The sequence below is a fragment of the Hyla sarda genome, chromosome 1 (assembly GCF_029499605.1).
Source record: "Hyla sarda isolate aHylSar1 chromosome 1, aHylSar1.hap1, whole genome shotgun sequence".
NCBI classification, from domain to species: domain Eukaryota; kingdom Metazoa; phylum Chordata; class Amphibia; order Anura; family Hylidae; genus Hyla; species Hyla sarda.
The window spans coordinates 436,909,688-437,042,200 of record NC_079189.1 but is presented as its reverse complement, the minus strand read 5'-3'; the positions used below and the strand labels follow the sequence as shown (position 1 = coordinate 437,042,200).

The window sequence follows — 132,513 nt, the reverse complement described above, 5'->3', positions numbered from 1 at the left end:
CACAGATTTCTTGATGCCCGCATGACCTGCGAGATGGGAGGAGTGACCCCATTTGAGGATTCCGAGGCGTTGGCGTGGAGAAACAAAGGTCTTTCCTGGAGGAGTCTGCCTGATGGAGGCAGGAGAAGTGGAGATCAGGCAGTCAGGTGGAATGATGTGTTGCGGAGGGAGATCAACTTCTGAGGCATCCGAGGAACGAGAGAGAGCATCGGCCCTAATGTTCTTATCGGCAGGACGAAAGTGAATCTCAAAATTAAATCGGGCAAAGAACAGAGACCACCGGGCCTGGCGAGGATTCAGCCGTTGGGCAGACTGGAGGTAGGAGAGGTTCTTGTGGTCGGTGTAGATAATAACAGGAAATCTTGATCCCTCCAGCAGATGCCTCCATTCCTCAAGTGCAAATTTAATGGCTAGAAGCTCTCGATCCCCGATGGAGTAGTTCCTCTCCGCTGGAGAGAAGGTCCTAGAGAAAAAACCACAAGTGACAGCATGCCCGGAAGAATTTTTTTGTAGAAGAACAGCTCCAGCTCCCACTGAGGAGGCATCAACCTCCAATAGGAAGGGTTTGGAAGGGTCAGGTCTGGAGAGCACGGGAGCCGAAGAAAAGGCAGACTTGAGTCGTTTAAAGGCGTCTTCTGCTTGAGGAGGCCAGGACTTGGGATCAGCATTTTTTTTGGTTAAAGCCACGATAGGAGCCACAATGGTAGAAAAATGTGGAATAAATTGCCTGTAATAATTGGCGAACCCCAAAAAGCGTTGGATAGCACGGAGTCCGGAGGGGCGTGGCCAATCTAAGACGGCAGAGAGTTTGTCTGGATCCATCTGTAGTCCCTGGCCAGAGACCAAATATCCTAGAAAAGGAAGAGATTGGCATTCAAACAGACATTTCTCAATTTTGGCATAGAGTTGGTTGTCACGAAGTCTCTGAAGAACCATACGGACATGCTGGCGGTGTTCTTCTAGATTGGCAGAAAAAATTAGGATATCGTCCAGATATACAACAACACAGGAGTATAACAGATCACGAAAAATTTCATTGACAAAGTCTTGGAAGACGGCAGGGGCATTGCACAGTCCAAAGGGCATGACCAGATACTCAAAGTGTCCATCTCTGGTGTTAAATGCCGTTTTCCACTCGTCCCCCTCTCTGATGCGGATGAGGTTATAGGCGCCTCTTAAGTCCAATTTAGTGAAGATGTGGGCACCTTGGAGGCGATCAAAGAGTTCAGAGATGAGGGGTAAGGGGTAGCGGTTCTTAACCGTGATTTTATTAAGACCGCGGTAGTCAATGCAAGGACGTAGGGAGCCATCTTTTTTGGACACAAAGAAAAATCCGGCTCCGGCAGGAGAGGAGGATTTACGGATAAAGCCCTTTTTTAGATTCTCCTGGACGTATTCGGACATGGCAAGAGTCTCTGGGGCAGAGAGAGGATAAATTCTGCCCCGGGGTGGAGTAGTGCCCGGGAGGAGGTCGATAGGGCAATCATAAGGCCTGTGAGGAGGTAGAGTCTCAGCTTGTCTTTTGCAGAAAACATCCGCGAAGTCCATATAGGCCTTAGGGAGACCGGTTACTGGAGGAACCACAGAGTTACGGCAAGGGTTACTGGGAACCGGTTTTAGATAGTTCTTGGAACAAGAGGACCCCCAACTCTTGATCTCCCCAGTGGACCAATCCAGGGTTGGGGAATGAAGTTGAAGCCAGGGAAGTCCAAGGAGAATTTCCGAGGTGCAATTGGGGAGGACCAAAAGTTCAATCCTCTCATGATGAGATCCGATGCTCATAAGAAGGGGCTCCGTGCGGAAACGTATGGTACAGTCCAATCTTTCATTATTTACACAATTGATGTAGAGGGGTCTGGCGAGACTGGTCACCGGGATGTTGAACCTGTTGACGAGAGAGGCCAAAATAAAATTTCCTGCAGATCCAGAGTCCAAGAAGGCCACTGTAGAGAAGGAGAAGGCAGAGGCAGACATCCGCACCGGCACAGTAAGACGTGGAGAAGCAGAGTAGACATCAAGGACTGTCTCGCCTTTGTGCGGAGTCAGCGTACGTCTTTCCAGGCGGGGAGGACGGATAGGACAATCCCTCAGGAAGTGTTCGGTACTAGCACAGTACAGGCAGAGGTTCTCCATACGGCGTCGTGTCCTCTCTTGAGGTGTCAGGCGAGACCGGTCGACCTGCATAGCCTCCACGGCGGGAGGCACAGGAACAGATTGCAGGGGACCAGAGGAGAGAGGAGCCGAGGAGACGAAACGCCTCGTGCGAACAGAGTCCATATCTTGGCGGAGTTCCTGACGCCTTTCAGAAAAACGCATGTCAATGCGAGTGGCTAGGTGAATAAGTTCATGTAGATTAGCAGGAATTTCTCGTGCGGCCAGAACATCTTTAATGTTGCTGGATAGGCCTTTTTTGAAGGTCGCGCAGAGGGCCTCATTATTCCAGGACAATTCTGAAGCAAGTGTACGGAATTGTACGGCATACTCGCCAACGGAAGAATTACCCTGGACCAGGTTCAACAGGGCAGTCTCAGCAGAAGAGGCTCGGGCAGGTTCCTCAAAGACACTTCGGATTTCCGAGAAGAAGGAGTGTACAGAGGCAGTGACGGGGTCATTGCGGTCCCAGAGCGGTGTGGCCCATGACAGGGCTTTTCCGGACAGAAGACTGACTACGAAAGCCACCTTAGACCTTTCAGTGGGAAACAGGTCCGACATCATCTCCAGATGCAGGGAACATTGGGAAAGAAAGCCACGGCAAAACTTAGAGTCCCCATCAAATTTATCCGGCAAGGATAAGCGTATCCCAGGAGCGGCCACTCGCTGCGGAGGAGGTGCAGGAGCTGGCGGAGGAGATGACTGCTGAAGCTGTGGTAGTAACTGTTGTAGCATAACGGTCAGTTGAGACAGCTGTTGGCCTTGTTGCGCTATCTGTTGTGACTGCTGGGCGACCACCGTGGTGAGGTCAGCGACAACTGGCAGAGGAACTTCAGCGGGATCCATGGCCGGATCTACTGTCACGATGCCGGCTGGCAGGTAGTGGATCCTCTGTGCCAGAGAGGGATTGGCGTGGACCGTGCTAGTGGACCGGTTCTAAGCCACTACTGGTTTTCACCAGAGCCCGCCGCAAAGCGGGATGGTCTTGCTGCGGCGGTAGTGACCAGGTCGTATCCACTAGCAACGGCTCACCTCTCTGGCTGCTGAAGATAGGCGCGGTACAAGGGAGTAGGCAGAAGCAAGGTCGGACGTAGCAGAAGGTCGGGGCAGGCAGCAAGGATCGTAGTCAGGGGCAACGGCAGAAGGTCTGGAAACACAGGCAAGGAACACACAAGGAACGCTTTCACTGGCACTAAGGCAACAAGATCCGGCAAGGGAGTGCAAGGGAAGTGAGGTAATATAGGGAAGTGCACAGGTGATTACCCTAATTGGAACCACTGCGCCAATCAGCGGCGCAGTGGCCCTTTAAATCGCAGAGACCCGGCGCGCGCGCGCCCTAGGGAGCGGGGCCGCGCGCGCCGGGACAGAACAGACGGGGAGCGAGTCAGGTAGGGGAGCCGGGGTGCGCATCGCGAGCGGGCGCTACTCGCATCGCGAATCGCATCCCGGCTGGCAGCGGGATCGCAGCGCCCCGGGTCAGAGGACGTGACCGGAGCGCTGCAGCGGAGAGAGAGAAGCGAGCGCTCCGGGGAGGAGCGGGGACCCGGAGCGCTCGGCGTAACAGTAAGGGAATCTTCTGTTTCAGGAGGAGTGGCAGGAGCTTGTCTCTGAGCTCTAGCTCCACCCCCTGAGTGATGTCATCTCCTCTGACCAGCCCATTCTGTCTACATCACCCTGTCATTTACACATATATATGTATATTGGGACATTTAGAAAGAATGAGGTGTTTACAGCATGCTGCCTTGTGCTGAAGAATACCACAGGTAGAGGAATAAATACCGTATATACTCGAGTATAAGCCCACCCGAATATAAGCCGAGGCCCCTAATTTCACGCCAAAAACCCAGGAAAAGTTATTGACTCGACTATAAGCCTAGGGTGGGAAATACATCATCCCCCCTGTCATCATCCAGACCCCGTCATCATCCCTCCCACCCTTCATCATCAGCGCCTGTCAACCCCTTCATCAGTGGTCTTCAACCTGCAGACCTCCAGATGTTGCAAAACTACAACTCCCAGCATGCCCGGACAGCCATCAGCTGTCCGGGCATGCTGGGAGTTGTAGTTTTGAAACCTCTGGAGGTCCGCAGGTTGAAGACCACTGCAGCCTTCGTCATCATCCAGACCCCCCCCCCCCCCCCTTTAGTTTTCTACTCACCTCCCCTCGGTGGAAAGGAAGGGTGAGCTGGTCCAGGCCATCTATGCTGCAGGGACCGTCCGGTGGGGAGGGTTAGTCGTTCTGGGCTGTCCTTTTGCCCTCTTCTCCGCGCCTGCCCCGGACTAGTGACATTGCCTTGACGACGACGCACAGGGACGTTCATGCGCAGAGCGGCTGCGCATGAACGCACCTGTGCGTCGTCGTCAAGGCAATGTCACTAGCCCGGGCCTGGAGCGGAGAAGAGGGCCCTCCCGGTGAAGATGGACAACCCGGAACGACTAACCCTCCCCACCGGACGGTCCCTGCAGCATAGATGGCCTGGACCAGCTCACCCTTCCTTCCCACCGAGGGGAGGTGAGTAGAAAACTAAAGGGGGGGGGTCTGGATGATGACGAAGGCCGCAGTGGTCTTCAACCTGCGGACCTCCAGAGGTTTCAAAACTACAACTACCAGCATGCCCGGACAGCCGATGCTGGGAGTTGTAGTTTTGCAACATCTGGAGGTTCGCAGGTTGAAGACCACTGAGAAGGGATTGACAGGTGGAGAGTTCACTTGAGTATAAGCCGAGGGGGGCGTTATACAGCTTATAAGCCGAGGGGGGCGTTATACAGCTTATACTCGAGTATATAAGGTAGATGATTTTAAAACTTGGGCAGACAAGTTAGCAATGCTAAATGTTTCGGCAGCATTTACATTTTTGTAACCTGATGTCGGAGTACCCCTTTAATCAGATTTATTGTTCCCAAAGTGCATGGAATTCAGGATGCTTTGCTTCTTAAATAATTTTTACTACACCTCTCTTAGCTGAGATATTATTTGTAATCATTCTTATATCCATATAGCTAAATAAAAATTTCCACCGAAAATGCTGAGAAAACTACATCTGGTAAAATAAGCTGAGTTAGCAATCATGGAATAGACTGAGTTTTACATTAAGCGCTCCGTACGTGTAAAGAAACGTGCTTGGTTTAGCAATATGGTTTTCCTGAGCTGGAATTCAGTGTATTAATGCCTGCCCCATGAGCAACCCAGAGTCAGGATCTTGGAAATGTCGAATTTCTTGGAAAGGAGAGAATACCTTCACAGGGTAATTGAACCCCTCCTAAGTCGGTCCCTTAGGCATGCTTTCATCTCAGTTCTGCTAAACTTTTAAGAAAAAAAAATAACTAAATCTGCCCGTGGGTGGAAACACATATGATAGTTCAGCTTTAAAAGTGTAGCACTATATAATCCCAGAAAATGGTGCGTGATACTTTCTATGGTTTTGTGTGATAACTGTTACTAGAGCAAGCGTTTGAGGCATAGGATCGAAAGAGTCACATACAGTCAAGGCCGTAAATGTTGGCACCCCGGACATTTTTCCCTTTGTGTGCATTGGAACTTATCCAAAAAAGGGAGGTAAAAAGCTAATTGGACATAATGTTACACCAAACTCCAAAGATGAGCTGGACAAAATTATTGGCACCCTTAACTTAATATTTGGTTGCACACCATTTGGAAAGAATAACTGAAATTAGTCACTTCCTATAATCATCAATAAGCTTCTTACACCTCTCAGCCGGAATGCTGGACCACTCTTCCTTTGCAAACTAACCAGGTCTCTCTTATTGGTAGGGCGCCTTTTCCCAACAGCAATTTTAAGATCTCTCCACAGGTGTTCAATGGGATTTAGATCTGGACTCATTGCTGGCCACTTCAGAACTCTCCATCGCTTTTTTGCCATCCATTTCTTGGTGCTTTTTGAGGTGTGTTTGGGGTCATTGTCCTGCTGTAAGACCCAAGATCTCGGACCAAACCCAGCTTTCTGACATTGTGCTGTACAATGCGACCCAAAATCCATTGGTAATCTTCAGATTTCATGATGCCTTGCACACATTCAGGGAACCCAGTGCCAGAGGCAGCAAAACAATCCCAAAACATCATTGAACATCCACCATATTTCCCTGCAGGTACTGTGTTCTTTTCTTTGTAGGCCTCATTCCGTTTATGGTAAACAGTAGAAGGATGTGCTTTACCAAAAAGCTCTATCTTGGTCTCATCTGTCCACAAGACGTTTTCCCAGAAGGATTTTGGCTTATTCAAGTTTATTTTGGCAAAATGTCAACTATCTACAGTGCCATGGGTCGCAATCTTCTTGATAATGTTGCGCACTGTGGACAAAGGCAAATCTAGATCTCTGGAGATGGACTTGTAACCTTGAGATTGTTGATATTTTTTCACAATTTTTGTTCTCAAGTCCTCAGACACTTCTATTCTCCTCTTTCTGTTGTCCATGCTTAGTGTAGCACACACAGACACACAATGCAAAGACTAAGTGAACTCCTCTCCTTTTTATCTGCTTTCAGGTGTGATTTTTATATTGCCCACACCTATTACTTGCCCCAGGTGAGTTTAAAGGAGAATAACATGCTTGAAACAATCTTATTCTTCCACTCTTTTGAAAGGGTGCCAATAATTTTGTCCAGCCCATTTTTGGAGTTTGGTGTGACATTATGTTTATTTAGCTTTTTTCCCTCCTTTTTTGGTTTAGTTCCAATACACACAAAGGGAATAAACATGTGTATAGCAAAACATGTGTTACTGCAATCCTTTTCTGTGAGAAATACTATAATTTCTTGAAACATTTTAAGGGTGCCAACATTTACAGCCATGACTGTATTTACAGGGTCAGGACTTAAAGGGGTACTCCGCTGCTAGACATCTTATCCCCTATCCAAAGGATAGGGGATAAGAGATCCGATCACGGCGGTCTCCCGCGATCTCCTAAAGCACCCAGCATGGTAAAAAAATTGCAGCAGTGGTCGTGATGTCATACCACGCACCCTCCATTCATGTCTATGGGAATGGAGGGGGTGTGGCCATGACATCACAATCACGGCCTCCAGCTCTGAGCGTTCTTAACAAAATGTTCAGAACGCTGGAGCGCCGCAGTACTCCTTTAACCTGTTCATGAATCTGTAAATGGTTGCAGTAATTTCAACAAACATGGAATAATCGATAGTTCAGGTGAATATAACAAACTTTGTAATATATCTTATTAGAGAAAAATGCTTCTTTCCCACATACAAGCCACAACGTTCCCCCCCCCCCCCCCATCTTTGCACTTATAATTCACTCTTAATTTACTGCTAAAATCCACCATAAGAGACTAGACAGTTTATCAGGCTACATGCTGCATACATTAGGCAGGGGGGATACCTCTGGCCATGTCAGGAACTGTCCAGAGAAGGAGCAAATCCCCATAGCAAACCTCTCCTGCTCTGGACAGTTCCTGACTTGGACAGAGGTGTCAGCAAAGAGCTCTGTGGTCAGAGAGAAAAGAACTCCAGAAAAAAATACAACTTCCTCTGGAGCATACAGTAGCTGATAAGTACTGGGAGGATTAAGATTTTTAAATAGAAGTAATTTAGAAATCAGTTCAACTTTGTGGCACCAGTTGATTTAAAACAAAAACCAGCGTACCCCTTTAACCCCTTAACGACGCAGGACGTATATTTACGTCCTGCGCCGGCTCCCGCGATATGAAGCGGGATCGCTTCGGTTCCGGCGCTCATCAATGGCCGGTACCCGCGGCTAATACCACACATCGCCGATCGTGGCGATGTGCGGTATTAACCCTTTAGAAGCGGCGGTCAAAGCTGACCGCCGCTTCTAAAGTGAAACTGAAAGTGACCCGGCTGCTCAGTCAGGCTGTTCGGGACCGCCGCGGTGAAATCGCGGCGTCCCGAACAGCTAACCGGACACCGGGAGGGCCCTTACCTGCCTCCTCGGTGTCCGATCGACGAATGACTGCTCCGTGCCTGAGATCCAGGCAGGAGCAGTCAAGCGCCGATAATGCTGATAACAGGCGTGTTAATACACGCCTGTGATCTGTGTAAAAGATCAGTGTGTGCAGTGTTATAGGTCCCTATGGGACCTATAACACTGCAAAAAAAATGTAAAAAAAAGTGTTAATAAAGGTCATTTAACCCCTTCCCTAATAAAAGTTTGAATCACCCCCCTTTTCCCATAAAAAAAATAAAACAGTGTAAAAAAAATAAAATAGACATATATGGTATCGCCGCGTGCGTAAATGTCCGAACTATAAAAATATATCATTAATTAAACCGCACGGTCAATGGCGTACGCGCTAAAAAATTCCAAAGTCTAAAAAGCGTATTTTGGTCACTTTTTATACCATTAAAAAAATGAATAAAAAGTGATCAAAAAGTCCGATCAAAACAAATATCATACCGATAAAAACTTCAGATCACGGCGCAAAAAATGAGTCCTCATACCGCCCTGTACATGGAAAAATAAAAAAGTTATAGGGGTCAGAAGATGACATTTTTAAACGTATACATTTTCCTGCATGTAGTTATGATTTTTTCCAGAAGTACGACAAAATCAAACCTATATAAGTAGGGTATCATTTTAACCGTATGGACCTACAGAATAATGATAAGGTGTCATTTTTACCGAAATATGCACTGCGTAGAAACGGAAGCCCCCAAAAGTTACAAAATGGCGTTTTTTTTCCGATTTTGTCGCACAATGATTTTGTTTTCCGTTTCGCCGTGCATTTTTGGGTAAAATTACTGATGTCACTGCAAAGTAGAATTGGCGACACAAAAAATAAGCCATAATATGGATTTTTAGGTGGAAAATTGAAAGGGTTATGATTTTTAAAAGGTAAGGAGGAAAAAACGAAAGTGCAAAAACGGAAAAACCCTGAGTCCTTAAGGGGTTAACCCCTTAACGACAATGGACGTAAATGTACGTCATTGTGACGTGGTACTTAGAGCACAATGACGTACATTTATGCGCCGACATGATCGCAAGCACCAGAGCGGTGCTCGCGTCATGCCCGGCAGGTCCCGGCTGATATCAGCAGCCAGGGACCCGCCGGTAATGGCGGACATCCGCGATTGCGCGGATGTCCGCCATTAAGCCCTCCGATGCCGTGATCAATACAGATCACCGCATCTGCGGCATTGCAGTAGTTTGAATAGACGATCGGATCGCCCGCAGCACTGCTGTGGGGATCCGATCATCCAGCATGACAGCCGGAGGTCCCCTCACCTGGCTCCGGCCGTCTCCCGGGGTCTTCTGCTCTGGTCTGCGATCGAGCAGACCAGAGCAGAAGATCACCGATAATACTGAACCGTGCTATGTCCTATACATCAAATCAATACACTGGTCAAGACCAGTATATGGAGGGTTAATCCAATCACTTTTCCAATAGATCACCCCTTGGGGCAATCCAATAATACCTAATTTCCCATATACCAACTAAAATGTATAAACTTTATTATAAACTAATCAAAGATAAACCACACATTTAGGTATCAGAGCAGTATTAATTGGTTTTAATCTATTATCTTGTAATATCCCTCTCAATGAGATTATTGGTTAATATCTGTTGAGTGTGCCTGCAGCTCACACTCTGCTTACTCCGGAGACTGCTCTGATATGGTTAAAACACCCTACTCAGCCCCCCCCCCCCCCCGACATGTTTCGCTACGATGTAGCTTTGTCAAGAGGTATGGGGCTTCTAAAGTATTGACCCACAGAATAAAGAAAACATGTCATTTTTACCGGAAAGTGTACAGTGTGAAAACAAAACCTTCCAAAATTTGCTAAATTGCGGTTTTCCATTTTCCCACATAAATAATATTTGTTTGGTTGCGCCGTACATTTTATGGTAAAATAAGTGATGTAATTACAAAGTACAATTGGTGATGCAAAAAACAAGCCCTTATATGGGTCTGTGGATGGAAATATAAGAGAGTTATGATTTTTAGAAGGCGAAGAGGAAAAAACGAAAATGCAAAAATAAAATTGGTCTGGTCCTTAGGGCCAAAATGGGCCTGGTCCTTAAGGGGTTAATGATGCCCCGAAGGGGGGAATTTACTAACTGCCTCTTTTGTAAGTAATAATAACCTATCACAAAAGCACCAAACATGTAAAATATTAAAAATAGAAAATCTTTATTAAGCATATATTTGTATAAAACATAATTAAAAAGACTCTTTTATAACTAGACAATGTAAGTTTTCAGACCCTTTGTTTGTTATCGATCCCTTTTTCTTAGCATTCTGCACACCATGCCCCATAATGATAATGTGAAAAAATATTGACACTTATTGTCCCTTTAACACTTATCTCTGGCTCCTCCCGTTTCTCCATCATCTTTGAGAAGTTTCTGCACCCTGATTGGAGTCACCTGTGGTAAAGGCCCCTTTCACACTCCATAATTACTCCGTTTTCGAAGTTCCATCAGAAAATCGGCAGTAAAACGGCAGTAACAAAATCCTATAATGCCGTCAGAAAATCCCATTATAGTCTATGGGATTTTTCTAATAGCCGTTTTAACCCGTTATAAATAACGGCCGTTATTTTGTGACGGAAGATAGTAACGGGAGAAATAGTTAATGAACTACTATCTTCTGTCAGAAAAACACGGCTGTTATTAATAACGGGCTATAACGGCTATTAGAAAAATCCCATAGACTATAACGGGATTTTCTAACGGCCTTTGGATTTTGTAACTGACGTTTAACTGCCGATTTTCTGAGGGAACTTCAAAAACTGAGTAATTATGGAGTGTGAAAGGGGCCTTAGTCAGATGACTGCACATGATTGGGAAAGAAAAGACACAGCCAAGCCATGAGAAGGAAAGAACTGCCTGTAGAGCTCAAAGACAAGATTTTGTGTGGAGGCACAGATCTGGGGATTCATAATTAAAGGGGTATTCCCATTTAAAACTGTTATGGCACATGCATAAAGTTGGGATTTGGATAGTCACAAGGATGGTCACATGCAAGGCTGCCATCAGGGAAGTAATGATGGTATTGTTTTCAGGGGCTTGGACCAGGTACTGTATAGGGCCCCTGATGGCAGACCTGGTCACATGTGTAAGCGGTGACACAAACTGGCATGGTGGAGCCTGGCTGTATACCTATAGCAGGCTGTCTGGACTAATTCCAGGCCCTATGTAGATTGCTACCATTGATCCTATAGAATGCATCCCCTGTAGTATCAGATACTACTTCCATCTATAACGCCGCCTAGATGATGACATCCCATGATGTGTTCTACAAGCATCCGCCAGGGGGAGACATTGCCTCAAAGCCCTTGAGGACCCCCGCTCTCATTCTATGCTTCCATGGTAACATCCCCACCCTGAGTGCGCGCCCATCTTTGAGTCTGCGCAGCCGGCTTGTCAGTGCGCCTGCGCGGGTTAAACCTCAGTCATACCGTGTGTCCCGGGCGCCGCCGGCGGAGTCTCCTTAGGACACGGTTTGCGCTGTGCTTGGAGCCCGAGGCCGGACTTGCAGCCATGGCACAGATATTGCCTATTCGGTTTCAGGAGCACTTTCAGGTAACTGGGGAATGAGAGGAGAAAGGGTCACGGGAATGAGGAGAGCCAGGCTCAGTGCAGCAATGGGGATAGCGGATTGTGGGTGCATGGAGGGGATGCGGACTGGAGGGAAAGGGGGGGGGGGCATGAATCAGCAGATGTCCTTGCGGAGGGAATGCTTCTCCTGTCGTGGGCAGCAGGGGGTTAACTGATGGCTCATTTTAGGGGAGGGGTTAGTGCCCCCCAGTGTTATGCCTGTGTAGTACTAGTGGTGCCATAGGCTTGCTCTATAGTGATCTGCTATGGCCTGTCAGCTCATCTGCCATCAATCCCTCTGATATCTTCCTGCTGGTATCTGTAGTTCCCCCAATGTTGGCCTATCAAGGGTATGTGGGATCTGCGGCTGATGCAGATGTGCAGTGCTGCCCCCACCTCCTCTTAGGGTTATTGATTTCCAGCAGTGAGGAGGAAGGAGGGGTGCAGGGGCGTCCCCTCCCCACTGTCTCTGGGTACCAGCGGAGGCGGCACAGGTTTTAGAGGTATCATCGCTGCCCATGATGACGAGATGGCATCGTCTTGTCCGCAGGGACCACAGGACCTTGTGATCATTCATCGTATGGCCTACAGGGCTTCCCACTGTTACTGGTGGCAGAAAACCCATTCATCCTCATAGTACGTTATTGCGCTGTAGTCGCCGCAGCATGCCAAGCTATTTGATTAAACTGAATCTGGCGAAATTACCCATCCTGGCGGTGCCTGCTAGTCTGACACTGAAATGGTTAATGTAAAAAATGAAAAGAATGCATTATAGTGAGTAGTGACTCAAACCCCTTTCCTGTAATGGAAGTGTCAGGGCACCCTTCTCTGATGGAAGACCCTAAACCAGTGTTTCCCAACCAGGGTGCCTCCGGCTGTTGCTAAACTACAACTCCCAGCATGCCCGGACAGCCGTTGGCTGTCCGGGCATGCTGGGAGTTGTAGTTTTGCAACAGCCGGAGGCACTCTGGTTGGGAAACACTGGCGCACTTGTGTAGATAGGCTGTGCCCACCCTCTACCTGTTTTTCTTCTATAGGAAGTTCTGACAGTGCAGATGACAGGGAAATGGGGAACAACTTACCCACCAAGGTCAGGATGAGGTAGCAGGCGTCTGTCAGGACTGTGTTCTGTGCTGCGGAGGGCTGAGTCATATACTTGGGATTTATATGGCATTGTAAGAGCACTAGAGGCATAAGGCCAGATGTGAGGATGTGCTACCGTACCAGATGCTCATTGTAACACAAAAATGGTGGAAAAGAAATAAAAATGGGATTCAGGGGGGCAGCTCTGTGATTCGCAGACTGAGGCCGAGCATCTGTGGCCAAAGCCTCAACCTGTCATTTCACAGCCTGGGAGATGTCAAGTCACCTACATCTGGCTATGGCTACAGTGTACGACTAGTTTTGACCTGAGCGTGTTCACAATGTAGGAAATGTTAAATATTGGGTGAACGTTTCTGACCGGTTAGACCCCCACCCAACAAAAAATTGGCGGACCTGTAAAAATGAACTTCCCGATGCTTTAGAAATAAATATACAAATACTGAAGCCAGAGTGCCGCTGGGGCATTAGCCATACTAACCACCATCAGTCATGTCACCTTCCTACTATCTGTCACATGGGGCTCCAAAACTTTAGACATTGTGGGAATCTAATACAGAAGTGAACGAAACAGGAGCATTGCACCACACTGCTGACCCTCTATTAACCCTAAAAAGTCTTGTGTAACTTTAAATATTCTTAACAGCCGGGGCTTAGCAGTGCCAGGTAGCCAGTGCGGCTAATAGTATACAACTGGTGCCCAGCTTTTTTTAATTGATGTTTTTTTTTTCCAGTGCACCAAAAAAGTCACATTGGCTGCTGGAGTGGGATTAATTGTTCCTTAAAGGGGTACTCTGGTGGAAAACTTTTTTTTATTTTAATTTTTTAAATCAACTGGTGCCACAATGTTAAACAGATTTGTAAATTACTTAAATTAAAAAAATCTTAATCCTTCCAGTAGTTATCAGCTGCTGTATCCTCCACAGGAAGCTGTATTTCTGGAGTTCTTTCCAGTCTGACCACAGTGCTCCCTGCTGACACCTCTTTCCGTGTCAGGAACTGTCCAGAGTAGGAGCAATTCCCCATAGCAAACCACCTCCTGCTCTGGACAGTTCCTAAAATGGCCAGAGGTGTCAGCAGAGAGCACTGTGGTCAGACAGAAAGGAAATTCAAAAAGAAAAGAATTTCCTCTGTATTTTACAGCAGCTAAGTACTGGAAGGATTAAGATTTTTTTAATTGAAGTAATTTACAAATCTGTTTAACTTTCTGGCACCAGTTGATTTAAAAAACAAAAAACGGGCCCGTCACCTGCTTGCAACCCTGTGTGCCAAAAATTGCTCCAAAATTGTGTCAGTACATTTTGGAATAAATGAATAGGGGATGTAGAGTTAATCTAGACAGTCTAAGGCTGGGTTCACATGGCAGAATTGCTGCACTGAATTCTGCATGAAATTCTGTGTGAATTTATAGCCAATACACTTCAATGGGATTCCGCCATCTCATTCACACAGCAGTGGAATAAGCGTGCAGTATTTCTCGAGTACATTGCTCAGTGTGAACATGCCCTAAAGATGCACCAGGTTTATCCAACTTCTTGAGTCGCTGTGATAAAATCGGTCACATTTTTAGCCTAAGCTTATTGTATGTTTACATTTTCTAACAATAAGGCTGCATTCACACCACGTTTTTGCTATACAGTTCCAGTATACGTTTTGAAATTGAAAACCGTATGGAACCGTATTGAAAACCATATGTGACTCTCAATTGAAAACGGTATACCAAACGATGCATCCGGTTTCATCCGTTTTGCGTCTTGTACGGTTTTATCTGTTTTTTGTTTTTTTTCCCATACCCAAAACTGTAGCCTACCACGGATTTTGGTCCGGGTGAAAAACCGTATTGAAACCATACACTTTTTTTTTTTTTTTTTTTTTTTTTTTTTTTTTAACATGGGAGTCAATGAGAACCGTATGTGCGTACCATTCCATCCGGGTTTTCACTGCACAGTTTATTTCTTGGACTTTCAATCAAACAACTGAAACTTTATTCGTAATGAAATGAAAAGTGAAACTTAGAATTTTTTTTTTCTTTAAAAAAAAGATGCAACCGGACATCATTTTTCAAACCTTATATGATTTAAAATTTTGTACACACCTTTTGATACAGTTCAGTACGGTTTTGAGGAATCTGCTTTTCATCATAAACCTGATACGGGAACTGTAGTGCAAAAACGTGGTGTGAATGCAGCCTTAGAGTATTAGTAAATCAGGACCAATAATCTCTGTCATCAGACTTGGCTTGTACTGTTGCTACAACAAGATCACATGCTTTATAGGAATAGCATTAGCCAGAGCTTTTATATTTTATACCTGGCTATTGGTATAGGCTTTTAAGGCTTCCTTTGAGTGTGGGCAATGTAAAGCTGTCGATGAATGTCACTGTGTACGGAAAACATTATATGGTGTTTATATTATCACAGTGCAGCCCATGTGAGTTATGGTAGAATTTGTGTAGTCTTACCCGTTAAAGCTCTTCACTGTTAGCCAAATTTCTAATAAGCTTGCACCAAATTCTCCACCAATGCCCAGCAAGTCTATTGCCAGAGATCTAGTTGCCAATTATGCCATACCTATGAAGCAGTAGGCACAGGCTTTCTGGAGTTAAAGGGGTACTCCGCTGCTAAACACGTTATCCCCTATCCAAAGGATAGGGGATAACACGTCTGATCGCGGGGGTCCGGCCACAAGGGACCTGTTGTCTGGACCTGACTCATTGAAATACTTGGCATTCTCCTGTAACCTTTGCAACGCTCATTATTTTGGGAGGAGAAGGAGAGCTGTAACTATAATCTATAGTGAATGGCCTATCTATATAGTAGTCCATCTGGTGATAATAATGATGAGGCTACTGAAATGTTTTCTCTACATCAGTGGTTCTTAACCTTGTTGGAGGTACTGAACCCCAACAGTTTCATATGCGTATTCACTGAACCCCTCTTAATTGGAAAAATAAAATTATTTTTTCAAATTCAAAACGTAGGAGGTATAAATGTAAGTATATATTTATACATATGTGCACAAAATGAACAAAACCATTAAGACACGTTAGGCGCAGGCAGTGTTCCCCCCACACGTTAGGCGCAGGCAGTGTTCCCCCCACACATTAGGCGCAGGCAGTGTTCCCCCCACACATTAGGCGCAGGCAGTGTTCCCCCCACACATTAGGCGCAGGCAGTGTTCCCCCCACACATTAGGCGCAGGCAGTGTTCCCCCCACACATTAGGCGCAGGCAGTGTTCCCCCCACACACATACAGCCTCCAGCCATATACAGTGTATGGCTGGAGGCTGTATGCCTGTGTACTGCCCACTTCAGTGCTCTGACCACCGCTCCGGCTATAGCAGTAGGTCCCAGGACCGGTGGTTGGAGCACCGAAGATGACGTGCTGCTGGTCACTTACCAAGCTGGCCAGCGCGCGTCTTTCTCCTTCTCGATCCTCCCGTCCTCGGTGCAGTCCCGACGTGCGCTATCTCCCGGTGGCCCCTGTGTTTTTAATCTTAATGCGGGCCACAGGGAGTTAATAGTGATGGGGGGAATTGCCCCATCTCTACAGTTGCGACGGGCCTGGAGTCGGGTGTGTGTCTTGACCTCCGCCGAACCCACAAGACTGACTCGCCGAACCCCTGAGGTTCGATCCAACCCAGGTTAAGAACCACTGCTCTACATTGTCAGCTCTTTATTAGGCTTAGTGGCTGGAGTGAAAACTGCAAGGTTTCAAGATTTAAAAAAATAAAATAAACAATTGGTAGTGTTAATGAAAATTTTAAGTTGCACTGCCTAAAATGGTTTAAAGTATGTTTAACATAAAAATGAGATTTAAACAATAGATTTTGTAATGTGGGAAAGCATGAAAATTACTCTGATCATTGGTCTGTTGTTGTTCTAAGCTAGAAAGCCATAAGTGAATCAGCACATCCATGATCGTTCTGCTGTAACCGGTCTGAGCTTCCAATTATAGGATGCAGGTCTCTTGATATGGACAACTTTCCAACTACAGCACCTCACAGCAGTTGAAAAAAACACAGCAGATCAACTTTTCCATAGATATTTGCCTTTAGTCGACATCTGTGTGACGGCACGCTCTGCCTCTCGATGCAAGCCTATGGGAGGGGGCTGATTGCTGTCACGCCCCCTCCCATAGGGTTGCATTGAGGGGCGGAGCGTGACATCACACGGGGGCGGAGGCGTGATGTCACACGCCGTCGGCCCTATGGTCGCCGGTAATCAGACCCAGAGCGAACACGCTCCAGGGACTGATTACAAACGGGGTGCCGCGTGTAAGATCATGGGGGTCCCCAGCGGTGGGACTCCCGCGATCAGGCATCTTATCCCCTATCCTTTGGATAGGGGATAAGATGTCTAAGCACCGGAGTACCCCCGTTAATGTCTCAAAAAAAGGTGCTGGCAGAAAATGTTCTAAACCTACCTTTTTATTTGTCCAAAATCTCTAGTGTATGGACATCTTAAAGGCAATCTGTCTGCTCTAGGTCACGCTCAGTCAAATAAACTTGCGTCATATAGGCTGTGCTGAACCACATCATGCACACTTCCTCACTCCCCCACCCCTCTCTGCTTTGATTGTCATGCACAGCTCAGGGCTGCAAGATTAATGCTGTACATCAATAAATCAAATCCAGGGAGGAGTGGAGGAGGGAGGAAGCATGCATGCATATTCCCAAGATTAGAATTTATTCAGTGGATATTTAAAGGGGTATTCCAGGAATTTATTTTGACTATGCTTCAGGGGCTGTAAAGTTAGTGTAGTTCATAATATAGTGTCTGTACCTGTGTGTGACGGTTTTCTCACAATTCTGTGATTTTCACCCCAATATTTATTTTTAACAGCATACAAAATGACTGTTGTCTCAGATTTTTCCCAGCTTTAAATGTGGCCGAGACCAGACTCACTAGTCAGCTGATGACAGGGAGCCTGTCTGCTTCAATGGGTGGAGGGATCACTTGGTGGGAGAGAGATCAATCTGCAACTAATGCAACAGCTGTAGGCACCCTGATTGAAAACCACAGGTCTTTTGAATGGATGCAGTTCATTTGTTTCAATGGGTGGGGTGGCTGATGTGTGGGAGGGAGGAAAATGGAATTCTGGGATTTGTAGGCAAAAGAAGAAAACTCAAAAAGGAAATACCAGTTCACAAAAAGCTAGCCACAGTGTTAATCTCACAACATAGCCATTTAGCCCCAAGACAAGCGCAGATCCTTCCTAAGCATGTCCATTACTGCCTGCCAGGTACGTACTAAAATCACCTTATGGTGGAGAACCCCTTTTAATAAGTATCTTATCAATAGGGGTCTAAACAGTTTACACGAACAGGGATTCCTTGTACATTGAGTGAATGATGCAGCAACACATGTGCTTTGCCACAGTTCCAATAACTCGCTATGGGACTTCAGACGATAGCTAAACAATTTAGTAATTTGTCTTGCATAACGAATGGAACAGTTTGCGTTGAACGTGTGCAATACTTCTCCATTCATTCCACAATAAGTTACAGTACCTCCTTTACATGTTTATGTTGCACATATGAACTTATCCTAATAGGGCCTTTTACTAAGATACTTAAAGGAGTTCTCTAAGCTAAAACTTTTAACCCCTGCTGTGCCCGGGCTGTAAAACTATACATAATAAACTTCACTTACCTGCCTACGATCCCCCGTTGTTCCGATATCGCCGTCCCGGTCTCTTCCACTTCCTGCGGGTCGGTGACTTCACTCTGCGCTCAGTGGCCGCAGCAATGTCCCGTCGCGGCCGCTTATAGGCTGAGCGCAGAGTGAAGTCACGACCTGCAGGAAGAGGAAGCTGACAGGGACCGGAGCACGGGAGGAGATATCGGGACAACGGGGGATCGTAGGCAGGTAAGTGAAAGTTTATTATGTATAGTTTTACAGTACAGGCACAGCGGGGGATAAAAGATTTCAGTTGGAGAACTCCTTTAAAGGAGTACTGTAGTGGAATATAAATTATCCCCTATCTGAAGGATAGGGAAGAAGTTATAGATTGCAAGGGGTCCAACCACTGGGACCATCTGCCATCTCCTGTATGGTGCCGAGACAGTCTGCAAGGAGCGCTGTGCCATCCCCAGCAGAAAACCGCGGCAGACACGTCCCCTCCCATGTATCTCTTCATGTGGACTGCCACGGCCCCATACAGGAGATCGCAGGGGAGTCCCAGCGGTTGGACCCACCGCCATCTAGAACTTATCCTCTATCCTTCAGATAGGGGATAAGTTATATTCCACTACAGTATTCCTTTAAAGTAAATTCACATGTTGCAGATTTGTTGCAGAAATGTCTGCATCTGTCCCATTTGTTTGGTTTTGCAAAAAAAAATTACAGTGGTCCCTCAACATACGATGGTAATCCGTTCCAAACGGACCATCGTTTGTTGAAACCATCGCATGTTGAGGGATCCGTGCAATGTAAAGTATAGGACAGTGGTCTACAACATGCGAACCTCCAGATGTTGCAAAACTACAACACCCAGCATGCCAACGGCTGTCCGGGCATGCTGGGTGTTGTAGTTTTGCAACATCTTGAGGTCCGCAGGTTGAAGACCACTGTTAGAGGAAGTTGTACTCACCTGTCCCCGCCGCTCCGGACCGTCACCACTGCCCGGGATGTCGCTGTCCATCGCTGTTGCCGCGTCCCCGAGGCTCCGGTAAGGCCTCTTCTTCCCCGGCATCCGCGCGCTCTGTCACCGCCATCAAGTTGTTACGCACGCCGCTCCTATTGGATGACGGGACAGCGTGTGCAGCTATGTGATGATGTCGCTGGAGAGTGCCGACGATGCAGGGGATCCCGAAGAGGACGTGCCGGAGCCCCGAGGACAGGTAAGAGACATCACTGGAGCTCACGGGGCACTATAAACGGCTATCCGGCGGCAGCTGAAGCAGTCAGCGCTGCCGGATAGCCGTTTATGCAATGGCCCCAACATAAAAAAGAATTGTATGATGATGCCGCCTTCGACATGCGATGGCCTCTGAGAGGCCATCGCATGTTGAAATGATCATATATCGGGGCCATCGTAGGTCGAGGGGTCACTGTACATGTACATCCTGCAGAAAAAACTTCATTCACCTGTATAAAACGGAATTTCAGGCACTGACAGTTCTGCAACAAATAAGCTGCATATAAGTATATAATGAGAAGATATATATATATATATATATAAAGAGAATCTGTCAGCTCTACATCTTGCTCAGAGCTCAAATGTCAAGGAGGCTTCACTGAACCACAACATGCATGCCTCATCCCACTCCTTCCTGCTCTGGATGATTGATGTACAGGGTTTGACTTCCAGCGCGGAGCCCTATGTGTCATTTAGTCAGGGCAAGGAGAGGTGGAGGAGGCAGGAGGCATGCCTGCAGCAGCTTGGTACTGCCCTTTTGACACTTGAGCTCTGAGCATGATCTAGAGCTGATACATTCCCTCTAAACCTTTTTAAACATATAGGGACAGATTTAGAATTTAGAATATTGATGGAAAAATTCAGATACATTTATTAATGGAATACTCAAAGAAAAAAAATATTCATGAACATGCACTCACATCCTAGTAATGTGAGCACTCTGCTCTTCACATTACTGGACACTCTCACATCACTAGGAGTGCATATTCATGAATACTCAAATAATAGGCAGGCATTGTGCTGCATGCAGGCTGGGAAGCAAGGCCAACCCTATTGCAAAGCAATCCTGCTCTGCATTTACCCTACTGGGGGCAGTAGCTTCTAAATTACTGGACACCTCTGTGTAACTCACCCTTCATTCTACTCCTGTTCACCTGCACTATATCCCAGTGTATTGAGTGTAGTGCGGATAAACAGGCTGTCAGTATGTCTTTACATATAAAAATAACATAGCATTACTAAATAAACAAATAAAAATGTAGTGTTTTATTAGTACCATTTTGGAGTAAATATCAGTTTTTGGAATTCAAGTAGAGTAGAAAATGATGGAGCCACTCACCCAGGACCAGCGGGATCTTGAAAAGGCCATTTATTCATAAAGCGGAGTACAGCTTAATAGCACAACGGGAAGGCTCAGATGTTTCGTGGGGGAGCAGCAGACGTCTCCGGGCCACTGTCCGTATCGCGCTACTTTGCGCTTCGTCAGGCCCCTGAGGGCCACTGTCCGTATCGCGCTACTTTGCGCTTCGTCAGGCCCCTGAGGGCCACTGTCCGTATCGCGCTACTTTGCGCTTCGTCAGGCCCCTGAGGGGCCTGACGAAGCGCAAAGTAGCGCGATACGGACTGTGGCCCGGAGACGTCTGCTGCTCCCCCACGAAACATCCGAGCCTTCCCGTTGTGCTATTAAGCTGTACTCCGCTTTATGAATAAATGGCCTTTTCAAGATCCCGCTGGTCCTGGGTGAGTGGCTCCATCATTTTCTACTCTACTTGAATTCTATGTTACTATTGATCTTGCTTAATGTGAGCACCACCCGCAAGAGCACATATACCTCCTACAAGCTGCACTCTACCTAGTGGATTTGTACACTAGTTATCTGTTATTTTTGCTTTTTTGGTATATCCACTAGTGCCAATTTTTTTTTTTTTTTTATGATTTCAATATCAGTTTTTGATTACCTTTTTGGGAGACCGATTAACAAAATGCATCCATTTAGTTTTTTGTTTTTTTTTTACATTGTTTACCATGGCGAATAATTATGATTTATACTTGTAAAAAACATATTTTTGATAGGGGGAATGTGTATTTTTGAGGAGGGGAAGGAGGGTCTATTATATCTTATTAAACTTTACTTATTTCTTTTATAGCGAGGTAGGGGTGTTTGTTAAAATAAAAAATAACCTGCCCTGATCCCCACAACTACCATTCCGATGGCTTTCTGATCCCTGTTGCACCTTGTTATGATGATCTTTCATTCCTACAGGACTTCTGTAGTACACTAAATTATGTCAGAACACTGGAGGCATAACCATAGGTGTACATACAGGGGAAACCTATTGGCCCTCGCTGGGCCTTTGACTACCTTGGAAACCCATCTGTACCTGGTGATGGTATTGTAGGGGCTGATGGCAGATATGCCAGCAACCAATTGGATTCCATTGCCATGATTTGACCTGGTAGTTTAAAGGGGTACTCCGGAGGGAGAAAAGTGTTTTCAAATCAACTGGTGCCAGAAAGTTACACAGATTAGAGGAAGAGGGAAGCAGCCCTCGAAACACGTTGTCTGTTTTATTGTTTTATTTCAATAAACAAGTGCCTAAGGGAATTGGAACTACATTTGAGCAGCAGATCTCTTAATTCCTTGGAAGTACACAGCGCCTGATGTTCAGAGGTTGTTTTTTTATTCCATATCTCATATCTTCATTGTTATTTGAGGGGACGAGGGACCACCTATCCTGTGACCTTTCGGGCCAAGCAGTTGTTCCTAGGAATATTGTACCCCCTGCTAAGGGGTTATATGTGCATTTTTTTTTTCTTTTTATAGATAAAATTTTTATTCACAGGAAATATGAAAGACAACATCACTGATACAGATATAAAGCATGTAAAACATACAATATAAAAAACATTCAGAAGAGTGGCATCAAATATATATCACATGGAAGTAGAAAAGGGACAACCTGTGATCTCTTCCAATATTTGTTTGCCAAGGCTAAGCTGTAAAGCATAAAGAACACTTAAAGGAGAACTACGGGATTGAAAATTTTATCCACTATCGTAAGGATAGGGGATACGTTTCAGATCGGGGGGGGGGGGGGGTTCGACCGCTGGGGCCCCCCACGATCTCCCATATGGGGCCGCGGCTCTCTGCATAGAGAGCGCGTGTCGACCACCGCATGAGGCTGCGGCTGACACGCGCCCTCCATTTACTGCTATGGGAGAACCGAAGCGCTGCCTTCGGCAATTTCCGGCACTCCCATAGCAGTGTATGGAGGGGGCTTGTCAGACGCTGCTTCGTGCGGTGGTCGACACGCGCTCTCTATGCAGAGAGCGGCGGCCCCGTATGGGAGATCGCGGGGGGCCCCAGCAGTCGGACCCCCCGCGATCTGAAACTTTTCCCCTTAGGATAGAGGATACATTTTTCAATCCCGTAGTTCTCCTTTAACAAATCAAACAATAGAACACAAACATATATGTGGATTTTATTCATATCCAAGGTGAGCGGCCATCTAATTCACCTTAAAATTGCATCAGTTTGGGACTTGGTAATCTTGGGTAATGCATGAGGCGCTGTCTTCCATCTTTTTTTCTTTTGTACAGATTTATGTACAATATAAGTCTGTACATTAATAAATCTGTACAAAAAAAGAAAAAAAGATGCCTCGTGCGTTACCCAAGATTACCAAGTCCCACACCAATGCAATTTTACAGTGGTTTAGATGGCCGCTCACCTTGTATATGAATAAAATCCACATATATGTTTGTGTTCTATTGTTTGATTTGTTAACTTTTTTCATTTTGGGCAAAGTAGTCAAGTGGGCGGTCCTTTTCTGTGATTGACAGTTGTGGAAAGTAAACTTTTCTCACATATTTATTATGGGATTCCTTTTAATTAATGTGGCTGCAGTTATGGGTGTCTACACGGAGTCACTTAACAAAGTGCTTTCATGTGTTAGGCACACTGACAAGTCATGTGAGAGTTAAACCTCTTGTCTGGAGCACTGCATGTTCAGCACCTTAGTCTACATACCAGTGTATGGTAAAACACAGATTCAGGGGAATAAGCAGCAAACAAATAAGAATTTTATATCTGGAGAGATAAGAGAAAGAAATATAAAAAGTGATGGTGGTACTTTATCTATGTTAAAGGGGTACTCCACTGGAATTTATTATTTTTTTTTAATCAACTGGTTCCAAAAAGTTAAACAGATTTGTTAATTACTTCTATTAAAAAATCTTAATCCTTCCAGTACGTATGATCCACAAGAAGTTCTTTTCTCTTTGAATTTCCTTTTTTTTTTTGTCTTACCACAGTGCTCTCTGCTGACACTTCTGTCCATTTTAGAACTGTCCAGAGTAGGAGCAGATCCCCAAAGAAAATCTATCCTGCTCTGGACAGTTCCTGACATGGAGAGATGTCCGCAATAGAGCACTTTGGTCAAACTGGAAAGACATTCAAAAGGAAAAGAATGTGGATCATAACAGCAGCTGATAAATACTGGAAGGATTAAGATTTCTAAATAACAGTAATATCCAAATCTGTCTAACTTTCTTGCACCAGTTTATTTAAAACAATTTAACCTCTTCAGGACGCAGGGCGTATGGATACGCCCTGCATTCCGAGTCCTTAAGGACGCAGGGCGTATCCATACGCCCGTGGGAATTCCAGTCCCCACCGCTAGCCGGTTGGGGACCGGAGCCGGATGCCTGCTGAAATCGTTCAGCAGGCATCGCGGCATATCCCCCAGGGGGGTCAGTATGTCCCCCCATGTCGGCGATGGTCACTGGACAATTCAGCCCAGCGATCTGCGGCGATTCCGGGTCAATCGGGTCTCTGACGGCCCCGAACAGCCATAGCCAGCAGGGGTGAGGTGGCACTGGTGCCACCTCACGATCGCCCTGATTCGTCGGCCGACCAATCAGAGCACCTGCTGCGGATGTCACTCCCGCAACCTGCTCCGCCCCTCTTCCGGAGGACGTGACTGGGTGCGGGACGTGGACCCCGGCAGCTGGGGACCCGCTCTCCGGCGTCCCTGTTGGGATCGGGGCCCCAGGAACGGCAGCGAGGGACTGACCTGGGGAGCAGCAGTTGGAGGTGATTGACAGCCTCCGGCCGTTGCTTAGCAACAGCTCCCAGCATGCAAAAAGGGCATGCTGGGAGCTGTAGTTATGCAACAGAAGGAGGCAGACCACCACAACTCCCAGCATTCCCTTATGGGCATGCTGGGACTTATAGTTTTGCAACAGCTGGAGGCGCATTTTTTATATGGAAAAGTGTACCTTAAGCTGTTGTTTAACTACAACTCCCAGCTTGCACAAACAGCTAAAGTGCATGCTTTGAGTTGTAGTGGTGCATCTGCTGGTTGCATAACTACAACTCCCAGCATGCCCGTTGGCTGTCGGTGACTGCTGAGAGTTGTAGTTTTGCAACAGCTGAAGGCACACTGGTTGTGAAACACTGAGTTAGGTCACAAACTCAGTGATACATAACCAGTGTGCCTACAGCTGTTGCAAAGCTAAAACTCTCAGCATGTACAGTCTGTCAGCGCATGCTGGGAGTTGTAGTTTTGCAACAGCTGGATGTCCCCACCCCTCCCCAATGTGAACGTACAGGGTACACTCACATGGGCGGAGGTTTACAGTAAGTATCCGGCTGCAAGTTTGAGCTGCAGCGAGAAACTACTGTGAACCCCCGCCCGTGCGACTGTACCCTAAAAACACTACACTAACAAAAAATAAAATAAAAAGTAAAAAACACTACATATACACATACTCCTACACAGCCGCCCTCCCCAATAAAAATGAAAAACGTCTGGTACGCCACTGTTGCAAAACTACTACTCCCAGTATTACTAGACAGCCACTGACTGTCCAGGCATGCTGGGAGTTTTACAACAGCTGGAGGCATTCTGTTTGGGAATCACTGGCGTAGAATACCCCTATGTCCACCCCTATGCAAGTCCCTAATTTAGGCCTCAAATGGGCATGGCGCTCTCACTTTGGAGCCCTGTCGTATTTCAAGGCAACAGTTTAGGGTCACATATGGGGTATCGCCGTACTCGGGAGAAATTGTGTTACAAATTTTGGGGGGTATTTTCTGCTTTTACCCTTTTTAAAAATGTAAAATTTTTGTAAAACAAACATTTTAGGTAAAATTTTTTATTTTTTTTTACATATGCAAAAGTCGTGAAACACCCGTGGGGTATAAAGGTCCACTTAACCCCTTGTTACGTTCCCCGAGGGGTCTAGTTTCCAAAATATAATGCCATGTGATTTTTTTTATTTGCTGTCCTGGCACCATAGGGGCTTCCTAAATGCGGCATGCCCCCAGAGCAAAATTTGCTTCCAAAAAGCCAAATGTGACTCCTCCTCTTCCGAGACCTGTAGTGCGCCAGCAGAGCACTTTTTCACCCCCATATGGGGTGTTTTCTGAATCGGGAGAAATTGGGCTTCATTTTGATGGGTATTTTCTGCTATTACCCTTTTTAAAAATGTAACATTTTTGTGAAAACAAGCATTTTAGGTAAAACATTTTTTTTTTTTTCTTTTTTTAAATTTGCAAAAGTCATGAAACACATGTGGGGTATTAAGGCTCACTTTATCCCTTGTTACGTTCCCCGAGGGGTCTAGTTTCCAAAATAGTATGCCATGTGTTTTTTTTTTTTTTTTTTTCTGTTTTGACACCCTAGGGGCTTCCTAAAGGTGACATGACCCCAAAAACCATTTCAGAAAAATGTTCTCTCCAAAATCCCCATGTTGCTCCTTCCCTTCTGAGCCCTCTACTGCGCCCGCCGAACACTTTACATAGACATATGAGGTATGTGCTTACTCAAGAGAAATTGGGTTACAAATACAAGTAAAAATTTTCTCCTTTTACCACTTGCAAAAATTCAAAAACTGGGTCTACAAGAACATGGGAGTGTAAAAAATGAAGATTGCGAATTTTCTCCTTCACTTTGCTGCTATTCCTGTGAAACACCTAAAGGGTTAATACACTGACTGAATGTCATTTTGAATACTTTGGGGGGTGTAGTTTTTATAATGGGGTCATTTGTGGGGTATTTCTAATATGAAGACCCTTCAAATCCACTTCAAACCTGAACTGGTCCCTGAAAAATAGTGAGATTGTAAAATTGCTGCTGAACTTTGAAGCCCTCTGATGTCTTCCAGAAGTAAAAACTCATTAATTTTATGATGCAAACATAAAGTAGACATATTGTATATGTGAACCCAAAAAAAATTTATTTTGAATATCCATTTTCCTTACAAGCAGAGAGCTTCAAAGTTAGAAAAATGCTAAATTTTCATTTTTTTCATCAAATTTTGGGATTTTTCACCAAGAAAGGATGCAAGTTGCCATAAAATTTTACCACTATGTTAAAGTAGAATATGTCACGAAAAAACGATCTCGGAATCAGATTGATAACTAAAAGCATTCCAGAGTTATTAATGTTTAAAGTGACAGTGGTCAGATTTGCAAACAACGGCCGAGTCCTTAAGGTGAAAAAGGGCTAAGTCCTTAAGGGGTTAAATCTTTTCCAGTGGAGTACCCCTTTAAATATAATTTCTTTGTCTTGGAATCGAAGGTATTCTTGCTGCGGCTCGTTGTGCATTCATGGTGTTACAGGTTTAAAATGCAGATGTTTAATATTTTACCCTAGAATGTGTTCTCAGGCAGCATATTGGCCGTTGTTGCTTATGTAAGAAATGACTGCAGTAAAAGCTGTTTATATATATATATATAATGTGTCCAAAGAATAGGGGATAAGATGTCTGATTGTAGGGGTCCTGCCGCTCGGGACCCCTGTGATCTCTACAGCTCCACCTCGCTTTTCATCACTCGGAGCAAGCTGGCTCTGTGTGTGATGACGGGGCGATGCAGGGGACGAAGCATTGGGACATCAAGGCTCCGCCCCCCCCATGACATCACTTCCCACCCACTCAATACATGTCTATGGGAGGGGGCGTGGTAATTGTTTTCCTCTGCACAGGTTTTGATAAATCTCCCCTGTTTAGAGAAATGCTTAGCATGGCCGTATGGCTATTCTGGGTGTAAAAAATGATTTATAATTGAGTGGGGGTGCTCTTGTTGTATGTATGTATATACAAGGACTTGCTGCAAGGTGTATTTTGGTGTCCTCTACAACAGGGCTGAAAGAATCACAACTGGTCACTGCCACATTTCTGGAAATAAATCTCTTTTTGGCTCCAAAGCATAAAATATTAGGAGCCATCCTAAAAATGAATGTCATCTACCACCTCATGCCTGGGATATTTTGGTCATAGTATTTTAATGTTTTATTATAGGCTTATATTATGTAAACTAGTAAAAGGGTCCTTTTTTTTTTATTTATTTTTTTATCAACTGGTGCCAGAAAGGTAAACAGATTTGTAAATGACTTCTATTAAAGAATCTCAATCCTTCCAATACTTATTAGTGGCTGTATACTACAGAGGAAATGCTTTTCTTTTTGGATTTCTCTTCTGTCACGAGCACAGTGCTCTCTGCTGGCCATTATAGGAACTGTCCAGAGCAGGAGAAAATCCCCATAGCAAACATATGCTGCTCTGGACAGTTCCTAAAATGGCCAGCAGAGGTCAGCAGAGAGCACTGTGGTTGTGACAGAAGATAAATCCAAAAAGAAGAGCATTTCCTCTGTAGGATACAGCTGCTAATAAGTACTGGAAGGATTAAGATTTTTTAATAGAAATAATTTACAAATCTGTTTAACTTTATGGCACCAGTTGATAAAAAAAATAAATTTTTTTTTTTTTTTTACCGGAGTACCCCTTTAAGACAATAGGATTTCATAGATGAATAGTCTAAAATCTTTACATGCCATCCTCCATCCACTTTGTGAAGTCTCTAAAGCACATTCTCTCTTCAGACTACTTATGGATTCCCTTAGAGCACTGGCTGCATTTTCGTTCTATATTTGGAAACCCACGACAGTCTCCTGTACATGTCCCAGTGGGAAACGGACTCTTATGAATAACTGAATGTTCAAGATTGCCTTGGATTAATCACGATTTCCCTCCACACATCTTCTTCAGGGTACAGCTAGACAGTCTTGTTTTTTAAGGCTCTATAGTAGTTGGCTACGAGGTCTACATATCCTCTTTTTGTTTGCAGGCTGTGGGGACAAAGGTGCATTTTCCCACTGGATGAGACCCATTTGAGAAGGTCTTCTTGAGAGGCTTTTTGTTGGTCTTTGCCAGAATCTATGGCATGCTGATCATGGAGACATTGATGAAAAATTTCTGTGAAATATCTCAGCTGTGACATAACTATATACTAGCATCACAGCTTCATAAAAGGGTCTTCCTAACTTAAAGGGTACTCTCCCTAGACATGTTATCCCCCAATTCAAAGGAAAGGGGATAACTTGTCTGATCGCAGGGGGTTCGGCCGCTCGCTCTCCGGGCCAGTGCTGACGTCATGCCATGCCCTGGGCTTACATCACACCACGCCCCTCCATTTATGTCTAGGGGAGTGGGCATGACGGCTGTGTACTAGCCATCACACCCCCCTCCTATAGACATGAATGGAGGGGAACAGGGCTTGACATCACCAACATGGAAGCTGCCGGGCCGGAGATCGCGGGGCCCGCGATCAGACATATTATCCCCTATCCAAAGGATAGGGGATAACATGTCTAGGAGCATAGTACTCATTTAAAGGGGTACTCCGCTGCTCAGGGTTCGGAACAAAATGTTCCGAACGCTTAGAGCCGATGCCAGGGACTTGTGACATCACACCCCACCCCCTCAGTGCAAGTCTATGGGAGGGACATGGCGTGACGTCACTAGGGGGCAGGGGTTTTGACGTCACAATACTCCGGCCCCTTTATCGCCTGTCATCGGGCACGGAGCGAAGTTTGCTTGTGCAGCAAATCACACCGGGTTCTGCATGAGAAACCCCCGCTATCATACATCTTATCTCCTGTCCTTTGGATAGGGGATACAATGTCTAGGGGTGGAGAACCCCTTTAAACTTTTTGGCACCAATTAAATGGAGTACCCCTTTAAGGCCCGAATTTGCTTGTTCTCTAAGGAGTTAATGTAACTAATTTATAGAGTGCTATACAATTTGTGCAAACAAGTAATAATGGACCTGCAGCACTTTTAAAATGGAGGAAAATTCCCAATTTCCCCTGAGGTATTAGCTGTAGTGCTTTCTTTTATTGTACTTTGCTTGCCTTTTCTAGCAGTTTGCCTGTGTAAAAGTAGCCTCAGGTTAGTAGTTTATTCAATGGTTGATTCATGTTGGAAGCTGTCCTAATGCTCACTGGGAGTATTGTAGTCTCTGAAGTTACATTGCTGGATTGTGTTCATGTTTACAGCAAAACCTATGATGGATTGTCACTGTAAACATAGTGCATAAAAAGAATGTTCTATATATTGGTGAGAAACTGTATTAAGGTTATTTAATGACTTTATACCGATAATAATTATTACAAAACATTAACTCTTTGCTGCCAGGACAATTTTCACACTAATTAAACTTGAATTACGGTATTTAATAAATTTGTTATATTCTACTCCCATACTGATTTTATTTCTAAAAAGTGGGACCTCTACAAATTGTGAAAAATTTTGCAGCACTTAACCCCTTAAGGACTCAGCCCATTTTGGCCTTAATGACTCAGACAATTAAATTTTTACGTTTTCGTTTTTTCCTCCTCGCCTTCTAAAAATCATATCTTTTATATTTTCATCCACAGACTAGTATGAGGGCTTGTTTTTTGCATGACCAGTTGTCCTTTGTAATGACATCACTCATTATATCATAAAATGTATGGCGCAACAAAAAAACACTTTTTGTGGGCAAATTAAAAAGAAAAACGCAATTTTGCTAATTTTGGAAGGTTTCATTTTGACGCCGTACAATTTATGGTAAAAATTGCGTGTGTTCTTTATTCTGAGGGTCAATACGATTAAAATGATACCCATTATTATATACTTTTCTATTATTGTTGTGCTTAAAAAAAATCACAATATTTTTTACCAAATTAGTACATTTATTTTGATGACCCTTTATTTTGATGACCTATAACTTTTTCATTTTTCCGTATAAGCGGCGGTATGAGGGCTCATTTTTTGCGCCATGATCTGTACTTTTTTTTGATACCACATTTGCATATAAAAAACTTTTAATACATTTTTTATAATTTTTTTAAATAAAATGTATTAAAGTAGCAATTTTGGACTTCTTTTTCCCACTCACGCCGTTCACCGTACGGGATCATTAACATTTTATTTTAATATTTCGGACATTTACGCACGCGGCAATACCAAATATGTCTATTAAATTTATTTTTTATGCTTTTTGGGGGTAAAATAGGAAAAAACTGACGTTTTACTTTTTTATTGGGGGAGGGGATTTTTCACGTTTTGTATTTTTTTACTTTTAATTTTACATTTCTTTTTACACTTGAATAGTCCCCATAGGGGACTATTCATAGCAATACCATGATTGCTAATACTGATCTGTTCCATGTATAGGACATAGAACAGATCAGTGTTATCGGTCATCTTCTGCTCTGGTCTGCTCGATCACAGACCAGAGCAGAAGACGCCGGGAGCCGGACGGAGGAAGGAGAGGGGACCTCCGTGCGGCGTTCTGAATGATCGGATCCCCGCAGCAGCGCTGCGAGCAATCAGATCATTCATTGAAATCGCGCACTGCCGCAGATGCCGGGATCTGTATTGATCCCGGCATCTCAGGGGTTAATGGCGGACGCCCGCGAGATTGCGGGCATCTGCCATTGCCGGTGGGTCCCTGGCTGCGATCAGCCGCGCTTGACACGGGCATCGCTCCGATGCCCGCGGTTATGTACAGGACGTAAATGTACGTTCTGGTGCGTTAAGTACCACCGCACCAGGACGTACATTTACGTCCTGCGTCCTAAAGGGGTTAAAGGGGTACTCCCGTGTAAAACTTTTTTTTTTTTTTTTAAATCAACTGGTGCCAGAAAGTTAAACAGATTTGTAAATCACTTCTATTAAAAAATCTTAATCCTTCCAGTACTTTTTAGGGGCTGTATACTAAAGAGAAATCCAAAAAAGAAATGCATTTCCTCTGATGTCATGACCACAGTGCTCTCTGCTGACCTCTGCTGTCCATTTTAGGAACTGTCCAGAGCAGGAGAAAATTTCCATAGCAAACATATGCTGCTCTGGACAGTTCCTAAAATGAACAGCAGAGGTCAGCAGAGAGCACTGAGGTCATGACATCAGAGGAAATGCATTTCTTTTTTGGATTTCTCTTTAGTATACAGCCCCTAAAAAGTACTGGAAGGATTAAAATTTGTTTAGTAGAAGTGATTCACAAATCTGTTAAACTTTCTGGCACCAGTGGATTTAAAAAAAAAATAAAAATTTTTTTTTACACGGGAGTACCCCTTTAACAAGTTGAACACCTTTAAACAATTTTGCATCAATGTATTGTATGTTAAAGAGAAGAAAAAAAAAAAGCATACAAATCGGATTTGTAGCTAAAAGCCTGTCCCAAGAAGAACCTTAGTAGGTGTTTATCATGTGATGAGTTCATGCATGGCACTTATGCCTTTGTGCTCCTACATGCACATAAATTTACATATTCACTGAAAACAAAAAGACCCCAAATTTGTGCTATCCAGATGCTGATAAATGGAGTAAATAAATGGTCTGGTCAGATTCAGGGAGTGACTTGATGAGTAAGTGCTTTAGTAGAGAAACAAGACCCCCACCCCTAAATGTGACAGATGTCCCCTTATTAATAGGCAGCAGTGATACACCTTTAGGTTACTTTTACACTGCCACTGGGCTCCGCCACAAACTGCCATTTAGGCTCTTTTTTTTTTTTTTTTCCGTTTAGCCGCCGTTATTGTGACGGTGCCCAATGAAAGGCATAACGGGTACAGAGGATCCCATTCACATAAACGGGATTCTCTGATGTCCGTTATTGTGGCCATTTTGACGGGCAGTAGTGGTAGTGTGAAAGGAGCCTTAAAGGGTATGTGTCATAAGAAAATTACAGATTTTTTTAAATCGAGTTTTGAGGTTAACCATAATATTTACAATATTCTAGTTTTTAATTTTACTATCTACAGTATTTTTACATAAGTACACCCCTCACATTTTTGTAACTATTTAATTTTATCTTTTTGTGACATCACTGAAGAGATTACACTCTTTCAATGTAAAGTAGTGAGTGTACTGACTATTTAACAGTATTTAATGTAGTTAATTTAGTGTCCCCTCAAAATAACTCAGCACACAGCTATTAATGTCTAAACCTTGGCAACAAAAGTCAGTACACCCCTAAGTTAAAATGTCCATATTGGGCCCAATAAGCCATTTTCCACACCAGTGTCATGTGACTCTTAGTGTTACAGGTTCTCAGGTGTGATTGGGTAGCAGCTGTCTTAAATGTTGGCGTTATCGCTTTCACTCTCTACTACTGGTCACTGGAAGTTCAACTTGGCACTTATGGCAAAGAACCTTCTGAGCATCTGAAAAAATGAATTGTTACTCAACATAAAGATGGCCTAGGCTATGAGAAAATTGCCAAAACCCTGAAACTAAGCTGCAGCACAGTGGGCAAGACTATACAGCAGTTTCACAGGACAGGTTCCACTCGGAACAGGTCTCGCCATGGTCAAGCCAAGAAGTTGAGTGCGTGTGCTCACCGTCCTACCCTGAGATTGTCTTTAGGAAGCTGACACGAGTGCTGCCAGCATTGCTGCAGAGGTTGAAGGGGTGGGGGGGGGGGGGGTCAGCCTGTCAGTGCTCAGACCATAAGCCACACACTGCATCAAATTGATCTGCATGGCTGCCATCCCTAAAGGAAGCCTCTTCTAGAGAAGATGCACAAGAAGGCCTGCAAAGCAGACTAAGGACATTGATTACTGAAACCATGTCCTGTAGTCAGGTCAGACCATAATGAACTTGCTGTTACGCCCCCTCCCATAGACATGAAGGGAGGGGGCGTGATGTCACGAGCGGAGCGTGGCGTTACGTCACGTCTCCAGTCCCGAAAACTTCCGGTTTCCAAGCCTGGAGACGCAGCTCATATAATGCGGGTGTTGCAGGGAGATCGCGGGAGTTCCCAGCGGCGGGACCCCCACAATCAGACATCTTATCCCCTATCCTTTGTCTAAAGCCGGAATACCCCTTTTAAGCATGTGGGGCGGCAACCAGGTGAGGAGTACAAAAACAAGTATGTCTGGGGAGCTGCAGTTCATTGAGGGAAACATGAATGCAATCCTCGAAGGTGACATACTGAAGCAAAGCAGGCAAATAATCAAACTTGATGACGGTCCTAAACACATAATCAAGACCACCACTGCCTTACTAAAGAAGCTGAGGGTAAAGGTGATGGACTGGCCAAGCATGTCTCCAGACTTAAACCCTATTGAGAATCTGTGGGGCATCCGCAAACAGAAGGTGGCCAATATTATCGTCCGATATTCACGATTTTGGACATTATCAGTATCGGCAATTACCTTGCCGTTAATGCCCCGCTTCACCTCCCTGGCCAGAGACCGCCGCTGCCCCACTGCCTCCCCCATCCCCGGTTTGTAATTACCTGTTCCCGCGGTCCGCGCTGCTTCTGCGCAGTGCAATGATGAGTGACAACTCATAGAACAATAGAAAGAAGCATATTTTTTATTAACATGCTATTGGAAAGTTATTCAACATTCATTAATCTAAAATATATCAAAAGTTTATTTGATGAGAGGTACCCTTTAAATAATGTGCAAACAGATACTTTGACATTTTGTAACATTGATACTTTGATACAGTGAATAAGCGGTCAAAAGAACTGATTATTATTTGAACTATTCCTAAACAATCGAGGTGGCTGTTATATGGACAACTTTTATTTTTCATTTTAATTCTATACCTATACAATACTTTATGTGATATTATACTACATGTATATACTCATATATTCTTAACATCTAGTCCACAGCAAGGGCCCTGCTTGGACTACATATAATATTGTATTGTATTTTATTCTATTTTATTTAAATAATAAATACCATTTTGCTGATACAACTAGTCTAACGTTATATATATAAATCTTGAGGTCTGTAACCTAGGCTTAAAGGAAAACTGTCAGCTTTCTTCCCCTGCACTAACCAGTGGTGGCTGGTAGTGCGGGGGACGCTGATCAGTTTGATCCTTACCGTGCCTGGATCCGCCGTCCTGTTCGGCCGTAATCTTTTTTCGGTATATGCAAATAAGGTGCTAACTGACATTCTGACTTCAGTGCCGCTGGCCGCAGCGTCGCCCAGCTCATCAATTTTCCTCCTCTCCCTCTTCTCCCCGCTCTGTAATGAAGAGAGAGGGAAGGAATATTGATGAGCTGGGCGGCGCTGCGGCCGGCAGCACTGACGTCAGAGTGCCAGTTAGCCTCTCATTTGCATATTCTGAAAATAGAAGATTATGGCTGAACGGCGCGGTGGATCTGGGCACAGTAAGGATCAAACTGATCAGTGTCCCCCGCACTACCAGCCTTTTGAATGATCTTTTGAATGGATGTAGCTCATTTATGGTTCAATCGGTGGGGTGGCTGATGTGTGGGAGGGAGGAAAATGGAATTATGGGATTTGTAGGTAAAGAAGGAAATTTAGACGGGAAATACTAGTTCACAAAAAGCTAGCCACAGTGTTATGGTAATCTCACAACATAGCCATTTATCCCCAAGACAAGCGCAGATCCTTCCCAATCATGTCCATTACGGTCTGCCAGGCACGTACTAAAATCACCTTCTGGTGGAGAACCCCTTTAATGGCTGTGTGTTGAGTAGCATTGAAAACTGTTATATGTGCTGTGCACACATTACTTTACATTGTAGCAGAGTGTTATTTATTCAGAGTTGTCACATAAAAAGATATATAGAATAAAATATTTACAAAAATGTGAGGGGTGTACCCCCCCCCCTCTCCCCTCCTATGTGTGATGTGCTGCATATATTTGAAAGTAATCCTGAAAAATCGTGCTGAAAAACTCGGCTTATACTCGAGTATATACGGTACCCTTCTCATCACGTACAGGAGTACAGTGATGTACTGTAAGGTGAAACTAGTATTCTGAAGTTACCACCAGTCCCAATAGTGCTCAGCATCATTTTCTCTGTGGAATCACTTCTGGAAAGTCCACGGAGAATGCCCAGAAATGTTTCCAATTCATATAAATGGGACATGTCCTCACTATTGTTGTCGATGGAGCCTGCTGTAAAGCATATCTCTAAATACTGATAAAAACAGCGCAGGCAAAATGGCAGCCTTGATGATAATGCACAATTTTTTTTTTTTAATTACATTCAGAGAATAGAAACAGATAACGAATTAAACAAACATGTTTCATTATCTAGCCCTAATCAGTAAAATAATAATAATAATCGTATACATACTATAAATTCCCTTTTTAAAGTCCCTGGATCAGCCCTGTATATTAATTATGGTGTCATTTTATTTTTTCCCCCTGAAATTTCAGCTCCAGAATCTTGGAATCAATCCAGCCAACATTGGCTTCAGCACTCTAACCATGGAGTCTGATAAGTTTATCTGTATACGAGAGAAAGTCGGAGAACAGGCTCAGGTGGTCATCATTGACATGGCCGATCCCAATGTTCCATTAAGACGTCCAATATCTGCTGAAAGTGCCATCATGAATCCAACTTCCAAAGTCATTGCTCTGAAAGGTGAGTCTCAAAGATGACTTCAACAACTACGTTTGTTAAAGTGCGTGAATATTGTGTGTCAAAATATACACTACTAAACACTTTCCTCCAATAATACCTGTTGTAACAATTATCAATAATACCTGTTATGTCAATTGTCTCGCCAAGAAACAATTGACAATTGTTTGAATAATTTTGCTCTTCAACTGAAGATTTTAGCTTTACCTGTATGCCTATTGATGCAGACCCATTTTTCTTTGAGATTTGTCACTACCATGCTTTCACATACCTATGGTAACATGTATACCTTGCCCTACTGTAATGGTCCTTCAGTGAGTAAGTAAACCTTTTGCTTTTCCAAAGTAGCTGTCCTGTGATGTTTATATATGATGTCTGGAAGTCTATCTTTATTAGTTTTCTGGATGGAGGCTCTGCCTATGCCAGTGTCTAATGTTAAATGGGCACTGCCATTAAAATTTTTCTTTGCTATTGCACTCCTTATGGTAAAAAATATTTCTACTGTACCTTGTTTAAAAAAACACAAAAAAAAAGTTTTCTATGTTTGTCCAGAGCACATTTTCCCCATCTCTTGCACAGACTGGACTCCTTTTGGAAGTCCAAAATCAGGAAATGCAGTCTGGAGTGCTGGGGGGGGGGGTTGCAGCCTCAGCCAATCATAGCTCATCTCACACACTGAACTGCTCTGGGCTGTATATAGCAGAGTAAGGGAGGAAGTTCTCCCCTGTATGGCTTCAGATGAGGTCACGCCTGCTGGGTAACGCCCCTTCCCAGTCTGTGAATCTGATTGAGACTGAGCAGACAATACAGAGCAATATCAGGGTAGAAAACTAAAAAATAATAAAAAATAAAGGCAGGGGGTGGTTTATCATGATGATGGCATTAAACTGGGAGGATTTATCAAGATCATGAGAGGTACTCTTTAATACTAAGGTGGGACATAGATTTGTCATGACCTATATTTTCTATCACATGCAACATGTACCATGCAGAAAATAAACATACTACTTATGTCTCGTTTTGGAGGACACCGCATCTAGTATAGGATCAACTTGCAACATTATGAGGTAAATCTTTGGAATTTTTTTTTTTTCTAAATGCCATCTGTTGTTTCCCCGCTCACTGATTGCTTCCTCCTCTCTCATTTAAAAACTCACATAAACTACTAATGTTGTATTCAGACATCACTGTAGATTTGTGAAGCTTTCATTTTAGCCTAATGTCCTTCTGGATATAATGTAAGTGAGATGGCAGCCAAGCGCTTTCTATTAGACATGTGCATAATAATTCCAGCTTGTGACCAGCTCAATAAACCATGCTGGAGTTACTTCTACTTTACACTCAAATATTTTGAGACACTATTGACTTCAAGAGTCAAGGATCAGCAATTCAGCTATAAATACTTTCACAGAATTTCTGAGATTGTTGTATTGCAGAATATATATATATATATATATATATATATATATATATATATATATATATATATATTATGTTTTATCAGATGGTCCCTATTGGTCAAGAATTTCTCTTTATTTTTATAGAAGATAATTTTTTACTTGTGGGTTTGCAATGTACAACTTCATTTCCTCAGATCATATGCTATGTTCCCATGTATGTGGCCACAGTGATCGTGTCACTATGTATGGTACCTGTGGCCTCTAGACTGGCACTCTGGGAAGGGTGGGGTGCTTTAAATGTGAGTGTTTTTTTGTTTGTCTTTGTTATTTTATCTGCAGTCAGCTGCTTTTTATTATTTCAAAGTTAAAAAAATTACTTTTAACAGGTCAAGACAAGTCAGCTATACTTGGTACATTTTATCTGTGACTCACTACGTGAATTGCCCAAAAGTGCAGATAATGGTGGCTTTTAAGTTATAACGTCCATGCTCTTTTTTTTTTTTCTTCTCCAATTAAAGGAATACTATCGTGCAGGAAAATGTATCCCCTATCCTTAGGTTGGGGTTAAGTGTCTGATCACGGGGGGTTCTGACCATTGGGACCCTCGCAAACTCCTGCAGGACACCCCGGGAACGGAATGTGTCAACCCCTGCACAAAGCAGTGGCCAATGCATCCCCTCCATGTATCTCTATGGGAAAGCTGGAGAAACCTGTACGCTGTATTTCCAGCTCTCCCATAGAGAGATATGGAGGGGCATGTTGCCCTGTTCCTGGGAAGAGCCTGGTGCTGTTCAGGAGATCACAGGGTGTTCCCAGCAGTCGAACCCCACATGATCTTACACTTATCCCTTATCCCAGTGTTTCCCAACCAGGGTGCCTCCAGCTGTGGCAAAACTACAACTCCTAGCATGCCCGGACAGCCGTTGGCTGTCCGGGCATGCTGGGAGTTGTAGTTTTGCAACAGCTGGAGGCACCCTGGTTGGGAAACACTGCCTTATCCTTTGGATTGGGGATAATTTTTCCTGCACGATAGTACTCCTTTTTAAAACCGTTTTCCTGCAAAACTATACCGACATGAAAAGTAATGGACACCTTGGAAAGTATTCTTTATTTATTTATTCTCACTTTGTACTTATTATACTGCAAAAACATTTTTTTTTTTTTTGTAAATGTTGCACAGTTTTTCATATACTGCCTCCTTGTTCTCACATTTAGTGCTAGCTGCCACAAGGAATCTCTGTAAGAGCAGCAGCCTGACAGGTTTGTTTCCAGCTCGTATCGCTCTTCTCCTGAATCAACTTCTAAAGTGGATGCAAAGATGATCTTTGATCTGGTCATAAATCAGCTTAGAAGTTGGTTCAGTAGAGGATAAATAAGGGCTGGAAAACTGACCATTCATGCTGCTCAAACTGTAAATGAGATAGCGGTCAGCACTACATGTCAAAACAAGGAGGCAGTAGAAGAAAAATGAAACAGTGTTTAAAAACCTATAGGAATTTTTATTTGTTTTATTATAATAAGCAAAAGACAAAAAATACTTTCAAAATTGTCCATAACCTTTAACAGACAGTAATTTATTTTTTATTTTTTATTTTTTTGTCAAACAGAATAGAATTTTATCAGTCTCTCAGGAGCCACTAAGTGTGTCTCTACAATTTATTTATCTAGAATTTTATAATTTACCTATATTATCAGTAAGTCTATAAGGGAGAGACACATTGAGTAATATTGATACACACTAGACTTGGCTGAACAGGCAGGAATTCATTTTTTTCCTTTTACATTTAGAAAGCAAATGAAGCCTTGCTATTGTTGTGGGGGTTGTTTTTAGACGATTGGAATGCACTTGCTGTGAATGTTACTTGATGGGATGACGTTGCTTTTCAGTGACTGAATTGGACATTATTTAATCGTGACCCCCAGGTCACACACACGTCATTCAGCTTTATATGTTGCAGTAGCCGCCTTTTACTCTTTTCTCACTGTGTTGCACTATGGTTTCTGTGATGACCATTAAGAAACCTAGGGTCTTCATAGTAAACCTTTTTCTTTACTCACAGGGTTGGTTTGAACTTTCTTACAAAGACTTCCTTCCTTTTTTCTTTTCAGCGTTAGCGTGCAGACCACCTACACATGACGGGAGCAGCCATTTTTATTCTTCACAGGGTATTGGTTCACAATGCACTCTATTGGCCTTTACACCCTGTGGCTGTTCTGTGTGAATGGCTCTGCTGTGTGTAGCTGCTAGTTACACCTTATCGCAGGGCCTCTACTGCATATTTTATGTTGTCTTATATCCTTTGTATCAGTGGTCCCCAACCTTTGGATCTTTGGCAAAACTATGACTCTAAGCATGCTGGGAGTTGTAGTATTGCTGCAGCTAGAGAGCCACCTTTTTCGAAAACACTGATATATATCGTTCTATATTATATATGTTTTTTTTGAACATGTGCTGCACTCTTCCCCACCCTCTCAGTCCAACCCTATATAAGAAGTAGTTAGCTACACATGGGCCATTTCTTTCCTAGCAGCCTCCCAGTCTGACTGGGAGAGCATGGTAAGTGAGCTGTAGCACCCTGTTCACACTGGTGTGGTGCTGTGCGGCGTCTGTTGCTGCCGTGGCTGCGGGGAGGTGCGACCCATAGACTGGTTTGAGTGGCATTGGGGCCGCTCTGCCAGTGGGTCGTTCCCCCTGTGGGCACTGGTGTCACGACGGTGGTGGTCTCCGCCCAGTACTACACCATTTTATGCTAGGGACGTTAGGGACCCACTCTAAATAGGTGGCCTTGATGTGGCGAGTGGGCTTTGTTCTTTTTGATCAAAACGTATATACTAACAACCTGTTAGTTTTTGAAATTATGCTGAGAAGCAATTAGATCATTATACAAGATTGTAGATGTGCGACCATGTCTGTCTTCTACCTGAATTCACTGATATATATCCTTCTGCTTTTTAGTATTTAATATGCTGTCCCCTTCCCTTTCTTTTCCCTTTTTCTACTTATGCTTTCTGTTTTCTTTCCTTCTGCTTTCTCTTCTCAAACAGACGGTGAGTTTTTCTTGTCCTGTCTCTCATTACTTTGTATGAGGTAACACTCATAAGAATGGACGTTTTTCGTTCAGTTTGTCTTGTTTGGCCAGCAGTTTGTGGGTGTTGTATGTTTTCTCAATGTTCCATTTTTACATTTTGTGTGGTGGATCATAGCTACATTGTAGATAGTGATGTATTAAACAATCACCTCCATTGCATCACTGGGACAATGTAAATGCTTCTATCATGCCTAGCAAGATGCAGGTAACCCATTCAGTGGTAGAGCGGTCAGGTCAATGGTATAATGCGGGGATCTAGTGCATGGCTACTGTTCTTAAATCCAGGACAATTCTTGGCCTACTCAATGGTTGTACAGTTTTAAAATTCAGGTGTTAACATCAAGTTAGTGTAATACAATGCTGCTCGTATTACCAGCAAGAGCATTCAGTTTGCATCAACTTCATATTAAACAGGTATGGTGTGGTCCTGTGTCCTCCTAATGCAATGAAACTGTGATTGGACATGTGCACTACTGCTGCATTCAACTCAATGAGCTGGTTAAAAAGAGCGAGCAAAGTACAGTACTCTGCTATCCATAGAGTTCAGTTGAGCGGCAGCACATATGTCCTACCATTGCCCCAAACTGAGTTATGTGAAATCCCTTGATTGTGGGAATACCAGCAGATAGACCGCCACTGACACACTCATAACCTACCCTCAAATAGGTGAGGAGTGTCCTTCATGGCAAATCCACTTTCATGCGTGACCTATGCCAACTTATTACTTTGCTCTGTGAGCTTTAAAGGTATTAACCAGCTAGTTTCTTCCAAAACATCATCATACCTGTCTTTAGGTTGTGCGGAGCATTACAACTGCTTTTCACTTCAATGGAACTGAGCTGCAATACTACACATAACCTGAAGACAGGTCTGGTGGAATAAATCAACCGTTTATTTTATTTTGGATAACCCCTCTAAAGAGGACCTGTCCATTCTCTTGACCTGTCTGTTTTGCATTACTCATTAAATATCAATTCTGGATCATCTTCTAAATGAGAACTGGGTGTTGTTCCTCTTCTCACGGAGGTGGGGTGCGAACACTTTCCTCTCTGAGACACCTTCTACTAACCAGGAGAATGGTAATCCTCAATTGTTTCTTTAATCAAACGTGTCCAAAAGAAATGAATACGTATGAAGAAAGTGTGGAGTCGGCTACTACTTCCAAGTAAGAAACCTGGTATTCTGTTAGGTGTGAGGAGGTCGTTAATAGTATGCTTCCTGGAGGTGCTAGGCTTATAGAGGTGAGAGGCTTAGGAACCTAGGAGGAAACCTGAGGTTCAGTAGGTACACTTACTCTATGAAGAAATAATGAAAAGCGGCAACTCACCACGGTATGCAGATTAAAATCTTTAATGCTTTATTCGTTCATGTTAAAATCTGTAACATGGCAGCGTTAAGGGGAGAGAAGGAACAGGTGAACGAGGACGGCTGTAGCTACTTCACGCACGTCATGCGCTTCAAAGCAGCTACAGCCGTCCTCGTTCACCTGTTCCTTCTCTCCCCTCCACGCTGCCATGTTACAGATTTTAACATGAATGAATAAAACATTGAAGATTTTAATCTGCATACCGTGGTGAGTTGCTGCTTTTCATTATTTCTTCATAGAATAAGTGTTCAAAGAAATAACTGTACAGCAGATATAAATATACTCCATTGTTTTTATGTGAAATACAGGTATTTCCTAAAACAAACAGGTCAGTTATAAAACAGTGTGCACTGCTCCCCAATATTGATGACTAGTCACTGTGTTCTCGCTTATGGCACTCCGTCCTGATTGACATCCAGCTTGATCTGGGAAGTAGCACTATCTATGTCGAGTTGGATGTTCATCAAGTGGGCATGCTGTCAACAAGAAGACTGGGACCAGTTGCAAAGTATTACCCCGATGACTTTGTGAGCAGCAAGCTGTTTTAGGCCTTTTTTTTCCGTTTTTTTTTTTTAAACGGTTTTTATGAAAAATTAATTGAAACATATACATACTGAAAGAGGGAGATATAATATCTGAACACGAACACATGCCAATACTGCCATACCCTAACATGTTAGCAATGGACAACAGGTAGAAGAATAGTATTCTTTATAAACATTAGTTCATTGTAAAGGGAATCTGTCTGAAACATCGCATGTCTGCATGTTATGCGGCCAAGAAATAATCCAACAATATGGACCGTAAAACAATCCTCCCCTCTCCTCCACAGTGGTCACCCATTTTCCTGTTATGGACCATTTTCCTGGTTATTCACCCTTCTTTTAAAGTCAAAGGCTTATGGCATTACAAGGGCCATTTATTTATTTATGTTTTGGAATATGAAAATGTATTGAAAATGTTACATTACAAACAAGCTTTCTCAATCAACCAAATTACTGAATATCTGTTAGAATGGTTTAGAATAGGTCAATTTTGCTATTTATTAGTTTTTTTTAATTTTAAGATGTTCAATATAAGGTCAGCTAAAGATTTCAGTTTCAGTGCTTGTTCACACTGCTGCTGGATACTGTCCCATTCAGAAGCCAAATGGACAATCTCGACAACAGACATTATCTGGTCCCAACTGACCCAGTTGACTAGAATAGGGTCCGACAGGTGTCTGGTATTATAGAGGAGTTGAGTGGAGAACATAAATAGGACATGTAGAATTTTTTTTTACCCTTAACTTCAACCTTTAAACGGATAGCAGTGGAGCTCCCTTTAACGGAGCCCAGTGGCATTGGGAACCTAGCCTAGTTTCCTTGCAAAATGTAATATATATTATGTCATATATGTTAAAAAGACACTTAATGGAGTTCTGGTGTGGCCTCTAAAGCATCATTCCAGATATCTGCACCAGATGGCTCCTTTTGAGAAAAGGTTTGATCTCTCATCAGATATCTTAAAGGAAAACTGTCAGTAAAATCCCCTCGCACTAACCAGATGTACAGGCTAGTAGTGTGGGGGATGCTGATCAATTTGTTTCCTACCATGCCCGGATCCGTTATCACCGTTCTCACATTATCTTCATATTTCTAGATATGCAAATGAGCTGCTAACTGGCACAGGCGGGGTTACAAGGCATCTTCTGGCACTCTGACGTCAGTGCCTCTCGTCCGCCGCACCACCCGGCTCATGAATATTCATTACCTCCCTCCAACTGTCCCCCTCCTCCCCGCTCTGTTCTGGACTCCACTGCCTGCATCCACTAAGGGCAGGCTACTAACATGCCAGCCTTTATTTTATTCAACAAATAATATATTACACTGTAAATAAACATATTTTCCCTACAGCGTGTGGTTAGCATTTTGCTGTTTGGGCATGTCCAGACAGCAAAATGCTAACTACACACTGTATGGCAAATATGTGCCTGGCTCCATCCACCAACGCCACGTTGCACCACAGACACTCCAGGAGTTGGCGGATGCTTTAGTCCAGGTCTGGGAGGACATCCCTCAGGAGACCATCCGCCACCTCATCAGGAGCATGCCCAGGCATTGTAGGGAGGTCATACGGGTACGTGGAGGCCACACACACTACTGAGCCTCATTTTGACTTGTTTTAAGGACATTACATAAAGTTGGATCGGCCTGTAATGTGGTTTTCCACTTTGATTTTGATTGTGACTCCATATCCAGACCTCCATGGGTTGATACATTTGATTTCCATTGATAATTTTGTGATTTTGTTGTCAGCACATTCAACTATGTAAAGATGAAAGTATTTCATATGATTAGTTCATTCAGATCTAGGATGTGTTATCTTAGTGTTCCTTTTATTTTTTTGAGCAGTGTAGTTCGGGTTTTACCTGCGGATTTCCTTGCATGAAATCCAAAGTGTATATGCTACCTGCATACGTAATTTGTTAAACAGTTTTTATACATTAATTTTATGCTGTATTTCTGTGACTCTAAGAAATGAGCTGACACAAGCAAGTAAAGGTATGTTCACTTCAGAATTCCATGAGTGGAATTCCACACAGTGAACGTTAGCATCAGTGTGAATGGGTCTTCTGCTGAAATTGTTCTGCGCAAAGAAAGAACATGTTCATTCTTTGCACGGAAGTCCGCGAGTACTGCATAGCCTTCAATGGTGACGGCGCCGTGCCCTGCAGTCCTACGGTCAGCTGCCAGGCTGAAACTCCGCTCGCTGAATTCTGCGTGCGGAGATTCAGTGACATATCCGTAGTGTGAACATACTATAAGGCTGCACTCACATCACATTTTTGCAATACAGTTCCCGTATCAGGTTTTTGATAAAAAACGGATTCCTCAAAACCGTTCTAAAATTTATCAAAACGCGTGTACAAATTTTTACCCGTATAAGGTTTGAAAAATGTCCGGTTGCATCAGTTTTTTTTTTTTAAAGAAAAAACCGTATAGGTTTTTAACTTTTCACTCCATTATGAATAAAGTTTTACTTGTTTGATTGAAAGTCCAAGAAAAAAACTATGCAAAGTCAAAAACCGTATGGAACCGTACGCACATATGGTTCTCTACAATTCCCATTGACTCCCATGTTAAAAACTTATACGGTTTTTCACCCGGACCAAAAACCGTGGTAGACTACAGATTTGGGTACAGGAGAAAAAACTGACAGAACCTTACAAAATGCAAACCTGATGCAACCGGATTCATCGCTTGGCATACGGTTTTCAATACAGTTCCGTACGGTTTTCAAATTGTATACAGGAACTGTATTGCAAGAACGTGGTGTGAATGCACCCTAATCTACCCCTGGTCTCAATATTGCTGGTGAAGTGAGGAATTGCCCCATAGCCAAATGTGACCTGAGCAGCAGTGCGCTGATCCACTTTCCAGGGGTTATGGATGTGTGCAGCGCGAGCGGGTGGGAGAAAGATTGTCCCTGTCCCGCTGAGAGAGGGGATGGAGTGAAAGGGAGAAAACTGTATCCCTGTGTGGAGGGGTCACATTCCGCTACAGGGACACATTTTTCTTTATTACATCTGGAATTCACTTTTAGATTGTTTACCCTCCTGCTAACACTGGCACTTTTAGCTGATGTTCGTTTTATGTGTATGGCCGAATTGTGTTTCACAGAATGCTTCGAGGTGACTTCCAGGTAATGTGGATCTCTAAACTGAAGTTACAACTTTATGAACTCTGCATAGCCACTGTAAGATACATAATGTATGAAATATATTTACATATGCAGTGAGTGAATGTCTGTGTTCTTTTACACTAAATATTTTAGATAAAGAGAAAATATTTGTATAACCCAGGTTGGATGGGGAAAAAAGCAAAATCTTGATTTCATTATGTGTGGTTATATCCTACTGTAGTTACTCAAATGACTCTATGCCATATACGCATGTCTGTGTATTTGTAGTAATAGTATGGTGAACGAATCGGACTAGATTTTCTGGAAGAAAAATTATGTACGTTTTCTAAATGGGTCCCTCCTTATTAGTTCTGAGAATATAAAAACTTGGGCTTCCCACAGTCGACAGACTTGCGTCTGTTTAATGCTGCCATATAAGACTCCATGGCCATATGTCTGAGAGAGACTCCCTAAAAACATTGCTTCTAGGATGTCACACCTCTAATAAGGCATGTAATGAAGCACAGTTTGTACAAAATCTGGCGGAAAAGAGCCACAGTGAGAAATCAGAGGTCTTTAGTAAAGATTTTCTCCACAAGCCTTTATGAAATATTTTGCTTAGCTTTTCCTGTTCAGAGTCATCAATCTAAAGCAACCGGTCGCCAGACCACATCTTTACTCTTCTGAACAATATTCTATGCTGATTTCTTATCATATCAAAGGTCAGTTTTGATCTAGTCATAAACCAGCATAGATGTAGGTTCAGGAGAATTAACATGAGGGCTGGTGACAGAGCCGACAGGTTTTTCTGATGGATTTGACTTTAAACATGTTTTTATTTTTTCCCTTCCTAGCGTCCCAATTTGAAACTTGGTATGTTGTTTTTCTAACATATCACTATCACCAGACTGTATTTTGTATTTGTCAAACAGAGGCTTCAAACATGACCAAATAAGAAACTATGTAAAGACCACCTTAAAAAAAATAAAAAACAAAATGAGGTCCTGTTCTAGAAAAGGGCTCCCTTATATGAAGAAATCCTGTTCCATAAGTACTGCAGTGTGTGCACAAAGGCCTGAATTGGGCAAATGTTTTTGATTTCTCCTGGAATTCTTCAGTCATAACAAACGCCATCTGAATATGCTGAAGATTATCCTGCTGAGGTATCCCAGACTGCCAGCTGAATTCCTGGAATCTTCTCCCACAAACAGCCAAGGGTTACATGCGTTTCTACTGACTCTACCAGCTCCACCCGGTTAATATTCCCAGATGCCTTTCTCTTTCCTTGTGATGGCTTATAAGTTTTACTTAACCCACTACTTGCTGGCGGAATCATTGACCACAGTAATAGTTTTGGCAGGAATCACATATTGGAAAAATAGACAGTGATTTTTGTTAGTATATAGTACACATCCAGCTCCACAGTCTCCTCTAATGACAAATGAAGAATGTATGAGATTTGTAGATTTAGGTTTATAAACACCCACGGTGTCTGAGAATGTGGCTGTAGGGTTAAAAAATTTTTTTTTTTTTTTTCTTGCCAAGTACCTTCATCTGCAGATTTTTATGCACACACATCCACATATTTACCAGAAGAAAAATTACATTCATCAAATGATACACAAAAGTTCCAAGGGGCCGGTAGTGGTAGTGGTAGTATTTAAAGGGGTATTCCAGTAAAAAGCTGTTTTTTATTTTTATTTTATTTTATTTTTTTCAAAACTGGCTCCAGAAAGTTAAACAGATTTGTATATTACTTCTATTAAAAAATCTTAACCCTTCCAGTACTTATCATCTACTGATTCTTTTCTGTCTGACAACAGTGCTCTCTGCTGACACCTCTGTCTGTCTCAGGAACTGTCCAGAGCAGAAGAGGTTTACTATGGGGATTTGCTCCTACTCTGGACAGTTCAGACAGAGGTGTCAGCAGAGAGCACTGTTGTCAAACAGAAAAGAACAACTTAACTTTAGCAGCTTATAAGTACTGTAAGTATTTTTTTTTTTTTATAGAAGTAATTTACAAATCTGTAACTTTCTGGAGCCATTTTTTTTTTTTTTTACTGGAATACCCCTTTGACAATCCAAAATAATAACTTTAAATACAATATTAATTGGGTTTATGTTATGAAATGTGCTGGTAATTAAAGCAGATTTGCCGGCATTGCCCATGGAAGCAGATAGGGATAGATGCAATGTATTTGGAAAGTCTTGAGACCCTTTCACTTTTTTCACGTTGTTTTATGGTGCGGCCTTGCATTAAAATAAAAATAAAATTATTTTGCTCCCATTATTCTGCACTCAGTATCCCTAATTGAAAATGTAAACATTTTAGAGAGAAATGCAATTTCTTTTACTTTAAAATGTTTTGCATGGACATAAGTATTCAGATCCTATGACAATTTAAAGACACACTCCGCCCCTAGAAATCTTATCCCCTATCCAAAGGATCCTGCCACTGGGAACCCCCACAATTTCTCCTGCAGCATCCTGTGTCATCTGCTGCACGGAGCAAACTTTGCTCTCTGCCTGATGATGGGTGATACAGGGGCCGGAGTATGACACAGGGTGCTGCAGGAGAGATTACAGGGTTTCTTGTGGCGGGACCCCCGCGATCAGACATCTTATCCCCTATCTTTTGGATAGAAGATCAGAGGTCTAGGGGCGAAGTACCCCTTTAATTTCTAGTTCTCCCATTTCTTCTGATCATCTCTGAGATGTAGGGCTGCAGCTAACGATTATTTTAACCCCTTAAGGACGCAGTCCCTTTTCACCTTAAGGACTGAGCCCTTTTTCGCAATTCTGACCACCGTCGCTTTACGCCTTAATAACTCTAAAACGCTTTTACCGAATATTCTGATTCTGAGATTTGTTTTTTTCGTGACATATTCTACTTTATTTTGGTGGTAAATTTTTGTCGTTACTTGCATCCTTTTTTGGTGAAAAATCCCAAAATTTCATGAAATTTTTGAAAATTTTGCATTTTTCTAACTTTGAAGCTCTCTGCTTGTAAGGAAAAAGGATATTCCAAATAAATTTTATTTTTATTCACAAATACAATATGTCCACTTTATGTTGGCATCATAAAATGGACATATTTTACTTTTTTGAAAAAATTAGAGGGCTTCAAAGTAGAGCAACAATTTTCGAAAATTGCATGAAAATTGCAAAATCTGAAGGGACAGATGTTACAGAACTACAACTCCCAGCATGCCTGGGCAGTCTAGGCATGCTGAGAATTGTAGTTTGGCAACATCTGGAGGGCTACAGTTTGGGCACCACTGTAACAGTGGTCTCCAAACTGTGACCCTCCAGATGTTGCAAAACTACAACTCCCAGCATGCCCAGACAGTCTTTGGCTGTCTGGGCATGCTGGGAGTTGCAGTTCTGCCTTCCTAGCTGTTGCCACAGTAAAGATCGCTTTACTTTCACTTTCATTTCTCCCTCGGCGATGTGACGGGATGCCTGCTGAATGATTTCAGCAGGCATCCTGGTCCGGTCCCCAACCGGCTAGCGGCAGGGACCGGAATTCCCACGGGTGTATGCATACGCCCCACGTCCTTAAAGGGTAGCTCCCACCATCCTTTTTTTTTTTTTGTTAGCCCGTTCCCTCCTCCCCCCCGCCCCGCATACCCCGTTCCCTCATTACACTTGCTGCAGAGTCCGGCAGCGGGCATGCAGGGACAGCGGCGGCGGTGATGTGCGGGAGGAGTGGCCTCCCAGCCCAGCCAGTGGCCGGGGAGCCAATGCGCTCGCTCCCGCCTGTCTGATTGACAGGCAGGGAGTGAGTGCAGCCTAACTGAAAAAGGACTGATTGCCAGGCCAAAATCAGTCCTTTTTCAGTGGCCAGTTTTTAAATGTAAATTAAACCTTTTTAATGAAAAAAAATTAATAAAAGTATATGAGATATGTTGTAGCACATAAGTACTACAACATATCAAAAAATAAAGTTGGTGACAGTGCCCATTTAAGGACTCGGGATGCAGGGCGTATGCATACGCCCGGCATCCTGAAGAGGTTAATAATTGATTAGTTAGCGATTATTTCCTCAATTAATTGATCAGAAAAAAAGGTCAAAATGCCAAGAAAAAGCCTTTAGCTGATTCTACTTGAAAAATTATGTATGCCATATTTAAAGTTTCTTGCATATGTGACAAAACAGCAGCAATTTTGGACTTTTTTTTTTTTTTTTTTTTTTTTTTAAATAACACGTTTACTCTGGTTGCTGTCATTAATAATGATCCTGTACAGCAACCAGCGTAAATTTGATATTGCTGCATGGGTAACTGTCTGAACTATTAAAATAAAATATTAATAATTCACTAACTTTTTAATTTTAAGGCTAGGTACACACTACGGAATTTCCGCCTGCAATTCCGCTTTTAAATTTAGAAATTCCGCTTGCTGAAGTGTATAGTGTAGTGAATGGGTTTCCTTTCACAAATTCACACTTTGGAATTTGTGAAGCGGCATTTGTGAACGGAAAATCCGCTGGGAAACGCCATTCTTCAGGTGGAAATACTCGCGGAACACATTGCAATCTATTGGAGACTGCAGTGTCTGCGCGGTCTTAGCGCCGACTGATTCAGTCGGCGCTGGCTGCACTTGGAATCTCCGGACGGAAATTTTCTGCCCGGAGATTCCGTAGTGTGAACTTAGCCTAATAGTTCAGACAGTTAGCCATGTGGCCACCTCTATAAACCATTTTCACTAAACCACAAAATAAACCTGGTGCACAGTATGGAGTCTAGATTTGTGCTGCAATTTTTGTGACGTATAACTATATTTTTGTGTAGTGTGAATAATGGCTATTAAAGGCCTGCCCTGGTGACGTGGGGAAGATGAATCTATTATGCAGTTGTGTTCACAGAATTTACTGAATCCGTACACATCATAAAAGAAGGGCTTAGGTGCATGATCTGAGCAAGTTGTTTGACTGAGTCTGACCCCTATATTTCAGGTTTGACATGCGTTGTTGCAAGTGTTTAATAGGGGGAAAGGCTGTTCCTGAAAGACCTAAAGAATGGGTTTAATATTGGGTGAATTTTACAAAAGGTTCCCATTCACTTGTGTGTAATAGTATGATATCCTGGCATCTGATCTAGCACCCACCCACAGGTGATCTGTGGAATATAAAGCCAAGGTGTCAAACATTTTTTGTATTTTAGTTGACCTATGAACCCTTTTAATGACCTAGCAATTTTCTTTCATTTTTTTTTTTTTCATGGACACCTTCAAAGAGCCATAACTTTTTTCTAATTATTATTTTTTTTTTGTTGGCTTACCTTGTTTTGTGAAAGTTTACTTAGTGCCACAAATGGGACTTTGTCAAGCAGTCTCCCGATAGCTCAAAAAATACACTGCACTGTTACTGTACTGCGATGCATTATCCTTTCGCCATAAAGCTGAAGGCTACTTGGCCCTATCGGAGGCACAGCTTGGCAAAACAACATGTATACCTAAGGGCTTTATTAGGCCACTTGCTGCTTTTGGAAACTTATCCACATCCCAGTAGTAATGTTGCCAGAGTGCCAGTGGGGTGACAGATGCCCAGAAACCACCTGAATGTCCTAATCGCAATCTGACCACAGAATCCAAGTGGTTAGAGGATCAGAGTTTTCTTCGCTCCTGGTAGTTAGAGCAGGAACCTTGCTGCCATGTAATCGCCGACCTTCCTTGCTTTTTTGGCACAGAAAACCAGTGTTGTGCTACTAATTCCCCACCGACAAAAGATGTGTTGTAGTCATTAAGGGGTTAACTTCTTATTCCTCTCTACCAGAAATTATATGCACTTATCTTCTCAACTTTGGCCAAAGGGAGGAGTTCCTCTGGGTATGGGTGGATAGCTCAAATATGCAAGTGGAATTTCCACTTTTGCAGGTTTTTGTTGCAGATATTTCTACAACTATCCTATTCTGTTGCTTGCAGAAATGCGGGTCAGTCTTATAAATGCTCAGTCACATAAATGTGGCTTTTAAGCCCTTTATGCTTTCAAATAACTAGCATGGAGTCACACAGCAGGGGAGGGTTGGCTTGGGTCATTTTGCTGCATTACTTCTATTATGGAATCTCTTTTTGGCCTGCTGTTTCCTGGGATTGAGCCAAATTCCATTGAATACTCTTAGTAGAAAAATCCTTTTCATGTTTTGAAGACCTGCAGGGAAGTGCCGATGGAATTATTTTTTTCTTTCTCTATGGGACCTCCTAGAGTTGCATGTGTTGTAGCCTAAAGAGATTGACCAGGCATAGCCTTACACCCAATTAGACACAAGGCATGGAGAGGCACGCCGGGTTTTCTGGTTGCTGAGGTAACTGATGCCTTGCATACTGTTGCAGCTCTCCAATCCAAATGTTAAATTGGGTAAAGAGAATACCTGGAAAACCTCTTTAATGTCAAAATGCACTTAACATATATACGGATGTATAAATATGTAGTAGGCATTAATAAATTAGGTATGCCACAACCTAATAAACATGAAGGCCTGCTAATCCAAATCTATATGTGTGTATGTGTATATATATATATATATATATATATATATATATATATATATATATATATATATAATATACTCAATGTGTATGTGTGTATGTTCCAGCATCACATCCAAACGGCTAAAGATATTAACATGAAACTTGAACTTGGCACACATGTTCCTTATATGTCAACAACAAACATAGGATAGGTAATTTAACCCTTATTCACCCCCATTTGCTAGGGGTGGGTTTTTTGTTTAACCCCTTAAGGACTCAGCCCATTTTGGCCTTAAGGACTCAGACAATTTAATTTTTACGTTTTCATTTTTTCCTCCTCACCTTCTAAAAATCATAACTCTTTTATATTTTCATCCACAGACTAGTATGAGGGCTTGTTTTTTGCGCGACCAGTTGTCCTTTGTAATGACATAACTCATTATATCATAAAATGTATGGCGCAACCAAAAAACACTATTTTTGTGGGGAAATTAAAACGAAAAACGCAATTTTGCCAATTTTGGAAGGTTTCGTTTTCACGCTGTACAATTTATGGTAAAAATGACATGTGTTCTTTATTCTGAGGGTCAATACGATTAAAATGATACCCATTATTACATACTTTTATATTATTGTTGTGCTTAAAAAAAATCACAAACTTTTTAACCAAATTAGTACGTTTATAATCCCTTTATTTTGATGACCTGAGGTTAACGGCGGACGCCCGCGATATCGCGGGCTTCGGCCATTGACGGCGGGTCCCTGGCTGCAATCAGCAGCCGGGATCAGCCGCGCATGACACGGGCATCGCTCGGATGCCTGCGGTTATGCTTAGGACGTAAATGTACGTCCTGGTGCGTTAAGTACCACCGCATCAGGACGTACATTTACGTCCTGCGTCCTTAAGGGGTTAAAGTCCCATACAACTCTATGGAAAATATGTTACTGCATAACTTCCAAACAGCTGGAGATATTTCAATAATACTTGGTCACATGTTACTTATATGTCCACTTAAAATAGAGGATAGTTAGTTCATTTAACCCTTAACTACCCCCATTTGTGAGGGTCGGGGTTTTTGTTTAAAGTCCCATGCAAATCAATGGGAAATGTATGTTCCCACATAACTTCCGTACGGCTGGAGATATTTCAATACCTGGTACACATATTACGGGTCTGGATAGGAGGACGGGATATGAAGTCAAAAGCTTCCTCCTTTGTTTATTTTCCTCCCCCAACAAGGATTAGGAAGGAAAAACCGGGCAACGCCGGGTACTCAGCTAGTACATAATAAAACAGTGGCCAGGCCTTAAATGCAGCTTTCTTGTAAAATGGGTGAAATAACTGGTTTCTCTGATTAAACACAGCATTGACTAGAGTTCTGTTGTTGTAAATCATGTAGAATACCCCTTTAAATATGTGGTAAACTTGGGGAATAAAGCCTTGTGGGGGTGTAGGGTATTTGGGGTGTTGCTGTTCGGTATTCTAAAGGGCGCTGTTAACCCTTGTCTCTCGTGACGCCAGGGTGAGAGTTAAAACTCTGTAGTGATGCTGGGCCTATCGCCACCCTTCCCAAGATCGATAGGTGAGTGTAAAATAAATGGATTGTCCACAGCAGTGCTGAACTTAAAACTTGCAGGAACTTTACTGAAGATTTTCTGTACATGCAGTATAGGTTACTGTCCAGATAACAACAGAGTCTTTATAGACAGCACAGCAGTGACTGACAGATGCTTAGGACCGGAAAGTTCTCTTAAGATTAGGAGGATTAGATTTGCATAGATCCGCTGGATTTAGGGGTTGAATTAGGTCCAGAGATCTTGCGGAGATAGCGGGGAATTGTAAGAACTATCCATCTCTAGTGTAGGATTAGGCCACAAGGCTTTGGCCTAGTAATTGTCTTGTAAGCTGCGGAGGTCCTACCTCATCCAGAATCAGCAACCCAAGAGCAATGATGCTGCTTGCTTGGCAGCGCAGGAACAAGAGAGACAAAATGGCTGCAGCTCCCTTATATGGGCAGGGGCTGAGCCGTTTTGGATTGGTCCATATCAGCTGTCACTCACCGTTACAATGGATTATGGGTGATCACCTGACCAGATCCACCAAAGGTCCTTTAGCAAAACCATAGAGTTCTACAACCCGGTCACATGACCCGCAGGTCCTGCGACGCAAACAAGGTAAGAATATTAAATATACATCTTTACGTTTATATTTACATTAATTATAGCTAACTGAGGGGTGATGAGGGGTTAACTAAGGAAGAGGACCCCCACTGTTCCTAGGGACTCTGACTTTGAGGACCTCACCACAAGGTAATGTATGTAATACGGTACCGGGACACCACAAATATTTTTTTTAAAGCAATAACAAACACTGCAGATTTTTATAACTTTTGTATTTTTTAAAACATGCCTCATTTTGAAGCTTTGCCGTTTAATGCCAAAATAAAAGCCATACTCGGAGCATGTTGCTTTATAGAAAAAAACACATCCAGTGCACTAAACCTTTACCATAATTTTGTAGAAATTCTCTCTGAAATGAAAATGCATTTTGTCATTCCATGTGTCTTCTGTGCTATCTTTCTAAAATAAACCATTTCTTGTCATTTCTCATTGACCTATTTGTGTCACTAATTTTTATATGGTTCTTTGTGTTTGTTTTGGAAGGGTAGGGCATAAACATACAACAAAAAATGAGAATAAAATCTTAATTTATTATCTCTGTTGCATTTTCATACTCTAGCTGGAAAAACCCTCCAAATCTTTAACATTGAAATGAAGAGTAAGATGAAGGCTCACACAATGTCTGAGGAGGTTATCTTTTGGAAGTGGATATCTGTGAACACTGTGGCTCTGGTGACTGAGACTGCCGTCTACCATTGGAGTATGGAAGGAGACTCTCAGCCGCAGAAAATGTTTGATCGCCATGCAAGTCTTGCTGGCTGTCAGATCATTAACTACAGGACAGACGAGCAACAGAAGTGGCTTCTTCTTATTGGCATCTCTGCTCAGGTAATGTATTGATGTCAATTCATCTCATAGTTCACCTTGGGCTTGAAAAATTCCACAAGAAAGACCTAAGCTGGCTACAGATGTCTGATGTTTGTGAACAGTTCCAGCTACGTTATCTCATACGTATGGTGACTGGTGCTCATGAAATGGGATTTAATAAGTTGGCTTTTAACCTGTGACAGCCTAATGTTTTCTCTAAGTAAGCAGCAGTGATGTCTGACGGGCTCTTATCTCATCTCTATTCCAATAATATGCCATTTTGGCCATGCCAAAGTATTAAATGTGTAGTGTGGATGGCTGCTGGTGAATGATAGTGTGTGGATCTGTAAGCGTTCTGTGACGCACAAGAGAGCTGTAAGCTTAATACTTGTTTGGACTACAGATGTTCTTCCCAACTTCACTATAAACCTGAACACTCAACTGATCGTGCATGTTTAGCATGCATGTTTATATTAATATGGAGAGGGGATTAAAGGGGTACTCCGTTGGAAACATCTTATCCCCTATCCTTTGGATAGGGGATAAGATGTTTCCAACGGTGTATCCCTTTAAGCTGCTAACACACTTCTCTGGCAGCAAGTCAGCGGGCCATATAACTTAGGCTGCGTTCACACGGCTGTCTAGACCCAGCCCGTTCTTCTCCCATCAAAAATTAAAAACTGACATTAAAAAAAAAACTGACAATAACCGATGTAAACTGATGTTATTGGAGCATTATTGTTCAGTTAATAAACCAAAAGCATGCTCAGAAGTAAAAACGGATCAAAAAACTGATTGAAAAAAAACAAATTTAAACGGATGACATTAAAGGCTCCTCCGTTTTCTATAGACTTCAATGTTAAATTTACTGTATCTGTTTTTCTTTTTTTTTTTTTTTTTTGACGGGAGGAAAAAATACTGCATGCACAGTCTTTTCTCCTGTAAAAAAACAAACAAACGGAGAGGAGCGCAGACGGGTTCAAACGTATGTGAAAGGATGGTAAAAAAAATCCCATTGACATCAATGGGATTATTTTACAACCGTTTGTAATCAGTTTACAAGCAGCAACAATGGAACCTAAACGGGGGGGGGGGGAGGGAGGGAGAACGGGGACAGACTGTCGTGTGATAGCTGTCGGCTAAACTCTTGCCATCTCCACCGAACCTATCAAACAAATGCCCACTTGGCTTGGTTAAGTATATATGTGTGGAGAGGGACTAAGGCTGCTGCCAGACTCCTCTCATCTCTCTTGAGAACAATGAATCGGGCATGTTGAGATTGAAAATGTTGTAATTGACAATGCCAGATCTTTCTTTTCCAGCATCATCTGTTGGAGAGAGTCAGGAGACCACAATACACTTCAGATGGTTAGCAGGCCCCGACTCTCTTCACCATAATTATCAGGGCTAGTTTAATGACAAATTTTTGTGGGCTCATCCCCTTTTTTTTTTTTATTTATTTATTTTTTTTTGTGTAATAGACCTAAAAGGCAACAGGATAACTTTTCTAAGCAAAAGTGCATAGCTTTTCAATATGATTTAACAATATGATGTGAATAGTGCTGACAGTGTGTTTCACATAACCAGCACATTGCAGCATCTGATTTTTCCTGATTTAAAGGAAACCTGTCACATGATAATGAAGTCCAATCTACAGGCAGCATGGCCAGGAGGTGCCAAGACTGATATATAAATGACTTCCTGGATCAATAAGAATACCTAATAATTACTAGGACTATACTATAAAAATTCTTCCTTAGTTTGAAAACATTTTGTATGACGATATTCCCTTAATATGCACTTTCAGACACTGCCCCAAAAGGGAAGCAATCTTAAATTTTTCATAGATCAGTCTCTCAAGATAATTCTCCTAATATGCAAAGTCTTTCTTTACTGATACATGTAGCAAAATTACTTTATACTAGTTGACTAGTTTAGGGACATTCTCACAGTCTGTGAGGCTCTCTGATCCGGTTCCAAAGGCTCTCCTTAATACTCTCTCCCATACACCTTCCCACTGCCCTGCCACTTTGGTTCTCTCTCCTCAGCAGGCAATGTTAACGCGTCTGCTGCACTCTCTCTCCTTTATGTTAACTCTTGAGAGTATAACAATAAGGGGGGGGGGGGGGGACAAAAATCTGTGAAGGACACTTTTAAAAAGTGATAAGCTTTTCATTGTTACTCACATGTACATCTTGATTAAACAGACATTATATCTCATATGCAGCGTCCTGACCCTACCTAGTTTACCCCAACATGCTTTGTCAGAGAATTAACTCACATCAGTTTTTTCTTGGAAAAGGTTCCAGGATAACATGTAAATCTTTGCTCATTCAAGGGAGAAGTAATGAAGTTGGCGGTCCTAACCAGTGACTGACTGCTATTTATGTATGCGTGTGCTTATAAAAACAGCCGTCAATTACTAAGTAAGGCCCGACCACTTGACCCAGAATGAGTAGAGATGTACATAAATAAATACCGTATCTTGGTGTCAAGGTTAAAGTCCTATACAGAGTCATGCCCTTACATTATGCCATAAAACCTGCTGACAGGTTTACATAAAAGTAAAATATCTATAGATTTCACCTACTATAGATCTATAGATGTATTTGTGTCTTCTGTAGCGCAGCCTAGTAGATGCATGGTCTTCTTGCTCACTTTAACATAATGTTTTTTCATTTTTATCTTGATGAATAAACGCAACCTTCTTGTTTATCGGATTCTTATTCATATCATTGTACTCTATTATAGCAAAACCGTGTGGTGGGTGCAATGCAGCTCTATTCTGTGGACAGGAAGGTTTCGCAGCCAATAGAGGGCCACGCTGCAGCTTTTGCTGAATTCAAAATTGAAAGAAATACAAAACCCTCAACTCTTTTCTGTTTTGCTGTCCGTGGTCAGGCAGGTGGCAAGGTTAGTAAGCCTGAAGGACTGAAATAAAAGTAGTAATGTTTGAGATTTCTTCTGAGAATTTGTATAATGACGTCCATTACTCTGAGTGCCAGTTACATTCCATATATGCATCTTATAACCTGGTTTTCCATATATACATTCCATATATGCATCTTATAACCTGGTTTTCCATATATACATTCCATATAGGCATCTTATAACCTGGTTTTCCATATATACATTCCATATAGGCATCTTATAACCTGGTTTTCCGTGTATATACATTCCATATATGCATCTTATAACCTGGTTTTCCGTATATACATTCCATATATGCATCTTATAACCTGGTTTTCCGTATATACATTCCATATATGCATCTTATAACCTGGTTTTCCGTATATACATTCCATATATGCATCTTATAACCTGGTTTTCCGTATATACATTCCATATAGGCATCTTATAACCTGGTTTTCCATATATACATTCCATATAGGCATCTTATAACCTGGTTTTCCATATATACATTCCATATAGGCATCTTATAACCTGGTTTTCCATATATACATTCCATATAGGCATCTTATAACCTGGTTTTCCATATATACATTCCATATAGGCATCTTATAACCTGGTTTTCCATATATATACATTCCATATAGGCATCTTATAACCTGGTTTTCCATATATACATTCCATATAGGCATCTTATAAACTGGTTTTCCATATATACATTCCATATAGGCTTCTTATAACCTGGTTTTCCATATATACATTTCATATCTGCATCTTATAACCTGGTTTTGTCTGCTTCCACCTAGCTGCACATTATAGAGGTTGGACAGCCTGCCAATGGAAACCAGCCTTTTGCAAAGAAAGCTGTGGATGTCTTCTTTCCTCCTGAAGCTCAGACAGACTTCCCTGTTGCTATGCAGGTATTAAAGCTCTATATTTTGTTGTTTCGCATTCCTTGTACACCTTTTAAATGATTGATTAACCATAATATACTGCCTATCATGTAACACAGGGAAGGCTATCCATACTTACGTTGGCCATTAAAATCCTTAGTTGGCCACTTTGTAGTAAAATCCACTTTGTAAAAAATCATAAAATGTGTTATGTAATTTTTATTTTTTTTTATCCTTTCTCCTTTCCTTTGTTTATAGATTGGAGCTAAACATGGTGTAATCTATTTAATCACCAAATATGGCTACATCCACTTATATGATCTAGAGTCTGGTGCCTGCATTTACATGAACCGCATCAGTGCTGATACCATCTTTGTTACTGCTCCTTACGAACCTACCTCTGGAATCATTGGTGTGAATAAGAAAGGACAGGTAAAGACTTTAGAATTTAGTCATCTGTAAATCTTTTATCGCAAGCTGAAAATAAATCTCTCTCTCTCCATATTTTATTGAGTACTCAGACTTTTGCTGTGTATTTCAAATGCTTAAAGGGGTTGACCCACTGTGGGACACTTTTTCTAAACTCCATCCACCCTCATAGGTTATGTAAATCAAACCCTATGATACCTGCAGACACTTAATGTAATATATTCATGACATTTTGACCCATATTTGCCCTGTTCTCATTTCAATATTCACAGAATACACAGTTTTCCACCTTACTGCCCGTTTTCTCGTTAAAACCACATTTCCCAGCAGTCAGTTGAAGCCTTTGCGCGCTGCCAGCACTATTCCAATGGTCTTCTTACACTTGCATTAGCAGCCACGGGTAGAGCTCGATTTGGCTACTAACTCAAGTGTAAGAACATCCTAATACATCAATGAAATCAGTGTCATGTCAACAGAAGTTCCAGCTGATAATGCCAGGAGCTACTTTGTTCATTCTGTGTAATGAGGACTGTGCAACTGCGCATGCCTGATCTTACTTCAGTGGCCCATACAGAGAGCACATCTATAGGGATAGTAATGGGATACTGGGGGCAAGTTGTTGCATGAAATAGCTGTAAAATGTATGTGAATGTCATGGACACACATTACCTGGTACACATTTTTTCGTTTCCCTAGCCCTGCCCCAATCTACTTATATTCCACCAATAAAATGTCTGTACATGGGAGCTTTTTTGTGACAAACTTGTCTGATTAAACACATTTTTTTTTTTATTACAAAAGGGGAAAAAAAGGGCATTAACATTTTCCCCCTAATTTACTTCTACTTTATACAAGATTACCCTAGAATTTGACATTTGAAAAGGTGAAATCTTGCTGTCTACATTAGGCTCGTAAAGAACTCGATCCTGATAGGGTTAATCATCGAAATGTGTTGCTTCATTATTCTGTACTGTGCAGGCTAACATTGTGCTGTTCCTGTTCTGTCCCTCCTTCAGGTCCTATCAGTTTGTGTTGAAGAAGACAACATTGTGAACTATGCTACAAATGTCCTACAGAATCCTGACCTGGGACTCCGAATGGCTGTCAGAAGCAACTTAGCAGGGGCTGAAGAGCTTTTTGCACGTAAATTTAACACATTGTTTGCCCAAGGGAGTTATTCTGAATCTGCTAAGGTGGCTGCATCTGCTCCAAAGGTATCTTGGCAAATAATGTTTAAGCAGATTTTTATGAAGAGCCAAAATATACTCTTCTTCAACATAACATCCTAAATGTCTTTCTTTAGGGAATCCTGCGTACTGCAGATACCATTAGGAAGTTCCAGAGTGTACCAGCTCAACCCGGACAAGCCTCCCCTTTGCTTCAGTATTTTGGGATTCTGTTAGATCAGGGTCAGCTGAATAAGTTGGAGTCTTTAGAACTGTGCAGGCCGGTCCTGCAGCAAGGGCGCAAGCAGCTCTTGGAAAAGTGGTTGAAAGAAGATAAGGTAGGGTAATAGAATATAGATTTTTGGCTGTTATCTTGCTTTGTCTTGTTGCTTGTTCTGTTTTCTTCATTGTGGTTTGACGAACGGTGTTTCACTGTGTAGGAACTTTTCTAATCTTAATATTTCCTTTTAGCTGGAGTGCTCTGAGGAGCTGGGAGACTTGGTTAAGGCTGTGGACCCAACACTTGCGCTTAGTGTTTACCTGCGTGCTAGTGTGCCAAACAAAGTTATTCAGTGCTTTGCAGAAACTGGACAGTTCCAGAAGATCGTCCTTTATGCCAAAAAAGTACGTAATTGCCACTGAACGCCAAGTTCCCGTTTTGGTAGCAGATAACTAGACAGTGATTCTCATATGTTTTGATAGGTTGGATACACACCTGATTGGATCTTTTTACTTCGGAGTGTTATGCGAATCAGCCCAGATCAGGGACTGCAATTTTCCCAAATGCTTGTACAGGATGAGGAGCCCTTGGCCAATATTAACCAGGTAAAAATGTTGTGTACATTGTATGTTTATTCATTGCCTAGCTCATGATACAAGACAGTGCTTTACCACTTCCGAGAGTAAACATTGCTGCAAAAGGATAAACTGGTGATCCAGATGTATCCCTGGTTAATTCTTTATTCTATTTTTATGTTTAATTGACCCATTATCCTCCTACTTTTCAATAATTAAACTATTATTGTTGCAGAAGCCTGTATAAACCAATTACATAGGTCATGCAGCCCACACAATGCAATTATGAGTCAGTGTTTGGAATCTATGCTTATAATCGACCTGCAGCTAGTTTGTTAAAGGAACAAGATACACTGAACAGCCGTAACATTAAAACCTAATGTGTAGGTCCCACCTAGCAGAACATTGCCTTGTGCTGTACCCATCTGGAGAAGACTATAACTCATACGAAGTCTGTGAGAAAAATGATATAGTGGTGGTACTGCTCTTCTGTGTTTCATATGGTGTATTGATGCTTATCAAAGCATGCATTCTGGAGCAGCGTCCATTAAAGTTTGACTTGTTATCTAAATCCTAGATTGTGGATGTCTTCATGGAAAACAGCCTTATACAACAATGTACATCATTCCTGCTTGATGCTTTGAAGAACAATAGGCCCGCAGAGGGCCATCTGCAGACTCGCCTCCTGGAGATGAATCTGATTCATGCTCCACAGGTAATTAATTCTTTGCATTACTTTGTTGTTTTGAGATAAAGAACTCTGGATTGTTATGAAAGCCTAACATTACAGACCCCTTTTCTCCTATGATTCCTCTGTTTTAATTTTTCTGCCCTCGCAGGTTGCAGATGCAATACTTGGTAACCAAATGTTTACTCATTATGACCGGGCCCACATTGCCCAGCTGTGTGAGAAAGCAGGACTGCTGCAGAGAGCCCTGGAGCATTATACAGACTTGTATGATATCAAGCGGGCTGTAGTACACACACACCTTCTAAACCCAGAAGTGAGTTTTACATGTGTGCCTTGTTATTTGTTAAATTGTCAAAATATTACCTTTAGGCTGAGTTCACACCTGCTTTGGAGCTCCATTTGGATGCACAATGAACATCAGACAGGTCCCATGGACTTTGAATGGGGTTCGTCGGATTTCCGCCTGTGGTGTCCCTTGTTTTACAGGAGTTGAGAAAATATTAGCACATGCTCAATGCAGATGTGAACCTGGCATTAATGGTATGTTAATAAATCCTTACATTAAGTTGTTTTCACCAGACCACTACGGTATTTTCCCCCCTTTCTCTTGATTTTAGTGGCTGGTAAATTTCTTTGGCTCACTGTCGGTGGAAGACTCAGTAGAGTGTTTACGGGCTATGCTGTCTGCCAACATCCGACAGAACCTACAGCTCTGTGTCCAGGTGGCATCCAAGTACCATGAACAGTTGGGTACTCAATCATTGGTTGAACTGTTTGAGTCTTTCAAGAGTTATGAAGGTATGGTGGTAGTGAAACACATTTTAAATGCAGTTATCTTTTTAAGGCTGGTGTCAAACATTTTCTTTATTTTAATTTTTTTTTAAACCAAAAGTGAATTTAAAGGGAATGGTGATTATAAAGAAGGACTCCACTTCTAGCTTTAGTTAGTAAAAAATTTATAAATAAATAAAAATTGCAGTGAACATTTCTAAACTACGCTGTGTGTGCCTCCAGCCAAAGTTTTTAGGATAATAAATAACAGTAAATATCACACTTATACTGATTCCCCTTTACCGATTTGATTTTCTTTCGACAATCCTTAATTTCAAACAGAACCGGTCAGAAGTCTTGAACTCTTAAAACTGCTCAGGATGTCTATCCCCTACCCAACATAACATGTCACTGTGCCTTTCCCTTTAGGACTTTTCTACTTTCTGGGATCTATTGTCAATTTTAGTCAAGACCCTGATGTGCACTTTAAATACATCCAGGCAGCTTGTAAGACTGGCCAAATAAAAGAAGTTGAGCGAATATGTAGGGAAAGCAACTGCTACAACCCAGAACGTGTCAAGAACTTCCTCAAGGTAAGAACACAGGCTATTCATGTTGAAGAAACAATGCGTTGTCACAATTTACTACTTGGTGGATTGGTAGGTGTAGGAGGCCGTAACCGAGATCTTGCTGCTATTTTATGTCAAACATATAACCTCCCCCATCAACAGTCTCGCAGACCAGTCATTTTTTGTATAACTGTTAGGTGTCACGTTTACTACTGCACGTACTCAGATTGATTTTGTGTAACAAACTTCTTTTACTCTCTAACTCCTAAGTATCTGCTATCATCTTGGTTCATATTCTTTATATATATCCTTGTTTAATGTTTTGTTTTCTTTCCTGTTTCCACCACCAGGAGGCAAAACTTACAGACCAGCTTCCACTGATAATTGTCTGTGACCGCTTCGACTTTGTCCATGACTTGGTGTTATATCTGTACCGAAACAACCTCCAAAAGTACATTGAAATCTATGTGCAAAAGGTAAGATGTATTTTAAAAGCCTTTTTGTGAAAAAAGATTGGTTACCTGTAAAGCACCGAGGACACGCAGGGCTCCATTCTGTAAGGACAAGCAGGGCTCTGCACACTGAGGGCACGCAGGGCCCTGCGCAATGAGGGCACGCAGGGCCCTGCGTGTCCTCAGTGCGCAGGGCCCTGCGTGTCCTCAGTGCACAGGGCCCCGGGGTCCCCAAGAGGTTAGTCAACTGGTGCCAGAAAGTTAAACAGATTTGTAAATTACTTCTATTAAAAAATATTTGTCCTTCCAGTACTTTTATCAGCTGTATGCTACAGAGGAAATTATTTTCTTTTTTAATTTCTTTTTTGTCTTGTCCACAGTGTTCTCTGCTGACACCTCTATCCGTGTCAGGAACTGTCCAGAGCAGTATAGGATTGCAATGGGGATCTTCTTCAGCTCTGGACAGTTCCTGTTACGGGCATCAGGTGTCAGCAGAGAACACTGTGGACAAGACAAAAAAGAAATTCGAAAATAATTTCCTCTGTAGCATACAGCTGCTAAAAAGTACTAGAAGGGTAATGATTTTTTAATAGACGTCATTTACAAATCTGATAACTTTCTGGCACCAGTTGATTTAAAAAAAAAAAAGTTTCACCGGAGTACCCCGTTAAGCAAGGACGGGCTCTGATGTTTTATTTTGAATTTTCTACTCTTTTAAAAATGGTTTTAGAAAAATATTTTATGCTTGGATTTACATACTGCACTGTGCACTTCAGCAGGCCATTTCCACATAGTATTAAATATTATCTATATAATTAAAATAATATTGTTTAACAATAACGCTGTAATTGATTGTATTAATTTATATTAAAATGACTTTACTAATTTATTCTCATCCTCCTGGAATAAGGCAGAATACCACTGCTATCATAATTACTGTAGCTGTAATACTTGTAATTGTTTTCTGTGGCTAGGTTAATCCCAGTCGCATCCCAGCAGTGGTGGGAGGCTTGTTAGATGTGGACTGCTCAGAAGATGTAATTAAGAATCTCATCATGGTTGTACATGGCCAATTCTCTACTGATGAGCTTGTAGCCGAAGTAGAGAAGCGAAACAGGTAAGTTCTCATGGTACACAAATGGAGGCTATTGGAAAGCTTTTTGCTTTTAAATCATTTTAAAAAGAAAAAAAAAACTTTAAGGGGAATATATCATTGGTTTTACTCTGATTTGTGGTGTTGATATGTCGCAGTTGCTGTTTAGAGATGTTTTATTTCTGAAATTATGTAGCCTGATCATAGCCTGGATAACTTTTTGCAGTGGTCAGGAGTTTTGTCATGTGCAGACTGGTTGCCAAATTTGTTGCAAAGTTCTGTTTGTTGCAAATCTACACCAGCCCAGACCTGCCCTACAAACTGGCTGTGGACAGCATTTAAGTTGCACATTTTGGCGCAACGGGTTAAAAAGTCGCAGAGGGCGAACCATACAAAGTGGTGTCCTGAAGTGTAATTTTAACTCCTTAAGGACCCAGCCCATTTTGACCTTAAGGACCAGAGCATTTTTTGCACATCTGACCACTGTCACTTTATGCATTAATAAGTCTGGGATGCTTTTACTTATGAATTTGATTCCAAGATTCTTTTTTCCCAAAAAGTTTCTAAATCTGCATTTTTCAGGAACCAGTTCAGTTTTGAAGTGGATTTGAGGGGTCTTCATTTTAAAAATGCCACATATAAATTACCCCATTATAAAAACTTCACCCCTCAAAGTATACAAAATGATATTCAGAATGTTTGTCAACCCTTTAGGTGTTTCACAGAAATAGCAGCAAATTGAAGGAGAAAATTCAAAATCTAATTTTTTATTTTTTTTTACACTAACATGTTCTTGTAGACCCAGTTTTTGAATTTTTACAAGGAGAAAATGAGAAAATGCCCCACAAAATGTGTAACCCAATTTCTGTTGAGTAAGGAAATATCTCATATGTGAACGTAAAGTGCTCTGAGGGCTCAGAAGCGAATGAGCGACAATGGGATTTTGGAGAGTGAATTTTGCTGAAATTGTTTATAGGGTGCATGTTCTCCCCCCCCCAAATTAATTTACCATTTTTACAGGAGGTTATAGGAGAAAATACCCCACAAAATGTGTAACCCTATTTCTTCTGTGTAGGGAAATGCTCACAAGAGAGAGAGCCCCGTTTTGGCTTTTTTAAAGCAAATTTTGCTGAAATGGTTTTTGTGGGGCATGTCGCATTTAGGAAGCCCCTGTGGTGCCATAACAGCAAAATAAAAGCACATGTGTCACGATTCGGCAGGCAGGAGGTGGATCCTCTGTGCCAGAGAGGGATTGGCGTGGACCGTGTCAGTGGACCGGTTCTAAGTTGCTACTGGTATTCACCAGAGCCCGCCGCAAAGCGGGATGGTCTTGCAGCGGCGGTAGCAACCAGGTCATATCCACTGGCAACGGCTCAACCTCTCTGACTACTGAGATAAGCGCGGTACAAGGGAGTAGACAAGAGCAAGGTCAGACGTAGCAGAAGGTCGGGGCAGGCGGCTAGGTTCGTAGTCAATGGTGATAGCAGATGGTCAAGGACACAGTAGAGGTAACTCAGAGTAGCTTTCTCAAGGCACAAGGCAACAAGATCCGGCAAGGAAGTGCAGGGGAAGTGAGTTCATATAACCAGGGAGCAGGTGGAAACTAATTAGGGTGATTGGGCCAGGCACCATCATTGGTGCACTGGCCCTTTAAATCTCAGAGTGCTGGCGCGCGCGCGCCCGCCCTAGAGAGCGGAGCCGCGCGCGCCAGAGCATGACAGCCGGGGACCGGGACAGGTAAGTGACCTGGGATGCGATTCGCGAGCGGGCGCGTCCCGCTATGCGAATCGCATCCCCGCCGGCAATGTCAGTGCAGCGCTCCCGGTCAGCGGGTCTGACCGGGGCGCTGCAGGGAGAGAAATGCCGCGAGCGCTTCGGGGAGGAGCAGGGACCCGGAGCGCTCAGCGTAACAGTACCCCCCCCCCCCTTAGGTCTCCCCCTCTTTTTGTCGGGATGTCTCTCCACCTGGGACGAGGACATTGGGAGCGATTGTAGAGTCTCCTTCTGGGGGACAGTGAAGTCCTGGGCAGACCGGTCAGAAGGAGTGGGAATGGGGAGGGGGGGTAGAGGGTGAGGCTTGGCACAGTCCTGATAGGCCTTGGGGAGACCAGGCACAAGAGGGGACACTGAGGCCCGACAGACGGGGCTGGGAGCAGACGTGAGGCATTTCTTGTGGCAAGCAGGACCCCAATTCTCGATCTCCCCGGTGGTCCAGTCAAGGGTGGGAGAATGGTGCTGGAGCCATGGCAGACCGAGAAGGACTTCAGATGTGCAGCCGGGCAAAACCAAAAATTCAATCTTTTCGAGATGTGGTCCAATGTTCATAAGCAGAGGCACTGTGCGATAACGCACAGTGCAGTTCAACTTGACTCCGTTGACTGAAGCAATGTAGAGCGGCTTGATGAGACGGGTTACCGGGATGCAGTACCTATCAAGCAAAGAGGCCAGAATAAAATTTCCAGAAGAACCAGAGTCCAAGACGGCCACGGCAGAGAAGGAGGAGTTGGCAGAAGGAGAAATCCGTACGGGCACAGTGAGACATGGAGAAGCAGACTCCGTACCCAGAGACGCCAGACCCACATGAGCAGGTTGCGTGCGTGCATTTTCCAGATGTGGAGGACGAATCGGGCAATCCACCAAGAAATGTTCGGTACTAGCGCAGTACAGACATAGATTTTTATCCCTACGGCGAGACCTCTCTTCAATAGTCAGGCGAGACCGATCTACTTGCATAGGCTCCTCGGCGGGAGGCACAGGGGTAGATTGCAAGGGATACCGAGAGAGAGGTGCCCAGGGATTGAGGTCTTTTTCCTGGCGGAGTTCCTGGTGTCTTTCTGAAAAACGTATGTCAATGCGGGTGGCCAAATGGATAAGTTCATGTAGGTTGGCAGGAATCTCTCGTGCGGCCAGCACATCTTTGATGTTACTGGATAGGCCTTTTTTAAAGGTCGCGCAGAGAGCCTCGTTGTTCCAAGATAATTCGGAAGCGAGAGTACGAAATCGGATGGCGTACTCGCCTACTGAAGAATTACCCTGGACCAGGTTCAGCAGGGCAGTCTCGGCAGAAGAAGCTCGGGCTGGTTCCTCGAAGACACTGCGAACCTCAGAGAAGGAGTGTACAGAGGCGGTGACAGGGTCATCGCAGTCCCCGAGCGGTGTGGCCCAAGACAAAGCCTTCCCAGAGAGGAGACTGACCACGAAAGCCACCTTCGACCTTTCTGTAGGAAATTGGTCCGACAACATCTCCAAATGAAGGGAACATTGCGACAGAAAACCACGGCAGAGTCTAGAGTCCCCATCAAATTTGTCCGGCAGGGACAAGCAGAGGTTAGGAGCGGCCACTCGCTGCGGAGAAGGTGCAGGAGCTGGTGGAGGAGATGGTAGCTGCTGTTGCAGATGCTGTAGCTGCGACTGAAGTTGCTGTTCCATGGTGGACACTTCAGACAGCTGGTGACTTAGATGGGCGATCTGTCGGGATTGCTGGGCGACCACCGTGGTGAGGTCAGAGACAACTGGCAGGGGAACCTCAGCGGGATCCATGGCCGGATCTACTGTCACGATTCGGCAGGCAGGAGGTGGATCCTCTGTGCCAGAGAGGGATTGGCGTGGACCGGTTCTAAGTTGCTACTGGTATTCACCAGAGCCCGCCGCAAAGCGGGATGGTCTTGCAGCGGCGGTAGCAACCAGGTCGTATCCACTGGCAACGGCTCAACCTCTCTGACTGCTGAGATAAGCGCGGTACAAGGGAGTAGACAAGAGCAAGGTCAGACGTAGCAGAAGGTCGGGGCAGGCGGCTAGGTTCGTAGTCAATGGTGATAGCAGATGGTCAAGGACACAGTAGAGGTAACTCAGAGTAGCTTTCTCAAGGCACAAGGCAACCAGATCCGGCAAGGAAGTGCAGGGGAAGTGAGTTCATATAACCAGGGAGCAGGTGGAAACTAATTAGGGTGATTGGGCCAGGCACCATCATTGGTGCACTGGCCCTTTAAATCTCAGAGTGCTGGCGCGCGCGCGCCCTAGAGAGCGGAGCCGCGCGCGCCAGAGCATGACAGCCGGGGACCGGGACAGGTAAGTGACCTGGGATGCGATTCGCGAGCGGGCGCGTCCCGCTATGCGAATCGCATCCCCCGCCGGCAATGTCAGTGCAGCGCTCCCGGTCAGCGGGTCTGACCGGGGCGCTGCAGGGAGAGAAACGCCGCGAGCGCTTCGGGGAGGAGCAGGGACCCGGAGCGCTCAGCGTAACAACATGGCATACTATTTTGGAAACTACACCCATTAAGGCACGTAACAAGGGGTATAGCGAGCCTTAACACCCCACAGGTTTTTGACGACTTTTCCTTAGTCGGATTTGTAAGTAGTAAAAAAAAAAAAAAAAAAAAATTCAAATGCATTTTTCCCCCCCCCAAATGTACTATTGTTTACAAGATGTTATAGAAGAAAATGCCCCCCAAAATGTGTAACCCCATTTCTTCTGAGTATGAAATACCCCATGTGTGGATGTAAAGTGCTCTGCGGGTGAACTACAATGCTCTGAAGAGAAGGAGCTTTTGGAGAGAGAATTTGTTTGGAATGGAAGTCGGGGGCCATGTGCATTTACAAAGCCCACATGCTACAAGAACAGTGGAAACCCCCCCCCACATGTGACCCCATTTTGGAAACTACACCCCTCACGGAATGTAATAAGGGGTACAGTAAGCATTTACACAAAATTTAATTTTTCATTTTCACGGACCACTGTTCCAAAAATCTGTCAGACACCTGTGGGACGTAAATGCTCACTGCACCCCTTACTACATTCTGTGAGGGGTGTAGTTTCCAAAATGGTGTCATATGTGGGGGGTTTCCACTGTTCTGGCACCACAGGGGCTTTGTTAAACGCACATGGCCTTCAATTCCAGCCAAATTTTCTCTCCTAAAGCCCAATGGCGCTCCTTCTCTTCTGAGCCCATATGGGGTATTTATATACTCAGAAGAAATGGTGTTACAAATTTGGGGGGGATTTTTCTCCAAACCATGGCCCTCTAGATGTTGCAAAACTACAATTCACAACATGCACGGACAGCCAAGGGCTGTCTGGGCATGCTGGGAGTTGTAGTTTTGAAACTCCTAGAAGCAGCAGTGAAGATCACTTTACAGCAAGAGCGGGGGATCTGAACTTTAACCCCCCAGTCAGCTGAGACACTGTGATGGGTCCACAGGGACCAATCACAGTGATCGCTGACCAGGACCATTCACCGATGGTCCTGGGGGGGCTTGCATAAGTGGTCTCTCACTGGTAACAGCGGGACTTCTGCCTGTTAACCCGTGTGATGCCGCGCATCGCCGGATTAACTGAATGACTTATATAAACATCAGGATGCGCGAACTACCAGCATAACCTGACGTTTATATAAGTCATTCTGCGGGAAGGGGTTAAAAATGTGTACTAGCACCTTACTTATCACATGCTATGCAAGCACATAATAAGTTTGGCGCATGTACAAATTACCAAGTTAACATAAATTATACAAGTTAACATTATTAAACTAATTTATAAATAACTTAATTTAGTTTCTTGGTTAATATCGCCTATTACATCTACTCCTCAAGCACTATATGTATGTGATCATCTATCAGTGTGTTGGGTAGTAGTTTACAGATCTTCTCACATTCCCTATCAGGTTAAAGCTGCTTTTACCATGGCTGGAATCCAGAATCCATGAAGGATGCGAAGAACCCGCAACACACAATGCTTTGGCCAAGATCTATATTGACAGCAACAACAACCCCGAACGCTTCCTGCGGGAAAATCCTTTCTATGACAGCTGTGTAGTGGGCAAGTACTGTGAAAAGAGGGACCCGCACCTGGCTTGTGTAGCTTATGAGAGGGGCCAGTGTGACCTGGAGCTTATTATGGTGAGAGCTTTAAATCTACAACAAGTGGAAAAGGGGATTCTTATTTCTTTAAGAATGACTCTTAGTTATTGGATCCGTTATTTTGGTTTAGGTGTGCAATGAAAATTCCCTATTCAAGAGTGAAGCACGTTACCTTGTACGGAGAAAAGATGCAGATCTGTGGGCCAGTGTGCTGGAGGAAAACAATCCATTCAGGCGACAGCTGATAGATCAAGTAAGAGGAGGATGAAATTGTGTGAAAATAGTCTTTGGTTAAACAGTTCTGTAACTTTATTTGTCAAAATGCTTTTTTTTTTATCTTGCGTTTGCAGCTACTGTATGAGAACTCTTCATTGTAGCCAGTGGTTTAAAGGGAAAATCCAGCTAAAATCTTCTAATATGTGAAGGGTACAGCTAAGATTCGGTTAAAGTTTGTGATCTCTCTACACCAATAATTTGCAGAATAAAGGGCTATATGGAGTCTTACGTTTATGTCGAGCCACATTTATTATTCACTTTTGACCTGTTTTGCATCTCATAGCTTAAGATGAGTTCTAAAGTGCACCAAAATTTATTAACGGTTTCTGTGTGGCTGATGGAAAGAGCATATCGCTGCACTCTACCACTGTTGGGTAACCCCATCGACCTTGATTGAAGCTGCAGAGCACATTTGGGTCCACTGCTTCCTTATCCCAAAGTGGGCCCTCCATGACCATTCTATTTTTTTGATAATTGTTCCTTATGGGATAACCCTTTTTAACAAACATTTCCCTAGAAGGGTTTTTTTCCCCCAAAAAAAGTGTTAATAATTTATATAGTTTCTTCAGACCAATTCCTTAAAGTTTATTCTTTTTTAATATTTATATTAAAGGTTGTCCAGACTGCTTTATCAGAAACTCAGGACCCCGAAGAGGTGTCTGTGACTGTGAAGGCCTTCATGACTGCTGATCTCCCAAATGAGCTCATTGAACTTTTAGAGAAGATTGTACTTGACAACTCTGTTTTTAGTGAGCACAGGTAAGCATGGGAGAGAATGGGCTACAATATAATATAGGCTATTACGTGCACTTGAGTCTCATATAAGCCAAAATATCCACAATACATGTAATGGCACACTTGTCTGATGATTTGGAAAGAGACCATGACACACTATCTGTTGTAGCTGTTATAACCCATACAAACGCTAACATTAAGGCTGTAGGATACGGTCTAGCCCCTGTTGAACATCAGTCGGACTATAAATATTACATTTGTTTGGTTTCAGAAATCTGCAAAATTTGCTCATACTGACAGCTATTAAAGCTGACCGCACACGAGTAATGGAATACATCAACCGCTTAGATAACTATGATGCACCAGACATTGCTAATATTGCCATTAGCAATCAGCTGTTTGAGGAGGCCTTTGCCATATTTCGGAAATTTGATGTAAATACATCTGCTATACAGGTGAGGAATGTAAATAAATCCAGTTTATAAACAGATACATGGAATTGTTACTGCACTTGGCTGTTAGGGTATTGTAATATTTTTCCTTTAGAATATGCTGTAGTTGACTGTGTTACATTGACCCCCCGACCTACGATGACCCCGACATACGATCCTTTCAACATACGATTGCCTCTCAGAGGCCATCGCATGTTGAAGGCAGCATCAACATACGATGCTTTTGTATGTCGGGGCCATTGCATAAACGGCTATCCGGCAGCGCAGACTGCTTCAGCAGCCAGCGGATAGCTGTTTAAGGTGCCCCGTGTGGTCCGCTGACGATCACTTACCTGTCCTCGGGGCTCCGGCACGTCCTCTTCGGGATCCGCTGCATCGTCGGCGCTGTCCATCATCGTCATCACATCGCTGCGCACGTCGTCTCATCATCCAATAGGAGCGGCGTGCGTAGCGACATGACGGAGAGCGAGGATGCTGTGGAAGCAGAGGCCTTGCCGGAGCGTCAGGGATACCCCGGGGACGCGGCGACAGCGATGGAAGAAGACATCCAGGGCAGCGGTGACGAGAGGTGATGGTCCGGAGCGGCGGGGACACGTGATTATAACCTCCAATACCAGTGGTCTTCAACCTGCAGACCTCCAGATGTTGCAAAACTACAACTCTCAGCATGCCCAGACAGCCGTTGGCTGTCCGGGCATGCTGGGTGTTGTAGTTTTGCAACCTCTGGAGGCCCGCATGTTGTAGACCACTGTCCTATACTTTACATTGCACGGATCCCTCAACATACGATGGTCCATTTGGTACTGATTACCATCGTATGTTGAGGGACCACTGTATAAGAAAGTGGCTCTTTTAATATGAGAATATTATATTTTAAGATTTTATATTCCTATTCTACACCTTTTCTTGCAGGTGTTAATTGAACACATTGGAAATCTGGATCGTGCTTATGAATTTGCAGAGAGATGTAATGAACCTGCTGTGTGGAGCCAACTGGGCAGAGCTCAGCTACAGAAAGACTTAGTAAAGGAAGCTATTGACTCCTACATTAAAGCTGATGACCCCTCGGCTTACATGGAAGTGGTGCAGGCAGCAAGCAAAAACAGTGAGTGATTCTGTCTCCTATTTGTAGGGATGCTAGTGGACTCTTAATATTCCTGATCATCACCTTATTGATCTTTCATGGATATCATAAATCTGATTTTAGTATTCTTGGGAACAAGGCTGTGTGTGTGGTGTCTTTCTAACTATGTTGACATGTCTGTTTTCACAGGTAACTGGGAGGACCTAGTAAAGTTCTTACAGATGGCACGAAAAAAGGCTAGGGAGTCCTATGTTGAGACTGAACTCATATTTGCTTTGGCTAAAACAAATCGCTTGTCAGAGCTGGAAGAATTTGTCAGTGGTCCTAACAATGCGCACATCCAACAGGTATTGCTGTGAATGTTGTCCTCTGGTCATTGTTTAGAAGGGATGCCGCTTTTACAGTACAATTTTTTTCCTGTGCTTTTTAGGTGGGAGATCGCTGTTATGATGAGGGCATGTATGATGCTGCCAAACTTCTTTATAACAATGTATCAAACTTTGCACGGTTGGCGTCCACCTTAGTGCATCTTGGAGAGTATCAGGCTGCTGTGGATAGTGCGCGGAAGGCCAATAGCACCCGCACATGGAAAGAAGTGAGAACTTTTTATGATTAATATTCCTTATTACATTTTGTGACCAGATGGATTCTATAGTATTCTCTGCCTTGCAGGTTTTACTGTATAGTTGCTACATTTTATAATCTTTTCATGGGTCTTTTTCCTAGGTGTGCTTTGCTTGTGTGGATGGCACAGAGTTTCGCCTTGCCCAGATATGTGGCCTGCATATTGTGATCCATGCCGATGAACTAGAGGAACTTATCACCTATTACCAGGTGAGTAACTCATAGAACGGACTGATCCATTTTTCACTGTGACATCTTTACATTTGAAAAGATGCTTAACTATTTCTGAACCACCGAACGACCGAAACACCCGACCGGTGTGCAGTGTGCTGCTACGGTAGAAGAGAGCTGCCTTTATTACTAGAGATGAGCGAACTTAAAGGAGTAGTCCAGTGGTGATTCAGTGGTTTACAACTTATCCCCTATCTTAAGGATAGGGGATAAGTTGCAGATCGCGGGGGATCCGACCCCTGGGGCCCCCCGCGATCTCCTGTACGGAGCCCCGACAGCCCGCGGGAAGGGGGCGTGTCGACCTCCGCACGAAGCGGCGGCCGACACGCCCCCTCAATACAACTCTATGGCAGAGCCGAAGCGCTGCCTTCGGCAATCTCCGGCTCTGCCATAGAGATGTATTGAAGGGGCGTGTCGGCCGCCGCCTCGTGCGGGGGTCAACACCCGCTATCTCGGCGGAGAGCCGGGGCCCGTACAGAGAGATCGCAGGGGGCCCCAGAGGTCGGACCCCTTGCGATCTCAAACTTATCCCCTATCCTTAGGATAGGGGATAAGTTTTTCACCACTGGACTACCCCTTTAAAGTAAATTCGATTCGTCACGAACTTCTCGGCTCGGCAGTTGATGACTTATCCTGCATAAATTAGTTCAGCTTTCAGGTGCTCTGGTGGACTGGAAAAGGTGGATACATTCCTAGGAAAGAGTCTCCTAGGACTGTATCCACCTTTTCCAGCCCACCGAAGCACCTGAAAGCTGAACTCATTTATGGAGGAAAAGTCATCAACTGCCAAGCCGAGAAGTTCGTGACGAATCGAATTTACTGCAAGTTCGCTCATCTCTATTTAATACCCCTGTAACTTGGGCTAATATGTCAGCCTCAGTTACAGGGTAAATCAGAATTAAAAATAAATGTATTGTAGTGTTAAAATACCCTCAAAATATATTTTATTACTCTGGGGCGACAGTATGGAAAATGTAAAAATAAAAAAAAATGTTGTGAAAGTAAAAAATTAAATTTAAATGTGAGAAAATAACCAGCTCAAACTACAGCTTCTGACATGGCCTCCTGTATACATCCCTTCTATGAAAAATGTTTTAAAAATGTACTGTAGCTGCATTTTGTGCTATTATAAAAAAGAAAAGATAATTTGCAATGGAGAAAAAATATATATAAAATGTACAAATATGAAAAATGACATAAAAACCCCTATCCATAAAAAAAACTGTGCAAAAATAATTTGAATACCCAAATGAAACAAAATGTTATACCTTTAATTCCACGTACTAAATAAACCCTAACATATGGAAGGAAACTGGCCCTGTCTAGAAGTAGTTAAACTGTGACCTGTACATATGAGCCTTAGCTCAACTTTTATTTATTTAAACTTTTTATTTAAATTTTACTTTCGTAAAAAAAAAATTTTTTACCAGTGGTATTTGGTGTTCATATTCACTAGCAATCATATATTCCTATTCTGCGGTGAACCATGCACTGTGGCATTTTGGTGTATGTTGTATAGTTCCATCTTGTGTGTAGGAGTCTCTCTTGGCTTACCTAATTTTGGGTACATTCACACGTACAGGATTTCCTGCATATTTTGTGCAGCTAATTTTACTACCTATTAACTTCAATGGGCAGCAAAATCAGGAAATATGCAGCAGATCCTGTACTTGTGAAGGTACCCTAATACAGTATTGATGGACCTCGCTTATCTTTCATGCCACTAATAAAGTCAATCTGTGTACAGTGCTGTGATACACAGTTGTGTACTACTATTATAACATTTATGTTTAAAGCCTACAACTAATTGCTGCCTACTCATCTATAACAGGGCATGCCACATCATTCTTCATAGTCTTTGTAGTCTTACTGGACTACATATTTGGATGAATAGGTCTTTGTACAAGGCCAGAGTTTGCCCAGGTAGGAATATGGTAAGACTCTATACCCCTAAACAGTTGCACAGGGCTCTCAAGCATTCGCAGATCACTTCTGGTTTTTGTGAACCCAACTGTAGTGCTGCAAAAGCTGGTGTAATGCCATTACTTATGCCACTCATCTGCTGTCTCTCTTGTTTAGGATTGGGGATATTTTGAAGAGCTTATTGCCCTCCTTGAAGCTGCCCTAGGTTTGGAGCGTGCTCATATGGGCATGTTCACAGAACTTGCCATTCTTTACTCCAAGTTTAAACCACAGAAAATGCGTGAACATTTAGAATTGTTTTGGTCCAGAGTCAACATCCCCAAGGTGAGTAAATAGTGTGTTCTTAGGTTTATAGGTTGGTCTGTGCTTTCTATTTAGCATTACTACTATATCACTTGTTTCTGTGATGCCTCCAGGTGTTGCGTGCAGCAGAACAGGCCCATCTGTGGGGTGAATTAGTCTTCCTATACGATAAGTATGAAGAGTATGACAATGCTATTATCACCATGATGAGCCATCCTACCAATGCTTGGAAAGAAGGACAGTTTAAAGACATTGTCACCAAGGTACACCGATGATGTAGAATGTGATTTATTTTCAGTGATGCAGCTTTACTTTACTGAAGACTTCAATGGAAATGATTAACCCTTGCAGGTAGCCAATGTGGAATTGTATTACAAAGCACTCCAGTTCTACTTGGAGTACAAACCTCTTCTGATGAATGACCTTCTTCTTGTCCTGTCTCCACGCTTGGATCACACACGAACAGTGAACTTCTTCTCCAAGGTGGGTATTCTCTTAAATATTTGTTGATTTCTTAAGTGTTATTAACAATTCAGCTCTTTAAGAACTTTAACCAGTGTTACAGAAGCTGCTCATCGAGGTTAGTATTCCTACATATCATTTCTGTCTTTCCTTTTTAGATGAAACAGTTGCCGCTGGTTAAACCATACTTGCGCTCTGTTCAAAATCACAACAACAAGTCCGTCAATGAGGCTCTTAACAACCTTCTGACAGAGGAGGAGGATTACCAGGTAAGACAGTCTGTCATTAAGCAATCTTGTTCTTGCTATCCTACTGGCAACAGTGTGCAATATACGGCTGTTTTTTTAGTTTAGTGATAATTCTGGAAGACCAGCCCGGCCATCTAATGTGCACGAAAGTCTCCCAGCTCTCCCCCTCCCCTGATGATTTTGGGGTGAGAGAATTGGGCGTGTTGGTTTTCAACTGCCTGACTATTTTGTTTTCAGAAGAGCTAAACCACCACTGCAGCGGCCCCCCTCCTCTCTACCATTCAGAACATATAATCATTACAGCCAGTAGCTGTTAAAGGAGCATAGGCACCTATTAGGATGCTTATTGCATATTGTGCTATTTATGAGTTATGCACACCATACAGTTATATCACCATGGAGGTCCCTCATATTTAGCCCATTAGGATTTTGGCTTCAATAACCAGAACAATTTTTTAAGAATAGCCTAATGGAGCTACATACAAAATAAAGTTATGAATTCATAATTCAAAGAGGCACAAAAAAGGGTTTTAAGGCCACAATTGTCCTGGCCCTAAAGGGTTGTAATTTATTGCTATAGAGGGTTTTTACAGACCACAGAACAGTGTTAGTCAGAGGGCTCTTTAAAAATGAAAGAAGCAATCTGATTGGTTGCTATGGGTATTTTCACTATCCTTCCTCAACACAGTTTTTATAAATCTCCCTCATTGTTTGTAAATGCCCCCATTTGGACATTAAGTTTACCTTTTTATGTAATAACACTTCAGATCACTTAGCAGCTGACAGCTGAGATGCACTGACGTATTTAATATGAAGTAGACATCAGCATGTCATATACAGTTTATAGAGTCAGATTACATATGCTTAGAAAGGTGCTTTAATTCACGTCTGTATTATTCACAGGGCTTAAGGGCATCCATTGATGCGTATGATAACTTTGATAACATCAGCCTAGCACAACGCTTGGAGAAACATGAGCTGATTGAGTTCCGCAGGATTGCTGCCTATCTGTACAAGGGCAATAACCGTTGGAAGCAGAGTGTAGAGCTGTGCAAAAAGGACCGCTTGTATAAGGTAACACAGGGTAGAATTTGTAAAGACACCATAAGAGTATGATTTGTTCTATTTTATTGAATTTGATGCAGTTCTACTTAGGTCAACAATAGCAATTAAGGCAAAATAAAGGCCTTGATTTACCAAGATGTTGGGTTTTTGATCAGTGTGGAATGTTGTTTCAGGCTTGCATGATTCCACTCTATTTACTATGGGTAGAGATGAGCGAACTTACAGTAAATTCGATAAGTCACAAACTTCTCGGCTCGGCAGTTGATGACTTATCCTGCATAAATTAGTTCAGCCTTCAGGTGCTCTGGTGGGCTGGAAAAGGTGGATACAGTCCTAGGAAAGAGTCTCCAGCCACCGGAGCACCTGAAAGCTGAACTAATTTATGCAGGAAAAGTCATCAACTGCCGAGCCGAGAAGTTCGTGACAAATCGAATTTACTATAAGTTCGCTCATCTCTAACTATGGGGATTTGCAGTTCAGGAAAGTTCTGACCATATTTTTCTTTGTAAAAATTTCCAGTGACAGAATTTGTGGAGCAATGTGCCCAATTTTTTGGTGCACAAACTGACAAAAGCATGTCTGGTTGACAACAGTAAATCAGGGCCAAAGTATGGGCGTTCACCTGGTTTAACCAAACCTATATGAATCATTGTGATTGACACTTTCAGGTATTTAAACAAAATTACGGAGAACAAAGCCAGGAATTAATTTGAAAAGTCTTAAGACTTTCCTTTTATATGTGTCCTCCATTTATTCATAAACCCTGAGATCTGCAGCAAAGTTTTGGTAAATTTTGCTCTTTGGTGAGATATCTAAATTTTGTAGACAACAAAGACTTACAGTTTAGTCCCCCTTTTAAAGAGTTGGTTTACCATTCTCATTCAAAGAGAGTCCTTTTTATTTTGGCGCTTGTGTTTATACAACAGATTAGTAATTTAGTAATAAAAAGTTATGACTATGAAGCACTCATTGGAAAGCATAGACATGTAATGTTTCAACTGAATGTAACATCACTAAGGCCTAGAGCTGTTGTCTTCAACCTGCGGCCCTCCAGATGTTGCAAAACTACAACTCCCAGCATGCCCGGACAGCCGTTGGCTGTCCGGGCATGCTGGGTGTTGTAGTTTTGCAACATCTGGAGGTCCACATGTTTTAGACCACTGTCCTATACTTTACATTGCACGGCTCCCTCAACATACGATGGTTTCAACATATGATGGACCACTTGGAACTGATTACGGAGACACACTGGTTGGAAAACCTTCAGTTAGGTTCTGTTACCTAACTCAGTATTTTCCAACCAGTCTGCCTCCAGCTGTTGCAAAACTACAACTCCCAGCATGTACTGATCGCCGAAGGGCATGCTGGGAGATGTAGTTATGCAATAGCTGGAGGTACGTAACTACAACTCCCAGCATGCCGAGACAGCTGATTGCTGTTTGGACATGCTGGGATTTACAGTTTTGCAACATCTGGAGGGCTACAGTTTTAGAGAACACTGCAAAGTGATCTCCAAACTGTGGTCCGCCAGCTGTTGCAAAACTACAATTCCCAGCATGCCCTGACAGCAAACAGTTGTTTGGGTATGCTAGGAGTTGTAGTTTTGCAAGATCTGGAGGGCTACAGTTTAGGGACCACTATATAGTGGTCTCAAGCTATAGCCCTCCAGCTGTTGCAAAACTACATATTCCAGCATGCCCAAACAGCTGTCTGGGGATGCTGGGAGTTGTAGTTTTGCAACATCTGGAGGTCTGCAGGTTGGAGACCACTGGCCTAGAGTTTACACAGTACCTGCCAAGAGCAGCTGTGGGGATTGGAGAATTGTATGGCTGAATAAATACCAAGGCAATTCATATTAGTTTTTTTTATTATAAATATATGAAACAGTCAAAAACATTTTTCAATTTTAATTTGTCTGTATGCTTCTTCATGAGCTGGTCACTAATTTTAGTATTAAGAATGCTATGTAACACAAATTCAATGTAAGAATAATTGTGACACTAGTTGTATTTATGTGGCATTTTCCAAGGTGGTCTGTTATATGTATTGGATTGTGTTACCATCTATTCATTAAAAGGGTGGTCCCGGACATTTGTCTTTCAGTTAATGGCTTAGGCTAGGTTCACACTGCGTTAATGCACTATGTCATATCTAAACATTGGCTACTTGTGAAAAAAGGGATGCTGATGTATTCTGTGGTCCCGCTTACTTTAATGATTCAAATGTAGTCAGCTAGTGACTAGTTTGAAGGCCATGTTTCATATGTACACATCTGTTTAGCAGGACTCAATAGTGAACCAGACAACACTATTGAATGCTGCAGAAGAAGTGTTTGGGAAAAGTGACCTGAACAAATGGCCACTTGCAGTACTCCACAGTATGTGTCGTCCTTTGTTTACTAAAGTCATGGCTTGAATGCACACACACACAATGGACGGGGTCAAAAGTAGACTGCTCTACATTTTACAATGATTATACTGGGTTACTGAAACTTAGCTTCCGTGTTTTAGGATATTACCTCCAAAAAACTCTTTTTAATTTGTCAAATCTGAACTAAGCCAAGTGTTCACACAATTTTATGCCTCTCTACAGGATGCAATGTTATATGCTGCAGAGTCAAAAGATACAGAACTGGCAGAGAAGCTGCTTCAGTGGTTTCTGGAGGAGGGAAAGCAAGAGTGTTTTGCAGCGACGCTTTTCACCTGCTATGACCTGCTACATCCAGACACTGTATTAGAGTTGGCCTGGAGACACAACATTATGGACTTTGCCATGCCTTACTTTATCCAAGTCATAAGAGAGTACTTAACCAAAGTGAGTGTTTGTTTTTCTTTTTTTGTTAAGTTATTTCCTGTTTGAGCAATACTTTGTAGTATTAGGGGTAGAAACTACCTTGAACCTGTGACCTTAGTACAGATTTCATTTAATTGCAAACAATCATTTGCGTTAATTTTACTTATGGTGGTTGTCAAAACAGGCTTCCAATGTTTGTGTTTTTTTCCTGAATCACATATGCAGGTTTTTTTTGTTTTTGTTTTGCCAAACACAGGTATGGATACAAACAAGAGGAAACTATCAATCACTGCTGTAAATACTACATTTGTGATTCCAGCAGCCTTTAGACTGCTGTACCACTTTGTGATCTCCAGTAGTGGTACTTTAAAAAGTATTACTTTACTGAGAAAGTAGTGGATGCATGGAATAGCCTTCATGCAGACGTGATATCTGCAAATACAATGAAGGAGTTTAAGCATACATGGGATAAGCATAAGGCTATCCTTCATATAACTTTTCATAGTATTCAGTATATTGGGCAGACTAGATGTGCCAAATGGTTCTTATCTACCGACACATTCTGTATTTCTATGTAACTAAAATCATGCTTCGGTGGCAGGATAGATTTTTAAAGTTTAGTGTCCCCTTCATAGCCCAAGCATAGCAGCAGTCGGGATATGATTTGGAAGAAGTCTTAGATTAGCATCGGAATTCTGCCAAATCCGTATACTGCCCGCTGTAGTCTCGAACTACTAAGGTGCCGCAGAAATTTCAACAGAAATCCTCAGTCTGACTGAGGTTATACTTTAACCCCTTAAGGACCTAGGGCGTATGGATACGCCCTGGTTTTCTGGTACTTAAGGACCCAGGACGTATCCATACGCCCGTGGGAATCTCTGTCCCCGCCGCGCCGGGTGGGGACCGGACCGGGGTTCCTGCTGATATCGATCAGCAGGCACCCCGCGCAAATGCCCAGGGGGGTCATCAGACCCCCCTCCCCCCATGTCGGTGATCGGCGCAAATCGCAAGTGAATTCACACTTGCGATTTGCGCCGATTGGGGTCTATGGTGACCCGATGACCCGGAATAGAAGGGGGATCGCGGGTGTCCAAGACACCCACGATCCCCCTGAAGCGATAGGAGTGAGGTGGCAGGAGTGCCACCCCTCCTATCCCTGCTATTGATCATCAAAACGCACTGACCAATAGCAGATTGGGGGCGGGGGGCTTTACTTTCGGTTTCCCCGTCCTGCCCTCCCACAATAAGCGGGGCAGAACGGGGAAACGACACAGGACCGGCGCCGAAGTCCACTCACCCATCGGCGACGGCAGCGGGCGACTATTTACAGCGGCAGCGGGTGACGATCGACGGAAGAAGAGGACGGCGACGCTGCTCCGTGGATCCTACGGACGCCAGTGGGTTGCTTAGCAACATCTGAAGAGCTACAGTCTGAGACCACTATAGAGTGGTCTCTAAACTACAGCTCTCCAGCTGTTGCAAATCCCAGCATGCCCAAACAGCTGTCTCGGCATGCTGGGAGTTGTAGTTGTGTACTTCCAGCTGTTGCATAACTACATCTCCCAGCATGCCCTTCGGCGATCAGTACATGCTTGGAGTTGTAGTTTTGCAAAAGCTGGAGGCACACTGGTTGGAAAATACTGAGTTAGGTAACTGAAGGTTTTCCAACCAGTGTGCCTCCAGCTGTTGCAAAAGTACAACTCCCAGCATGCACGGTCTGTCAGTACATGCTGGGAGTTGTAGTTTTTAAACAGCTGGAGGCACACCATGTGAACGTACAGGGTACATTCACACAGGCAGGTTTACAGTTAGTTTTCTGCTTCAAGTTTGGGCTGCGGCAAATTTTTCGCCGCAGCACAAACTCCTAGCGGTAAACTCACTGTAAACGCCCACCAGTGTGAATGTACCCTAAAAACACTTCACTACACTAACACATAATAAAGAGTAAAACCCTACATATACACCCCTTACACTGTCCCGTCCCCCCCCCCCCCCCCCCCCCAATAAAAATGAAAAACGTATCGTACGGCAGTGTTTCCAAAACGGGGCCTCCAGCTGTTGCAAATCACCAACTCCCAGCATTTCCAGACAGCCACTGACTGTCCAGGCATGCTGGGAGTTTAGCAACAGCTGGAGGCACCCTGTTAGGGGTATTCTACGCCAGCGATTCCCAATGTCCACCCCTATGCAATCCCCATGAAGTCCTCAAATGCGCATGGCGCTCTCTCACTTCAGAGCCCTATCGTATTTCAAGGAAACAGTTTAGGGCCACATATGGGGTATTTCTGAACTCGGGAGAAATTGCACTACAAATTTGGGGGGCTTTTTTTCCCTTTTACCCCTTATGAAAAGGTCTACACCAGCCTGTTAGTGTAAAAAATTTTTTTATTTTTTAAACTAACATGCTGGTGTTGCCCCATACTTTTTATTTTGACAAGCGGTAAAAGCAAAAAAAGACCCCCAAAATTTGTAACGCAATTTCTCCGGAGTGCGGAAATACCCCAAATGTTGGGCGTAAAATTTTCTGCGGACGCACAACAAGGCTCAGGAGTGAGAGCGGACTATGTACATTTGAGGCCTAAATTGGTGATTTGCACAGGGGTGGCTGATCTTACAACGGTTCTGCCATAAACAAACAAAAAAAAAATACCCACATTTGACCCCATTTTGGAAACTACACCCCTCACGGAATGTAACAAGGGGTATAGTGAGCATTTACGCCCCACAGGTGTTTGACAAAATAGTTGGATGGGAAAATGAGAAAAAAAAATTTTTTCGCTAAAATGCTGGTGTTACCCTAAATTTTTCATTTTCACAAGGGAAAATAGGGAAAAAAGCCCCCCAAAATTTGTAACGCCATTTCTTCTGAATAAGAACATACCCCATATGTGGATGTAAAGTGCTCTGCGGGTGCACTACAATGCTCAGAAGAGAAGGAGCGCCATTGGGATTTTGAAGAGAAAATTTGTCCGGAATTGAAGGCCACGTGTGTTTACAAAGCCCCCATAGTGCCAGAACAATGGACCCCCCCCACATGTGACCCCATTTTGGAAACTACACCCCTCACGTAATGTAATAAGGGGTACAGTGAGCATTTCCGCCCCACAGGTGTCTGACAGATTTTTGGAACAGTGATCCGTAAAAATGAAAAATTAAATTTTTCATTTGCACAGCCCACTGTTCCAAAGATCTGTCAAATGCCAGTGGGGTGTAGATACTCACTGCACCCCTTATTAAATTCTGTGAGGGGTGTAGTTTCCAAAATGGGGTCACATGTGGGGGGGTCGACTGTTCTGGAACCACGGGGGGGCTTTGTAAACGCAAATGGCCCCCGACTTCCATTCCAAACAAATTCTCTTTCAAAAAGGTCAATGGCACTCCTCCTCTTCTGAGCATTGTAGTGCGCCAGCAGAGCCCTTGATGTCCACACATGGGGTATTTACATACTCAGAAGAAATGGGGTTACAAATTTTGGTGGTCATTTTCTCCTATTACCCCTTGTAAAAATGTAAAATTTGGGGAAAACATAGCATTTTAGTGAAAACATTTTTTTTTTCATTTACACATCCAACTTTTACAAAAAGTCGTGAAATACCTGTGAGGTGTTAAGGCTCACTGTACCCCTTGTTACGTTCCTTGAGGGGTGTAGTTTCCAAAATAGTATGCCATGTGTTTTTTTTTTTGTGTTTTTTTTGCTGTTCTGGCACCTTAGGTGCTTCCTAAATGCGACATGCCCCCCAAACACCATTTCAGCAAAATTTGCTTTCAAAAAGCTAAATGTGACTCTTTCTATTCTGAGCATTGTAGTTTGCTCGCAGAGCATTTTACGTCCTAACATGGGGTATTTATATACTCAGAAGAGATGGGGTTATAAATTTTGGGGGGCATTTCCTCCCATTACTTTGTAAAAAGGATAAATTTGGGGGAAAAATTGCACATAGTGAAAAAAAAAAATTTTCTTTTACACATCCGACTTTAACGAAAAGTCGTCATACACCTGTGGCATGTTAAGGCTCACTGGACCCCTTGTTATGTGCCTTGAGGGGTGTAGTTTCCAAAATGGTATGCCATGTGGGGGGTTTCTGCTGTTCTGGCACCATAGGGGCTTCCCAAATGTGACATGCCCCCCAAAAACCATTTCAGCAAAATTCACTCTCCATAATCCCATTGTCGCTCCCTCCCTTCTGAGCCCTCTACTGCGCCCGCCGAACACTTGACATCCACATATGAGGTATTTCCTTACTCGAGAGAAATTGGGTTACAAATTGTGGGGGGATTTTTCATCTATTACCCCTTGTAAAAATTCAAAAACTGGGTCTACATGCGAGTGTAAAAAATGAAGATTTCAAATTTTCTCCTTCACTTTGCTGCTATTCCTGTGAAACACCTAAAGGGTTAACAAACTTTCTGAATGTCATTTTGAATACTTTGAGGGGTGCAGTTTTTATAATCGGGTCATTTGTGGGGTATTTTTAATAAGAAAGCCCTTCAAATCCACTTCAAAACTGAAGTGGTCCCTGAAAAATTCCGATTTTGAAAATTTTGTGAAAAATTGGAAAATTGCTGCTGAACTTTGAAGCCCTCTGATGTCTTCCAAAAGTAAAAACATGTCAACTTTATGATGCAAACATAAAGTAGACATATTGTATATGTGAATCAATCTAAAATTTATTTGGAATATCCATTTTCCTTATAAGCAGAGAGCTTCAAAGTAAAAAAAAAATGCAAAATTTTCAATTTTTTTCATCAAATTTTGGAATTTTTCACCAAGAAATGATTCAAGTATCCACAAAATTTTACCACTAACATAAAGTAGAATATGTCACGAAAAAACAATCTCGGAATCAGAATGAAAGGTAAAAGCATCCCAGAGTTAATAATGCTTAAAGTGACAGTGGTCAGATGTTCAAAAAATGGCCGGGTCCTTAAGGTATATTTGGGCTGGGTCCTTAAGGTGTTAAAGGGGTACTTCTGTGGAAAACTTTTTTTTTATTTAAATCAACTGGTGCCAAAAAGTTAAACAGATTTGTAAATTACTTCTATTAAAAAATCGTAATCCTTCCAGTACTCATTAGCGGCTGAATACTACAGAGGAAATTATTTTCTTTTTGGAACGCAGTGCTCTCTGCTGACATCTGTCCATTTTAAGAACTGTCCAGAGCAGCATATGTTTTCTATGGGGATTTTCTCCTACTCTGAACAGTTCTTAAATGTCAGCAGAGAGCACTGTGGTCATGATGTCAGCAGAGAGCTCTGTGTTCCAAAAAGAAAAGAATTTCCTCTGTAGTATTCAGCAGCTAATAAGTTCTGGAAGGATTAAGATTTATTAATAGAAGTAATTTACAAATCTGTTTAAAGGGGTTATCTAGGAAAAAGTTTTTTTTTTATATATATATATATATCAACTGGCTCCAGAAAGTTAAGCAGATTTGTAAATTACTTCTATTAAAAAATCTTAATCCTTTCAGTACTTATGAGCTTCTGAAGTTAAGGTTGTTCTTTTCTGTCTAAGTGCTCTCTGACGACACGTGTCTCGGGAACCGCCTAGTTTAGAAGCAAATCCCCCATAGCAAACATCTTCTACTCTGTGCAGTTCCCGAGACACGTGTCATCAGAGAGCACTTAGACAGAAAAGAACAACCTTAACTTCAGAAGCTCATAAGTAATGAAAGGATTAAGATTTTTTAATAGAAGTAATTTACAAATCTGTTTAACTTTCTGGAGCCAGTTGATATATAAAAAAAAGTTTTTTCCTGGAATACCCCTTTAACTTTCTGGCACCAGTTTATTATAAAAAAAATAAAAAATAAAACGTTTTCCATCGGAGTACCCCTTTAAGGATCTTCCAGCTACCATAAAGGGATTGATGTATGTACATACATGCATATTTATTTACTATCTGTTGCTCAAGCATGTAGCTTTTTATAGTTGTAAACTTTTTTTCAAAAGTTTTAGGGGTCAAATCACACGTACAGTATTTTGCACATATTTTAAGCACAGGTCTTGTTACTGCAGATTTGATGCTGTGTTCAGTCATTTAGTTTACATTGAACTCTGCAGCTTCAAATCCTAGACATCAAATATGCACATGATACTGTACGAGTGAATACACCCTTAAGTGTTATTTTTTTATTTATTTAAAGTTACATTTTCTTAACAGGTGGACAAGCTTCACGCTGCCGAGAGTTTGAGAAAGGAAGAGGAACAAGTTACGGAACCAACTCCCATTGTATTTGGTGAGTATTAGCTCTGTTCACACCCCATTTTCAGTGTTTGTTTGCCATATAGTGTGTACCAACATTTATGGTAAACGTTTCTATGCTATTTCATAGAGTAGTATACAGAATAAAACTTTTATATCATGAGGTATACATTTTCCCTTTTAACATAAAAGTCAATGCCAGTCGGTTGCACTTGTCATATGTATTCCCATAGAATTCCCCTAATGGACACGGTAAGGTGTGGAATGAAAATAGCCCTACAGAATCAGGGGCAATGAGGTGTATTTTTGTTTTTGCTGATGTAAGGTAATGTGTCTCCTAGCTGTACTCACTAGTGGGAAATATGTATGGCGCTGAGATGTAGGTTCTCTTTTTAAATTATTCTTCTTGAGAACCAATCTTTAGGCGCTGACTCTACAAATACAGCTTTGTGTGTCAACCAAACTGCTAAGAATTAGTGTTTGCATAACAAAATAAACTCCTTAGAGGACACTTCCTTCTTGGAGATCATATTTCAGTTAGACTACAAATAGTTGTTTTTTTATTTTATTTTTATTATCATTATTTTAAATTTTTTCCCCCATTCTAATTCTTTTATTTATAATTTTTTGATCTCTGGAAGTTTGAAGATGATACCAGTGGCTCTTGATACCTGAAAACTTGCTCTTTGGATATTGGCTTGCAGATAAACTCTTTTTAATAGCTAATAATGCAGTCAGACCATGAGTTTTTCCGGCATGTAAAGTACAGACATAAAAGGGATCTGTCTGTCTGTTTTTAAAGGCAATGTTTTTCAGGCAGTGTGTCTCCAGCTGTTACAAAACTAGAGCTCCCAGCATGCACGGGCAGCCTTTGGCTGTCCGGCCATGCTGGGAGTTGTAGTTTTGCAACAGCTGGAGGCACCTTGGTTGGAAAACACAGACTTACTATTTCCTTTCGGTCATATGTAATCATTCCTGCTGCCTCTGCTTTGGGCAGCATACATCTCTTAAGAGACTCACTTAAAATAAACCCTATGAACAACTGATCTGCATGTGTTTAGCTATTGAAACTCCTGTGATCAGTTAACATAGTGTTTCTCAGCTGGTCTCAGCCCTATTTTAACAAATTGTCACTGTCCTTTTAAAATAAAAAAGTGACAAGGGTCATCTCATTGAGATCACCCTTTTATGCCAACAAAGAATTGGGGAAGATCCTAAATTCAGAATGGTAATAATAATAACAATAATTATTTACTTTTTATAGATAGATATAGATATATAACACCAGCATATTCTGCAGTGCTTTTACATCACTTAAATCAGTCCCTGTCCACTATGAAGTTCACAATCTAAATTCTCCCATCAGTGTATTTTGGAGTGCGGGAGAAAATTGTAGTACCTGGAGGAATTATACAGGAACACGGGGAGAACATAATACAAACTTCTTATATACGGTATCTCTTACTGAAACAACAGTATTATCCAAAACATTTTTTGCCTTGTTCAAAAGGTATTCCCCTACCTTTTAGCCCATGTACCTGCCTTGTGGACGATGTTGTCCTTGATTAGGTGCCTTCCCTTGGATAAAGCAGTCAGTGAAACACGTGTCAGGGGTTCTGAGGAGTGGTCTGTATTGTGTTTAATATTTGATTGCTGGTTATATGCGTCCTGCACTATATTTTTTCTTTTTTTTTTACAATGGGTTTTTGTAGCTTTACTTGTGGAATTATACTTTTTGGGTATTTTTTTATTTTCCTACTGTTTGCTAGGACCCTTTCAAAGCTTTGCTCACTTACAATGGCAGCTAAAATATCTTAAGCACGCTCACTTTATTGACCATGCCACTTCTTGTTGTCTTTAGTATACCTACCATTACTATTATGAAATGACAGTTTGTTTGTTTTTTTTTTTGTTTTTTTTTATGATGATGATGTGTCTTAATTAAAAGGATGATAGAACTTTATAATTTCTTTTTTTTTGTGTGTGATTTACTTTTGGTTTATATACTTTATTACATCTCGCAGCGCTCCTGAAAAGTCTGGGTCATGCATGCTCAGTTGGTTTTCCTTTTCCCCATCCTGCTCTGTCAGTTTGCCTGACACAAGCACTGGGTATTGAATAGCTGCCTTTTTTCTTGCTCTTACATGCTGTCACTTCATTCTCCTGGTCTATCAGTTTCCCTCTCCCTCCATCTGACAGATTGGCAGCCTGATAGTGTATAGTGTGACTGTGTTACACAGACAAGTCTCGGCAGTGAATGTAGACTTGTCTGTATACACTATCCGGCTGCCAGACAGACGGAAACTGACGGAGCAGGAGAGTGAAGTGTGGGAGAGCAGGAAGGAGGGCTGCAATTCAGAACTGCTTTTGTCAGGCAAACTGACAGAGCAGGACAGGAAATAGGAAAACCAACTGAACATGTGTGACCCACACTTCTCAGGAGTGCTGTGGGATGGTAAAAAAAGAAACACAGCATTTATAACAAGACAGGCACATGGGCTACAGGCAGGGGAATAACTTTTAAACAACGCACCAGGAGGTACATTAAGTCCTGTGAAGCAAGCGCAGGAGATGTAAGTGATGGTTGCTATAATATATTAAGTGCTGTTCACATGACTTGTGTTTAGAGAACTACTGCTCTCTTTATTACTTGTATAACTATATTCTATTCCATTAAAAACTGGTTAAAACTGCATGAATCTTGTATATATCTTCCATTTTCTGAAAAAATTGACTATTTTGTCTTCACTAGCTTTGTGGTGTTCAATGTCTTACTGTAGCCATCCTTCTTTTCAGGTCAACAACTGATGCTTACTGCAGGCCCTAGCGGTGTGGTGCCCCCTCAGCCTGGCTTCGCTTATGGATACACAGCACCGCCAACATTTACTCAGCCTCCCCCTTCTGTTTCTCCTGGCTATGGGTTCAACATGTAACAAAGCAGTATTATTTTTTTTCCCCATATGTAATACACCTGGAGAGACAGTTTAGCCCACACTTCAGGAGATGACTGTAGTTCATCTTGGACACCGTTATTTATTACATTTGCTCTACAGACTTACCTGGGGCAGGCAGCTTTTCAGCCATTCACTACCATAGTTCACAAAATTGTGTTATTTTCTGTATGGAGGGAATGGCCTGAAGCTGCGGTCATGGCTATTACACGTGCTAACGGAGCAACCATTATGTACTGTATATCGCTCAACACAAAACATGGCAGCTCATGTTCGTGCACAAGCCCTTGCCAATCGCTGCATCATGAATCCACCTTAAGTGGTCAAATGGACAGTCATGCCAGATGCATAGCCCTTTTTTCTTCCATCTGTCTTTTTCTCCAGAAGCTGGAGTCTCATCTGGTATAACAAACTTTTATTCACAAACGCGAAACATTGTTACATCTTACCCACTGTTTTGTGCTGTTATTAAAAGAGGGGGGGTGGGGGGTGGGTTGTTAAAAACAGTACTGTTTAGGAAACATAACAATGTTTAAAGCTTGTACAGGTAGCCATATGTTAGACTGGCATTGCTTGTGTTGCAATTTTGGCCTGCTACAATACATATGATATAAAATACAGTAAAAGTATAAACCTATTTAAACAAATTCTTCCCTTTTTGTGTTTGCTCAGAATGGTTACAATAGAAAGCCAATATTTTCCTGATGTCATTACCTCGATAGCAATACTACATTACATGGCAATGTGTTATGGTCTCCTTATAGCAACTGTAGGGTTAACTTTCATGCAGGTGAGAATAAGCAGTCCAGTTTAGCTGTTCGGGTTAATGTTTACTCCAGTTACCATATTATTCTGCACAAAAGTTGATACAAGGTCATTGTACAGAGACTGTGTAATGTTGGTGTCAGCCATAATTGTGAATGCTATTGTCTCCTAACCTGTGTGCTGCTGAGAACATGTTTCTCTACACAGTTTTTATGGAAATTAATTTATTTACTTCACATATGTACATTTGTTGCAGTACATAACATTTTCTTTGCTTTGTTTGTTTTTAAAGGGACCCTGTCACAAAAACTAAGTGATCGGTGTATAGGCTAAAATAAACGGATTCAGAATCCGTCCTTTTTATCATTTTACTCCCTTACAAGCCTGCAAATTGAGAGGACTGCTAAGCTCAGCAATATAATGAAGAGGACTACTTAGACTCCTGCATTTGAAGTCTTAGGCTTAGTTCACAGCAAAAAATTCTGTGCATATTCTATTTTAAATGCTGATTTTCTGCAAAAATCTGTAAAATATGGTCACAATATAAAAATGAGCCTGCATTTTTCAGAAATATCTGCACACAAAATGAAATAAGTGAATATTTCTCATTCAGCTCCATTGGGGGACACAGGAACCGTGGGTATATCCATTAGGAGGCTGACACTAGGCATAACAAAAAAGGTTTGCTCCTCCCAGCAGGATATATCCCACCTACTGACTTAGAGACTGTGTGAACCCAGCTTTATGGGGGCAGGGGGATGGGTTGTAAATAAGTATAAAGATGCCAATGTCAGATTCATCATCTTTTGATCTACTTACTGATTACTGTACTTTGGGGGGATGCAAAGGTCCCTTTAACTCCCTGAGGTTGTTAAAATGAGGCCTTGGAGACATAAGCATGCTCTTTACACATCCGGTCTTACCTTATAGTTACACACACATAGCAACAGCGAAACAGTGCTCTTTGTCATTTGTGACATACATGTCTTTCTCCGCATGTGTGAGCTGTATTGAAGGTGATGTAGAGACCATTTAGAGACTGTTAAATATTTTTCTTAAGAATAATTTAATCTTAAGAATAGCGTTATGTAGTGTTGTTGACCGCAAAATGGAAACAAAGGTAGGTGCAGCTTGGGTAGGCCAGGCTCATATAAAGTATTTTTAAATTGGTTTTAAGGGTCCGAAATTTTAGCAGTCATAGAAACCAATCAATAAGATAGGAGACACCTTTTCTGTTTGTGCTTTTATCTGCTCTTGTGCTTTTCCTTAAAAGAATAATAGTAATAAAATATTCCTGTTAAGGGGGGTCTCTGAACCAACCTTTTCATCAAAATTGTTTTCTTAAAGTGTATCTGTCATTAGAAAACAATCAAAAACACTGTAGTCTTATGTTTTCAATTCATGTCCACCTTTTTGTGCCGGCACTTCTCAGCAAACATGATATAAGCTTATAGGCCCGGATTTATCAAACTCTGTGAGGGGAAAAATAGTGATTTTTCCCACAGCAACCAATCACAGTTCAGCTAACTTGCTCTGGTAAAGTGAAAGCTGAGCTGTGATTGGTTGCTGTGGGAAAAATCACTCCACTTTTTCTCTCAAACACTTTGATAAATCTGGACCATATTGCTCACCAGTGTTTCTGTTGTCCAATTGTTTGTCACAGTGCTGCCCAAATGTATACAAGACATTGTTTGTTCGTCCTGTCTGTCCCTGGGTGTCCCGTTGTCAGGGTGCCTGGTGTTGGCACAGAAGAATGTACCCTTGTCCCCTGCTTTCTCAGCAGAGTTGTTGCTAGAGACGGATTTACATTAGTGGCAAGCAGTGGACAGGAGATTAGGAAGGAGGAAGTCCACTAGTGGTCAGCAGTTTAGGACTTTTTTTTGTAATAAAAAATAAACACAATAGTTAATAAAAATAATGTAAGACAAATGTGCATACTCATGTTTCCAATGGATTTAGCTAAGGTTGCCTAGAATGGAAGGGACCATTTAATGTTTTTTTGTTAAGCACTTTGGATAAGTTGGGTCTGACTGATTCATGTGGATTGGCCAAAAGACAATGGGTGAGGCCTAACAAGCGGCCTCATGTTGCCTTACCCTAATGTGTACTTTGGATGATCAACTTGCTCAATCCCTTGTTTCTTAGGGAGATAAGTCGCTGCCATAGATGTCAGTACCTTGTCCTTCTCTTCTGTGTTGAAAGATTTATGGCCTTCATGCTTAGGAAAAAAATTGTTGGCCAACCGCTATATCAAATGTATTCCTGCTTAATAAAGTGAACATTGTGTAGTACAATATATAAGACTCGGTTTACACATGGAAAAGTAGTAATTTGTAATTCACTGAGCGATAAAGCTGATTTCTTAGCTGTTATTGCTCATGTACATGTAGAAAAAATAAATAGAAACAAAACAGAAATTATGATGCCAGGCTAAGGCTTCGTTCACACTGCCAATCACCGACGGATCCCTTGCAAGTGAATGTGGTCCGTTGGGACTCTGCAGTAGCCATTTGCATTCGACCCGTTTCAGGGTCTGATCAGCTCAAGAGAACAAAAAAAAGACAATCTGGCTCTTAGAGGGTCAGATGCAAATCTTTGCTGTGAACCTAGCCTAAACAGAGCCAAAATCATATGCAAGTAAGCTTCATACTTTGTGGCCATTTAATCTGCACAGAATTCTGGACATGTATAGATGTTACAAAAGTGTTCAAAGGCTGGAGTTTAAGGCTAAATGCACACTAGCAAGTTATTGCTATTTTAAACTGTCATGTTGTGTTGTTTTTATTATTATTATTATTATTATTATATGCGCATTTTAAACTATTTCCAAATGATTTGCATCAGAAAAAAACTAGAGCAAAAAAATGAATACCTCACATCTATGCGGAAAGTGAATATCTGGCCATCGACACTTTGTATTTGTAGTCAAACAAATGGCAGAAACTTAATGTATATTATGGCAGGTCTTGGAGATCGTACCATAAAGGGGTACTCTGCTGCTCAGCATTTGGAACAAACTTCCGAATGCTGGAGCCGGCGTCGGGAGCTTGTGATGTCATAGCCCCACCCCATCATGACGTCACGCCCTGCCCCCTCAATGAAAGTCTATGGGAGGGGGCATGATGGCTGTCACGACCCCTCCCATAGACTTGCAATGAGGGGGCGGGCATGACATGAGGGGGCAGGGCTATGACGTCACAAGCTCCCAGCGCCAAACGCCAAAACGCCAAACGCTGAGCAGCGGAGTACCACTTTAAGTCCTAAATACTTGCTTGAGAAAGTTCCTTTGTCTCACAAAAGGGGCATTTTCTATTCTATGCCACACTGTGCTTACCACCTCAGTGTTTTTCTTTTGTTTCTTTTTTAGTGTTCTATATTTTACTTGTTTCCTTTTGGTCTGTGTCTGTTAATCCGTATTATTTTATGTAATGAAGATAGATTTCTCTGTATTTATTGCTGTGGATGTTTTGCTTATCCCCAATATAATGGATTAAGCATTCAGTTATGAGTGTATGCAGATGCTTCCTGTCCCTGCTGTATTTTGTGTACAGAATGCCATTGCTGCTGATTTACATGTATTCTGCCTGCATATGTAATGGTGAAAACTGGAACCTCAGTAGAACATGTACTAAATTCTTGGCTTTTCAAAATTACAATGAAAGTTGTTCCGTATTTTCTGACCTACATTAAAGTAATCCTAAATATTAAGATTCTATAAGTGCACTCAAGGTAAATCAGCAAAATTACACCTTACCTTTTTTCATTGAGCGTAAACATAGTAAAGTGGAATTGAAGTCTTAAACATTATGTATGTTGCTCAGATGTTGAGCTCTGTTTTGTTACAATGGCCAGTTACTCTATCTGTACCGTATTTGAAAATCTGCAGCAAACACTACCTGTGAATGTACCCTTAGGGTAGGGTCACACGTAGTGCATGCGCAGCGTATTTAACGATGACCGTCCTTAGAGTGAGCTTCCTGCTGTGCCGTATGTCCTGTACGTCTGCTCATAGCTGCAGTCTGCCGCTACGAGCAGACACAGAGGGATCTGCGAGGCTATAGTCAACTGTGCATGTGCACTTTACTACAGACTTTAAATCCCTGTGTGTCTGCTTGTAGCGGCTGATTGCAGCTACGGGCAGACACACAGGCACATCAGGAAGCTCACTCTAGGAACGTTCATCGGCGCATTCTTAGCGTGAAATGCAATATAATTTATAGGTGTCAGATATGGACATTCTTGTCTTATTTCTAATGTCAAGGATTTATTTTACACTCCAGCTCGGACTAGCATCATTATACAACACGTTTACTAATCTATATCAGTTCAAACAGTCAGTGTATGTTGTTTTCAATTGCCATTATAGAAAGGAAAGAATTATCCACTAGATAACTTACAAAGCTGGTTCTGGAGGCTGCCATGAAGATTTTTTTTTTTGCTTGGGCTAAGGGCTCGTTCACACAGCAGTCTGCCCTTGTAAATTCATGCCCGTTCTGCAATCCTTTTGATAATTTTTAAACGGGTTGCAAACGGCTGTAAAATAATCCCATTGATGTCAATGGGATTTTTTTTATAATACTTTATCACCCGTTTGCACCCGTTTCCTTCCTGTTCCGTTTTTTCTTTTTGAAGGGGAAAAGACGTTGCATGCAGTATTTTTTTCTCCCGTCAAAAATAATGGAATAAAAACTGATAGTAAAAATTTAACATTGAAGTCTATGGCAAACGGATGAGAATATAATGTCATCCGTTCGCACCCAGTTTTTCTATATCCATTTTTGAACCGTTATTACTTCTTAGCATGCTCAGAAGGAGTGAAATTAGCAAACTCTTGCTATGCTGCGGGATTACTACTACTCGCATAATGGAACAGATTTGTTTCCTTGATGGGAGTTGTAGTTTCTGGGTTGTGGGCATATGGGGAGGCTAGATTAATGCCTGTACTACTTCCCCCATCATGGAACAATGTCCGTTGCATGATGGGGGTAGTAGTATAGGGGCTGAGGGATTGACCGCACCAGGTCTCACATCTGAGACCCGATGCGATCAGAAGTTATTAACCAGGGGAGCCGGTGGCATGGTCCGCAACCCTGGGATGTAGATTGTGTGTGTGTTTTACTTTCATTTTCAAATACCCCGCTTGGAGCCCTGAATGGCCCATCGGTGCCAGCCTTTCAGGGCTCCCAGTGGGGTATTTAAAAACAAAAGTAAAACACACACACGATCTACATCGCAGGGTTGCGGACCATGCCGCCCGCTCCCCTGGTTAATAACTTCTGATCGCATCGGGTCTCAGAAGTGAGACTCGGTGCGATCAATCCCTCAGCCCCTGTACTACAACCCCCATCATGCAACGGACATTGTTCCATGATGGGGGTAGTAATACAAACACTAATGTAGCCTCCCAGCCACCTACAGACTCCCGCAGCCAAAGAACTACTACTCCCATCATGAAAAGAAGTCTGTTCCATGATGGGAGTAGTATTAGCCCCGGCTGCAGGAGTCTGCAGATGGCTGATACTAACGGATGAAAAACTGATCCAAACGGATGCCACTAAAAAGCATCCCAGTTTGCACCCGTTAATAGAATGGTCCGTTTAGGAGACAATAACAAAATCTAGACGGGGGACAACGTCTGTGTGAACGTAGCCTAAATTACACCAGTCTCTATTTCATGGTGAAAGCGGAATTGGGATTGAATATGTGGACTGATTCTTTGTTTCCCAAACAGCTAAATACATCCAGTTGTTACTAGTCTTTTTCCTTTCCTAGAAATAACATGAGATAGCATGTCTCATGTGTGGGCTATGCTTTTGTTTGCCACAGTAGCTAAATTGATATGCACGTTATTGTTGCTGCAAATGTGGTGTTACAACCAAGCATTGTCATGTTCTACCCCTATTGTTTCCCAGTCCTTGTTCATCATTGAGAACCTTTTCTATGGGTTTCTAGCAATCCACCAGTAGTTGTAAGCCATGGCCTTCATTAGCTCATACCCTTTCATGCGGTCTAATATATAGTATAAGGATATGGTCATACATACAAGATCTGCTGCATATTTTGTGCAGCTGATTTTGCTACTCATTACCTTCAATTGGTAGCAAAATCAGCTGCAGAAAATATGCAGCAGATCCTGTATGAGTAAACGTACCCTAAAGCTGTAAGCAGTAGGCTCTTAATCTGCTGGACTTCTGTGCACATATGATTTTCCTACCTCTGGGTTACATGCCTAGGCATTATAATATTTTTCAGTATGTGTGTAACCCCTGTACTTGTCATAACTGCTTTTTAGCACTATCTTTAAATAAATGTATTAGTATTTTAGCTTTACATGGGCACACACCCTCCCATAGACTTACATTGAGGGGGCAGGGCATGTCACAAGGGGGCTTGATGACCCCTAAGCCCACACCAGCATTTGGAACTAAATGTTCCTAACGCTGGGGAGTGGAGTACCCCTTTAACCAGTGTTTTCGGTTCTTGTGTCTTCTTCTGCATTCATGTAAATGTTAACATTCTCGTATGTGCTTCACGGGCAGACTCTTCTTGGGGTGATGTCAAAGCTGTGCTATGTGCGCTAACCAATCCGCCCTCTTGTCCGCCCTCACAGTAGAGACACTCTGGGAGATTTATCATTAGGTGTCTATTGTAGACACAGATCTTCCCCTTTACACTGCTTGTCTAATTTACACTCTTGCTCGTTTACAAAAGTTGTGCACGTCCTTTGATAAATTTTGCGCAAATATAGAAAGGGGGAGATTCTCAAAGAATTTTGCACCAAAAAAATAAATACAAATAAAATTTTGCGTCGAGCTTTGTGCCGCGGTTTACATTGTTCACGTCAGTTTTGTAAAAGTGGGCGTGTCAACGTATATTGTCTGCTTTACATTATATTTTCAAAGGGGTGAGAGTCCAGTTTACATCAAAAATTTCACACCAGCTTTTTGATAGTGTAGAAATCACAGAAATGGTTGTAGTTTTATTGTTTTTTTTTTTTTCTTTGCTTTTTTGGGAAAAGGTGTTATTTAAGTAATTATAAAAAAAAAAATATATATTGAAAAATGTTATAAAAAAAATATATTTTATATATTTTTTTGGTCACTGCACCTGCACTCATATTTAAGCTCAGACATGTTTTATTTGTACAGTTATCGCTTGTCTGGGCACTAGTAGCCATGGAATATTTTGTGAGATGTTTCCACCAGAATTTTCTGGGATGTAAAATTTGGTGCAAAAATGTACAATTTTGGCAAAAAAAAAATCCAATGTGGCTGCAACAATTTTTTTTTTTTTTTTTTTGGGTCCAAAAAAACTAAAGTGGCGCGAAAATGAATTTTCACATATTTTCATATTTTCAAAGCAGCAAAAGAGACCTTTGAAAATGTGAAGAGAGAAAAAAGGTGTGAATAATCTGTCCCCTTACCTCTATCAGTGTTAACTAACCAGAATGCCTCCAAGTGTTGCAAAACTTTGCATGGTGGGAGTTGCAGTTTTGCAAAAGCTGGAGGCACCCTGGTAGCAGAAATTAGTGTGCGACATGGGTATGGAGCAGAGCTGAATGTGTGATTATGTGTAAGCATGACCACGCACACTCTCAACTCTACATACACCTGATCACACACTCAGCTCTGCTGCATACACACAATCACACACTCAGCTCTGCTACATACACACACAGTCAGCTCTGCTACACACACACACAGTAAGCTCTGCTACATACACATGATCACACACTCAGCTCTGCTGCATACACACGATCACACACTCAGCTCTGCTACATACACACACACTCAGCTCTGCTACACACACACACTCAGCTCTGCTACATACACACACACTCAGCTCTGCTACATACACACACACACTCAGCTCTGCTACATACACACACTCAGCTCTGCTACATACACACACACACACAGTCAGCTCTGCTACATACACACACACACAGTCAGCTCTGCTACATACACACACACACACAGTCAGCTCTGCTACATACACACACACACACACTCAGCTCTGCTACATACACACACACACTCAGCTCTGCTACATACACACAGTCAGCTCTGCTACATACACACACAGTCAGCTCTGCTACATACACACACAGTCAGCTCTGCTGCATGTACACAATCACACACTCAGCTCTGCTACATACACACACACTCAGCACTGCTACACACACACACTCAGCACTGCTACACACACACACTCAGCACTGCTACACACACACACACTCAGCTCTGCTACATACACACACACACTCAGCTCTGCTACATACACACACACACTCAGCTCTGCTACATACACACACACACTCAGCTCTGCTACATACACACACACACACACAGTCAGCTCTGCTACATACACACACACACACAGTCAGCTCTGCTACATACACACACACACACACTCAGCTCTGCTACATACACACACACACACACTCAGCTCTGCTACATACACACACACACTCAGCTCTGCTACATACACACAGTCAGCTCTGCTACATACACACACAGTCAGCTCTGCTACATACACACACAGTCAGCTCTGCTGCATGTACACAATCACACACTCAGCTCTGCTACATACACACACACTCAGCACTGCTACACACACACACTCAGCACTGCTACACACACACACTCAGCACTGCTACACACACACACTCAGCACTGCTACACACACACACTCAGCACTGCTACACACACTCAGCACTGCTACATCCACACACACTCGACTCTGCTGCATACACACACACTCGGCTCTGCTGCATACACACAATCACACACACGGCTCTGCTGCATACACACACACTCAGTTCTGCTACATAAACACAATCATACACTCAACTATGCTACATACACACAATCACACACTCAGCTCTGCTGCATACATACAATCACACACTCAGTTCTGCTGCATGCACACACACACTCAGCTCTGCTACATACACACACTCAGCTCTGCTACATACAAACACACACACTCAGCTCGGCTACACACACAATCACACACTCAGTTCTGCTATATACACACACTCAGCTCCTACATACACACTCAGCTCTACTGCATACACACACTCAGCTCTTCTGCATACATACACTGTTTACACCTGGTTTATAATATCCGTTATTACTTCTACACATGCGAGGCGAGGTAACATCAGCAGACTGCTGCAGTGCTGAGGGACTACTACTACTCCAATCATGGAACAGACTTGTTTCCATGATGGGAGTAGTAATTCCCCATCTGCGGGAGTCTGCCGGTGGTTGGGGGGTTGTAGTACAGGGGCTGAAGGATTGATCACACTCACTCTCACTTCTGAGACCCGATGCAATTAGAAGTTATTTAATAGGGGAGCGGACGGCATGCTGCGCTCCCCTACGATGTATTTACTTTCATTTTTAAATCCCCCACCGGGAGCCCTGAATGGCTGGTACTGAGGAGCCGTTCAGGGCTCCCCGTGGGGTTTTCAAATAGAAGGGCTGCGGGGGTGGGGAAAGATATAGAATTGCGGGGGGTGGTATATATCTTGCCCCCACAGCGCTTCTATATATCTTGCCCCCACAGCGCTTCTATATATCTTGCCCCCACCCGCAGCACATTTATATATGTTACCCTCGCAGCGCAGTTATAGATGTTACCACCGCAGCACATTATAGATGTTACCACCGCAGCACATTATAGATATATAATAGATAGAATGTTCCCCTCGCAGCGCTATCATAAGCCCCCGGCAGCGCTATGAATGGAAAGTATTCTACAGCACTACAGCAGCGCATCTGGCTGGCCACATGCGCTGCTGTAGAATACTTTTCATTCTTAGCGCTGCCGGGGGCTTATGATAGCGCTGAGAGGGGAACATATATGCGCTGCAGTGGTAACATATATAAAGGCGCTGCAGGGGGCAGATATATACCCCCCCCCCCCCCCCCAAGCGATTCTATATATCTCTCCTCACTGCAGTGCTTCTATTTGAAAACCCCGACAGGAGCCCTGAATGGCTCCTCAGTACCGGCCATTCAGGGCTCCCCGCAGGGGATTTAAAAATGAAAGTAAAAACACACGAAACATCGCAGGGTTGCAGAGCATGCTGCCCGCTCCCCTGCTTAACCTCTTAAGGACGCAGGGCGTACGCCCTGCATTCCGAGTCCTTAAGGACGCAGGGCGTATCCATACGCCCGTGGGAATTCCGGTCCCCACCACTAGCCGGTTGGGGACCGGAGCCGGATGCCTGCTGAAATCGTTCAGCAGGCATCCTGGCATATGCCCCCCCGAACAGCCAGAGCCTGCAGGGGTGAGGTGGCACTGGTGCCACCTCACGATCGCCCTGATTCGTCGGCCGGATTACCGGCCGACCAATCAGGGCGCCTGCTGTGGGTGTCACGCCCGCACCCGCTCCGCCCCTCTTCCGGAGGGCGGGTGTGGGAATGACGACCCCGGGTGCTGGGGACCCCGATCCCCGGCGGCCATGTTGGGATCGGGGCCCCAGGAGTGACGGCGGCGGCGAGGGACAGTCCTGCGATGGAGCAGCAGCAGGAGGTGAGTTACAGCCTCCTGCTGTTGCTTAGCAACAGCTCCCAGCATGCAAAAAGGGCATGCTGGGAGCTGTAGTTATGCAACAGCAGGAGGCAGACCACCACAACTCCCAGCATTCCCTAATGAGCATGCTGGGACTTATGGTTTTGCAACAGCTGGAGGCACAATTTTTCTATGGAAAAGTGTACCTTCAGCTGTTGTATAACTACAACTCCCAGCTTGCACAAACAGCTAAAGTGCATGCTGGGAGTTGTAGTGGTGCATCTGCTGGATGCATAACTACAACTCCCAGCATGCCCGTTGGCTGTCGGTGACTACTGAGAGTTTGAGTTTCACAACCAGTGTGCCTTCAGCTGTTGCAAAACTACAAGTTTTTTTTTTTTACCTAACTCAGTGTTTCACGATCGGTGTGCCTCCAGCTGTTGCAAACTCCAACTCTCAGCAGTCAATGTACACCATGCACCGTACATGCTGGGAGTTGTAGTTTTGCAACAGCTGGAGGCACACTGGTTGTGAAACAGAGTTAGGTCACAAACTCAGTGATACATAACCAGTGTGCCTACAGCTGTTGCAAAACTAAAACTCTCAGCTTGTACAGTCTGTCAGCGCATGCTGGGAGTTGTAGTTTTGCAACAGCTGGATGTCCCCCCCAATGTGAATGTACAGGGTACACTCACATGGGCGGAGGCTTACAGTAAGTATCGGGCTGCAAGTTTGAGCTGCAGCAAATTTTCTGCAACAGCTCAAACTGCCAGCAAGAAACTACTGTGAACCCCCGCCCATGCGACTGTACCCTAAAAACACTACACTAACAAAAAATAAAAAGTAAAAAACACTACATATACACATACCCCTACACAGCCCCCCTCCCCAATAAAAATGAAAAACGTCTGGTACGCCACGGTTTCCAAAATGGAGCCTCCAGCTGTTGCAAAACAACAACTCCCAGTATTGTCGGACAGCCGTTGACTGTCCAGGCATGCTGGGAGTTTTACAACAGCTGGAGGCACCCTGTTTGGGAATCACTGGCGTAGAATTCCCCAATGTCCACCCCTATGCAATCCCTAATTTAGGCCTCAAATGCGCATGGCGCTCTCACTTTGGAGCCCTGTCGTATTTCAAGGCAACAGTTAAAGGTCACATATGGGGTATCGCCGTACTCGGGAGAAATTGTGTTACAAATTTTGGGGGGATTTTCTGCTTTTACCCTTTTTAAAAATGTAAAATTTTTGGGAAAATAAGCATTTTAGGTAAAAAAAAAAAATTTTTACATATGCAATAGTCGTGAAACGCCTGTGGGGTATTAAGGTTCACTTAACCCCTTGTTACGTTCCCCGAGGGGTCTAGTTTCCAAAATGGTTTGCCATGTGTTTTTTTTTTTTTGCTGTCCTGGCACAATAGGGGCTTCCTAAATGCGGCATGCCCACAGAGCAAAATTTCCTTCAAAAAAGCCAAATGTGACTCCTTCTCTTCTGAGACCTGTAGTGCGCCAGCAGAGCACTTTTCACCCCCATATGGGGTGTTTTCTGAACCGGGAGAAATTGGGCTTCAAATTTTGGGGGGGTATTTTCTGCTTTAACCCTTTGTATAAATGTAAATTTTTTGGGAAACCAAGCATTTTAGGTAAAAATTATTTTTTTTTTTTTACATATGCAAAAGTCGTGAATCACCTGTGGGGTATTAAGGTTCACATTACCCCTTGTTATGTTCCCCGAGGGGTCTAGTTTCCAAAATGGTATGCCATGTGTTTTTTTTTGCTGTTCTGGCACCATAGGGGCTTCCTAAAGGTGACATGCCCCCCAAAAACCATTTGACGCTCCTTCCCTTCTGAGCCCTCTACTGCGCCCGCCGAACAATTAACATAGACATGAGGTATGTGCTTACTCGAGAGAAATTGGGTTTCAAATGCAAGTAAAAATTTTCTCCTTTTTACCCCTTGCAAAAATTAAAAAATTGGGTCTACAAGAACATGCAAGTGTAAAAAATGAAGATTGCGAATTTTCTCCTTCACTTTGCTGCTATTCCTGTGAAACCCCCTAAAGGGTTAAAACGCTTACTGAATGTCATTTTGAATACTTTGGGGGGGTGCAGTTTTTATAATGGGGTCATTTATGGGGTATTTCTAATATGAAGACCCTTCAAATCCACTTCAAACCTGAACTGGTCCCTGAAAAAAAGCAAGTTTCAAAATTTTGTGAAAAATTGGAAAATTGCTGTGGAACTTTGAAGCCCTCTGGTGTCTTCCAAAAGTAAAAACTCATCAATTTTATGATGCAAACATAAAGTAAACATATTGTATATGTGAATAAAAAAAAATTTTTTGGAATATCCATTTTTCTTACAAGCAGAGAGCTTCAAAGTTAGCAAAATGCAAAATTTTAAAATTTTTCATCAAATTTGGGGATTTTTCACCAAGAAAGGATGCAAGTTACCAAAAAATTTTACCACTAAGTTAAAGTAGAATATGTCACGAAAAAACAGTCTCGGAATCAGAATGATAACTAAAAGCATTCCAGAGTTATTAATGTTTAAAGTAACAGTGGTCAGAATTGCAAAAAATGGCCGAGGCCTTAAGGTGAAAAAGGGCTCAGTCCTTAAGGGGTTAATATCTTCTGACCATATCATGTCTCAGAAGTGAGACCCGGTGCAATCAAACCCTCAGCCCCTGTATTACAACCCCCATCATAGAACATTGTCTGTTCCATGATGGGGGTATTAGTACAAACACTAATGTAGCCTCCCCAGCCACCGGCAGACTCGCAGCTGGGGAACTACTACTCCCATCATGGATAGAAGTCTGTTCCATGATGGGAGTAATAGTAGTCCCGGCTGTGAGTGACATTGCTCAAAATTATGTTTAAAAAAATAAACATCAAAAAAGGGTAAATCATTGATAAATGTCCCCCAATGAAACCATTTCTTTAAGAGGAATTTAAATTCATGTTGTTTTTAGAAGCATTATAGCTTCTATCCTGTTTAGAAGGGAATGTATTTTATTTTTTCTGAGAATGTGTTTTCCAGATATCTATCTGAGAATTACAGCCTTGTGCGGTATGGCTGGAGCCACCCTTGACATGTTGAATACCTGAGATGTTTGTGATTTTTGAAATGGAGATACTCCCTTGTCACAGTTGCTTTGCGCTATATTCTTGTATGTCTGCTCAGTGTACACCAGATTAATGGCCATCTAGTTCGATTGCATGTGGAGCAGTTAGTTGCTCTGTACAAGTAAACAGATTTTGTCTTGGGACTTCACCACAGAGATGATTTGGGTACAGGAGGATTACAGGTCATGTCTCCAAGACGCAGCAGGGCTCCAGGTGTAATGACTTAGAAGTAGATACAGCTTCCATGTGTAATTACAGAAAAGACATTTCCCTGCGTCTGCCCACACCAAACGAGATGGAACAACGTGCACCAAAAAGGAATGCTGCAATGAATAATCCTTTGCAACACTGTTAGAGCTTTTCCAATGTCTGGTTTCCCAACAAAAAATGCATACATCATGATGGTATGTGGTAGCCTTTGTGTTTTTCCTTTGCGCCACCAATTCTACTTTGCAGTGACATTAGTCATTTTACCAAAATATCCACGGCGAAACGGAAAAAAAAATATTAGTTAATAAAAATTGAAGATTTTGTAACTTTTGGGGTTTTTGTTTCTTTGCAGTGCATTTTTCGGTAAAAATTACATCTTTATTCTGTAGGTCCATACCATTAAAATGATACCCTACTTATATAGGTTTGATTGTGTCTAAAAAAAATTAAAAAAATTATAACTACGGTACATGCAGGAAAATGTATATGTTTAAAATTGTCATCTGCCCCCTATAGCTTTTTAATTTTTCCGCGTATGGGGCGATATGAGGGCTCATTTATTGCGCCGTGATCTGAAGTTTTTGTCGGTACCATTTTTATATCGGACTTCTTGATTGCTTTTTATTCATTTTTTCGTGATATTAAAAGCGACCAAAAATACACTATTTTGGACTTTTGAATTTTTCTGCGCATACGCCATTGATTGTGCGGTGTAATTAACTATATATTTTTACAGTTCGGACATTTCCGCACGCGGCGATACCACATATGTTTATTTACACAGGATTTTTTTTTTATGGTAAAAGGGGAGTGATTCTTACTTTTATTAGGGAAGTTGTTAAATGATCTTTATTAACTTTTTTTTTTGCAGTGTTATAGGCCCCCCTCCCTAGCAGCTTATTATACTGCAGATACCGATCTCACACACAGATCATTGCTGTGCATTGACACGGCAAAGATCAGTGTTATCGGCGGGCAATTGCTCAAGCCTGGATTTCAGGCTTGGAGCAATCGATCCCTGATCAGACGTGCAAGAGGCAGGAAAGGGGACCTCCGCTCGCATTCTAGCTGATCGGGACCTTGCGATTTCACCACGATGGTCCTGATCAGCCCAACTGAGCTGCCGGGAAGCGTTTACTTTTATTTTAGACTTGGTGAGCAACTTTGAACGCTGCGTCTAAAGGGTTAATAGTGCGCAGCACAACGATCGGTGCTGCACACTATTAGCCCAGGGTCCCGGCTGTCTTTAGACGCCGGGACTGACCCGGTATGACATAGGGTCATGGTGTGACCCCGCATTATATACCGGGCGCAGGGCGTACAGGTACGCCCTGTGTCCTTAAGAGGTTAAACAACACAATGTAACTCCAAGTCAATCACACTTCTGTGAAATTACACTGTCCACTCAGGAGGCAACACTGATTGACAATCAATTTCACATGCTGTTGTGCAAATGGAACAGACAACAGGTGGAAATTATAGGTAATTAGCAAGACACCTGCAAGGAGTGGTTCTGCAGGTAGTGACCACAGACCACTTCTCAGTTCCTATGCTTCATGGCTGATGTTTAGGTCACTTTTGAATGCTGGCTGTGCTTTCACTCTAGTGGTAGCATGAGACGGAGTCTACAACCTACACAAGTGGCTCAGGTAGTGCAGCTCATCCAGTATGGCACATCAATGCGAGCTGTGGCAAGAAGGTATGTTGTGTCTGTCAGTGTGGTTGCCAGAGCATGGAGGCGCTACCAGGAGACAGGCCATTACATCAGGAGACATGGAGGAGGCCAACAACCCAGCAGCAGTGCCACTACCTCCGCCTTTGTTCAAGGAGGAGCACTGCCAGAGCCCTGCAAAATGACCTCCAGCAGGCCACAAATGTATATGTGTCCACTCAAACGGTCAGAAACAGACTCCATTAGGGTGTTATGAGGACCCGACAAAATTTGCTGCCCGCTCCGGTCTGTGTCCGCCTGCTCTGTCTGCCACCCTGTCCACTCTGTCTGTCCTTGTAGCCCTGGGAGTGCAGGGGAGTCACGTGCGGCGTCATTCCCCCCCTGTGTCTTCACGCCGTAAAGCTGGGAGCCCGGCACTGCTGCTGAGCGCGGGACGGATCTGCGTGTGATTAAGGTAAGCATGGGCTGCGGAGGGTAGGCTGAGGAGAACAAAAGAATAAAGTTGGCGTGCAGGGGGGGGTGTATATGTATGATTGATGGGGGAGGCTGGGGGTGACTAACAAGGAGGAAGGGGTGTATAATTATGATTGATGGGGGGAGGCTGGGGGGTTAGGACCAAGGATGAGGAGGGGGGGGGGGGTTGGGGGGTTAAGACCAAGGATGAGGAGGGGAAGGGGTGTATAATTATGATTGGGGGGAGGCTGGGGGGTTAGGACCAAGGATGAGGAGGGGGGGGTGTATATTTATGATTGATGGGGGGGTTAGGACCAATGATGAGGGGGGGTATATTTATGATTGATGGGGGGGGGTGTATATTTATGATTGATGGGGGAGGCTGGGGGGTTAGGACCATGGATGAGGAGGGGGGGCAGTGTATATTTATGATTGATGGGGGAGGCTGGGGGGGTTAGGACCAAGGATGAGGAGGGGGAGGTGTATATTTATGATCGATGGGGGGGGGGGTTAGGACCAAGGATGAGGGGGGGGGTGTATATTTATGATTGATGGGGGAGGCTGGGGGGTTAGGACCAAGGATGAGGGGGGTGTGTATATTTATGATTGATGGGGGAGGCTGAGGGGTTAGGACCAAGGATGAGGAGGGGGGGGTGTATATTTATGATTGATGGGGGGAGGCTGGGGGGTTAGGACCAAGGATGAGGAGGGGGAGGTGTATATTTATGATTGGGGGGGGGTTAGGACCAAGGATGAGGGGGGGGGTGTATATTTATGATTGATGGGGGAGGCTGGGGGGTTAGGACGAAAGATGAGGGGGTGTATATTTATGATTGATGGGGGGGGGAGGCTGGGGGGTTAGGACCAAGGATGAGGGGGGGGTGTATATTTATGATTGATGGGGGGGAGGCTGGGGGGTGTATATTTATGATTGATGAAGGAGGCTGGGGGGTTAGGACCAAGGATGAGGAGGGGGGGTGTATATTTATGATTGATGGGGGGAGGCTGGGGGGTTAGGACCAAGGATGAGGGGGGTGTATATTTATGATTGATGGGCCGGAGGCTGGGGGGTTAGGACCAAGGATGAGGGGGGTGCATAATTATGATTGATGGGGAGGCTGGGGGGTTAGGACCAAGGATGAGGGGAGGGGTATATAGTTATGATTGAAGGGGGGGAGGCTGGGGGGTGTTGGTGAGGATAACAAGGATGGGGGGGTTTGGGGAGGTGTGAGGCTGAGGAAACCAAGGATAAGGGGGAGGTGTATATGCATGATTGATAGATGCGGGGTGGGAGGGTCCGAGTGCTGGGACCCCCGCGATCTCCAGTACGGGCCTTGGCAGTCAGCTGGAAAAGAGGTATGCTGACCCCGCACAAAGTGCCGCCCGACACACCCCTCCGTATACTCCATAGAGATACATGGAGGGAGCGTGCCGACCACGGCTTCCTGTGGGGTCAGACGTCTGCTTCTGGCATACTGACTGGCCCCCGTGCAGGAGATCGAGGGGGGTCTCAATGCTTGGACCCCCCGCAATCTATAACTTATCCCCTATCCAAAGGCTAATCCCAAGACTAATGGCAGTTCTATGTTTAGGGCACAGTGCATGGCAGTATTATATTCAGGGCGCAGTGTATGGCAGTATTATATTCAGGGCGCAGTGTATGGCAGTATTATATTCGGGGCGCAGTGTATGGCAGTATTATATTCGGGGCGCAGTGTATGGCAGTATTATATTCAGGGCTCAGTGTATGGCAGTATTATATTTGGGGCGCAGTGTATGGCAGTATTATATTCAGGGCGCAGTGTATGGCAGTATTATATTCGGGGCTCAGTGTATGGCAGTATTATATTCGGGGCTCAGTGTATGGCAGTATTATATTCGGGGCTCAGTGTATGGCAGTATTATATTCGGGGCTCAGTGTATGGCAATATTATATTCGGGGCTCAGTGTATGGCAGTATTATATTCAGGGCTCAGTGTATGGCAGTATTATATTCGGGGCTCAGTGTATGGCAGTATTATATTCAGGGCTCAGTGTATGGCTGTATTATATTCAGTGGGTACAGTGTGTGGCAGTATTTTATTTGGGGCACAGTATCTGGCAGTATTATAATGATTATTTTCGTCATACAGAGGATGAGGATCTGCTGACATAGTGAGGAGACAATGAAGTTTGGGCCTCAGACTCTGCAGAGAAGATGGAGCTGGAAGAAGACCTGGCGTCTGGACCAGAGGAAAAGGTACGACAACAGAGAAGACATCACTCAGGTCAGTGATACATTGTGTATTCTCCTGACTGTCCCATCACTGCTGTAATTTGTAAGTTCTGCAGTGATGATGGGGACACTGTACTCCAATCTGTGGCCTTCATACCATAATGCCTGAGGCTCCAGACATGATGGGAGTTGTAGCTTTGCAACAGCTGAAGAGCAACTTGAAGCGAGGTGATTGGTGGAGGTCCCAGCATTCAGACCCCACCCAAAAAAAAAATGGACTGCTTATTCTTAAATGTCAGGGTGTATTTTTGGTCTTGGTCCAAACTCCCTTAAAAAAAGTCACAAATTTAAGCCAGGTCAGACCTGACTTACAAAACGTGCTGTAGCATTTTAAAAAAAAGGTACACAAAAAGTCGCAAACTGCTACTTTTTGTACAACTTTTTGTGAAGCTCAGCTCCCCGGCCATCTGCCCGCATCTACCTCCCACTGGCTAGCTGGTAGAACTACAACTCCTAGCATGTCCTCACTGTAAGAGCATGCTGGGAGTTTAGTCTTCCAATAGCTAGCTGGCAGGTGGGAGATGTGGGCGGGGGGTGTGGCTTTGTTTTTCTACTTGAGGATTGGGGGGGGGGGCGCCAAAATAGAGCTTCACTTGTGTAGCAAGAATTCCTTGCGCCGGCCCTGTAGACAGCTACGAAAGAGGTGGACAACGGAAACAGAAAATTTATAATGATTTGTACATTTTTTATAAACTGTTCTTTGTATTGAAATCAATGGATCCAGTGTGCTATGTGTTTTCCCACAAATATAAGTAAATGGCAACATACTCTAAGGCGAAGTTTCAACTTGGATTTATTTTTTTCCATATAAAGGAAGGACTTACACTTCTCCTCCCTTATGGATCCACTTCTGACTTTGGCTCAAAGACTGCAATTTTCCAAAAACTGGGGATTTTTTCCTCTTCTGGACAGTTCCTAAAATGGACAGCAGAGGTCAGCAGAGAGCACTGTGGTCATGACATCAGAGAAATGTAAAAAGTAAAGCATTTCCTCTCTAGTATACAGCCCCTAAAAAGTACTGGAAGGATTAAGATTTTTTAATAGAAGTAATTTACAAATCTGTTTAATATTCTGGTACCAGGTAGTACCCCTTTAAATAGGCACTGTTACTTTAAAAAACTGGCAAGCGGGTGCAATGGGTCATGTAGACAGAGAGCAGGGAGAGGACTGCTCAGCTAAACACTCTTCTCCTGGCTTGTTCTAGTGATCGGTGGTGGTCTGACTGACTAAAACTTTTGACATGTCAGGACAGGAAAAGTTTTCTAAGTTTCAAAGTTTTAGGAAGTACAGAAACTTCCATCCGGTCTATAATAAATAAGAAAAAAAGCTTCTCTAAGAACAGGCGGTGAGGAGGGCTATGGGGGGATATCCACATCTTCAATATGAATTGCTAAATGTTCTAATGAAACATAAAGAAGACGTCTGAAGAAAATCCTTAAAAGACCAGGGATGGCAGTCATTACATTCTAAAATTGTCACTTTCCTTATTCCATTAATAGAAAATAGACTTGGTGAGGAGTCATTTTCTCAGGTACAATATATATACTGGGAAATGTATCGGTGCAGCAACATTTTGTATTGTGTTTGTATATAGTATTGTTAAGCAAGTCTAGTCCTGTCAGGAAAGGGTTCAGTAAAATTGTGAATAGGACTTTAAATCATCCAGCCTGTCCTAAAGAAATGCAGATAGCAATGCCAACTGTATATTCTTTCTTACGTTGTGACACAGCATGTGTTTCAGGGCTAGTGCTAACATTTCCTAATATATATTCCAATGCTTAGTTATCAGATCCCCATTAAGAGCTGTATAAGCTGTGGTTATGGAAGATAAGGGTGTAGACAGTGCACCCATAGACTATATTGTATGGGGGGATCTCCTAAATCACATTTGGATGTACAGTGGTCCCCCAACATATGATGGTAATCCGTTCCAAACGGACCATCGTTTGTTGAAACCATCGTATGTTGAGGGATCCGTGCAATGTAAAGTATAGGACAGTGGTCTACAACCTGCGGACTTCCAGATGTTGCAAAACTACAACACCCAGCATGCCCGGACAGCCGTTGGCTGTCCGGGCATGCTGGGTGTTGTAGTTTTGCAACATCCGCAGGTCCGCAGGTTGAAGACCACTGTTAGAAAAAGTTGTACTCACCTGTCCCCGCCGCTCCGGACCGTCACCGCTGCACTGGATGTCGCCGTCCATCGCTGTCGCCGTGTCCCCTGGATGTACCCGACGCTCCGGCAAGGCCTCTGCTTCCCCAGCATCCGCGCTCTTCGTCGCCGCCATCACGTCGCTACGCACGACGCTCCTATTGGATGACGGGACGGCGTGCGCAGCGACGTGATGACGACGGTGGAGAGCCCTGACGATGGAGGGGATCCCGAAGAGGACGCGCCGGAGCCCCGAGGACAGGTTAGTGATAGTCAGCGGACCACACGGCGCACCGTAAACGGCTATCCAATGGCAGCTGAAGCAGTCTGCGCTGCCGGATAGCCGTTTATGCGACGGCCCCGACATACAAATGCATCGTATGTTGATGCTGCCTTCAACATGCGATGGCCTCTGAGAGTGATCGTATGTTGAAATGATCGTATGTCGGGGCCATCGTAGGTCGGGGGGGTCTCTGTATATTCAATAGATGACTCAATTCCACCAAGGTGTGGGAATCTTTAAGTGATAGTTCATATATCTTATGCACTAGTATGGCAGAATGTAAAGGAGTACTCTGGTGAAATCAACTGGTGCCAGAAAGTTAAACATATATGTAAATTACTTCTATTAAAAAAAATCTTCAGCTTTTCAGTACTTATCGGCTGCTGTATACTACAGAGGAAGTTGAGTTGTTCTTTTCTGTCTGACCACAATGCTCTCTGCTGACACCTCTGTCCATGTCAGGAACTGTCAAGAGTAGGCACAAATCCCCATAGCAAACCTCTCCTGTTCTGGTCAGACAGAAAGGAAATTCAAAAAGAAAAGAACTTCCTCTGTAGTATACAGCATAGTACTGGAAGGATTAAGATTGTTAAATAGAAGTAATTTACAAATCTGTTTAACATTCTGGCACCAGTTGATTTGAAAAAAAAAAAAGTTTTCCACCGGAGTACCCCTTAAAAGGGGTTATCCACTTTAGAAAAACGTATCCTCTATCCAAAGGAACGTGGTGGTCACAGTGGTTAAACCCCTGTGATCTTCAGAATGGGGACAAACTTTTTTTTTTAGCAGAGCCATCCAGCCCCCACCTTCTAAGGTGTATTGTTTTTGGCATTGATGGCCCACTCCGCCTATCACTGACTGAGGCGGGACACTCCTGTGACCGGTGAATTTCTCATTTCTGACTGGTTCCCTCCTTTAGGTCTATTACAATATATCTTATATTTCTGAACAGAACATTCTTGTTTCATTTGAACAAACATACAGATACTATGCTAAGATCAGAGTGATAAAGCCCCTGTCTCTGTCGCCTGTCTCTTGTTTTTCAGAGGGTGAAGGTCGGAGCACTCAGAGGAAAAGCAGTGGACTTGTGAGAGTCAGGCCCCATTCAGGAGATCGTGGGGGTCACAGGGGTTGGACCTCATACAATCAGACACTTATCCTCTACCTCTACTCCTATCATAACCGGAGTACCCCTTTAACAGAGGATATTCCTTGATACAACATTGGATGTAATTTCTATCCCCATGGATATGCCTGATATGCATACAGGCCAACACAAGTGAAATTTGTCCTTCATGATGAAACATTTTTGAGGTGTGGCAAAATTACGACTTATGATGTGTTAAAAGTAGTAAAGAGCTTTAAATCTGTGGTACATGTTGACAAACCAGCAGAAAGGTATGAAGAGGAGATACCATGGCAGACCTTGCTTACTTTAATTCACCAAATGTAGCCTAGTATCAACATTTTTCTCCTGGGCTTTTTAGTCTTATAATAAAAAATAAAAAAAATCCAAAAAAAATGACTATGTTGAGTCCATTAAGGAATATGAGCCTGCCATAATATACATTTATATACTATTCTGGCAGTATGCTGACCAATACCCCAGACATGGAGCCTTTTACTAACCTGTGCATAGCTTTTGCTGCAGTTTTGCAAGCTAGGAAGCTCACCAATGTAATTTTAAAATTCCATTGTAAACTTGTTGGGACCTAGGACATTGCCCATAAGTTTTCTAGGCATTATTAAAGGGGTACTCCACCGAAAAACAACTTCTCTCCCATCCAAAGGCCACTGCAATCTCTTGTGCGGCACCCCAGCCATCCATGCACGGAGCGAACTCTGCTCTGTGCCAGATGACTTGCAACTACAGCCGTCACTCACACCCCCTCCATGTCTATGGAAGGAGGCGTGATGGCTACGTACTACTAGCCATCACGCCCCCCTCTCATAGACACCACGAAAGCGGAAGCTCCAAGTCGCTGCTGCCGGCCCGGAGATTGCGGGGGTCCCCAGCGGTGGGACCCCCGTGATCAGACATGGATTGATAGGGGATAACATGTTTTTCGGTGGAGTACCCCTTAACAACCATGTGGCCAGCAGTTCCCGGTTGCTATCAGCAGCCAGGACCCGCGGCTAATACCACACATCGCCGATTGGGCTGATGTCCGCTATTAACCCTTTAGACCCTCACGGCAGGAGAAACAGGAGAAAACAGTTGCCGATTAGTTCAATGTGCTGTTCGGCACCGTTGCGGCATCCCGAACAGCTGAGAGGACAGTGGGAGGCACCTTACTTTGCTTCCTGCTGTCCGATCGTCGCTCTGCTGCTCCATGCCTAAGATCCAGGCTGGAGAATCAGAGCACTGATAACAATGATCAATGCTATGCCTATCCAAGGATTGCATGTAATAGTCCCCTATGGGGACTGAAAAAAAAAGTGTAAAAAAAAAAAAGTTAATAAATGTGATTTAACCCCTTCCCTTATAAAAGTTTGAATCGCCCGCCTTTTCCCATAAAAAAAATATATGTAAAAAAAAATAAACATGTGGTATCGCCGTGTCCGTAAATGTCCAAACTATAAAAATATAATGTCAATTAAACCGCACAATCAATGGCGTACACGTAAAAAAATTCCAAAGTCCAAAGTTGCATATTTTTGGTCACTTTGCATAATCCCAAAAAATATATAAAAAGCGATCAAAAAGTCTCATCAAAACAAAAATGGTACCGATAAAAACTTCAGACCACGGCACAAAAAAATTAGCCCTCAAACATCCCTGTATATGAAAAAATAAAAAAGTTATTGGGGTCAGAAGATCACAATTTTACACATACTAATTTTGGTTCATGTACTTATAATATTTTTTTTAAAGTAGTAAAATAAAATAAAACCTATCTACAGTCATGGCCGTAAATGTTGGCACCCCTGAAATTTTTCTAGAAAATGAAGTATTTCTCACAGAAAAGGATTGCAGTAACACATGTTTTGCTATACACATGTTTATTCCCTTTGTGTGTATTGGAACTAAACCAAAAAAGGAGTAAAAAAAAAAACAAATTGGACATAATGTCACACCAAACTCCAAAAATGGTCTGGACAAAATTATTGTCACCCTTTCAAAAGTGTGGAAAAATAAGATTGTTTCAAGCATGTGATGCTCCTTTAAACTCACCTGGGGAAGTGACACCTGAAATCAGATAAATAGGAGAGAAGTTCACTTAGTCTTTGCATTGTGTGTCTGTGTGTGCCACACTAAGCATGAACAACAGAAAGAGGAGAAGAGAACTGTGTGAGGACTTGAGAACCAAAATTGCGGAAAATATCAACAATCTCAAGGTTACAAATCCATCTCCAGAGATCTAGATTTGCCTTTGTCCACAGTGCGCAACATTATCAAGAAGTTTGCAACCCATGGCACTGTAGCTAATCTCCCTGGGCGTGGACGGAAGAGAAAAATTGATGAAAGGTGTCAACGCAGGATAGTCCGGATGGTGGATAAGCAGCCCCAAACAAGTTCCAAAGATATTCAAGCTGTCCTGCAGGCTCAGGGACCATCAATGTCATAGCGAACTATTCGTCGACATTTAAATTAAATTATATGCTATGGCTGGAAACCCAGGAGGACCCCACTGCTGACATAGAGGCATAAAAAAGCAAGACTACATTTTGCCAAAATGAACTTGAGTAAGCCGAAATCCTTCTGGGAAAACATCTTGTGGACAGATGAGACCAAGATAGAGCTTTTTGGTAAAGCACATCATTGTACTGTTTACGAAAATGGAATGAGGCCTACAAAGAAAAGAACACAGTACCTACAGTGAAATATGGTGGAGGTTCAATGATGTTTTCGGGTTGTTTTGCAGCCTCTGGGTGTCTTGAATGTGTGCAAGGCATCATGAAATCTGACGATTACCAACGGATTTTGAGTCGCACTGTACAGCCCAGTGTCAGAAAGCTGGGTTTGTATCCGAGATCTTGGGTCTTTCAGCAGGACAATGACCCCAAACATACGTCAAAGAGCACCCAGAAATGGATGGAAACAAAGCGCTGGAGAGTTCAGAAGTGGCCAGTAATGAGTCCAGATCTAAATCCCATTGAACACCTGTGGAGAGATCTTAAAATTGCTGTTGGGAAAAGGCGCCCTTCCAATAAGAGAGACCTGGAGAAATTTGCAAAGGAAGAGTGGTCCAACATTCCGGCTGAGAGGTGTAAGAAGCTTATTGATGGTTATAAGAAGCAACAGATTTCAATTATTTTTTCCAGAGGGTGTGCAACCAAATATTAAGTTAAGGGTGCCAATAATTTTGTCCAGCCCATTTTTGGAGTTTGGTGTGACATTATGTCCAATTTGCTTTTTTTCCTCCATTTTTTGGTTTAGTTCCAATACACACGATGGGAATAAACATGTGTACAGCAAAACATGTGCTACTGCAATCCTTTTCTGTGAGAAATACTTTATTTTCTTGAAAAATTTCAGGGGTGCCAACATTTACGGCCATGACTGTAAATTATATATCCTTGTAACCGTATGGACCTACAGAAAAAGATATGGTGTAATTTTAACGAAAAATTGCACTGCATAGAATCAGAAGCCCCCGAAAGTTACAAAATGGTGTTTTTTTTTCCTAATTTTGTCCCACAAATATTTTTTTTCAGGTTTTGCAGTAAGTTTTGTTTTGAAATGATTAATGTCATTATAAAGTACAATTTGTGGTGCAAAAAATAAGTCTGTAGGTGCAAAATTTTAAGCGTTATGATTTTTAGAAGGTGATGAGGAAAAAACGAAAGTGCAAAAACTGAAAATCCTGTAGTCCTTAAGGGGTTAAGTCGCTGAGATCAGCACTATACATCACTATAGAATTCAGACAAGTCACTAGGAAAAAGGTTACAATGTTGGGAAAGCCATATAGTACAGTTGGGTGTTTGGCAGCTATTTCTATACATTGCCTTACAGACTTTTGTGGCAGAAACCTTCCATGCAGGACATGAAAAGTTGGGATTGACACACCTGCAGTTACATTAGTGCAAACGATTAATGCTGACACCATCATTTCCTTGTATTTCCAGATATTCTGGCTCCAGTGTTCCTAGTATATTGGGTAACCTGATGATGTAACAGCAGTTACACTAGTTAATGATCAAGCAGAAGGTCCGTTCTGGAATGTATGTTTACACCTTACTGCCACATGTCAAAGAAGAGGCCTCAGGTAGTCAATGGCATTGCTATGAAAATATCTTTCTGATGTACTCCTGATGCACATATGTCACACTGTATTCTTATCTGTACCCAAAGCAAAAGGCCCCGTTTACTCTACGGAGATTCCACATGGAAATTCTACATATTGGTGTCAATTACACTGCTCTGTTCACATGTCATAAGTTCTGAATTGGAGTCTGGCTGCAGAGTAAACATGTTCAGAACCTGCCAGAGGAGTGCCATTTGTCACAGGGACGGCTTATGTCTGTGCCAAGTTTTTTGTGCCGATTCCTGATTATTTTGAATGCCGTGGATGCACAGGGAATTCAGTTTGGAAATGTACTCAATGTGAATGAACCCTAGGGCAATGGTTGTACACAGTATTTTGGGCTGTTTTTTTGAGCCTTAAAATACTGTTTCATGGCTAAAAATGGCTGACAAAATGGACCAAAAAATGGACAAGAAATGAAAGAATTGGCTGAAAAAAAAACAGACAACTCGCTTTCAGACATTTTTTCCAGCTGTTGAATTTAGTCACCATCCCTTGAAATAATGCTTTGATAGCAGCTTAGCTGAATATTAGATACCTGGAGGTGGTTAAGCACTTGTTTGTGAATATGTCTAATGCAGATGCATGTTGATCTTAAAGTTCTCTGATATACAAGCTCACAGTCTAAATGAAACTACTGATCTCATGCATTAGTAACCATTGTGTAAGGTGCTATAAAGGACTCCACTCCACTTACTATTTCGGGGGCCATGTGGGATATGACACTCAGAGACATATCCAGGGAACTCCTACCTGACTTGGCAGACAGGCTGGCACTGGTCCAACTGCAGCCCAATAAAGAAAGAGTGTAAGATAGAAAGGTCCTTGTTCAGCTCTATTCTTTCATTAAACTATTCCCTCTTTCGGCTGAAATGTAGACAGGGACAGGGTTCAGGAACAACATGGAAGCAACCTAGACTGGTGACATGTGACTATATATTAGGTAGATCTATCTTTAGCTTTACCCAGGCTCACTAGGCATTTGTCTCCTCAAGAATAGCAGGGCTGTGGGACAACACACGTGGCTTTGACAAAGGCCAAGCCTGACTGATAGTTTAGGTCCTTCTCTTTCACCAGGAGAGGTAAATGGTAGAATACATGAAAAGTGAGCAATATTTTCCCTATATTAACTCAGTGTATGCACACTATCTCATAAAATAGTTAGACCCCTCACACTGCCCTCATATAGTATTTAGGCCCCTCTGTTCCCCATTAAGTTATGCCCTCCACAATGGCAAAATAAAGTAGTTAAGCCCCACACACTGCCCCTATACAATATAGGCCCCTTCTGTAAACCCCCCCCCCCCCCCCCGCTGTTGTCAGGGTCCGGACTGGTATGCGGAGAGAACACGTGAGTGGATCCTCTGTGTCAGTGAGGCGATGGCGTGGGCCGTACCAGGGGAACGGAGTCTAAGAGGTTACTGATTTTCACCAGAGCCCGCCGCAAAGCGGGATCGACTTGCTGCGGCAGGTAACCCCCCCGGTCGTTCCACCCGATAGCGACTCAACCTCACTGACAACTGAGACAGGCGCGGTACAGAAGGCAAGGCGAGCTCAGATGTAGCAGAAGGTCAAGGCAGGCGGTAAGGTTCGTAGTCAGGGGCAACAGCAGGGGACTGGATACACAGGCTTAGGCATACACACGAAATGCTTTCTCAGGGCACTAGGGCAACAAGATCCGGCGAGGACAGGAAGGGGAAGTGGGTTTATGTAGTGTTTGGTGGTGATTACACTGATTGGGCCAGGCACCAATTAGTGGTGCACTGGGCCTTTAAATTTCATAGAGCCGGCGCGCGAGCGCCCTAACGGAGACGAAGGAGGACGGGGCAGGTGAGATGATCCTCGCATCCCCGCCAGGGACACCAGAGCAGCGCTCCCGGACAGCAGGACTGCCCGCGGCGCTGCATGCAGAAGAACACTGCGAGCGCTCCGGGGAGGGACAGGGACCCGGAGCGCTCGGCGTTACAGTAGTTAGGCCCATCTGTGCCACCAAATAGTATGTATATTAGCTGATTATATTATATAGTTTTCAGTGGTTTTATTCTGTACATGTAAGTGCATTAACTGTCTGCATTAACACACTAGAAGATTTATCAATGAATTTGTCACATTTAGGCTAGGTTCATACTATGATGCCTTGTGCATTCAGTGTATATGTTGGCAGCCTATCAAATGAGTTGATAACATATACTTCTGCATACAGACTGCGGCCCCATTGATGGACCAAGCATCGTGGCCTAGTGACATGTATGTCCCATTTTTCAAATGTATACATTTATTTTGTGGGACTGAGAAACACATGCAGACATGCTTTTCAGTCCTGCAAGATTAAAGTATACCATTGTAAAAAAAAAAGGGCTCAGTTACATTTGGATACACTCCTGTTGTTGTTTGTGTTAGGCTTTACATCCTACATTTGCATCTTACATATTCAGTATTTTGGGTTTTTTAAAGTGTATTTTCTGGTCAGTGCATATATATATATATATATATATATATATATATATATATATATATATACCTGTGCACATTAACTAAAAGCATCTTTCCTATATATATTAAATTGCATTTTTTTTATATTCCTGGACTTATGAATATGCATGTGTAATATATATATATATATATATATATATATATATAATGTACATGTTTTTATATACATAAGTATTGAACACGTCACCATTTTTCTCACTATATATATTTTCAAAGGTGCTATTGACATGAAATTTTCATGAGTTGTTGGTAGCAACCCAAGTAATCCATACATACAAATAAGCTCAGAAATTTAAATTATGTGTAATAATGTGAAATGACACAGGGAAAAAATATTTAACACGCTTACTGATATTTATTTAATACCTTGTCCAATTGCCTTTGTGGGTAATGACCACTTCAAAACGCCTCCTGTATGGAGAAACTAGTCGCATGTATTGCTCTGGTGGGATTTTGGCCCATTCTTCCACAGAAACAGTCTTTAAATCTTGAAGGTTCTGTGGGCCTTTTCTATGAATCATGATCTTTAGTTCTTTCCATAGAATTTTATTGGATTTACATCAGGTGATTGGCTGGGCCCTTCTAGCAGCTTTATTTTCTTTCTTTGAAACCATTTGAGAGTTTCCTTGGCTGAGTGTTTGGTATCATTATCTTGTCAAAAAGTACGCCCTTGTCTCATCATCATCATCATGGTAGATGGCAACAAATTTCGTTTTTTTGTGTGTGTGATTATGTACAGTTTGCCAATACCATTTAATGAAAAGCAGCCCCACACTGATGTTCCCACCTCAAAACTTCACTGTTGGTATGATGTTTTTAGGGATGTGCAGTGCCGTTTCTCCTCCAAACATGGTGTATATTATGGCATCCAAACTGTTCCATTTTGCTCTCATCTGACCACACTATACCGTATTCTCCCAGTATGTCACTGGCTTTTACAAATGTTGTGCAACAAACTTTAACCAAGCTTCAGCATGCTTTTTATTCAGCAATGGAGTTTTGTGTGGTGAGGATGCATACAGGCCATGGTGGTGGAGTGCATTTCTGTTACGCCGAGCGCTCCGGGTCCCCGCTCCTCCCCGGAGCGCTCGCTACACTCTCCCCGCTGCAGCGCTCCGGTCAGATCCACTGACCCGGGGCGCTGCGATTCCGCTTCCAGCCGGGATGCGATTCGCGATGCGGGTAGCGCCCGCTCGCGATGCGCACCCCGGCTCCCGTACCTGACTCGCTCTCCCTCGGTCCTGTCCCGGCGCGCGCGGCCCCGCTCCCTAGGGCGCGCGCGCGCCGGGTCTTTGCGATTTAAAGGGCCACTGCGCCGCTGATTGGCGCAGTGATTCCAATTAGTGTCTTCACCTGTGCACTTCCCTATATCACCTCACTTCCCCTGCACTTCCTTGCCGGATCTTGTTGCCATTGTGCCAGTGAAAGCGTTTCCTGTGTGTTCCTAGCCTGTGTTCCAGACCTCCTGCCGTTGCCCCTGACTACGATCCTTGCTGCCTGCCCCGACCTTCTGCTACGTCCGACCTTGCTTCTGTCTACTCCCTTGTACCGCGCCTATCTTCAGCAGCCTGAGAGGTGAGCCGTTGCTAGTGGATACGACCTGGTCACTACCGCCGCAGCAAGACCATCCCGCTTTGCGGCGGGCTCTGGTGAAAACCAGTAGTGACTTAGAACCGGTCCACTAGCACGGTCCACGCCAATCCCTCTCTGGCACAGAGGATCCACTACCTGCCAGCCGGCATCGTGACAGTAGATCCGGCCATGGATCCCGCTGAAGTTCCTCTGCCAGTTGTCGCTGACCTCACCACGGTGGTCGCCCAGCAGTCACAACAGATAGCGCAACAAGGCCAACAGCTGTCTCAACTGACCGTTATGCTACAGCAGTTACTACCACAGCTTCAGCAGTCATCTCCTCCGCCAGCTCCTGCACCTCCTCCGCAGCGAGTGGCCGCTCCTGGTCTACGCCTATCCTTGCCGGATAAATTTGATGGGGACTCTAAGTTTTGCCGTGGCTTTCTTTCCCAATGTTCCCTGCATCTGGAGATGATGTCGGACCTGTTTCCCACTGAAAGGTCTAAGGTGGCTTTCGTAGTCAGCCTTCTGTCTGGAAAAGCCCTGTCTTGGGCCACACCGCTCTGGCACCGCAATGACCCCGTCACTGCCTCCGTACACTCCTTCTTCTCGGAAATCCGAAGTGTCTTTGAGGAACCTGCCCGAGCCTCTTCTGCTGAGACTGCCCTGTTGAACCTGGTCCAGGGTAATTCTTCCGTTGGCGAGTATGCCGTACAATTCCGTACTCTTGCTTCAGAATTATCCTGGAACAATGAGGCCCTCTGCGCGACCTTTAAAAAAGGCCTATCCAGCAACATTAAAGATGTTCTGGCCGCACGAGAAATGCCTGCTAATCTTCATGAACTTATTCACCTAGCCACTCGCATTGACATGCGTTTTTCCGAAAGGCGTCAGGAGCTCCGCCAAGATATGGACTCTGTTCGCACGAGGCGTTTCTTCTCCTCGGCTCCTCTCTCCTCTGGTCCCCTGCAATCTGTTCCTGTGCCTCCCGCCGTGGAGGCTATGCAGGTCGACCGGTCTCGCCTGACACCTCAAGAGAGGACACGACGCCGCATGGAGAACCTCTGCCTGTACTGTGCTAGTACCGAACACTTCCTGAGGGATTGTCCTATCCGTCCTCCCCGCCTGGAAAGACGTACGCTGACTCCGCACAAAGGTGAGACAATCCTTGATGTCTACTCTGCTTCTCCACGTCTTACTGTGCCTGTGCGGATGTCTGCCTCTGCCTTCTCCTTCTCTACTGTGGCCTTCTTGGACTCTGGATCTGCAGGAAATTTTATTTTGGCCTCTCTCGTCAACAGGTTCAACATCCCAGTGACCAGTCTCGCCAGACCCCTTTACATCAATTGTGTAAACAATGAAAGATTGGACTGTACCATACGTTTCCGCACGGAGCCCCTTCTAATGAGCATCGGATCTCATCACGAGAGGATTGAACTTTTGGTCCTCCCCAATTGCACCTCGGAAATTCTCCTTGGACTTCCCTGGCTTCAACTTCATTCCCCAACCCTGGATTGGTCCACTGGGGAGATCAAGAGTTGGGGGCCCTCTTGTTCCAAGGACTGTCTAAAACCGGTTCCCAGTAACCCTTGCCGTGACTCTGTGGTTCCTCCAGTAACCGGTCTCCCTAAGGCCTATATGGACTTCGCGGATGTTTTCTGCAAAAAACAAGCGGAGACTCTACCTCCTCACAGGCCTTATGATTGTCCTATCGACCTCCTCCCGGGCACTACTCCACCCCGGGGCAGAATTTATCCTCTCTCTGCCCCAGAGACTCTTGCCATGTCTGAATACGTCCAGGAAAATTTAAAAAAGGGCTTTATCCGTAAATCCTCCTCTCCTGCCGGAGCCGGATTTTTCTTTGTGTCCAAAAAAGATGGCTCCCTACGTCCTTGCATTGACTACCGCGGTCTTAATAAAATCACGGTTAAGAACCGCTACCCCCTACCCCTCATCTCTGAACTCTTTGATCGCCTCCAAGGTGCCCACATCTTTACTAAATTGGACTTAAGAGGCGCCTATAACCTCATCCGCATCAGAGAGGGGGATGAGTGGAAAACAGCATTTAACACCAGAGATGGACACTTTGAGTATCTGGTCATGCCCTTTGGCCTGTGCAACGCCCCTGCTGTCTTCCAAGACTTTGTTAATGAAATTTTTCGTGATCTGTTATACTCCTGTGTTGTTGTATATCTGGATGATATCCTAATTTTTTCGGCCAATCTAGAAGAACACCGCCAGCATGTCCGTATGGTTCTTCAGAGACTTCGTGACAATCAACTCTATGCTAAAATTGAGAAATGTCTGTTTGAATGCCAATCTCTTCCTTTTCTAGGATATTTGGTCTCTGGCCAGGGACTACAAATGGATCCAGACAAACTCTCTGCCGTCTTAGATTGGCCACGCCCCTCCGGACTCCGTGCTATCCAACGCTTTTTGGGGTTCGCCAATTATTACAGGCAATTTATTCCACATTTTTCTACCCTTGTGGCTCCTATCGTGGCTTTAACCAAAAAAAATGCCGATCCCAAGTCCTGGCCTCCTCAAGCGGAAGACGCCTTTAAACGACTCAAGTCTGCCTTTTCTTCGGCTCCCGTGCTCTCCAGACCTGACCCTTCCAAACCCTTCCTACTGGAGGTTGATGCCTCCTCAGTGGGAGCTGGAGCTGTTCTTCTACAGAAAAATTCTTCCGGGCATGCCGTCACTTGTGGTTTTTTTTCTAGGACCTTCTCTCCGGCGGAGAGGAACTACTCCATCGGGGATCGAGAGCTTCTAGCCATTAAATTAGCACTTGAGGAATGGAGGCATCTGCTGGAGGGATCAAGATTTCCAGTTATTATTTACACCGACCACAAGAACCTCTCCTACCTCCAGTCTGCCCAACGGCTGAATCCTCGCCAGGCCCGGTGGTCTCTGTTCTTTGCCCGGTTTAATTTTGAGATTCACTTTCGTCCTGCCGATAAGAACATTAGGGCCGATGCTCTCTCTCGTTCCTCGGATGCCTCAGAAGTTGAACTCTCTCCGCAACACATCATTCCACCTGACTGCCTGATCTCCACTTCTCCTGCCTTCATCAGGCAAACTCCTCCAGGAAAGACCTTTGTTTCTCCACGCCAACGCCTCGGAATCCTCAAATGGGGTCACTCCTCCCATCTCGCAGGTCATGTGGGCATCAAGAAATCTCTGCAACTCATCTCCCGCTTCTATTGGTGGCCGACTCTGGAGACGGATGTTGTGGACTTTGTGCGAGCCTGCACTATCTGTGCCCGGGATAAGACTCCTCGCCAGAAGCCCGCTGGTTTTCTTCATCCCCTGCCTGTCCCCGAACAGCCTTGGTCTCTGATTGGTATGGCTTTTATTACTGATTTACCCCCTTCCCGTGGCAACACTGTTATTTGGGTGGTCGTTGATTGATTCTCCAAAATGGCACATTTCATCCCTCTTCCTGGTCTTCCTTCAGCGCCTCAGTTGGCTAAACAATTTTTTGTACACATTTTTCGTCTTCACGGGTTGCCTACGCAGATCGTCTCGGATAGAGGTGTCCAATTCGTGTCTAAATTCTGGAGGGCTCTCTGTAAACAACTCAAGATTAAATTAAATTTTTCTTCTGCATATCATCCCCAGTCCAATGGACAAGTAGAAAGAATTAACCAGGTCTTGGGTGATTATTTGCGACATTTTGTTTCCTCCCGCCAGGATGACTGGGCAGATCTCCTTCCATGGGCCGAATTCTCGTATAACTTCAGAGTCTCTGAATCTTCCTCCAAATCCCCATTTTTCGTGGTGTACGGCCGTCACCCTCTTCCCCCCCTCCCTACCCCCTTGCCCTCTGGTCTACCCGCTGTGGATGAAATTTCTCGTGACCTTTCCATCATATGGAGAGAGACCCAAAATTCTCTCTTACAGGCTTCATCACGCATGAAGAAGTTCGCAGATAAGAAAAGAAGAGCTCCTCCCGTTTTTTCCCCTGGAGACAAGGTATGGCTCTCCGCTAAATATGTCCGCTTCCGTGTCCCTAGCTACAAGTTGGGACCACGCTATCTTGGTCCTTTCAAAGTTTTGTGTCAAATTAATCCTGTCTCTTACAAACTTCTTCTTCCTCCTTCTCTTCGTATCCCTAATGCCTTTCACGTCTCTCTTCTTAAACCACTCATCCTCAACCGTTTTTCTCCCAAATCTGTTCCTCCCACTCCTGTTTCCGGCTCCTCGGACATCTTCTCTGTCAAAGAGATCTTAGCCTCTAAAAAGGTCAGAGGGAAAACTTTTTTTTTAGTGGACTGGGAGGGTTGTGGTCCTGAAGAGAGATCCTGGGAACCTGAGGACAACATCCTAGACAAAAGTCTGCTCCTCAGGTTCTCAGGCTCTAAGAAGAGGGGGAGACCCAAGGGGGGGGTACTGTTACGCCGAGCGCTCCGGGTCCCCGCTCCTCCCCGGAGCGCTCGCTACACTCTCCCCGCTGCAGCGCTCCGGTCAGATCCACTGACCCGGGGCGCTGCGATTCCGCTTCCAGCCGGGATGCGATTCGCGATGCGGGTAGCGCCCGCTCGCGATGCGCACCCCGGCTCCCGTACCTGACTCGCTCTCCCTCGGTCCTGTCCCGGCGCGCGCGGCCCCGCTCCCTAGGGCGCGCGCGCGCCGGGTCTTTGCGATTTAAAGGGCCACTGCGCCGCTGATTGGCGCAGTGATTCCAATTAGTGTCTTCACCTGTGCACTTCCCTATATCACCTCACTTCCCCTGCACTTCCTTGCCGGATCTTGTTGCCATTGTGCCAGTGAAAGCGTTTCCTGTGTGTTCCTAGCCTGTGTTCCAGACCTCCTGCCGTTGCCCCTGACTACGATCCTTGCTGCCTGCCCCGACCTTCTGCTACGTCCGACCTTGCTTCTGTCTACTCCCTTGTACCGCGCCTATCTTCAGCAGCCTGAGAGGTGAGCCGTTGCTAGTGGATACGACCTGGTCACTACCGCCGCAGCAAGACCATCCCGCTTTGCGGCGGGCTCTGGTGAAAACCAGTAGTGACTTAGAACCGGTCCACTAGCACGGTCCACGCCAATCCCTCTCTGGCACAGAGGATCCACTACCTGCCAGCCGGCATCGTGACAATTTCTTACTGTTTTTTTGGGGAGAACAGTATATGCTAATTCCAGGTCTTTTTGAATATAAGTGTCCTTGGCTCTTGGACAACTCTTCTGATTATTCTTTTCATTCCTCTGTTTGAAATCTTGTGAGGATCACCCGGTCGAGGCACATTTATAATGAAATGATTGTCTTTCCACTTCTGTATTATGGCCCAACAGTGCTCAGGGGAGCATTCAGAAGCTTAGAAATGCGCCTGTAACCAACACCATTGTTATGTTTTGCAACAATTAGGTTGCAAAGGTCCTGAGGCAGCTCTTTGCTTTTTCCCATCATGAGATTTGGGAATGAGAAAGAGTAGAAGAGCGGCACTCCATTAAAATATGTGATCTTTATTCACCTAATCATGTTACAGAGTGCAACGTTTCTCAACCATTCTCAAGCCTCATTGTAGCATGATTAGGTGAATAAACCTCACATATTTTAATGGATTGCCGCTCTTCTACTCTTTCTTGTCTGGATCTATGGTTTTGAGTCAGGACCACAAGGAGCAGAACACCCTTTATTGGACTTCAAGCCCAGTGTACAGTGCCGACCTTCAGAATGAGACTGTTACGATTCGGCAGGATGGATGTGGATCCTCTGTGTCAGCGAGGGATTGGCGTGGACCGTGTCGGTGGACCGGTTCTAGGGTTGCTACTGGTTTTCACCAGAGCCCGCCGCAAAGCGGGATGGTCTTGCTGCGGCGGTGGCAACCAGGTCGTATCCACCGGCAACGGCTCAACCTCGCTGACTGCTGAGAAGGCGTGGGACAGAAGGACTAGGCAGAGGCAAGGTCAGACGTAGCAGAAGGTCGGGGCAGGCAGCAAGGTTCGTAGTCAAAGAGGATAGCAGGAGATCTGGAACACAGGCTTTGGACAACACTAAATGCTTTCACTGGCACAAGGCAACAAGATCCGGCAAGGGAGTGCAGGGGAAGTGAGGTAATATGGACAGGGAGCAGGTGGAAGCTAATTAGGCTGATTGGGCCAGGCACCAATCACTGGTGCACTGGCCCTTTAAATCTTAGAGAGCTGGCGAGCGGAGCCGCGTGCGCCAGGACGTGACAGCCGGGGACCGGGACAGGTGAGTGACTTGGGATGCGATTCGCGAGCGGGCGCGTCCCGCTATGCGAATCGCATCCCCGCCGGCAATGTCAGTGCAGCGCTCCCGGTCAGCGGGTCTGACCGGGGCGCTGCAGAGAGAGGAACGCTGCAAGCGCTCCGGGGAGGAGCAGGGACCCGGAGCGCTCGGCGTAACAGTACCCCCCCCCCCCCTTAGGTCTCCCCCTCTTTTTGTCGGGATGTTTCTTCATCCGGGATGAGGCCTGTATGAGGGATTTTTGAGTCTCTTTCCAAATGGTGGAGAAGTCCCGGGAAACCTCATCAACAGCGGGCAAACCAGAAGGCGTGGGAGTGGGAAGGGGGGGGGAAGAGGGTGAAGCTGGGCACGGGGCAAAGTGTTACCAGGACGGGGGCTATGAGGAGGAGACACAACATAGTCCTGATAGGCCTTGGGGAGATCAGGTAAAGGAGGAGACACTGAGATTTGACTGACGGGACTGGGAGCAGACGTGAGGCATTTTTTATGGCAAGAAGCACCCCAGCTCTTGATCTCCCCGGTAGTCCAATCAAGGGTAGGAGAGTGGTGTTGGAGCCATGGCAGACAAAGGAGGACTTCAGAGGTGCAGTTGGGCAAAACAAAAAGTTCAATTTTTTCGTGATGCCGTCCAATACTCACGAGCAGGGGTTCTGTGCGGTAACACACAGTGCAGTCCAATTTCACTCCGTTGACCGAGGAAATGTAGAGCAGCTTGACGAGACGGGTCACCGGGATGCAGAACTTATTCACCTGAGAGGCCAGAATAAAATTTCCAGAAGAACCAGAGTCCAAGAAGACCGCGGCTGAGAAGGAGGAGTTGGCGGAAGGAGAAATCCGCACGGGCACAGTGAGACGTGGAGAAGCAGACTTTGTACCAAGAGACGCCACACCCACGTGAGCTGGGTGCATGCGTGCATTTCCCAGACGTGGAGGGCGAATAGGGCAACCCACCAAGAAGTGTTCGGTACTAGCGCAGTACAGACATAAATTGTTATCCCTACGGCTAGTCCTCTCTTCATGGGTCAGGCGAGACCGATCCACTTGCATAGCCTCCTCGGCGGGAGGCACAGGGGTAGATTGCAAAGGATACTGTGAGAGAGGTGCCCAGAGATCAAGGTCTTTTTCCTGGCGGAGCTCCTGGCGTCTCTCAGAAAAACGCATGTCAATGCGGGTGGCCAAATGGATAAGTTCTTGCAGGTTGGCAGGAATCTCTCGTGCGGCCAGCACATCCTTGATGTTACTGGATAGGCCTTTTTTAAAGGTCGTGCAGAGAGCCTCGTTATTCCAAGATAATTCGGAAGCGAGAGTACGAAATTGGATGGCGTACTCGCCTACTGAAGAATTACCCTGGACCAGGTTCAGCAGGGCAGTCTCGGCAGAAGAAGCTCGGGCTGATGATCATTGCGGTCCCAGAGCGATGTGGTCCAAGGCAAAACCTTTCCAGACAGAAGACTCACTACGAACGCCACCTTAGACCGTTCTGTAGGAAATTGGTCCGACAACATCTCCATATGTAGGGAACATTGAGACAAGAAGCCACGGCAGAGTCGGGAGTCCCCATCAAATTTGTCCGGCAGGGACAAGCGGAGGCTAGGAGCGGCCACTCGCTGCGGAGGAGGTGCATGAGCTGGCGGAGGAGATGGTTGCTGCTGTAGCAGTGGCAGAAGTTGCTGTAACGTGGCGGTCAACTGCGACAGCTGCTGTCCTTGTTGGGCAATTTGCTGCGATTGCTGGGCGACCACCGTGGGTAGGTCAGCGAGACTTGGCAGCGGCACCTCAGCGGGATCCATGGCCGGATCTACTGTTACGATTCGGCTAGCTGGATGTGGATCCTCTGTGTCAGCGAGGGATTGGCGTGGACCGTGTCGGTGGACCGGTTCTAGGGTTGCTACTATTTTTTACCAGAGCCCACCGCAAAGCGGGATGGTCTTGCTGCGGCGGTAGCAACCAGGTCGTATCCACCGGCAACGGCTCAACCTCGCTGACTGCTGAGAAGGCGTGGGACAGAAGGACTAGGCAGAGGCAAGGTCAGACGTAGCAGAAGGTCGGGGCAGGCGGCAAGGTTCGTAGTCAAAGAGGATAGCAGGAGATCTGGAACACAGGCTTTGGACAACACTAAACACTTTCACTGGCACAAGGTAACAAGATCCGGCAAAGGAGTGCAGGGGAAGAGAGGTAATATGGACAGGGAGCAGGTGGAAGCTAATTAGGCAGATTGGGTCAGGCACCAATCACTGGTGCACTGGCCCTTTAAATCTTAGAGAGCTGGCGCGCGTGCGCCCTAAGGAGCGGAGCCGCTCGCGCCAGGCTCGTGACAGCCGGGGACCGGGACAGGTGAGTGACTTGGGATGCGATTCGCGAGCGGGCACGTATCCCCGCCGGCAATGTCAGTTCAGCGCTCCCGGTCAGCGGGTCTGACCGGGGCGCTGCAGAGAGAGGAACGCTGCGAGTGCTCCGGGGAGGAGCAGGGACCCGAAGCGCTCGGCGTAACAGAGACATTCTTGTAGCCATCAGTTGGGACTAAACCAGCTGGTAATAATTTGCACTGACAAGTGACTGGATTACTTTTTAATTACTGATAGATTTCAGCTGTTGTCTTGGCTTTCCATGCATTTTTTGCACCCTTCCCCCCTTTCTTCATGTGTTCAGTGCTTTTTCCTTGTGTCATTTTACAATATTACACACAAATTAATTTGTGTGCTTTCTTGTTTTGGTTTCTTTGTATGTATGGATTACTTGGGTTGTTTCCAACATCTGGTGAAAATTTTATGCCAATAGCACCTTTAGAAATATATTAGCTGAGAAAAATGGTGACATTAATTCAATACTTCAATAATTGAGTCTTGTTTTGTGTGTAAGGGTCTATTCACACGGGCGGAATTTCTGCACCAATTCCGCTTCCTTGGTTTTTGGCTTGTGCGGATTTTATGTGGAATTGGTGCGGAATTTGTGCCGAAATTCTGCATGCAGAAGTGTGGAATCCCATATAAGTCTATTGGGATTTCATTTGAGGCGGAATTCCGAAAGAGGAATTCCGCAAGCGGAAATTCTGCCATGTGAATAGACCCTAAGTTTTATTCTATTGTTTGGAGGACTCATATTTTTTTGGTGTTCTTTGTTAGTGTTGGTTAAACTGTGCGATAAGTGAAGAGACACTGAGGAGCCTTAGGGTATGTTCAGACTGCGGAATCCATGCAGAGATTCCATCTGGCAGCCGCTGCTGAAAATACTTTGGTGGTAGGACCGTTCGGCACTGCACCGTCACCATTGACGGCTATGCAGTGCTCGTGGAATTCCGCGCAAAGAAAGAACACGGAACAATTTCAGCAGCAGAATTGTCCTCCGCTGAAATTCTGCAGTGTGAACGGGTCTCACGGAAGACCTATTCACACTGATGGTAATGTTCACTGTACGGAATTCCACTTGCGGAATTCTGCTCACGGAATTCCACGGTAGTCCCACAGTGTGAATATACCCTAAAGTGGCATCCATACCTACAACTACATTGCATAGGTAGGAGAACATCATGGGGGTTTGGATCAAGTATTGGTTCCCTATTGTCTAGTCAGCAGCACAATGATGGGGTGAATCTCCACCCCTGTGAGCTGCAGGACCCAAGATTTTTTTATGAAAAAATAAAGAAAGACATGCCCCCTAGGGCATAAAACCCCACACTTAGCAAAACCTCCTGAGTTTTTTCTGTCCTGTGAGTGGAGAATTCAAGACATCTCTCCTGTAGGAAGTGTGATGTTCCCCTTCATGATGATAGTGATTTTACTACTTGTGGAGCCTGTCGTCTGCCTCCTCCTCTACCGTCATCGAGTGAACCCAATATCAGAGATATGCATGTCTTGGAGAAGGACTTTGTAACCAGATCCAATAAGGATCTTAAGAATTCCTTGAATGCACCTAAAAAGAAGTTGTGTTACTCTCATCCTTCCCCATCTCCAATGGAGGTTGACGATCGTGAAGATAGAGAGTCTGAAGTTGACTTTTCTGAGGAGGATGTAGTAGAGGATGTATTTAAATTATTTTTTCCTCATGACAAGACCCAAAAATGTATTAGATTCGTGCAGGCTGAGAGCCAGCCGAGCTCTACGGGTGATACCCCTTTTACTTCTAGAGGGCTTAGAGCCTTTCAAATGGATGATGTCCTCTCCGCGCTTATGACTGCAGAGTGGGAAAAGCCGGAGAAAGCTCTGGTAATCTCTAAGAGGTACCAAATGATGTTTCCCATTGAGGAATCTCAATCTAAGGCTTGGGTTTATCCCCCTAAAGTGGACATGGCGATCGCAAAAATGTCTAAGTGTACTATCCTTCCTTCAGAAAATGATTCTAATTTACGTGATCCTATGGACTGTAAAATGGAGGTGGCCTTTAAACGTACCTACATATCCGGTTCTAGTCAAAGCTCTGTAGCTATTGCTTCTAACAATGTTGCCGTATCCCTTAGAAGATGGCTGAATAATATTCAGGAAGATATTAGTTCTGGAATCTCCAGAGAGGATCTTCGTGCCTCCTTTGGGAGGATTAATTTAGCTGTGGACTTTCTGTGTGACGTCTCTTCTCAACAGCTAAAATTCGGTGCTAAGACCATGGCCTTATCCATAGCAAGCAGAAGAGCTATTTGGCTGCGCCCTTGGCCGGGGGATAGTTCTTCTAAATTTCAGCACTGCAACATCAGGTTTTTCCCCTGGCAAACTTTTTGGGTCAGAATTAGACACTATATAATTGAGGAACTCTCAGACAGAAAGGGGAAATACTTACCCCTTACTACCAGTCCACTAGGAGATACTCCTGTAAGAACTCTTCTCCTAGTAGGAGAGGTAGGCAGAATAGATATTCTAGCCGAGGAAGAGGGTCTAGGACCTCCAGAAGAGGGGGTCGGACTAAGGGGGCTTCTGATCTAAAGAAGCAGAACTTTTGACGGGGTCGATACTCCAGTAGGTGGCCGCCTTGCTTTGTTTTTTCCCACCTGGGCACAAAGAATCAAGGATCCTTGGGTTCTCGAAATAATAGAGAACGGCTATTTTCTCCCCCTAACTTCGTTAACTCTGGAGAGATATCTTGTGTCCGCTACCTTGCAGGAGCCAAAGCAGGTATTGCTAGAGAGCTCTATTCTGGAGCTAATTTCTTTGGCCGCACTGGAGCCTGTTCCCCCTCAGAAGAATGCCGAGGGGTATACTCCCCGGTTTTCCTTGTACCCAAGCCTTCAGGGAAACATCGCCTTATAATCGACATAAGGTATTTGAACCACCACTTTCAAAAAAGAAAGTTCAAGATGGAGACCATAAGATCGGTCAGACTTCTTCTTTCCAAGGGAGAATTCATGGCATCTCTGGATCTAAAAGATGCCGACTTTTATATCCCTATCCATCCAGAGCATTGGAAATTCCTGAAGATTGCTGTGAAAATCTGAGAGGTTCTCTTTCAACTCCAATTCAAAGTCCTT

The 132,513-nt window shown here is 43.7% G+C and overlaps 1 protein-coding gene across 1 annotated transcript; it reads left to right on the top strand.

Moving 5' to 3' along the window:
* Positions 1-11,504: 11,504 nt before the first annotated feature.
* Positions 11,505-91,894, top strand: CLTCL1 (clathrin heavy chain like 1). The gene is made up of 32 exons (XM_056531855.1): positions 11,505-11,672; positions 35,919-36,126; positions 54,853-55,121; positions 57,852-58,013; positions 58,817-58,930; positions 59,162-59,335; positions 60,349-60,546; positions 60,636-60,836; positions 60,970-61,122; positions 61,201-61,323; positions 61,871-62,008; positions 62,133-62,297; positions 62,602-62,782; positions 63,185-63,348; positions 63,675-63,800; positions 64,751-64,893; positions 70,530-70,764; positions 70,856-70,978; positions 71,615-71,760; positions 72,008-72,191; positions 73,101-73,293; positions 73,462-73,619; positions 73,703-73,867; positions 73,999-74,106; positions 76,207-76,374; positions 76,467-76,616; positions 76,705-76,836; positions 76,974-77,084; positions 77,967-78,137; positions 80,721-80,942; positions 87,082-87,157; positions 89,920-91,894. Exons 1-32 carry the CDS (start codon positions 11,631-11,633, stop codon positions 90,054-90,056), a joined length of 5,040 nt encoding a protein of 1,679 aa, XP_056387830.1. The 5' UTR covers positions 11,505-11,630; the 3' UTR covers positions 90,057-91,894.
* Positions 91,895-132,513: the final 40,619 nt, after the last annotated feature.

Coding starts and splice junctions, on each gene's coding strand:
- CLTCL1 (XM_056531855.1), top strand. CDS start 11,631: ATGGCACAGATATTGCCTATTCGGTTTCAGGAGCACTTTCAG. Junction 71,761..72,007: donor TCTGTTTTTAGTGAGCACAG/GTAAGCATGGGA, acceptor GTTTGGTTTCAG/AAATCTGCAAAATTTGCTCA. Junction 78,138..80,720: donor AAAAGGACCGCTTGTATAAG/GTAACACAGGGT, acceptor GCCTCTCTACAG/GATGCAATGTTATATGCTGC.